Raw genomic sequence first — 127723 nt, 5'->3', positions numbered from 1 at the left:
ACTCCACACAGAAGGGCCCTAGCCGGCTTAAATACACTGATTAATCGTCCCTCATTCAGTTCGGTTTAGCTTTGTTTACAAAACTTCTTAACTACTTAAGGGCATTTGTAGCTCATACAACTCCATTTCAAAAAAGCTGAAATATCCCTTTAAAGCTGATGTCATGTCTCTGCAGGTCTGATGTCTCTGCTCTGCTGCAGCTCCACCACAGGTCAGTGAACGCATCTTTTCTCAGTCTGAATATGATGAATGAACTGTTCAATGGTTCAGTGAGCAGGTAAATAATCATGGATGAAACTAAGTTCTTCATGGACTCACACTCACTGAGTTGATTGTCTGGTTGAACTGGTCTGGAGCACTGTTCCCTCTAAGGTGTTTTACTGCGCAATTGCACACTGCCCCCCACCTCTTTGCTCAGAAGACAAAAAAGTTGCACACTCAAATATCCCCGACTAGTTTACTTTTTGTTTCTCCCTAATGTGCGCTTCAAAATGTATGACCTCCGTGGGCGTCTATCACTGCAATGAGTGACAGATGACAGGGTGCTGTCAGCCAGTCATCATTAAAAAAACATGCCCACGAGGCGCTGCCCAGCCAATACGCAGCGGTTGTTTAGCTTGACAGCCAATCAATGTGTTATGACGAGTAGCCGCTGTTGTGGCGTTTTTGTTATTAGCAATAGCATAGCAATTCAGCCATGGCTAAGCAGGAGGATTGTGAGACTGCTGGAAAGGAAGAAGAAAGAAAAAACGCGCTTAGTTTAAAGTCCCCCTCCCGTGAACATTTTTGGTTATTTTAAAACATTCTCTGTGGTCTTTAAATTGTGTTATGAAGTTTTTAGCCAAAATCACAAAACCTGTGCCATTTCTCAGGGCTCTCATTCTGCACAGCACCAGCAGCTCATTAGCAATGCACCTCTGGGGGGTGGGCGGAGACTGCACTCCTCGCACCCCACCCCCCGCTTGCTGACAGCTGGACATTGTACAATTACAGATTCAGCGCGTTTAGCGTAAAACTGCACACTGGGATTCGATCCCAGACTGGAGCATAGTCCTTGCTCACGGTGCAAGCTGCTCTACCAGGTGAGCTACACCTGTTATACCTTGACAGCTACACCGAGCTGTCAAGCCTTTCACCTCTGAGCCAGATGCAGAGCGGGGCGGCAGCTTGTAGCACTAGTATAGTAGTAGTATAGTAGTAGTAGTAGTAGTAGTATAGTATAGTGCCCTCCCCTGGAGCTGTGACACGTCAGCTCCAGTCTCCCTGAAACTGCCAGTTTGTGTCTGTCATTGGTTCACAGCAATTTGAAGGCAGAAAAACTCAGAAATGCAATTTTGCACTTCCTTTTCTGCTGATATGTCCTCTAACACAAGAAAAATGCCACAGGAACATGTGAAAAGCACGAAAAACACGATTTTCAGGGGAGGGGGTCTTTAAAGTGGAGTGGCTGTCAAAGTCTGTGGTCACAGTACAAATACGGACAAGGGAACACCGGTGAAACTCAGCGACATTTTTTCTTTTTCAACCGAGACTGGAGTCGTTTGCAAGACGTGCAGTGACGCAAAAGTAATAGGTGAGTTTTCAGAGGGGAAAGTGTGGAGTGGTCTTTCATTGTTTGGAGCCCATAACAGTTACAATTTTGCAAGCTCTCTCTCACACTCACACTCACACAGACACGCACTGTCATGAACTAAGAGCGCAGAACTGGAGGACACAAATGCTCAACACAGCAGGTTCAGGCAAGAAAGGCAGGTTTATTACCAGGCAGGGTTCGGTACACGGGTAGGCAGTCAGGTAGGCAGAAGTTTCCAAATCGAGAGGCAAAAGGCAGGTCAAAGGGGCAAGCAGGGTCATACACGAAAACAGGCTATGGCTTGGTCTATGATAAGAGCTGGGACGAGGACTGTGAGGTACAACGAACTGGCAACTAGACTGTGAGACACACAAGGTAAAGTACAAGAGGTAATGAGGGAAGATGGGAAACAGGTGGGGAGAACAATCAGGGAGCAGGTGTGACAGGACGGGGGAAGGGCGTGTAGGAAGTAAATCTAGGCCCCATCCACACGAAAACGCGGCTTCACTGAATCCGATCTTTTTCTTAATCGTTTTGAAAAAAATCTCCGTAAACACGGCATCGTTTTCAGAAATATCTGCGTCCACACTGATCCAGTGAAAACGACCCAAAACGCTGTAGTACCTACATACTGCAGGCGTGTGTGTGGAGTGTGTGTGTCGCTGCAGCGCTGCCTGCCACACATAAACACTTAAGACAGCTGAAGAAGACGGGGTCCCCGCTGTAATTCAATAGAAGAAGAAGTTCCCCGCTGTATTCAAACTCAAACATGGGATTAAATGTTGACAGGGAGTCATGTCAGAGTAAATATTACGATCAGTGATGATTAAACAGACGTGATTCAGCTGCAGCGTCTGAGCGACGCGACGTTAGTCGGCCGTTGTTGTTGTTACGTGCATAGACTGTCAGTGTGCAGCTGCTGCAGCAGTGTGTGTGTGTGTGTGTGTGTGTGTCTCAGGTTACAGGTAGAGCGGCGGGGGGCATTACATCATCGTTTCAGAAAAAATCCGTATTGGCCGTCCAGACGGAAACGCTGGGGCGGCGTTTTCAAATTTTCCCACTCTGGGACCCGTTTTCAAAAAATACCGTTTTCACCCCCTGAAAACGCCGGATCCGTGTGGACGCGAGGCCGATCCGATCAAGTATTTATCCAGATTCGAAAAAAACAAATTCGTCTGGACGGGGCCCTAGAACAGAGACAGAGGGTTAGTGATTTCAAAATAAAACAGGAAAGACAAGACATAAACATGAAATGTGCAATAGCAAACAGAAACTTGACAGACATGACAGTACCCCCCCCCCTAAGGGCCGGCTCCTGAAGGCCCAGGTGCTTGAGGGTGCGAGGCATGGAAATCACGAATAAGTGAGGGGCAGACAATAAACCGAGAGGGGATCCAGGACCGCTCCTCTGGCCCGTACCCCTCCCAGTCCACCAAGTACTGGATCCCCCTGCCACGACGGCGGGCCGACAGGAGCTTCCTGACCGCAAAAACTGGACCGCCGTCGATGAACCGGGGGGGTGGAGGGGGCCTGGCCGGAGGGCAGAACTGGCTGGTGAGTGCTGGTTTGACATGACTAACGTGAAATGTGGGGTGGACACGCATGGGCCTAGGGAGACGCAGACGGACAGAGACAGGATTAACAACCTTGGTTATGGGGAAGGGGCCGATGAACCTGGGGGCGAGCTTGCGAGACTCCACCCTGAGTGGCAGATTCTTGGTCGAAAGCCAGACCCTTTGACCCGTGGAGTAAGCAGGAGCAGACGACCTCTTTTTGTCCGCCGCGGCCTTATATGCGGTGGACTGCCGCAGGAGGTGCTGGCGAGCTCGCTCCCAGGTCCTCTTACAGCGGCGAACCAAAGACAGGGCAGATGGAACAGAGCTATCAGGGTCTGTGGAAGGAAAGAGAGAGAGTGGGTGACCATGTACTACATGAAACGGAGAAAAACCAGATGATGCAGAGGGTAAGGAGTTATGAGCAAGTTCCACCCAGACCAGTTGCGATGACCAGGTGTCCGGGTGTCGCGACGCAGTGATCCTCAGGCCCTTTTCGAGTTCCTGATTGAGGCGTTCAGATTGTCCATTAGACTGTGGGTGAAAACCTGACAACAGGCTAACTGTGGCTCCCAACAGACTACAAAACTCTTTCCAGAACTTGGAGATGAATTGTGGGCCCCGGTCAGAGACCACATCCTCAGGGAAGCCATGAATCCTGAAAACATGATTAATTAACGCTTCGGCTGTCTCCTTGGCCGAAGGAAGCTTGGGGAGTGGGATGAAGTGAGCCATCTTAGACAGTCTGTCAACAACAGTCAAAACAACAGTGTTACCACTAGAGGGAGGAAGCCCCGTGACAAAATCTAAGGAAATGTGCGACCATGGGCGCTTGGGTACTGAGAGGGGCAGAAGCTCCCCTGGTGGTCTCCGATGGGACACTTTATACATGGCACAGACAGTGCAAGCGTTAACATAATCAATAACATCATTCTTCATCTTGGGCCACCAGAAACGCTGCTGCACTACAGACAGGGTCTTAAGGATCCCCGGGTGGCAAGTTACCTTGTTGGTGTGTCCCCAATGTATAACCTCCCCCCGGAGTTCTGGGACCACGAACAGTTTGTCCTCAGGACACTCCGGAGGAACCTGGACGCTGACACTAGCCGCTCTGACCTTGTCCTCAACTCCCCAGGAGAAGGCCGAAACAAAACAGGACTTTGGGAGGATGGTTTTGGGAGCCTGATTGGAATTGTCTGGGTCAAACATACGAGAAAGAGAGTCAGGTTTGGTGTTTTTGGAGCCAGGGCGGAATGAGAGGACAAAATCAAATCGGCTAAAGAAAATAGACCATCTGGCCTGCCTGGAGTTTAATCTTTTGGCCGATTTCAGATATTCAAGATTTTTATGGTCAGTCCAGACCTGAAATGGCTGTTGCGCCCCCTCAAGCCAGTGCCTCCACTCCTCCAGAGCCACCTTCACCGCCAGCAGTTCTCTATCCCCAATGCCATAATTTTGTTCTGCACTGGAGAGTTTTTTGGAAAGAAAAGCACAAGGGTGCAGCTTACCATTATCTGGATTAATCTGTGAAAGTACTGCCCCAACACCCACATCAGAGGCGTCCACCTAGACTATGAACTGCTGGCGGGAGTCTGGGAGTCTGAGCACGGGCGCTGAAGTGAAGCTCTTCTTGAGGAGGTTAAAAGAGGTTTCACATTCTGTGGACCAGACAAAAGCTTGGTTAGGAGAGGTCAGGTTATGCAATGGAGCAGCAATGGAACTATAGTTGCGGATAAATTTGCGATAAAAATTGGCGAAACCAAGAAACCTCTGAACCTCCTTCCTCGAACGAGGCGTGGCCCACTCTGCAACTGCAGAGACCTTGGCAGGGTCCATCTGGATTTCCCCCTCAGACAGCACAAACCCCAGGAATGACACCGAGGGCTTGTGGAACTCACACTTTTCCGCCTTGACATACAACTGGTTGTCGAGCAACCGTTGTAGCACTTTCCGGACATGGTCCTTGTGAGTTTCCTCATCGGGGGAGAATACCAGGATGTCGTCTATGTACACAAACACAAATACATTGAGCATGTCCCGTAGGACGTCATTCACAAGATTTTGAAAAACAGCAGGAGCATTGGTTAAACCAAAGGGCATGACAAGATATTCATAATGTCCTGTAGGGGTGTTGAACGCCGTCTTCCATTCATCCCCCTGCTTGATGCGTATGAGGTGGTAAGCATTGCGTAAGTCTAGTTTAGTGAATACCTTGGCTCCCTCAAGGAGTTCAAAGGCTGTGGAGATGAGCGGGAGAGGGTACCTGTTTTTAATTGTTATGTCATTGAGGCCCCGATAATCTATGCAGGGGCGCAGGGATTTATCTTTCTTCTCCACAAAGAAAAATCCTGCTCCCGCCGGTGAAGAAGAAGGACGGATAATCCCTGCCGTAAGCGAGTCCTGGATGTACTCCTCCATGGCTTGACGTTCTGGGGAGGAGAGAGAGAACAGCCTACCCCTAGGCGGAGTAGCTCCTTGCAACAAGTCAATACCGCAGTCATAAGGGCGGTGAGGAGGAAGAGATTTCGCCCTCGCTTTACTGAAAACTAAAGCTAAGTCGTGGTAACAAGCAGGTACCCCATAAAGATCCGGGTCTTGGTGAGCCAATGCTGGCTGAGGAACAAAACATGATTGGTAACAGCCCTGGCCCCATGACAAAACTTGACCCTTTACCCAATCAAAATTGGGATTATGTCTGGTTAACCAGGGGTGCCCGAGGATAGCCAAATGGGACATGGCGGGAAAAACGTGAAAACTAATACTCTCAGTATGACTATCAGGAAATGTGACTTTTACTGATTGAGTGCGGTGGGTAATTCGGCCCAGAGGATTGCCATCAACCGCTTTCACCTCGAGGGGACGTTGTAACCGGAGCTGGCTCAGACCCAGACTCCTGACGAGAGAGAGGTTCATGAGGTTAGCATCAGAGCCAGAGTCTATGAAAATTGGCACCACCATGGAAGCAGTGTTCGAGTGAAAACTAACTTTAACTTCATAGTGAGCAGGGTTATGAATAACAGTGTTCTGGCTCACCCTTACAGCAGTCTTGAGTCCATACTTGGAGGTCTTGATATGGCAGTCTGCGACCTGATGTCCCAGGAGACCACAGTAAAAGCAGCGCCCGTCCCTCTGCCGGCGAAGGCGCTCCTCATGGGGGAGACGGGTGTTACCCAGCTGCATGGGTTCCTCCATGGTGTCGGCTGGGGGAGCCCAGGATGTGGAAAGTGGGCGAAGTCGATTAGGCCGATCAGACGAAGCACCTCTCCCACTCTGGTGAGGCGGAGCGCGCACAGGAAGGCGACCCCGGTCCTGATCTCGTTCCGTGAGCCTCTTGTCGATCTTGATGGCGACGGCGATGAGCGAATCCAAATCCTCTGGTAAGTCCATGGAGACCAGATGATCCTTAATGTTTCCGGACAGCCCCTGAAAAAATGCATCGGCTAACGCAGCAGCATTCCATTCACTCTCAGCAGCAAGAGTACGGAAATCTATGGCATAATCTGTGACCTTACGTTTGCCTTGCCTCAGTTTGATGATTGCTCGGGCAGCCTCTCGACCCGGTGAAGTGTGTTGAAAGATCTGTGTCAGCGCCCTGGTGAAGTCCGCGAGTGAGGCACATGACATGGCACGGCGGCTCCATTCAGCAGTAGCCCAGGCTTCAGCGCGTCCAGACAGGTGGGAGATGATGAAAGCGATCTTGGAGCGCTCAGTAGGAAAGGCTGCAGCCTGCAGTTCAAAATGGAGTTCACACTGTGTGAGAAATGGCTTGACATCACCTGAGTCTCCTGAGAATCTCTGAGGCCGAGACAACTGGGAACATGGTGCTGCAGCTGCATCAGGTGGTGGAGCGGCAGCAGCCAGGATGGGCGGTGGTTCCGGCCCAACATTTGGCGCAGCTACAGGGAGGGCTGCGTTGTCCAATCTCTCCAGAAGCAAATTAACCTGCCCGCCCAGAGATTGCATCATTGAGTCCTGCCGTGTGGCCAGGTCTCTCAGACTCGAGCACAGGGTAGTAAGCAGTTGCTCCTGCTGAGCTAGCTTCTAGCCCTGAGCTCTAATGGCATTACGAACCAGATCTGTGTCGGCTGTGTCCGTCATGGCCAGTTCGTTCTGTCATGAACTAAGAGCGCAGAACTGGAGGACACAAATGCTCAACACAGCAGGTTCAGGCAAGAAAGGCAGGTTTATTACCAGGCAGGGTTCGGTACACGGGTAGGCAGTCAGGTAGGCAGAAGTTTCCAAATCGAGAGGCAAAAGGCAGGTCAAAGGGGCAAGCAGGGTCATACACGAAAACAGGCTATGGCTTGGTCTATGATAAGAGCTGGGACGAGGACTGTGAGGTACAACGAACTGCCCCCCACCTCTTTGCTCAGAAGACAAAAAAGTTGCACACTCAAATATCCCCGACTAGTTTACTTTTTGTTTCTCCCTAATGTGCGCTTCAAAATGTATGACCTCCGTGGGCGTCTATCACTGCAATGAGTGACAGATGACAGGGTGCTGTCAGCCAGTCATCATTAAAAAAACATGCCCACGAGGCGCTGCCCAGCCAATACGCAGCGGTTGTTTAGCTTGACAGCCAATCAATGTGTTATGACGAGTAGCCGCTGTTGTGGCGTTTTTGTTATTAGCAATAGCATAGCAATTCAGCCATGGCTAAGCAGGAGGATTGTGAGACTGCTGGAAAGGAAGAAGAAAGAAAAAACGCGCTTAGTTTAAAGTCCCCCTCCCGTGAACATTTTTGGTTATTTTAAAACATTCTCTGTGGTCTTTAAATTGTGTTATGAAGTTTTTAGCCAAAATCACAAAACCTGTGCCATTTCTCAGGGCTCTCATTCTGCACAGCACCAGCAGCTCATTAGCAATGCACCTCTGGGGGGTGGGCGGAGACTGCACTCCTCGCACCCCACCCCCCGCTTGCTGACAGCTGGACATTGTACAATTACAGATTCAGCGCGTTTAGCGTAAAACTGCACACTGGGATTCGATCCCAGACTGGAGCATAGTCCTTGCTCACGGTGCAAGCTGCTCTACCAGGTGAGCTACACCTGTTATACCTTGACAGCTACACCGAGCTGTCAAGCCTTTCACCTCTGAGCCAGATGCAGAGCGGGGCGGCAGCTTGTAGCACTAGTATAGTAGTAGTATAGTAGTAGTAGTAGTAGTAGTATAGTATAGTGCCCTCCCCTGGAGCTGTGACACGTCAGCTCCAGTCTCCCTGAAACTGCCAGTTTGTGTCTGTCATTGGTTCACAGCAATTTGAAGGCAGAAAAACTCAGAAATGCAATTTTGCACTTCCTTTTCTGCTGATATGTCCTCTAACACAAGAAAAATGCCACAGGAACATGTGAAAAGCACGAAAAACACGATTTTCAGGGGAGGGGGTCTTTAAAGTGGAGTGGCTGTCAAAGTCTGTGGTCACAGTACAAATACGGACAAGGGAACACCGGTGAAACTCAGCGACATTTTTTCTTTTTCAACCGAGACTGGAGTCGTTTGCAAGACGTGCAGTGACGCAAAAGTAATAGGTGAGTTTTCAGAGGGGAAAGTGTGGAGTGGTCTTTCATTGTTTGGAGCCCATAACAGTTACAATTTTGCAAGCTCTCTCTCACACTCACACTCACACAGACACGCACTGTCATGAACTAAGAGCGCAGAACTGGAGGACACAAATGCTCAACACAGCAGGTTCAGGCAAGAAAGGCAGGTTTATTACCAGGCAGGGTTCGGTACACGGGTAGGCAGTCAGGTAGGCAGAAGTTTCCAAATCGAGAGGCAAAAGGCAGGTCAAAGGGGCAAGCAGGGTCATACACGAAAACAGGCTATGGCTTGGTCTATGATAAGAGCTGGGACGAGGACTGTGAGGTACAACGAACTGGCAACTAGACTGTGAGACACACAAGGTAAAGTACAAGAGGTAATGAGGGAAGATGGGAAACAGGTGGGGAGAACAATCAGGGAGCAGGTGTGACAGGACGGGGGAAGGGCGTGCAGGAAGTAAATCTAGAACAGAGACAGAGGGTTAGTGATTTCAAAATAAAACAGGAAAGACAAGACATAAACATGAAATGTGCAATAGCAAACAGAAACTTGACAGACATGACACGCACACGCACTGTGGTCTGTAGTGCATCTACGATTTCAGTTTTTGCTTGAGAATTATTATTACTGTTCATAACAAGAATGCTTCAGTGCCAGAGTTGATGACACCAACTTGATGTTAGTTATTTTTTGACATAATTGTTCATATGGCAATAAATGCAAACTCTATTTTGCCGAAACAATATTGTTATCATTAACTGTAACTGACCTAGATATGGAGTAACCTAGGTAATGTTGTCAAAATAATCTGTTATTAATCATTATAGTAATAGCCAATTGTATTGATACTTGGAGTTGGAGAGGTGAGGCCAGAGCACCAGCATGTGGACGTACTGTGTACGCTTAAGCTGTCGCTCACAGTCGCTCAAGCAGCTCATCAGGGGAGTTGAATTTCTGCTCAGGAGTTTTGAAAATTAGAGGGAACATTGGTCTGGAGTCAGATCACCAGCTCCACTGAATGTCTGATCACACATGTTGGGACGACTGCAGGTTCTGATCTTGTTGGTCAAACAGCTGTGACGAGTAAACATCATAAACAGTTTTAACATCATTAATGTAAGTAGGAAGATGAGATTGAATGTGTAACTTTATGTTTGAATCCAAATAATCTGCTCTCAGCTCGTCTGACTGTGAGTCCCAGCAGCTCTCAGCTGTTTGAAGACGACTCAGTGTCTCTGAGCTGTGAGGAGGACGACAGCTCTGCTGGATGGAAGGTGATGAGGAACACAGCCAAAGGAGGACAGAGTCAGTGTGGAGCTGGATGGGGAAGATCAAATGGTTCCTCCTGTAACATCAGCTACATTGAACCATCAGACAGTGGAGTTTACTGGTGTGAGCTGAGAGAGGGAGCAACAAGCAGCAGCAGCATCAACATCACTGTGACTGGTAAGATCAGACTGTGGAGTCAGTGTTGATGAAGCTGTGTGGAAATGGATCAACTGCTGTACTTTGTCTCTGTGTTGAGGTGGACCAGTGATCCTGCAGAGTCCTGTCCTCCCTGTGATGGAGGGACACAATGTCACTCTGAGCTGTCAATCAAAGAATAAGACCAGTCCCTCCAACCCCCCAGCTGCTTTCTATAAAGATGGCTCCCTCATCAGGACTGAGCCTACACGTCACATGACCATCCACCATGTTACCAAGTCTGATGAAGGCCTCTACAGCTGTAACATCACAGGTCACAGGTCTCCACCCAGCTGGATCACTGTCACAGGTCAGGAGGTCACAGGTCAAATGTTTGATTCAGAGAGTTGAGGAAAACCAAGATCTGAAATCAGCTTCATGTTTTATCTTCATCATTTAACTGTCTTTTATTTCAGAGAACCCCCCCCCCAAAACACCTGGACCAACAACCTCCTCTCCTCCTGGTTCCTCCACCACCACCCCTCTTTCTCCTCTTCTCTCTGTGCTGTTGCCTGTTGCATCTGTCTGTGTTCTGCTTCTACTGGTTCTACTGGTTCTACTGGTGAGACGCTGTGTACAGAGGAAACCTACAGGTGAGATTGAACACATAATTTATATTAAATATTTCCATTTTTATATTTATTATTATTATTATTATTATTATTATTATTATTATTATTATTATTATTATTATTATTATTATTATTATTATTTTTGTCGTTGTTGTTGTTGTTGTTGGCCTGAGGCCTGTACCACGAAGCAGGATTACTGGCTTAGCGAGGTAACTTCAGGGTTAACCCTGGCTTTCCGGTACCACGAAGCTGGATTCATTCTTACCGAGGTGAGTTACCATGGTAACTTACTCTGAACAGGGTAGCTTTCAGGATTGATCTGAATCCAGTAAAAGGCTCCACCGACCGACCAATCAGCTGTACGGGAATAATGACACGTGTCCTCTCACTGGTAACACGGAGCCCAGATAGTAAGAAGAGCGTTATGGTTTAATGTTTTATGATGTTCAGTGTGCTCTTATTTTGAAATCCTCCTCGTACCGGGGGGTTACTGTTACCACGGAGCCGGAAATAAAAGTAGCGAAGCTCCGGACAGAGTTGCTGTGATTGTATCCACTTTATGATTTAAGATGATTTAACCCGTTATGAAAACACATGAGTCTATCACAACAACGGATTTTCCGGGACAGATCACATCGGTTGGATCATCCTGCTGATTATCCATACCAGAGGTAGGCTGCCGGTTCTCATTGCCCGGACTTCTGACAATAGTTTTTTTTTTTTTTTTTTTTTTGAGTGTGTGTGTGTGTGTGTGGGGGGGGTGCTGAGCGGACCCGTCTATAGAGACACGCGTCTATTATATATGGGACAGGCTTTTATTTAATTCAGAACAAACCTTATGCTCAGCAAAGATGGAAATATAGTCTAATATCATAAAATTGCTCTGTTGTTTGGCCACTGTTTAAAAGAGTCGGAATAGAAGGAAAGAATCGGATCCAGAGCAGCATTTCATTTTAAGTTTAATCAGCACAGATTAAACATTTAATAACTCGGGTCAGGCCGCGACTGCGGGCTTCTTTTTTTTTTTTTCTTTTTTTCTTCCTCACAGGAGTGTGCGCTCCGGTGCGCTCACCTCGCTTCTCTCTGACGCGTCGGTGCTCTGGTTGTGATTGGTCTGCTGCCTTGAATCCGCCCTTTGTACGTGCGCGTTCACAGATTCACAGCAAGACAAGCCGAGGTTGAGTTACCGAGTTGATAACCAGCGTCGTGGTACCGCTGATCCGGAGTGACAGTGTTGTGGATAGGTTCAGCTGGATAGGCTGAGAGTAACCCCGGGTAGGCTGAGCTCGCTTCGTGGTACAGGCCTCTGGTGTGTTGGTTGATTGATTGGCTGATTGACTGTTCAATCAATCAAACTAAATACATTTTCATATAAAATGAACTCATTTCCCAGAGTTCATCACTGTCTCAGCTCAGATATGGAGGACAGATTAGCCTGACTCTGTGGGGGTGGGGGTGTGATGTGCCTGGTGCTGTCTGTGGTTAACTGTCTGTTGGCAGGAGACAGAGCTGCTGCTGGTCTCTGATTGGTGCAACAGCTCTGTGGTCGTTTCACTTCCTATTTCTGATAAAGATAGTTCATCAAAGTGTGAATCTGCACTCACTCCACTCTGAGCCTGTTACTAGAGACAAAGACAATCTGGGTCATGATGTACAGTACACACACACACACACACACACACACACACACACACACACACACACACACACACACACACACACACACACATTATGCACAGTTCAAACATTAGGAGAAGGACCTATGCTGTTTTTTTTTTTTTTACCTTTATTAAACTTAAATGATCAATTTATTAATCAGCTGTGTAGTACAGTACTAGTTCTGGTTAAATCAATGACTTGTAACTTGTTACAGGGAGAATGGAGGCTCTTGTAAGATCCAAGTCTCCGACCCAGTGTCCCAGCTCTCGTCTCTGTTTATGACAGATCAGACTACACAAATATACACATCAGCAATACTCCTACCAGTCCTAAAGGTGGACAAGACCTGTTTCTGACATGACATACTGTACTTTTGTGTGGAGTTGGAAACTTTTCAAGGGTTAAACAAGAAAGTTCTGATCTAATTCCACATTAGAAGAACTATGACGTCCACCTGTATAGGAACGATACAGCTCAGAGATCTGTTCCTGTGATTGGACCAGAGACAAAGTTTCCTGCAGTTTCCTCATGTGATGTGTTGTGTCTCGTCCAGAGAGCGATCCAGCTGCCGTCTACTCTGCAGTGAGGACTCAGGACGTCACCTATGGACCAATAGTCATCAAAGACAAGAGATCAAAGACGAGAGGTACAGCTGCTCTTCTTCTCCTTCTTCACCATCATGGTCCAACACCAGAACCAGTTCAACTCCTCCCAGTTTGGTCTGACACCATTAAGTCCAGTTTATTCTGACAAACTGTCTGTTCAGTGATTCTACTTTGGTATCACCCACTGAAGGTGATGAGTGTTGCCTATTTTCTTGTCTAAGGACAGAGGATGTTGTTGTGATGCCATGTAAAGCCCTTTGAGACAAACTGTAAAAACGGGCTATACAAATAAAATTGCCTTGCCTTGCCTATTGATCTATCATGGATTGATTGATGGATATATAAAATGTATATCAGGATATAAAGAGTGGACAGAGCAGAGTTCAGCTGCTTCTCTAACAGCTTTTATCTTTTTTTAACTCTGCATGTAAAACCACAGCAGCAGCTTCCTCCTGTAGACAACTCTGAGCTGAGGTCTGAAGCTTCTTCTTTTTTCTGCTCTGTCCAATGATGCTCATGCACACGGCGTGACAGTGTGTTTGAGGTTGTTGTTCTCATCAAATGTGTCAAGACAAAGTTATTTATAGAGTCCTGACTTGACCTCAGTAGCATCACATGTCCCGTCCTCCTCTTGGTCCTAAGTCCGGCAGTAAATAAAGGACCAGTGTTGGTATCAGCTGTGGTTCCTGCTCTGACCCTGACCCTGACCCTGAGCTAGCCTTGGCTGAGTTTCTGAATATTTTTAATTCCATAACTGACAAACATGCTCCTTATAAGAGACTCAGAGTAAAGAATCGTTTTAATCCTTGGTTTTCAAATGAGCTCTCTGAAGCCATCCACACCAGAGATTTGGCCTGGGCCAAAGCAAGATTCACTGATTCTCCTTCCGATTGGCTGCTTTTCAGACAGCTCCGGAATAAATGTATTAGTATGATTAGGAAAGCCAAATCTGATTATTATTTGTCTGCTCTCGGGAGCAACTATGGAAACTCTGGCAACTTTTGGAAAGTCATGGGGTCTCTTGCAAACAAGTCTTCCTCCTCACTCCCATCACAGATCAATGGCGAAGATGGCTTAAAGGTACAGTATGTAAGAAATCTAAAGCAACTGGCTGTAAAATCGTCCTAATATGTAACGGAGACTCAGGAATAATGTTCATATAACATGATGAACTCACCAACAACAATCCTACAGCCAAGATATTCGCATTAAAAAAAATCTTTTGCGGACCGCAAATCATGTTTATGTTTTGAATTTCTATGGTTGGCTTGTGTCGCCACCCAGCGCTCTCTCCCTGTCACAGCGTCTGTGGCATTTCAGCCTCCGGGTTGCCAGTTAGCTTCCACTGAGCTGCAGCTACGGCTGGGAGATAAAACGAGATCATGAAAAAAAAGATTGTGTTCTATTATCGGTTATTGGTCATATTTGCTTGATATCACACGGTAGAAGCGGCTTGTCGCTCTGTCGTTTAATAGGCTACACAGCTGCTGTTGTGAGCATGTAGCCTAGTTAGTTTGAGCTGCTGCTAACGCTAAAGCTAAAGGGAAGAATTACAAAGTGAAAGTTAGAGCAGAGGGAGGAAATGTGGCGAAATGGAGCCGATGGTAAATGAAGTGATTGTGAACGTGTGGAGCGGTTCATGAGATGAGTCTGTCCCGGTCAGGTCGCCTGTCTCCGGTCCTCATGTTTTATGATCTGACGTCAGAAAGTGGAGGAGAACCGGAGCGGCTCGCGTCGTTTATTCTGCGGTAAGACGTCTCATATGTTGGCTCATCTACGGCGTGATTAACACGCACTACGGCTCCGGTAGATGCGGGGTTATGTGTGTGTCTGTGTGTGCGTGTCTGTGTGTGTGTGTGTGTGTGTGTGCGTGTCAGCGCTGCACACACACACAGCGTCGGAGCGGTGAACGTAACAATAACTTGCAGATCACCTGAGTGACGTGAACTCCGCTCGTAGTTACTGTGAGTCAGAGCAATAAAACAGTGAGGTTGTTGATGAATATTTAGCTGTTTACTCTGCTTTGAGACTGACTGAGTGAGCAGAGCGGAGGTTAGCGCGTCGCTGTCTGGCAACCTGGAGTCTGGTGGGTAGGGGAGGGGGGACAACGCGCTGCTGTGTTTTGAATTTGACTGCAGCAACAATTTTGGCCACATTCTTACATATCGTACCTTTAATTTTAAACAAAACAGAAATTTGTGATGCTTTTAATTGTCACTTCATAAACTCTGGCAACCTCTTTGATAAACTGTATGATGGTGTGTCTATGGAGAACCTTGCCCCAAAAACTCTCCCTGAGAGCTCCCTCGAACCTTGTCCTCCCAACATAACATTTTCAATTACACCAGTTAACTGCATGGATGTTTTTGATGCACTCACAAGTTTAGCTATTAAGTCTAAAGGAGAAGACAATCTGGACCCCTATCTTTTACGGCTTAGTGCTACCTTGATTGCCTCTCCCATTGCTCATCTTTTTAATTTAACATTTGCTTCTGGCATAATCCCTACTGTATGGAAGTCCGCACAAGTTTAACCCATTTTTTCAAAGGAGGTTAAATCGAAAGCAACTGGACTTAGTTATTTGTCTAGGAAGACGTTTCACCTCTCATCCAAGAGGCTTCATCAGTTCATGTAGCATCTGACCAGGCTGGGACTGGTCCAACTATCTGGTGTGGAGACTCACTATTTAACCTCTTGTGTGGGCGTTTCACAAGGGTGATGATGTCACTGGTTCCCTTTAGTGCTCCAAGTGCCAACGACAGTCGTTGGAGTGACAGTCGTTGGTGGGAAGTTGGTTTCGACTTCGTTAGTGCCCTATTGTGTTCTAACGACAGTCGTTGGAGTCACTTGCCACTTGTGAACAGTGGTTGTTCTTTGAGGCTAGATGGTTGAGTCTCCTGGGAAGGGATGAAAGGGCAGCATTGTAAATTGGAGATAGGTGGTGTCTCAGACCTCCTCCCCTGTTGAGGGATGTTTTTTCTATTTTTACATAGATGGCTTCTTTAACTCCTCTTTCAAACCATCTGTCCTCTCTGTCTAAGATTTGGACATTGCTGTCCTCAAAGGAGTGGGCTTTCTCCTTGAGATGTAAATGAACAGCAGAGTCCAGTCCTGAGGAGTTTGCTCTCCTGTGTTGGGCCATGCGTTTATGCAGTGGTTGTTTTGTTTCTCCAATGTAGAGGTCTTTGCATTCCTCGTTGCATTGGACTGCATACACCAGATTGCTTTTGTGGGTGTGTGGTGTTCTGTCCTTGGGATGTATCAGTCTCTGTCTGAGTGTGTTGCTGGGTTTGAAATACACAGGGATACGGTGTTTGTTAAAGATCCTCCTGAGTTTTTCTGATACTCCAGACACATATGGAATGACTATGTTCTTTCTCTTGTTTTGTCTTTCTTTCTCAACCACTTTGCTGGTTTTCTTTCTGGAAGCAGCTGCAGTTTTCACAAAGGTCCAGTTAGGGTAACCACAAGTTGTGAGGGCGCCTCTCAGGTGCTTGTGTTCTGACCCTTGGGCCTGTGAGTTGGCACTTGGAGCACAAAAGGGAACCAGTGACATCATCACCCTTGTGAAACGCCCACACAAGAGGTTAAATAGTGAGTCTCCACACCAGTTAGTTGGACCAGTCCCAGCCTGGTCAGATGCGTACATGAACTGATGAAGCCTCTTGGATGAGAGGTGAAACGTCTTCCTAGACAAATAACTAAGTCCAGTTGCTTTCGATTTAACCTCCTTTGAAATACTATGACCTGGGCAAATGAGAATATGCACCGGCAAGTTTTACCCCTGTTTAAAGGTGGTGAGCCAGGTGTTCTCAATAACTACCGTCCAATCTCAAAGCTCTGTCATTTGGCTAAGGTTCTTGAATCCCTTGTGAATTCACAGTTACGGCATTTCCTGGAGGTAAACAACATTCTTCAGCCTCAACAATCCGGATTTAGACCTGGACATAGAACCACAACAGCTGCAACACTGGTTGTCAATGACACACTCAATGCCCTTGATAATCGTTTGCACTGTGCGGCACTCTTTATTGATCTATCGAAAGCCTTTGACACTGTGGACCATAACATATTATTAAATAAACTGGTTTCACTGGGTTTTGATAACTCCTCCATAAACTGGTTCAGTAATTATTTGTCTGGGAGGACTCAAACTGTTGTAGCGGATGGGTCTAGATCAAGTTTACTTAATGTGTACAAAGGTGTACCTCAAGGGTCAATTCTAGGCCCTCTTTTATTCACACTCTATATAAATAATATTGTTCCCTCTTTCGTGTCCTGTAATTTCCATTATTATGCGGGTGACACGATTCTATATAGTATTGGCCCCACACCAGAAGCAACAGTCACAAAATTACAATCTGCTTTCAATTTGTTTCAACAGGCTCTTGTTGAGCATAAGCTTGTTTTAAACTCAGAAAAAACCAAATGCATGTTCTTTTCTAGGACTCAAGTAACTAATAATAACACTAGAATACACACCTTACAGAAAAACACACACATTGAGACTACTGATTCTTATAAATACTTAGGCATTTGGTTGGATAATAGGATGTCATTTCAAATTCATATAGAACAACTAATCAAAAAACTGAAAAAGAAACTTGGTTTCCTCTTCAGGAATAAATCATGTTTTTCTTTCACCAGTAGGAAAACAATAGTTCAATCTACAATTATGCCTGTCTTCGACTATGGGGACACTCTATATATGCATGCCTCCTCCTCCCTTCTGAGGCCTCTCGATGCAGTGTTTCATAGTGCCTTACGTTTTGTCACAGGGGATGGGTTCTCCACCCACCACTGTGTTTTATACAATAGAGTGGGTTGGTCCTCCCTCTCTTCTCGTAGAGAGCAACACTGCCTCTTGTTTATTTATAAAGCTTTGATTGGGAAGCTCCCAACCTACTTGATGTCCTTGTTGCACTTGAGTCAACCTAGACCCACCCGCTCAGCATCATACATTAGGTTAGATATTCCACGGGTAAATACAGGGAGGAAAGAAAGCATTCAGTTTCTTTGCCCCAGACAAGTGGAATAAACTGCAGGACTCGCTAAAACTTAAACAGTTTATTTCTGTGGAGTCCTTCAGGAGTCTTTTATACCTTGTCTTTCATATTGAATGTACTTGCTTTTCCTGAAGCTGAGACCCTCAACCATAAGTTGTAAGTTGTTTTTCCTTGTGTCTGCTTAAGGTATCTTTAAGGTATCTTTAAAATCTGACACCCGATGATTACACTGTGGACTGTTTATAATTGTGTTTTAGTTTTGCTCTTATGCTTGATGCTTCATTGGTGTCACTGTTGTGTGTGTGTTGATTGGTGTTGCTGTTGTGTGTGTTGTTCTATATTTGTGATCAGGGCGTCATTGTAAAAGAGAGCTCGCTCTCAATTGGCTTCCCTGAATAAATAAAGGTTTGAAATTAAATGAAATGAAAAATCTGAAGTCTGTTCTGTTTTCCAGAGACGGAACCAGCTTCACTTTACTCAACAGTGAGGACGGATAACGTCACTTATGGACAAGTAGTCACCAGAGCAAACAGGACCAGAGGTAAAGCTGCTCTTCATGTTGAAACTTAGTACAGAGTGATTCTGGGGCTAACAGTTCCCCCTGGTTCCAGTTTTTATGCTAAGCTAAGCTAAACTCTCTATAGCCGTTTTCCCACTAAAATTAGCGGGTCGACGCGGGTTTTTTAAACGCGGGTCGACCCGCTAACAATCGGCATTTGGCCCCTTTCCCATTGACCAAAATGAGCCGAGTCTGCCCCCCGCTGAGGGATCAGACAGAGCATAAACCAGTCGCCCCGATCTCATCCGCGGTGCAAGAGACACACACAGTCATGCCACAGCCGCCCGCCGCGGAGTGTCCGTCCGCCGAGGCAGACTCTCTGGCTGGCTGACCTGGAGCACCAGGACCGCGGAGGACAGAGAGTCTGCTGCGGCCGGATGACGGACGTCCGCGACACAACACGTCAGTTAAACAGACTGTCGCCATGACAACACAACACGTCAGTTAAACAGACTGTCGCTTCTTTTCTTTTCTTTTTTTCTATCGTTTTTGGTCAGTGTTCTCTGATGTTTTGATCCCAGTCTCGGATGAGAGCAGAGCGGAGCAGAGCTTTGTTTTGGTACGTGATATGAGACGCGACCGGCGCGATGACGTAGCGTCACGTAACGTTCAGTGTCATCACGTAAATTAGCGGGTCGACGCGGGTCTGGCGTTCCCACTGCAAGCCGAGCAGAGCCGAGCCGATTAAAGGCGATTTTAACCCGCGTCGCTTGCCGAGGCGTCGACGCGGCTCGGTGCGCCTTTCCCACTGCCACCAAAAGCCGATTGTTAGCGGGTTTAAACGGGTTTTTTGGCCAGTGGGAAAGGGGTATAAGAGTAGCTCTGACAGTAACAGGAATGTGTCCTCGATCAGGGAGCCACCGTCCGCAGTATCCACAGGAAAACACCTGTTAGGGAGTTAAGACAGGTCATTCTGCTGATTAGAATGCTTTCAGCATTCACACTAATAATCAATTCTCATATCAAAACATGCAGCTTTTTCGCGACATGGGGGCTATGACTTTTATCTTTTCAACTATTTACACTTTTTAAATTATTTAACTTTTTCTTATTTTTTTGTCCCATTGGAATGCATTGAAAACGTCTTGAAACTTTTAAAATCCTCTTACTTCTTTGAACCTCTATAACTTCAGCATACTTTCTCCCACAGACTTCATTTGACTTTTAAACTGTAGGCACACTTTTTAACTGTTCCTCTATGACTCATCTTATTGATATCTTCAACAGTTTCTGATAAATGGCAGTTTTAAAATCATTCATATTTTTGACAAAATCCAACTTTATAATGGGTGTGTATTGTGTCTAACGAGCAGAGCTTAGAGTGTGTGACATCATCGTTAGAGTGGGAGAGAGCCAAAAAACATTCTGAAATTTTTCTGGCTAAAGGTGCGTTCATTTTATGTTTGTCGCTGGCAACAAGTTTACATATTAAGTCAATGCAAACAAGCGAAAAATCGCTGGGGCTCCGAGAGACAGCGACCGAGCGAGAAATCGCTCTGTCACTCGAGATGAGAAATCCCAAGTCTCTGGCCATCAGTCGCTTGTTGCCCAGCGCTGAATGGCCTCCGTAATCTATGTGTAACTATGACAACTACTGAAATCATGGAAACGTAATACAACTCCACCGCTCCGGCAGAGCAAAGCCAGCTTGACGTCGTACGGCGCTTGTAGGACTTCCACAACTGGTAAACAGCAGCAGCAGGAACAGTGTCAGCTGTGCTGGACCAATACAAACGGGATGAAAAGAGCGACTCGGAGCGAGGTGACGTCTTGAATGACGTCATCAGAGCAATCTGTTGAATTGTTTGAAACTGACGAGCGACTGCAGCTGAGTGACAGAGCGACAAAAATAAAAGGTCCGTTGTGAACGCAACTTAAACTGTCACCACAGCCACAAATTAAACTCTTGACACATGATTTTCTCCATGTTTGTAGCCACACTTGTCCTGTCTCATGTGATGTGCTCAAAACAGCAGACAGACTTGCAAAATTGTCTCAGTAAGCCTCTTTGTGCAGCTAGATCTGCTATAAATACCGCGATAAATTACCCCTTTTGCTAACGCGCTATTTTGAGAAAAGTATTTGCCCTACAAACATTTAATGCACATCACCATGTTCAGGAAGGTCTTGTGACCCATTTAGTCTTCACCACATTCTGAAGAGAGGTATGGTCTCTTTTTATTGGCTGTTGTTCGGGAGCTGCGCTGAGCTCAAATCTCTCTATCTATCTATCTATCTATCTATCTATCTATCTATCTATCTAATGTATTTATCATATCTACCCCCTTTCTCTGTCTTTTTACTTCTTTCTTTCTGTCTTTTTTCTACCCTCTCTATTTCTATCTATCTACCTCTTTCTAACTATCATACCCCTCCCTCTGTCTCTTTTCTTTCTTTCTTTCTTTCTTTCTTTCTTTCTTTCTTTCTTTCTTTCTTTCTTTCTTTCTTTCTTTCTTTCTTTCTTTCTTTCTTTCTACCCCTCTCTATCTCTTTCTTTCTTTCTTTCCTCTACCCCTTTCTGTCTTTTTCTTTCTTTCTTTTTCTTTCTTTCTTTCTTTCTTTCTTTCTACCCCCTTTCTCTGTCTTTTTACCTCTTTCTTTCTTCCCCCCTCTATCTCTATCTATCTGCATCTTTCTATATATCATCCCCCTTTCTTTCTTTCTTTCTTTCTTTCTTTCTTTCTTTCTTTCTTCTAACCCCTTTCTCTGTCTTTTTCTTTCTTTCTTTCTTTCATCCTGCGTGTATCGACCTCCGTCCGTCGTCACGCAGTCGCGGCTTTGTCAGTTCATTTGTGTTTAGACGAGACAATAACTAAAACGATAACTCAAACTTGCAGTGGACTGGATCCTTCGTCGACTTTCTTCACTTTTTCAAAACATGCACCAAGAAGTTTATTTACTTCAAGCAAGCCGACGTGTTTGTAAAACTAGATCTAATTCAAAGTCTCCCGGAGTCTCGCGCGAGACCCAGTTGCCGTGCGCGGTGTGTTCAGGTGCAGTGGGAAGCTCCCGTTTGTGTCATAAACACAGGAATATCAACTCTGGACTTGCTTCAAGTAAAAAAAACTTCTCGGCGCATGTTTGAGTCGCCACCTGACGCTGTCTGTGGAAAAAAATGTACACTTGAAGCAAGTCAAGAGTTGATATTCCTGTGTTTATGACACAAACGGTAGCTCCCACTGCATGTGAACACACCAGCACTGCAACTTCGGGCTCGCACGAGACTCCGGGAGACTTTGAATTAGATCTAGTTGTACAAACATGTCGGCTTGCTTGAAGTAAATAAACTTCTCGGTGCATGTTTGAGTCTCCATCTGACGCTGTCTGTGTAAAAAAATTGCGGCTTTGAGGGATGTAAACAGCCTAAGCAGCGGAACTTACATCCACACCCAGGAGCGATTAAACTGAAAATCTTCAGATTCCTTCTTTTAGACCTAAAATGATAGGAAAATACACCCCTGAGTTGAATTCGCCTGGAATTGTCCTTTAAGAGGCTGAACCAATAAATATTTGATAGTTTAAACTGTTGACAGATTTATTAGCTGATTGAAAACAATAGTATTTAGTTTGTATTATGGAAAACTTCTGGAAACGACGACCTACTCCGAGAGAATGAAGGTCCTCCAGTTGTCAGGTACTGGTGTCCTTACCAGGTCATCCAAAGAATGAGAGAGGTGAAGTCAGGTAGTGCACCGGTAGAAGACAGGTACAGGACAAGGACAGGACAGGTAAAGGACAGGGGCAGTTAGAGGACAAAAACGGGACAGTTATTCAATTCAATAAAAAAAAACTTTATTATGGCGCTTTTACACTGGAACGGCGTGGCACGGCCCGCTTTTTTTTGCTTTTCCACTAGCCCTTGTACCTGGTACCAGGTACTAATTTAGTTCCTCCTCGGCCCTGGTTCCAAGCAGCCAAAGCGATGCTATAACGTGACGTCAGCCGACTGCCTTCCACTGATTGGACCGAGCGTCGTCACTGGAGGAGTGTGAGCGTGACATCCGACATGAGAATCAAACCCGGAGATTTCAAAAACAGAGCAACAACAGCGACCACTGATCTGATCAAGACTGTTGTTGTTCCTTCACCTGAGTTAAATGTTGCTGTGTGTTAAACCACGCTGTGGTCTGTTAACGAGGTGCAGACTAGTGAGTTTGTAGCTGACGAGCGGATTGAAAAAAGAGAGACGGACAATGCGGCCCCGCATCGCCTCCACGATCACCCCCGTGCCGCCCCCGCCCCCGCTGAGGAGGAACTAGAAGAACTCAACTGTAGTGGAAAAGCACCTTTACCGAGCCGAACCGTGCCGTGCTGTTCCGTGCTGTGAAAGTGTAGTGGAAAGGCGCCATTAGAGGACAGGTAGATGACAGGGACAGAACAGGCAGAGGACATGGTATAGGACAGGGCAAGTAATTGACAGGTAGAGGACAGGTAGAACTCATATTGACTGAACTGTGTGTCTGTGTTCAGAGTGTCCACCGGAGCCGGAAGTCCTCTACTCTTCAGTGAGGAAGACCGTCACTCCTTCACACCTGTCCCACCACTGACGTCCTGCTGCTGCAGCCCATCCCCCGCCGTACATCCTGTTTTGGTTTTTGTTTTTTTATAACATCTTTTATTTAAAAGTATGTATATAGAAGACAAAACATAGAGGACAACAAAGGAATAATTTGCGTCTCAGCAAACATTCAAATTCAAAGGGACTTCCCATATAGCAAAGCTTTGGGGGTGTTTGTGGGGGGAAATTTTAGGGGTGCATACCGTAATTCAAATATTCTCAAATATTCACATTTCACATTGTTACTGATAAATACTTCAATGGTGACCTTCATGATCTTCTAAATCGGGGTTTTGCCTCTGGGAGTAGGGGTTTGAGCTCAAGATCATTTTCCTCACTTCCAGTAGGAGGATCTACGTATAATAGCTGAACTTTCCTCTTTCCAATATCTCTCTCTCTCTCTGGAGTAAGACCTATTACAGTAAATAATATTATTGGGTTCAGCAATATTTTAAATGTTATGAATTGCGCAAACCCCCCCCCCCCAAAAAAAATATTGACTGGTATTTCGCTAACTGGGTGAAGTATCCCTTTAAATTCACTGAATAAACTATTTGAGTTGAACTTTGTGGGTCAAGGAGAAATATTTGGTTTGATGAGAATCATTATATAATTTACAATGTGAAAAGAGTCTCGTGTATCATTATTCCTTTTTGTAATTAATTTATTTTTACACGGAAAAGTGCTGCATCCAGATTTGGGGCAATTTTGTTCGAATTAAAAAGCATATCTTTGTGTTTATTGCTCCAAACTAGTATTTCTTATTTAAATAAGATAGATTTTTTGAGCTAAATCATTTTCAGTTTTGTAAAGAACCTCCTTAGAGAGTTAATGCCAAGCCTGTTGTAGGTTTTCCATCAAACCAATCAGGTTCCACCGGAGTTTATGGCTGACTCGTGTTCTCCAAAACAAAAACCAAGAAAATGTGTAAGCTGGTTTTACAGGGTTATTCGCCAATACCACACACAATCCAAAACTTCAACACGGTGAGAAAAATCTTCCTCACCGAAATTAATAATAACATCAGTGTTTATGTGCAATTAATAATTATTACTTCAAATAACATTTTAGAATGCAATTAAATGATTACACTACAATGAAATCCAAAATATACTCCATAATAAACTGAAATTACTATAATCTATCTAATCAGTCATACAGCACCTACACCCATAAAAAGGTTACGCGTTACACACTTTTTGTTGGTTATTGTTTTAAAGTGTTTCAGTCATTGCGTGACATTATGTAATCCCTCAATTGTAAATATGAATAGGAGTCCTTAGAACACAATCCATATTTATCTAGTTGCTTGAATGACTTTAGACTTTCTCCATCAAACATCTGGTTTAAGGTTATTGATCATTTCACTGTCCAAATCTGAAACTCAGCATCCAACTTATTTGCCAAAAAAAATCAACATTCTCAGTCTTACTGCTCTGTGCACCTATTTTTTCCTCACCAGAGACCACGCTACGCCCACCACCCATAATCCATCATTTCCATACATCCTGTTGTTGTCATGGTTTATTCTTAATGAAACATATGAACATAACAATGTAGAAATAAATTGGTCAAAGTCCTTCAGGACAGAGTCCAACATGTTTCTTGTGTTGTTCGACCTTCATTTCTACATGTGATCATGTTCACCATTTGTTCAGTGGCTGATGAACTTATTGTCTTTCCTGTTTTCTGTATTTTATTATTAACTGTTTGTTCCTGCACCAGTGGTCTGGTTTCTCAGTGGCATCAATAAACTCTGGTGTCTTCACTTGTTTTCTCTCGTGTGGTTCTTTGGGTTTGACAGAATTCATCTGATGGAAAATGTGACTGGTTCCGTGTTGGTTGTGGTGAACCGCTCCACACCTCCTCAGAGCAGAAACTACAGAGCTACCAAAACCACCAGCACAGACTAGAAACAGCTTGAACACCACCAGTGGTGACAAACTCAGAGAGTCAGTGATGAGGGAGTAGCAGCTTTTACCACCACCAGATGGTGTTTAACACACGTTATCTGTCTCCTAACATCCTGCTGAGTCGATGAAGATGTGGAAGAAGGCAGAGGTGGTGGTCATCTTCACCTCCACCAGGTCTGACAGAGGCAGATGAGCTGTTGAGAGCTCATATAAACAGGATGAATTTTCCTTCTGGTGTAAAACCATGTAAATTATTTTTGCTTCAGCATGATCGGACTGAGAAGCAGGTTAGGACAGAGAGTCTCTTACCATGGTGACTGACACATGCTGTCTTAATTCGAGTACTTCCACGAGTACACCGTAATGTAGTATTTATGTTCTGGAAACGACTGAATCTCATTCTTAACAGAAATAACTAAAATGTTTTATCCCAGATTCAATTGAATAATGAGCCTATCTCTGATCCATTACTTATTCCTCAGGGTTTTAATCATCATTTCTCTTCTATCTGTAGCTCCTATCACTTTGACTCCTATTGGACTGCCAGCCCCTCATATAGTACTTTCTCCGACCACTCATTTTCCTTTAAAAATCTTGCCCAATGATGTTTTTCTTGCTGTGTCACCTGAGAGATAACACTAGTGCTGGCCCTGATGACCTCAAAGTTAAATTTATCAAACTTGCCACTCATGTCCAAGGGTCTCATTTATAAAACTGTGCGTGGGATCGTTACTAAAAGTGTACGTACGACCAAAAGCCAAGTTTTGTGTGCGCCCAAAAAATTCAGATTTATAAAACCCTGCGCACGCACACTTCTAAGCAAACTTCCCTTTATAAATCACAGAGTTCCTACAAGTGTGCGCAGCTGAATCCGCTTCACGTTCGGCCCTGTACACGCCCTGTTTTAACCCTAGATGGTCAATGCAAACCACCACATGAATGCAATCTGCATATAAATGCAGCACTGGTCAAAGTCTCTAATGATCTTCTTATCCACCTTTTTCCGAACGTCAAAAACGTAGCCTGTTTTGCCGGTTTTGGAATGTTATGTTTACGTTTCCATGGTTTCAGTAGCCGCGGTAAATGCATGGATTTTAATTTTTTTTTTCCCCCAATGAAAATCGGTAAAACGCATGGATCATCGCAGCAGATTTTAACAGTGGATATCACACAAATTGACATCTGTGTTAAAAGCCAGCGTTAATAGATCCATGCGTTTACCGCAACTATGACAACGCCTGAAAACCATGGAAACGTAAACGTAAAATTCCACCAAACCGGCAAACCGGAAGCCAGTTTTGACCATAGATGACGTTCGGAAACTTGTGGATAGCTTCAGACAGAGGTCTCATCTCTGTACTTGTACTTTTGGACCTCAACGGGTCAGCGGCTCAGAGCGCACGCGGTGTTGTTTGGTGCGCTGCCTCTCAAATGCTGGACCCGGTTCGGCACATAGTTACAACAATGACAACAGTTCTAATCTGAAACGAGTTATTAACCATTCATCATGGTCTCCCTCTCCCTCCTTTCTCCTCCAGCGGTGCCGTGGTGCAGAATTACGCACGGGGCTCACCGCTGTATTCATACATTTACAGTAATTAGACTGATCGATAAAACTTTGAATCATGAGCAGAATCAGTTACATTCTGAGGAATGATCAAACATGACACTTCTCTTGATAACAAGAAAACAGAATGTAACAATTGTGGGAACGATTACTGGATTTTTTTTTCCAGGCTGAGATTTAATTGACTCTCGATCATATGTTCACAGTATCATAGGAAAATATCTAATTATTCACAACATGATAGGACTGGATGCTTCATTCCATGCAGCCGCGCCGTCCTCTCCTCCTCCTGCACTCTGGGAGTGGACAATATGACGGAGAGATGGTGGTGATTAAATATAGAGAAGGAAATTTGATTTTGAGTTTCAGTTAGATTCTAAGATGTTTCTGAAACAATTGCTCAGTCCAGTGCAAAAAATAATGTTGTTGAATTAAATAATTCTGATAACATGGATCTAACGCATACGGGTTGAAATTAAATGTGTGACGGCCGATAATAAAAACAAAAGTTATTCTCACTCTACATTTCTTCAGTCTGACTTCAGTTCACCACCACACCGTCTGTGTCGCCAATTCCCCTTTTCCTCCAGACCAGCGTACGCCTGGGTCAGAGTTTGCTTAGAGCTGCGCACATTCTCCCGTCAAGTTAGTTTTTTATAGATCACAACCTTGGCGTGGAAAGTCACGTACGCCACTTTCAGGCCCCATTTTGTGCGTACGCAACGGTTATAAATGAGGTCCCTGATGTATCCCCTTGCTGACCTGTTTAATTTGTCTCTGTCCACCTGTTCAGTTCCCTCAATCTGGAAATGTGCTAAGGTTACTCCCGTTTTCAAAAGAGGTGATCCGTCCGATGTGAATAACTATCGCCCTATTTCTATTATTTGCACAATCGCAAAAACGTTTGAAAAGCTTATTTTTAACCAGCTGTCTCAGTACTTAAATTCATACAATATTCTATCACCTTTTCAATCAGGATTCAGACCAAATTTTTCCACTACCACAGCCTTGTTGAAATGTACGAAATGATGTGTTCACCTCTTTTGATAAGGGTCAATTTACTGGTGCAATTTTCATTGATCTGTCTAAGGCCTTTGATCTGGTTGACCACTATTTACTTCTTGATAAACTGTTTGATCGAAATGCTCTTCTCTGGTTTAATGCTTATCTCCATAATCGTCAACAATGTGTTGTTTTTCAAGGTCACCAGTCTGACTTCTTAATTATTGACATGGGTGTTCCACAAGGCTCCACACTAGGTCCGCTTCTTTTCTCTGTATTTATTAATGATCTGCCTAGTATTTGTTCAAACTGTCATACTCACGTATATGCTGATGACACTGTTATATACACTTCTAAATCAGATATAGTACAAGTCCAGAACTCTTTACAGTCTGATTTTGATATGGTTCAAGACTAGTTCTGCAAGAACAAACTTGTACTGAACAAAAAGAAGTCATGCAGTATGATTTTCAGTACACGTCATCTCCAATCCCAGTCAGTTGATTTTCATATTTATTTTTCTGATGGATCCCCTGTTGACAAAGTTGATACATTCAAATATCTTGGACTTTGGATTGACCCTGAACTCTTTAAGCCTCACATTGATTACATTGTTAAAAAAGCATATGGTTGTCTCACCTCACTCCATCGCTCAATCAACTGTTTTGCATTTCACGTCAGGAAAAGGTTAATCACACAACTGATTTTACCACTTGTTGATTATGTCGATCTGGTTAATCAAAACACTTCTGACACTCATCTCAAATCACTGACCATATTATTTAATTCCTTATGTAGATTTGTTTTGAGATGTTCTTTTAGAACTCATCATTGTTTCATGTTTGATTCATTGAACTGGCTACAACCTAAATCAAGAAGACAATCTCACTGGCTTAATTTTCTTTTCAAATGTATTAATTTCAATTGTCCTCCTTATCTACAAGAACTTTTAATTCCATCCAATTCGCCATATGCACTCAGACATATGAACTCTCCTTTTTTCTTTGTTACTAGAGTCTCAAAAGAGGTTGGTAAAAGGTCATTCCATATAAAGCTCCCATCTGATTGGAATAATCTCCCTCCTTTTTTGTGTTCTATTACCTCTTTTCATTGTTTCGGGATGTCACTATACTTATATCTTAAAGCAAATTGTTCATGTTTCTAATTAATTCATTTATTCTTTGTTATTCCTTTCTTTCCCCGTTTTTTTTATATGTTTCTCAATATCTCTATTCTGTTTGTTAGACTTATGTGGGTAGGGGTGGTGTGTGGGCGTGTATGAGCAAGATGTCTGTACTTGTTTGTATTTGTCATGGTATGTATGTCTATAATGTAATGTAGTGTATTGTTGTTATGTGTTCCATGTATATGTCTGTCTAGGGATCCCCTTGAAAATGAGATGCTACATCTCAAGGGGCTATCCTTTAAAGGAGCATTAACGCAAATCCAAATTCTTAATGGGACACATTAAGTAATCAAACAGGTATGAACAGGTATGTTCAGTAACAGAAACAGCAGGAAGGTTCAAACATACAAAACTTTATTATCATGTTCAGAGTCACAGAAACAGCAGGAACGGTTCAAACATACAAAACTTAATTTAACATATTTGGAAGCACAGAAACAACAGTTTCTACTTCTTACTGATGGAACTGAACTCTGATCAGAAGTGATGCTCAGTGGTGACATCATCACAGTCCTCAGCCAATGTCTGCTCAGTTGGGATGGGTTTTCTTGCCATGGAGACAGGTGTGTCATTTCCTGTCAGAGAAGTTAAAGGTACATTGTGTAGGAATTACTCCATCTAGCGTTGTGGATCGCAAGCAACTCAATCGTATTTTCATGCTGCATTCACGTGAAATCGGGCTTAAGGCAGACGGACAACAGCCGCTGCAGGTAACGGCATAAACAAGCGTTTATGTAAACAAGTGGTCCGTCAGCACGAGGCAAAACAATACACGTGACAATATGTTGTCATGGTGATGTGGTATTGTTTTACCGGCTTTCTCTGGACTTCTGTGACTAAAATGGTTTGTTAGCGACGGCCGTCTGCCCGACTGCAGGTGAATGCAGCATCAGTGTAACGCTCCATTCCTCCTCACTGCGTTACCACGGTGACTGAGCCGACAGCTCCGGTGTCTCCGCTGAGTTTCCGTGGTTTCCTACCGTCACGCTAGCCTCGTAAACCAGCCGCTCCCCGAAATGCATTTCATTTCATTTCTGAGGGAGAGTCTGGCCTCATCCCCATTCTAAGCGTTTGGACTGAAACCCTCAGAAGGCCGAGCCAATTGCCGCTGTGATTGACACAGCACGTTGGCCAATCAGGGACCGACTGGTGCAAAGCCCCGTCACTACACCAACTTGCTGATTGGCTGAATGGGGTTGTCTGTCAACGCTACTACTCCCACCCAGCTCCCGCCCACCCCAAATGCTTAAAACGGAGATGAGGCCAGACTCTCCCTCAGAAATGAAATTAATTGCATTTCCGGGAGCGGCTGGTTTACGAGGCTACCGTCACGCTGCCACTGAAGGTAAAAACATGGAGACACCACATGGCAGCCAGCACCGAGCTTACCCGCTTGTAACAGTTCGTGAGTGAGAGTCGGTCGTGTGAGCAGGAAAAACAGTAATGTCCACAAAAAGAGTTCACTTGGGACTTCACTCTTGCCCTTTTATTGAGCCGAACACTTCATACTATCATACATGACAAAGAAGCGGTCTCACTTTACTCACTGTTAGCTGAGTTAAGAAGAAGAAAAAAAGGAGAAACCATAGGGAGAAACCAGCTCAGTAAGCTAATGGCGTCCACTCATCGGGTAGCCTTCTTCTCAACTGAAAACAAAACAACGCGGCGCGACGCTCAATGACGTCCCGGCGCCGCCACGCTTACGTTCTTAAAGGAACATTTACAACTGTTACACGCTCCATGGAGATATGAATGATATGAACGGCTCATTCAGAGCTGAAAGGAACACTTCACTTTGTTGATATGAATGAAAAACAGACTGAAGAACCTAATAATAGATTTTCAGATAGATAGATAGATAGATAGATAGATAGATAGATAGATAGATAGATAGATAGATAGATAGATAGATAGATAGATAGATACCTTTAGCTCTCTGTCGATACAGAGACACCATGACGACAGTGGAGACGACGTACGGACAGATGACCACCAGGTGACGGAGCACAGTGAGGACAAGATGGAGGGAGGAGGAGGCAGGGGGAGGAGTGGTAGGAGGTCTTTCTGTAGAGAGAGATTCACCTGGTCAGGTAAATATGTGGATGAATAGGTGGTGAAATCAAAGTGATCCTGACCTGTGACGGTGATCCAGCTGGATGGAGACCCTCCATGGCCTGTGATGTTACAGCTGTAGAGGCCTTCATCAGACATGTTGACATGGTGGATGGTCATGTGACGTGTAGGCTCAGTCCTGATGAGGGAGCCATCTTTATAGAAAGCAGCTGGGGGGTTGGAGGGAGGGGTCTTATTCTTTGATTGACAGCTCAGAGTGACATCATGTCCCTCCATCACAGGGAGGACAGGACTCTGCAGGATCACTGGTCCACCTCAACACAGAGACAAAGTACAGCAGTTGATCCATTTCCACACAGCTTCATCAACACTGACTCCACAGTCTGATCTTACCAGTCACAGTGATGTTGATGCTGCTGCTGCTTGTTGCTCCCTCTCTCAGCTCACACCAGTAAACTCCACTGTCTGATGGTTCAATGTAGCTGATGTTACAGGAGGAACCATTTGATCTTCCCCATCCAGCTCCACACTGACTCTGTCCTCCTTTGGCTGTGTTCCTCATCACCTTCCATCCAGCAGAGCTGTCGTCCTCCTCACAGCTCAGAGACACTGAGTCGTCTTCAAACAGCTGAGAGCTGTTGGGACTCACAGTCAGACGAGCTGAGAGCAGATTATTTGGATTCAAACATAAAGTTACACATTAAAACATCAGGAAGGATTTAAAAAATTCAATGTTTGTGTTCATCCACCAGTTGCACTACAAAAGAAACCAGATGTGGGCAGGTGCGTTCAGGGGCAGACTCTCATCACACACGTGAAGTTTCAAGCAAATCGAACAACACGTAAAATAGGGCATTTCCTGTTTCCACAAGGGAGCAAAATGAGCGAAATTGCCTATGATACCATATGGAGACGTTGAGGGTGGGGCTCTGATCATGAACAGAGATTTTCTGGACAACGTACACATGTACCAATTTTCATGTTCCAAAAATCCCCCCTATGGGCTTTTTGAAAATTTCAAGGGGGCCAATTTGGACAAAGCACGAAGGATTTATATCAAGTTGATGGTTCATCGACCAGGCGCTGGTGGATGAACCGAAGGAGCCCATTTGGATGGTCTGCCATTCCGAAAATTTCCGAAGGTCCGTCATTCCGAATTTCCGATGGGCCGCCATTCTGAAGGTGTCAATTGCGGTTGTTTTATTTTGAAAATTGACCGGATTCTCTCGTGTTTCTTTGTTTGACTTCCTGCCCAGCTTGACGCGATTGCTCACGGCAAATAGGCCAGACGCTAAAACGATCACTGCATGGCGGCGCGGAGGCCCCTGGTGTGAATGACAATCATTTAAAAAAAAAGAAACTGGCTCAGGTTCTTGGCACTTCACGACTATTCGCGGCGCCGAAAAAGGGTGCCAGCATGTGCCCCTCCCAGGATTCAATCCCTGGTCACCCATGTCGAAGGCAACTGCTCTACCCACTGTAGTACCACGGCTAACACTTTACATGTTTTACCCAGCAAGTACTTAACCAACCTTTTGAAATGGCACCCCTTTTTCATAAATAATTAAGGGCCGGCATTCCGAAACATGAAAGTAAATGTTCGGAATGGCGGCCCTTCGCAATGGCACTGGAACCCGGGTGGACCCTCATCACATGTGAAGTTTCGAGCAAATCAGATGATGCATGACGGATTTTGCCCCACCTCTGTCGTATGTAAAATACGAAAATTTCCAAGTCCCTAATGTGTGTACCAAAAACTGTGTGTTTTTGAGCATGTAAAAGCCGCCAAATGTGCAATTTATTGTTGCTTAAAGGTACATTGTGTAACTTCTTCTGTTAGCCTATCTATTCATGAAAATCGATTATTTGGTTCAAAAGTCTGTTTTTCATTCATCAATAATCACCCCCATCAACAAAGTGAAGTGTTCCTTTCAGCTCTGAATGAGTCGTTCATATCATTCATATCTCCATGGAGCGGGTAAGCTCGGTGCTGGCTGCCATGTGGTGTCGCCATGTTTTTACGTTCAGTGGCAGCGTGACGGTAGGTAACCACGGAAACTCAGCGGAGACACCGGAGCTGTCGGCTCAGGTGGAGGTGGCGTCTGTGAAAAGTCACCGCGGTAACACAGTGAGGAGGAATGGAGCGTTGCACTGATGCTGCATTCACCTGCAGTCGGGCAGACGGCCGTCGCTAACAAACCAGATGTCATTTTAGTCACAGAAGTCCAGAGAAAGACGGTAAAACAATACCACATCGCCATGACAACATATTGTCACGTGTATTGTTTTGCCTCGTGCTGACGGACCACTTGTTTAAATAAACGCTTGTTTATGCCGTTACCTGCAGCGGCTGTTGTCCGTCTGCCTTAAGCCCGATTTCACGTGAATGCAGCATGAAAAATATGACTGAGTTGCTTGAGATCTACAACCGCACCACTAGATGGGAGTAATTCTTACACAATGTACCTTTAAAAGAAGAAAGATTAAAGCCGCAAGTGGACCCACAGACATTCTTCTAATAACTTTTGATCAGGATCGTGTCTGGATGAACTGTACAAAATTTACACCAACATTTTTTTTTCGTGTCTTGCCTCACTCCCGAGTCCATGACCAGCAGATAGACACCATCCTTTCGACTGTGCGTGCAGTATCAAGGGAGATAGAGCCGCATCGCCCGTAATTAGTGTGACGAAGCCCTCTTCATCACTGTAAAGCACCTTCAGTCTTCAGTCTACATGGTACATTTTACACATTTTCCCCTCTGTCTTGGGTGAGTGCACGCACCCCTTTGGTTTCATACTCATCATCATCATATCTCCAACCGAAGTAGAACAAGAAAACCACACACTACTCATCATATTTGTTTGTTTTCAGTTCTCTTTATTTTGTCATAGTTACCTGGGTGCTGCTGTCGTGCTGCTGCTCCCGTGCCGGCCATGGAGGAATGAACCAGAGCAGCAGAAGCAGCTTGCTTTTATGGTATGGTCGGCTGCGGACCATACCATCTCCCCACTGAGTGGAGGGGGAGAGTTTTTCTTTATGTATTAAATGCTCAAATAGAGCCTGTTTATTGATTGTGATGGTTTGTATGATGTTGAATATTGTTAATAAGGTCAGTTCAGTGCCGGTGTGTGGAGTATAGTTACCGGACTTATTGTTTCATGGGTTAATTGGTGTTGATTGTTCTTGGGGCGGGGTTTGGGGTATATAAGGCCCAGGCCGAGCAGAAGCTCGGGTGGAGAGAGTGAGGCTTGCTTTGTTGCCCTGTTGTTTGTCACTGTAAAATAAACTGCACAGCTCAGCTTAATTTGTGACTCCAGCCATCTTTTTTTGTTGCTCCTGAATTTTTGAGTTCCCACGTTTTTTGACATTTGGTGGCAGTGGTGGGATGGCCAGCCGCAAAACTGAGCGTGCTGCTTTCAAGAAGCGGACCGGCTTACGCTCTCAGAAGCCACCGCTGGAGAAAAAGGTAGAGGATGACTGGGAGACAGCAGCCTCCACGGAGGACGAAGACCAGAGGTATGAGGCACAAGGAGCAAAGCCCCGAGTGTACCACCAGTCACTCCCCTGGCTGCCGCCTGGGCCGCCGCCTGGGCCGCCGCCTGGGCCACCGCCTGGACCGCCGCCTGGACCGCTGCCGGGACCACCGCTGGGAGCGCCGCAAGATGAGGGTCTCGTGGAGATGATGAACCTCTTCAGGGGCTTCCTGGCGGCGCAGCAGAGAAGAGACGATATTCTCCAGGACGAGCTACGGGGCCTGCGTGTTTCCCTGGAGGCCTCGGCGTCCCAGCAGCCCAGCATGCAGCCGTCACCAGCCGTGCCGTCCATCACAGGCGGGAGTGTTCGGATGGAGCTCCCAACGCCAGCACCCCGTAGGGGCCCACCTGGAGGGGCCGGGCAGGGTGAGCCGTTGACGCCTTTACCAAGCCGACTGCATAGTTCCCCTGGTGGTCAACCAGCGGTGCAGAGGAAAGAGCCTAAAATGCCAGTGTATCAACAAGGAGAGGACATTGGAAATTATCTCCTTCGCTTTGAACGCATGGCTAAGACTTGGCAGTGGCCCCAGGAGGAGTGGCCCTGTCGGCTGATTCCCCTGCTGACTGGAAAAGCGCTGGAAGCCTACACCGCCATGGACGAAGATCGATCCAACTATTACGAGGACCTGAGGGAGGCGCTGTTGGCCAAGTTCGATATCTCGGCTGAGACTTACCGCCAACGGTTCCGGGCCCCTTCAACGCCAGCTGGTGAGACACCGACTGAGACGTACCATCGTCTTAAGGGCCTGTACCGTCGCTGGATGAGGCCGGAGCAGAGGAGTAAAGACCAGATCGGAGAGATGTTCGTCTTGGAGCAGCTGCTGCAGGTGTTTCCAGTGGACATCAAGACCTGGGTGAGAGAACATGAACCCCAGGACGGGCTGACAGCTGCAAAGTTAGCCACACAGTACCTGAATGCCAGAAGAGGGGCCCCATCACGACCAATGCGGGACCCCACCACCAGGGACTATCATCGCACCCGAGAGGCTCCTCCAAGGAACTTTGAAGGTAACCGGGGGGAGCAGGATAAGGGCCCCACAGCTCAGTCATGGACTAAGACTCTGGTATGTTATCACTGTCAGCAGCAGGGTCACAAGGCCTCGGTTTGCCCCCTAAAGAGACCAAAAATTACTGGGTTGTGTTATGTGCCTAGGGGGGAGGAACAAGGTGACAGTCAAGACGGTGAGGGGAAATCCAGAACTGTGCCAGTTAAGGTTAATGGGAGAGCCTTGACTGCTTTGCTAGACTCTGGTAGCTCCATGTCGTTTATCAGGAAACAATGTGTGCCATGTGTTGTTGATTACAGCCAGCAAACTAGTGTCCTGTGTGTGCATGGTGACTGCAAGTCCGAGCCACAGGTGGAGCTCACTGTGGAGGTGGCCGGACAAAAATATCTGATGAAAGTGGGGGTGTTGGAAAAGTTACCTGTGGAGATGCTTTTGGGGTGGGATTTTCCTGTGTTGTATGACCTCCTCACTGATGGGAACAGCCCCTGCAATGCTGCTGGACTGGTGTTAGAGCCCAAAATGAGTGTCTCCTGTTTTGTCATGACACGGTCCCAGGCTAAAGCACAAGCTCAGCCCGGACTGCAGCCTCTGCCAGACTTGTGTGGTAGTCTGTGTGAGGCGGGGCCTGACAGGCCCAGGAAGCCACGCCGACAGCGGCGGTTGGAGAAACATGCTGGTGCCCCTGATTCTGTTAAAACTCCAAACAATGATTTCCCTGTTCGATGGGAGATACCAGAAAATATCCAAATGTTACAGCAGACTGACCCTGTGTTAAAGTCCCTGCTTGACAAGGTTGCCGCCTCTACTGATCAAAGGGTTCAAACTGGGGGGTCAGTGTATGTTCTGCATAATGATGTTCTGTATCAGGGGAATGAGCCAGATAACCTGCGGCTAGTGGTGCCAGGCAGTTGTAGATCCCTGGTGTTACACCTGGCACACACCATTCCCTGGGCGGGACATTTGGGGCACTATAAGACGTATCTCAGAGTGGCATCACGGTTTTTTTGGCCCTCAATGTACTCTGACGTACAGGCATATTGCCGATCATGTCCGGAGTGTCAGAAAACCAGTGCTGTCCGTAAAACAGACAGAGCACCACTGCAGTCTATGCCTGTGATCACCACCCCATTCAGGCGAATTGCCATGGACATTGTGGGACCCTTAGAAAAAAGCTCAGCCGGATATCAGTATATCCTCGTTGTCTGTGATTATGCTACTCGGTTCCCAGAAGCTTTTCCTCTGCGGTCCATAACCACTCCAAAACTTATCAGTGCTCTTGTCCAGCTCTTCTCTCGAGTAGGTATCCCAGAGGAGATTTTGACGGACCAAGGGACCAACTTTACCTCTCGCCTGATGGGTCAGCTGCATCGAGAGTTGGGCATAACAGCGATCAAGACATCACCTTATCACCCGGAGACGGACGGGCTGGTGGAGAGGTTTAACCAGACCCTCAAAAGGATGCTGAGAAAGTTTGTCTCTGACACAGGAAAGGACTGGGATAAATGGTTACCTTTTCTCCTCTTTGCCTACAGAGAAGTACCACAGGCCTCTACTGGATTTTCTCCTTTCGAGCTCCTGTATGGGTGGCCTGTCCAGGGGCCCCTTGACCTGCTGAGGAAGAACTGGGAGGAAAAAGAGCCAGCCCGGAGGGAGCAGGGCCAAGGGGTGGTGCAATATGTCCTCCAGATGAGGGACCGGTTGGAGCAGTACCGGGAGGAGGCCAGAGTGAACCTCTTGGAGGCACAGAGCTCACAGAAAAGGTGGTATGACCAACGGGCCCGCCAACGTGAGTTCAAACCAGGCCAGAAGGTCCTGTTGCTCCTGCCCACATCAACCAGCAAACTGCTGGCGAAGTGGCAGGGCCCCTTTGAGGTCACTAGGCGGATGGGGCCCACAACCTATGAAGTCCTGCACCCTGAGAAGGGAAAACCAAAGCAGACCTACCACGTGAACCTCTTGAAAGCCTGGGAGGAGCAGAGAAGCCTCCCATCCATGACCTCTCTGTTGGCGCGTCAGGTGCAGGAGGAGGATGACACGGAAGGTGTGGTGGAAGCCTGGAAGCAACCGGCCAGAGTGGATCTCGCTCATCTGGATGACAAGAGGTCAGTTGAGCTCCAAGTTTTGTTTGACTCTTTTCCACTGCTGTTCACACAGAAACCAGGCTGTACAGGAGTGTTACAGCATGTCATCCGAGTGAAACCAGACAACAGACCAATACGGCAGGCGTGCTACCGGGTCCCAGAGCGCTTGGTGCAGCCTCTGAAAGAGGAGGTGCGGCAGATGATGGAGCTGGGAGTCATCGAACCCTCTGCAAGTGAGTGGAGCAGTCCCATAGTCATCGTGCCCAAAAAGGATGGGTCTCTTCGTGTGTGCATTGACTTTAGAAAACTTAATGCTATCTCTTTTTTTGATGCCTATCCAATGCCACGAATTGAAGACCTGTTAGAGAGGATTGGTAAGGCAGCGTATATAACAACCCTTGACCTCTGTAAGGGGTATTGGCAGGTCCCCCTAGAGGAGCAGTCTCGCCCCCTCACTGCTTTCAGGACCCCTTTTGGACTGTTCCAGTTCACCGTGATGCCTTTTGGGTTACACGGGGCACCAGCAACATTCCAAAGGCTGATGGACCAGGTCCTCCAGGGCTGTGAGGACTGTAGCGCTGCCTACTTGGACGATGTGGTGGTGTTCAGCCAGACGTGGGAAGAACATCTGGAACACGTCCGTCGAGTACTCGGAGCAATCAGTGCGGCTGGGCTCACCCTCAATGTGCAGAAGTGTGAGTGGGCGAAACAGGAAACTGCATACCTGGGGTACCAGCTGGGAAAAGGTGAGATCCGCCCTCAAGTTGATAAGATTGCAGCCATCTTAAGCAGCCCCCGACCTCGTACCAAGACTCAGGTCCGGTCCTTCCTCGGCTTGGTGGGCTGGTACAGGCGGTTCATTCCTCACTTTTCCACTCTGGCAGCCCCTTTAACTAACCTCACCTGCAAATTGGCCCGTAACCCTGTGCCCTGGAGTGAGGAGTGTGAGATGGCTTTCCAAGGCCTGAAGGAGAAGTTATGCTCTTCCCCTGTGTTACAGAGTCCTGACTTTGACCGCCGTTTCCTGGTGCAGGTGGATGCGTCAGGGGTGGGCCTAGGAGCAGTACTGGCTCAGGGAGAGCCGGGTGAAGAACGACCTGTACTGTACCTCAGCAGGAAGCTGCTACCCCGTGAAACCCGCTACTCCACCATTGAAAAGGAGTGCCTGGCAATCAAGTGGGCGTTGGATAGCCTAAGGTATTACCTGTTGGGACGTGAGTTTGACCTTCAGACCGATCACAGGGCCCTGACCTGGATCCAAACCATGAAGGACAGGAACGCCAGAGTCACCAGGTGGTATCTGGAGCTGCAGCCATTCAAGTTCTGTGTTCGGCATAAGGCAGGCAAGGAGAATGTTGCAGCGGACTATTTGTCACGGCTGCCAAACATTGCCGCTGCAGGAGAGGAGGGCGGTAATGTGACGAAGCCCTCTTCATCACTGTAAAGCACCTTCAGTCTTCAGTCTACATGGTACATTTTACACATTTTCCCCTCTGTCTTGGGTGAGTGCACGCACCCCTTTGGTTTCATACTCATCATCATCATATCTCCAACCGAAGTAGAACAAGAAAACCACACACTACTCATCATATTTGTTTGTTTTCAGTTCTCTTTATTTTGTCATAGTTACCTGGGTGCTGCTGTCGTGCTGCTGCTCCCGTGCCGGCCATGGAGGAATGAACCAGAGCAGCAGAAGCAGCTTGCTTTTATGGTATGGTCGGCTGCGGACCATACCATCTCCCCACTGAGTGGAGGGGGAGAGTTTTTCTTTATGTATTAAATGCTCAAATAGAGCCTGTTTATTGATTGTGATGGTTTGTATGATGTTGAATATTGTTAATAAGGTCAGTTCAGTGCCGGTGTGTGGAGTATAGTTACCGGACTTATTGTTTCATGGGTTAATTGGTGTTGATTGTTCTTGGGGCGGGGTTTGGGGTATATAAGGCCCAGGCCGAGCAGAAGCTCGGGTGGAGAGAGTGAGGCTTGCTTTGTTGCCCTGTTGTTTGTCACTGTAAAATAAACTGCACAGCTCAGCTTAATTTGTGACTCCAGCCATCTTTTTTTGTTGCTCCTGAATTTTTGAGTTCCCACGTTTTTTGACATTAGCTTAGCTCAAATGCTGGAAGTGTATAGGTAGTGTTAGCCTGCCTCCACCTAAAGTCGCTAATTAGCTTAGCTCAAACACTGGAAGTGTATAGGTAGTGTTAGCCTGCCTCCTACACGAGCCGAAACCAGCAGTCAGAAGCTGGTTTCATTTTAGCTCTAAACTCTGTAAATATATCACTTTATCAACAGTCGGACAGAACGGACTCCGCTGAGGTCCTCACGGACTCATAGTGGACGTCCACAGGGCATGTGCGTGTGTGGCAGGACAAAGGAGGGCCCGGGTTGGGTTTGAACCCTAGTCTACCGGGCAAGACGGTCCTGTCACTATGGCAATTGATGCCTCCAGTTGATCATGTGCCCTGGCTACTTGGCCACAGGGCTAATGGTCAGTGCGCATGACTCTTACTCAGGAGACTGGGGTTCAAACCCTACCTCCTTCGTGCTGCCAAACGTGCAAAGCTCAATTTTTAGGACTGTGCGGACTCTGCGTACGTGCACCCGTGCACTGTGCCATGAGAGATGGTATAAACAGTGAGCAAGGATTGTGGGAAGCATTGGTCATTGGTATCAGAAATGTAGGAGATTGGTATGCAGTGGTGTACTCGGCTGTGAAACCTCCAAGGTCTGCATACGCCCAACCCTAGGAGCCTTTAAGACCTGGACGATACAGCCTTCCACTCCGAAACTTCACCCAGACGCGTACTTGCTGCAGCCGCCGCTCTTGCTGACAGCAGACCGGGGGAGAAATTTCTTTTTTCGGTGCTTTGGTTGGGTTTAGGCAATGAAGAAAGGAGTTGATTAAGTTTAGTAAAAAGACCAGGTAGAGGCTAGACAGGCCAGAAGCATAATGAATGAATCTTTCGTGTCATGCCACCACTGTGGCCCATCCCATATGGGATGAATGTTATAAAGTATTTGCAGCCTCTGTTTCCTTTCTGATTGCGTCCGTCTGTTCGGAGTGGGGGGGTGGGGTGCCTAGCCTTTTCGGAATTGCGGGATCTTTAGAAAAAATGAGAATTCTCGTCATTGCAAAGAATGGAAGTCTATTTTTGGAAAGGCGGGGTGTAACCACGGGAAGTGGCCTACTAGAGTTGGATGGAGCAGACTCAAAGCGGATGGCTGCAGAGCATGTCTGCGCAAAACTCAACTTTTTATGGACATAGACCATTTAACACATTTTATGTGTGAATTTGGAAACTCTATGATGAACAGAACTGAAATAGACACCGATCAAACAGCCTATATCTTTAAATCTACTGTTACCGCTTGGTACGACTAGTTAGCGAACACGTTCAGCTTCAATCCTGACGTGGTCACAAAACCATGGTGGTTTTGTGAATAGAACAACAATATTTATCTTACACGAGCCCTTTGACCCCGAAACATAAGTGTCAGAAGAGCGACAGGCACAAACAGCTCATATTTCATAAAAGACGCTATATCTCCATTTCTAGAAAACAAACAGGGATTTTGATGAAATCTGGCCACTGTTTAACTTGGGATTGCTCCGGAACGGAGGCATGTGGAAATAAACCGTTTGTCACCATTGGAAGCAGAAAGTTTCACCTTTTAAACGAGCCATAGTATGTGTCTATAGCTATAATATAGAATGCACAATGGCTCTACAAACATCGACAACAATCGTCTAAATTGCTAGAACCAGAGTTAAAGCTTTGGAAAACAGTGCGGCACTTCATGAGTTAATGGCTCTATGACGGTGAACTGTAGAAACTATAAATACAGTTTTCTGCATCTGAAATGTCAGCGCAAATTTCGGCAGTGCTTTGAGGTTTCAGAGTCGAGTGCACCAACTTCCTACACGGTGGGAAACCTCAAAGGACCGCGGACCTGCCGCACAGACACCGCTCTGCTCACAGTCACGTACCTGACTGAGTGGAGTCTAAATAGTTGTAGAGGGTTTACTGAAACCTTAAATGCTTTTTTAGGTTTACATTCATGATTCATTCTGCTCACTGAACCATTAACCAGGCTCCTGTACAGGTCAGTCACTGCTACGACCTCAGCTCATCCTGTTGTTGATCATATCAGACAGAGAAAAGAGGCGTTCACTGACCTGTGGTGGAGCTGCAGCAGAGCAGAGACATCAGACCTGCAGAGACACAACAGTGAGACAAACAGACTCTTTGTGTAAAGCAACAGAGTTGCAGCAGTTTGACTCACAGAGCAGCTTGAGCAGAGAGGATTCCTCCATCTTGACTCTCCAACCAAGTCACAGCTGCTCTCTGATCAGCTCTAGTCACTGCACATTAAACCCTCCTCCTTCCTCACTCACACTCACTACAGATAACATCTTTACCATGACATGCCCGAAATAAACAAATACATAAATAAATAAATGATGCATTCACTTTCTGGTCACACAGATTCTGCTCTTTGGTTTTCCTTATTCAGTTTGTTTAATCACTTTACTTTATTTGTTTATTTGAATGGGACAGTGCACATTAATGGACATAAAAACATGTAAATGTGCCGGATTATAGCAAAATGCTAATTTCCATCTGGAGTCCTATAAAGAAAAACAGTTCAATGACAGTACACATAATAATGTAGACAACAAAAAGTCAGTCAATCAGTTATTGATTATTGATCGTCTAAACGAGGCCTCACATTAACACTAAGAGCTGTTTCTGGAAAGAGGAAGAGACATGGGTGTTGTCTCTCTGTCCTCTGCTGTTTGACCACAGCTTCACACCTTCAGATCACACGAGCTTATCACACCAAACAGCCCTGACGCACATTGTCACACGTTAAAGGAATAGTTCAACCAAAACTTTATATGAGAGTAATAGGGCCCGACACAAAAACGTCCATAAAACTACACAAAAACCATTTAATATTCCTCCACACTGCTCGTCCACTGCAATCCAAGTGTCCTGAAGGGAGATAGTCCAGAGTTTACTGGAAACTACCTCATTTAGGACATTTTTACAGCCTAAACAGTCCTGGATTTAATTTTCCAGGGGCGCACTCTCACATTCACACGAGATAAATTCAATCCAGGACTGTTCAGGCTGTAAAAATGTCCTAAATGACGTTCTTTCCAGTAAACTCTGGACTATCTCCCTTCAGGACACTTGGATTGCAGTGGACGAGCAGTGTGGAGGAATATTATAGCTATGGTCTACGATTTGGAGGATAGGTAATTATTATTAACATCGTTTATATGGCGATTATGGTCCTGTGGTCCGATCTACACAATATAAATAGCAAAAAGAACCAAAAAAATCTATTCAGTCTATCAGCCGTGGGCCTGCATAGAAATTGACCAATGGGAGCCATCTGCCCGTCGCGAGGAGGCTCCGAGGGGCGGGCCATACGAGCTTGGAGGGGAGGGGGTGCTTTTTTCTAATTTTTCTCATCCTCTTAAATCGTAGACCGTAGCTTTAAATGGTTTTTGTGTAGTTTTATGGACCTTTTTGTGTCAGGCCCTATTATTACTCTCATATACAGTTTTGGTTGGACTAGGAACCGGCCTCCCGGGTCTCCAGATGCACTTTGAGGAATAAAAAACGACTCCAGAGTATTCATCAGCATGAGGGGGAGTCACTAATGACTGGATTTCATTTTTTGGTGAACTATTCCTTTAAAACCTCTGTTCTTATATTGGGATGGGGAGGGCAATATAAAATGTATTATTATTGTTACATTCAATGTTAGACTATAATGAAGAAGGTTGTGTTGCTCAGGTTCAGGCTGTTTAAAGGGACAGTTCAACATTTAGTCAGGTCCTCCTCTCACCATAACTCCTATAGTCACAGCAGTAGGTTCATCACCTTTAATTATCGGTGCATGTTGTTTTGAGATCCCTTTAATGAAGCTGAATGATGATCAGTTATAGATTATTGATCGTCCAAACGAGGCCTCACATCGACACCAGCAGCAGCTTCTGGGAACAGAGGAAGTGAACTGTCTGTTCTCTCAGTTAAATCTCATCTTCACGCCATCAGATCACACGGCCTCTTCACACCAAACGGCCTTTATCACACGTTAAAAACAGACTCTGCGTCTCTGTGCACATTTCTGTTCCTCTTTTTTGTCTTTTATTCACTTCACTTTGCTCTGTATTATAATGAAGCTCATGTCAGTGTCTTTGAACATTGTAAAAACTCCTTATAAATATAAGTTAACGTATTATTATTATTATTTCCATCATTAGATTGAATGTAATAAACATGAAGGTTGTTGTTGTTGCTCCGGTTCAGTGGGAACCAGGAAACAGTCACATGATCCCATCACCACGGCAACAGCTGCCTGTCGGACATCACAGTAACCACGACGACACAGCTGTTCGTTCTTCCTCTATTGATCTTTATTGGAAAGTGGAACTAATCAGATCATCATCATCGCTAATGACGACAGCAACGTTGGTCCTGACGCACACACACACACACACACACAGAGACACACACACACACACACACACACACACACACACACACACACACACAGAGACACACACACACACACACACACAGACACACACACACAGACACACAGTCCTACAGTTTCTGTCCTAACTTAAAAAAAAAAAGCAACAGGTGAGGAGGGAGGATGAAAGGAATCCTGGGAAATGTAGGAATAAAAAACGTAGTTAAAAAACAGGTTGTGACTCGTCGGCGGCGTTCAGAAGAAGTCGAGGTCGTCTGGAGCGTCCAGGTCTCTGTACTCGATGATGGTCCGGGGGTCGCCGCGCACGCCCCTGCACACACACACACACCACAATACACCATCAATACGTCATCAATACAGAATTAATACCTCATCAATACCTTGTCAATACATGGTCAATACAGCATCAATACAGCGTCAATACATGATCAATACAGCATAGCATAGCATTAATCAGTGTTTCCCACAGGATTTCAGGAGACCATGGTGCGACCGACTGGGGGGGGGGGGGGGGGGGGCGATATAGCGCTGCAGCTGAGCAATTAGCGCGATATAGCTTAGCGTGCGCCCGTGTCTGTGTATCTATGTGCAGGCAGAGATCAGAGATGGTGTTTTAATAACCATGCTAGCGTTTCACCAGCTCTCATCTCTGCCAGTCAGCCTCTCAACCTGCCGCCTCTCTCGCGTGCGGGCTGTAATGGTAAATTTGAATATTCCTTTGTTTTAATCACTTGTGATGTCCACACCCCCTGCTTTCCCTCCAAGGTATCAGATCTTCTTTTGTTTGTTACCCATTTGTATTTTAATGTCTAGACCTTGTAATTGCATTTCAAGTTTCAGAGACACCCAACCTCTCATTTCCTCATGATATACTCAAACCCTTTTGTATTTTAAATTGCGTTGATTAGACCTCTTAATCACACTCCAGGATGTCGGTGCCGATACCTGTGAAAAGATATCTTGAGTAGGGGGCTGACCCCTGCAGCAGACGAAGGGGTGTGGAATATACCTGAGGGGGCGTTCCTCAAGAATAAATGTTTATGTCTCCCCATTGTCGTGGTCTTTTCTTACCCATCACCGCTCGGATTGGAACTGACCTTTCCTTGCAAGGAAATAAAATCGTGTCGGCCGGCCAAGTCTCTATTTCATTATTCACCAACAGCAAAAGGGGGGGAGGGGGGGGGGGGGGGGGGGGTTTTCTGTGAGAGACTGTGCCGGGCCCAAACGAGACTGTGGCGGTTAATTAATGGGAAACACTGATTAATACCTCATCAATACGTGACTGTGTGCTCTCGTCGCTACCTGACCTACCTGTTGTTTCGTTGTTTCCCTGGAAACCCTCCACCTCCTCCTCCTAGATGGCCCCTGAAGTTGTCATAGTTACCGCGGCCCGCTCCAAACTGGTTGGGGGGATAGGGCGGCCCGCCACCTGCAACACACACACACACACACACGTTTATGAACCATAACGAGCTCTGGCCTGAGAATCAGAGGTTAAACGTGGAGAAAAAGAGCGATTTTCTGCCTCTGCACCGGTCTCACATTTAGGCTTACTGTGACAAAACGGTAACTCCTATCAGAACAAAACACAGACCATCATCGCTGTAAGAACTTCCTCAACGATTTGGTGTGATTCTGGTGTTTCTACAGTAAATATTTTGGAGACACTTGCGATTTTAAAACATCGGTCCGTTCTGCTTCTCTCAGAAAATCTTTGTATTGGAGTCAATGAGGAGCAGAGACAGACGTGGCCGCACTTAGAGGCTGATTCTGTAAATTCTGTAAGTCTCTCTGATATTTTGAGCACATGGTGAGAGAGATAACAAGTTTGTCTACAAATTTGGAAAAAATTATGTGTGTAGAGTGTAAATTGTGGCTGGGCCGAGTTTGGAAAGAGAAAAAATCTGGAGTTTTTCTGGCCTCTCTCCCACTCTAACCGATGATGTCACGCACTCTGACACGAACATTCCGTGCAATACACACCCATTATAATCTCATAATTTCTCCAAAAATGATCATGGTCATTGATCAGGGATTGATCAAAAACTATACGACCTATCAAAACGTGGAGTAATACGCCAATACACAAGACTTGTGTCTACTGTTTAAAGTTCAAATGGAGTCTCTAGGTGAAAGTATGCCTGAGCAGTAGACGTTTGTTAAACTCCAATGATTGGTCTTTTTCGCTCTTTTTTTTCCGCCCGTCCCATTGACTTACATGCAAAATTTTTCACAGTTTTTTGCGACTTAGGTACGTAAAAAGGTTTGAGAACCACTGATGTGATGTGATGCGTGCGTGTGTGTGTGTGTGCGTGTGTGCGTGTGTGTGTGTGTACGTACCGGGGAAGCCGGGCATGGGGGGTCTGACTCCAGGTGGGTATCCCAGAAGGCTTTGCTGCTGAGGCGACTGACCAGGGAATCCAGGAATGCCAGGGGGCGTGGCTAAGAGAGGGACAAGATGATGTCATCACCACTGAAGGCCATGATGAGTGTGTCATCGGTGTGTGTGTGTGTGTGTGTGTGTGTGTGTGTGTGTGTGTGTGTGTGTGTGTCTCACCCTGCGCCGGCGGGAGGAGGGGCTTGTTCTCGGGAAGCGCCGGCCTCTTGGCGTCCAGCAGGAAGTTGTTGAAGAACTCCACTTCCTGTCTGACGGCCGCCACTTTGTCAGCGTGTTTGTTCAGGATGTGTTTACGCACAAACTCTGGAGCCTGAACAACAACGATAAAAACATCATGTGTTACCGTGGTAACCACCCGGGCAGACCAGGTATGGAAGGAAGGAAGGATGGAGGAAGGGAACAGATTCGTTCAAGGAAGGAAGGAAGGGATTGTGGAAAGAAGGAAGGGAAAAAGGAAAGAAAGGTGGACGGAGAGAGGGAACAGATTGGGTCAATAAGGAAGGAAGAAGTAAGGACAAAGGAAAAGAAGGAAGAAGGAAGGAATGAAGGGAAGAAGGAAGGAAGGGAGGGAGGGGAAAAGGATTGTGGAAGGAAGGAAAGAAGGAAGGATGGAGGAAGGGAACAGATTCGTTCAAGGAATGAAGAAGAAGGGAGAAAGGAAGGAAGGAAGGAAGGGAGGGAGGGGAAAAGGATTGTGGAAAGAAGGAAGGGAAAAAGGATTGTGGAAGGAAGGAAAGAAGGAAGGATGGAGGAAGGAAGGAAGGAAAGATGGAGGGAGGGAACAGATTTGTTCAAAGGAGGAAGGAAGGAAAGAGGGGAAAATGATTGTGTAAAGAAGGAAGGAAGGAAGGAAGGAAGGAAGGGGAAAGGATTGCGGAAAGAAGGAAGGGAAAAAGGAAAGAAAGATGGAAGGAGAGAGGGAACAGATTGGGTCAAAAAGGAATGACTACACACACACAGACACACTCCGGCAGCTGAACTGACCTTGAACTTCTTCCCGCTCAAAGGACAGAGCCACTTGTCTTTACTGAGCTCCTGAGTGTTGGACGACAGGAACTTCTCCACCTGAGGAGAGAGAGAGGGAGAGAGAGGGAGAGGAACATGCAGTTAAAAAGAGAGAGAGAGAATGTGTGTGTGAATGAGTTTCTGTTATCCGGTAACTGCCAAAGTCCGGTATTTGTTAACCCCCTGAAATGTCCCCACTAAGCACAATTTCAACATGTTATTTTATATATAAAAAAAACCCTAAATCTTATTTTTTATGAATGTGTTGTTTAATTTAGCATTTGTGTTACTAAAAGTGTAGGATTACTTTGTAGTGGTATTTGCACTCCCACTCTGTTAAAGGTTGAGTCTGGAGTTTCTTGCCCAAAAATAAACATTAAGACTTATACAAATGAAATCCGCCTCTGGGCTTCTAGTCCTGTGTCCAGAAACATGTGGAACTTGTATAATGTTTTTATTACCAAATAGCAATAGAAAACCTTGTTTTCCCAGTTTGAGGCCCTCAAAAATAGATTGCGACTTATGTATGTATACCAGTGCGACTTATATTCCAAATTTTACGGTAGTTCTTCCCATATTTAAACTACATTAGTCTATAATGGTAATATTAAGGTGTAAAACTGCACTTTTTTTTTATTATATCCAGAAATTTGACTAGATTTAATGATATTTTTGGCTGATACGAGCGGGGTTTGTTTGTAGTCTTTATTGCCGGTTTATTCGGCTGCGACTTCCCACACTACCCTGGTGTGTGTGTGTGTGTGTGTGTGTTACCTCCTGCTCTGGATCCTTCTTCCCGAGCCTCGCAGCTTCTTCTTCACTCAGAGTCTCCGACGGCGACAACAGAGGAGAGAGACGCTCCTCACACATCCTCTGGTGCTCGCTCACTGTCCAATCAGAGCAGAGGTACGTCAACACACTCACTTTTATATTATTACACACACATATATGTATTTATATGTATATTTACCCTCGGCTGCAGTGATCTTGGCCACAGGCAGGGGGCCTCGGACGTGGATGAGTCCACAGCGATGAGGCATCTCGTCCTCAGCAGGATATTCACAGAAGTTATAATAATCTACAGAGTGAACCAGGCGCAGGTAGAGCAGCAGCCGGTCCAGCACCTGAACACACACACACACACGGACAGACACACACACACACAGAGACACACAAGGACACACACACACACATTAATAGAGATGCAACAATAATCGGTTTGAGTTTGTAGTTTTTAAAGAGAAAAAAGCTCCAGATTCTCTGATTCCAGCTTCTTCAATGTGAATATTTCTGGTTTCTTTGTTCCTTTATGACAATAAACTGAGTCTCTCTTTGGTTTGTGGACAAAACAAGACATTTGAGGACGATGTCGTCTGGTGGTTTTTAACTTTTTTAAAACATTTTATTAGCCCAAACAACTAAATGATTAATCGTTTAAATAATCAACAGATTAAAATCCTCCTGTTGTCCTCCTGGGTCAAGGAAGGAAGGAAGGAAGGAAGGAAGGAAGGAAGGAAGGAAGGAAGGAAGGAAGGAAGGAAGGAAGGAAGGAAGGACGGACAAAGGGAAAGATGGGAGGAAAGAAGGAAAGGAAAAAGGAAAGAAAGATAGAAGGAGAGAGGGAACAGATTGGGTCAAAAAGGAAGGAAGGAAGAGAGGGAGGGGAAAAGGATTGTGGAAAGAAGCAAGGGAGAAAGGAAGGAAAGAAAGATGGAGGGAGGGAAGAGATTCGTTCAAGGAAGGAAGAAGAAGGAAGTAAGGAAGGAAGGAACGAATGAAGGGAGGGAAGGGAAAAGGATTGTGGAAGGAAGGAAAGAAGGAAGGATGAAGGAAGGGAACAGATTTGTTCAAGGAATGAAGAAGGAAGGAAGGGAGGGAGGGAGGAAGAGAGGGAGGGGAAAAGGATTGTGGAAAGAAGGAAGGGAGAAAGGAAGGAAAGATGGAAGGAGAGAGGGAACAGATTGGGTCAAAAAGGAAGGAAGAAGTAAGGACGAATGGAAAAGAAGGAAGGAGGAGGGAAGGAAGGAAAGATAGAGGGAGGGAAGAGATTTGTTCAAGGAAGGAAGAAGGAAGTAAGGAAGGAAGGAAGGAATAAAGGGAGGGAAGGGAAAAGGATTGTGGAAGGAAGGAAAGAAGGAAGGATGAAGGAAGGGAACAGATTCGTTCAAGGAAGGAAGAAGAAGGAAGGGAGGAAGGGAGGAAGGAAGGGAGGGAGGGGAAAGGGATTGTGGAAAGAAGGAAGGGAAAAAGGAAGGAAAGATGGAAGGAGAGAGGGAACAGATTGGGTCAAAAAGGAAGGAAGAAGTAAGGACGAAGGAAAAGAAGGAAGAAGGAGGGAAGGAAGGAAAGATAGAGGGAGAGAACAGATTCTTTCAAGGAAGGAAGAAGAAGGAAGGAAGGAAGGAAGGAAGGAAGGGAAAAAGGAAGGAAAGAAAGATGGAGGGAAGAAACAGATTCATTCAAGGAAGGAAGGAAGGAATGAAGGAAGGAGAGGAGGTAGCGACCGTTTCCCCTCTGACCTTCAGCAGCTTGTCGTCCGTTTCCACGGTAACCTCGGAGGAGGCGGCGCCGGCGGAGGAGGAGGAGGAGGAGGCGGGGTCTTTGGGGTCACCCCCGGTGACGTCGTCGGCGTTGCCCCCGGCGACGCCCGTCAGCTCCTCCTCCTCGGCGCTCACCTCCTCGATCAGGTAGTCGGTGATGTTCCTCAGGACGGGGTTCGTCTCCATCTACACAGAGAGGGGGAGAGAGAGGGGCATTATGGGTAATGTAGTCAGCATTAGGCTTAAAGGGATAGTTCAACATTTAGTCAAATTGGCCCATTGCCATAATCCCTATAGTCATAGCAGTAGGTTCGTTACCTTTAATTGTCGGTGCAAGCTGTTTTTAGAACGGCGGAGCAGAGCCGTGAGCTGCTCAGAGCTACGCTACGGAGGCTCATTATGGGATTTCTTAATTGGTTTCCCTCATCAAACTCATCAAATACACAATCCAACAACTCCACAACGCTCTGGTGGACAAGTTGTGACCTGCACATTCACCACGCTATGAGATAATAACACAACGTTACCACACAGAGTTGTTTTAGAGGGAAATACAGAGACTGTTGATGAAAAACTGTCCCTGAAGGCAACGTGCATCAGTGGTTCTGCATGAATTAACCTCTAAAACAACTCTGTCTGTCTCTCGACTGCTATGAATATACTGCCCTTTTTTTTTGACCAATCAAAAGTGTGGCATATTCTCTTCAATCTGGTAGAATTTTATTTTATTTTGCTGTCCATCCAAAAAAGCACTGTGAAACCAAGGCAAAGTGCAGTATCTGCCATAAAACGGTCAAAATTAGTCCCAAAATGTGCCATAAAACGGTCAAAATTGGTCCCAAAATACCACAAAATGGTCAAAATTGGTCCCAAAATGCCATAAAACGGTCAAAATTGGCCACAAAATATGCCATAAAACGGTCAAAATTGGCCCCAAAATATGCCATAAAACGGTCAAAATTGGTCCAAAAATATGCCATAAAACGGTCAAAATTGGTCCCAAAATATGCCATAAAACGGTCAAAATTGGTCCCAAAATGCCATAAAACGGTCAAAAATTGGTCCCAAAATCTGCCAAAAAAAGCCATAAAATGCCAAAAAAATATGCCAAAAGACAGTCAAAATTGGTCCCAAAATATGCCATAAAACGGTCAAAATTGGTCCCAAAATATGCCATAAAACGGTCAAAATTGGTCCCAAAATATGCCATAAAATGGTCAAAATTGGTCCCAAAATGCCATAAAACGGTCCAAAATTGGTCCCAAAATATGCCATAAAGCAGTCAAAATTGGTCCTAAAATTTGCCATAAAACGGCCAAAATTGGTCCCAAAATGCCATAAAACGGTCAAAAATTGGTCCAAAAATATGCCATAAAACGGTCAAAATTGGTCCCAAAATATGCCATAAAATGGTCAAAATTGGTCCCAAAATGCCTTAAAACGGTCCAAAATTGGTCCCAAAATATGCCATAAAGCGGTCAAAATTGGTCCTAAAATTTGCCATAAAACGGTCAAAATTGGTCACAAAATATTCCATAAAACTGCCAAAATTGGTCCCAAAATATGCCATAAAATGGTCAAAATTGGTCAGAAAGACCAACTACAAAATACATTTAATTCAGTCCACCTTTATCTAATAAATTATAGACTTGGTAGTTATTCAAAATTTGATGCTTAAACTTGAGCAATTTTGGCATCTTTACAGATACTGCACTTTGCCTTTGTAGGACAGTATACGTTAGTGTTATGGCAATGGGCCAATTTGCCTGTGTGTGTGTGTGTGTGTGTGTGTGTGTGTGTGTGTGTGTGTACCTGTCCGGCCCACAGCTCCCCCTTCTGGTCCAGACTGTGGACGAGTCGGGCCGACAGCCGGATGTCGTTCCTCAGCACCGGCCGGTGGTGAGTCAGACCGTTGACGCTGCGGACACGACGACACAAGTCTCTGTTGACCACCGGGGACAGCTCGCAGTCTCTCAGCTGGAGGACACACAAAGACACACAAAGAGACACAGAGAGACACACAACTCTTAGAAACACACATCAGGATAAATAACATGTGCACAGACAACAACGGTGTCATAACTTTAGGAAATAAGACTCTGTATAGGATTTAAAAAGAGGAAGGAGGGAAAAGGAAGTGATGTCATCAGAGAGAGAAAAGGTGTTTCTAGGAAACTTCTAGTTCCTGAAAAGGAGGTTTTAGTTCCTAGAAGTTTTTTTTCCAGGAACTGAGAGTTTCCTGAGGTCAAAAGCTCAGGAGAGTTTATTATTACTGAACTAAATGTAGAATACAGTCTAACGTTACACACAGGAACAAAGATTCATTCTCAATCACATTATGATGATAAAGGGTTAATAAAACAAGGATCTAGAACCAGAGTTGGGAAAATGACTCTGGAAAAGTTTTTTTTTGTTTTTTCCTTTATTGGATAGCACACAGTATAGATAGACAGGAAAGGGGGAGGCAGAGAGAGGGGGAATGACATGCAGGAAAGGTCTGCCCGACGCGGGATTCGAACCGGGGATGCCTGCGTTGAGGAATGTAGCCTCTACATGGGGCGGTCGCTTTAACCACTGCGCCACGCACCGCCCCTCTGGAAAAGTATTTAAATGACTCAGATTACTCCTTCTAAAAGTAGCCTAACCCAGTAACTGCTCTGATTACTTTACTTCAGAAGTATTTAGTTACATCTTATCAGTAACACAACACAATATAATGGAGATAACAATGTCTCTCTGTCTCCAATAGTGTTGTCGATAAAGTTTCCTAAAGGATCTTTGTTTATACCTACCTAGGGTTAGGGTTATTTATACCTAAGACAGGGCTCCAGACTGCGACTAAATGGTTGCATTTTGCGACAAAAATTTGAGACAATGGAGTAAATTTTTCATCTACTCGCTCATGTGCGGCCAGTAAATTTGCTGATTTTTAACTTTTTTTTAAGGACCACTGTGATTGGCTCATCATGTGTGACAAGAAACGTGTGTTTCTCTTCTCCACATCTCCGAGCGGAGGAGACGTCTTTCCACAGCAGGAGACACACAGACCGGCGACCTGCGCGTGTGTGTGTGCTGAACATCACCGGCGATTTTTTTTTTTTCTTTCGACGGCTCGCTACAAACCGTAAACATTCCATAATATGCTCGCGCTCTCAGCAGCGGTACTCAAATCGTCACAAGGCAACGAAGCAGGTTGACTCACGGAAATGATTATTGATTGATTGTTGATCGATAGTCTGGAGCCCTGAACTAAGGTGGAAAACTAGAGAATCCACATGAAACAACAGCTGGAGGTGAATCTAGCACCTCGTCCAATCAGAGAGCAGCAGCTCACAGGCCCCGCCCCCACAGGTCAGCAACCTTTCAGAGCTGTGTGTGTGTGTGTGTGTGTGTGTGTGTGTGTGTGTGTGTGTGTGTGTGTGTGTGTGTGTGTGTGTGTGTGAGAGTGAGTGAGTGAGTGAGTGAGTGAGTGAGTGAGTGAGTGAGTGAGTGAGTGAGTGAGTGAGTGAGTGAGTGAGTGAGTGAGTGAGTGAGTGTGTGTGTGTGTATTTACCCTGATGTTCTGCAGGTTCCAGCAGGTTTCTTTGATGTTCACGCTGCGGTCGAAGGTCACCCAGCACCGCCGGAAGAACCTGCACACACACACACACACACACACACACACACACACACACACACACAGTGTTACTACACACCACAGTTTCTGCAGGTTAACACTTTTTAAGACCATTATGGATCAGATTAAGACTTTTATCACGACACATAACAACGTAGTAGAGAGAAACAGAGTCAGGATGTCAGAATGTCTCGTGTGTAGTTGTAAACACAGTGAATGAAGCACAAAGAGGCGTCGCAGCAGCATTTTACTGATCAGCCGAGGTCTTCAACACAACACTGAAGTTAATTTAAGACTTTTTAAGGCCCAGAATTTAGATTTTCACATTTGAGACTTTTTTTAGGGGAGCTTTCACACCTGGATCGATTTACGTCAGAGATCGGTTCGCTTCTTTGTTTGTTTTCCCGTGTTCGGTCGGATTAGGGCTGAAAAAGGCTACACAAAAGACTCGGATTGGGTCGGGTCTGGGCTTCAATCGCGGTTCGGACTGTGTCGGATTTTATTTTATTTTTTAATTTCTGACCAATAAGAGGAAGAGTTCATGAGCGCATGGCATTTGTTTACAACTTTTGGACCGTTTGGAGCCATGTGTGAACACAAACAATCCCAAAAACAGAACGCAACAGTTGTATCGGATTAGTTGCTGAGTTGGAACAAAGCAGGTGTGAAGACGCCCTAAAACCCTGCTGAAACCCTGACACACACACACACACTCTGAGCTGCTCCTCTCACCTCCTCTCTGGCTGAGGGTCCGACAGCGCCACCCGCAGGAAGCCTGGATACCTGCGACACAACTACACACACACACAGGAGACAGGAGGTTAATATTCTGCTTTGTACACGACTTCAACTGACATCCTTTAGATTAAAATGTCTGTAAAATCTTTAAATAAACTATAATATTAACATAATTTAATAGACATCAGACAAAACATATAAACCTGTGGTATTTAACATGTGAACTACTGATATTCTGTGAATTATACACATGATTATAGTGTGATGGCCGACATATAAGGTCTTTTAGTTTAGGTTTTTGTTCATCATGGTATGGGCAGCCATCGATTCCAGTGTCTATTGAACTAAATACATTTTTTTTAAAAACACTGCTGTAATTAAAAATTGGGATTATTCTACCAATGTTGATGTCTAAACTCTTCCTAAGTTTAAAAAGTAGTGTTGTGTTTTAAAATGAATATGAACTTGTTTTCTTTGCATTATACAAGGTCTTTTTTGTTATTTTGACCTGTTGCCATTGTCTGCAAGTAAATAAATGCTCTAAATGACAATGTTTTTATTTCCAATTTGGGAGAAATGTTGTCAGTGGGTTATAGAATGAAACAAAAGTGTTCATTTTACTCAAACACATAGCTATGAATAGTAAAACCAGAGGAACTGATCATTTTGAAGTGGTCTCTTCATTTTTTCCAGAGCTGTATAAGTATATTTATGTATAATCTTTCTTTTTTTATATATTAATCCCCTTCATCTGTCAGTTTTTCATTTTAATACATGAGCTAATACAACTCACAGCCGTGATCTCGTCCTTGGAGACCTCGGGTGCGATGCTCCTGATGAACAGTGAGGTGGTGAGGTGGAGGGGGCGGGGCTTAGCCGGCGCCTCCTTCTCTCTCTCCTTCCCTCTCTCCTTCCCTCGCTCCTTACGCCGCTCTGACACACACACACACACACAGCGTTAACCTCCGTGACCTTTGACCCTGCAGCCTCGTCCTCTCCTCTTCCTTCTCCTCCTCTTCTCACCGTGGTCTCCGTCCTCCTCCTCCTTCTCCTCCTCCTCCTCCTTCTCTCCGTCGGAGTGGGAGGAGTCGGAGTCGGAGGCGCTGCCCTCGCCGCTGTCCGCCGACAGGCTGCGCTTCCTCTTCCTGCCCTGAGGGGGGGGGGGGAGAGGGGGGCAATTAAACTCTGTTAACGTCTGTGTTTTAGAACAAGATCAACTTCTCTTCAGTCGTTTCTACTGATGCTGAACTCAACTGTTTGTATTAGACTAGTTCAAAGTTAATTAATTACTAACACGTGAACTGCTGCAATGAATGAATTAAATATGGAGTTTTACATCTAAATAAACATGTTAAAGTCTTTAGTCTTGTCACGATACCAGAATCTCATCAAAACCAGTAGATCCCCCCCTCACTTTATTGACCCTTAGTTGTTTTACTTTATTTACGCGTACCCGTCTCTCTCCAGCTGTCCTTTCAAAATAAAGGCTGAGAAAGAAAAAAAAAACACAGACTCCTGAGCAGTGAGGTTACTCTACAATCAAATCAATAGACCGAATCTCCTTGTTGTTTACATTCTACTTCTGGGTAGAAAACCAGCTGTAATTTGAATGAGATCAGTAGTAACGAACGAGAGTTTAGCTATTTATCATATTTTTCAGGCCCTATCACCGTTTAGACAAATCTGAAATGATTGAAGAAACATTACTATTTCTGTGTGTGTGTTTTGTGTTGCTATGTGTTGTATTTATTCAGTTTGGGGGAATCACAGTGTCTAGAAAGCATCAGTGGCTCAGCTGACAGGGACAGCTAACGGTAGCTAAGCTAACGGCGGTAGCGAAGCTAACAGCAGCTAAACTAACGGTGGTAGCTAAGCTAACGGCCGTAGCTAAGCTAACGGCCGTAGCTAAGCTAACAGCAGGACGTCAGCTGTTTAAACCCTCCCGTTGTGGGACACGACATGAAACTACTCCAGTTAGCTCAGTCATGTTGGAACTCAGATATCCGCTGGAGAAAATATGTTTTCATGGAGCGTTTATTGAGTCACTGAGTTATTAAAGTTAAACAGGGAGCTAACCGTTAGCCCGGCTAATCTATGATAACCATGACTAATTACAAAAATGTGCACACGTAAATAGTAATGTTTGTCCAATCATTGGTTTTATAAACTTTACAAACATCAGATCAGTCTAAACGGTGAAATAGTGACATGAAAAATTAGATATAAATAGTGAAACTCTCGTCCGTCACTATTGTTCTCATGCTGGTTTTCTACCAGGAAGTAGTTGTAGACAACAAGGAGATTCGTCCAATAGCTACAGTTAGTTTAAGGTTATTTGTTTGTGTTTATGTCGGCTGTATTTGCATAGAATATTTTGTGGCAACCAGAAAAACAATGTTTGATCTGGCGTTTGGGATGATAGATAATAACCAAACCATACAAAAAAATATTTTGCTACACCCGGCGGATAACTGGGACCGGCAGTAAATTGGGAGTCGGCCATTATTTTAAGTTTTCCGGGTACCAGAGTCCTGTCACTGAGCAGCAAAGGAAATCAAACGCACCCCGTTCTGCTGCGGTTGAGTTGAACCCAGTTGAAAACAGCGCCACTGAGCTGACACGGGGTCTATTTGTTGGTTTTTAAATCGTGGTATTGAATAAGTATCGAGAAGTACTGAGATTCTAGTATGGTGACCAACAACCTCATCTCTGTGTGAACGGCTCCATCTACTGGACTGAAGCAGCAACTGCTACTACAGAACAAGACATTTATACTGTATATATAAACATATCTGTGTGTTTGTCTCTTTTTATAATAAAAAATAATACCACGGTTCCTACACATTTGAAATTTCCAAATTCCAGACTTTTTTCCAGACCCTAATTTCCAGACTTCTTGGTAAAAAAAATTAAATAATTTGTGATATTTAAGTAAATAGATGTGCATAATATTAAAAAAAAACATGCAATTTATCTAGTTTTCATTATTCTGAATGTGTATGCCATTATGCAACCAAATAATTTCCAGGAGATTATAAAATAGTTAACCCAAATAACTTCAGATAAGACCAAACCAAGATAAGATAAATAAAACAAATATAATTCCATAGAATAGTTTCCATTTTACAGGCCTGGAAATGTATAAAATCTAATTCCATACTTGTGTAGGAACCCTGTAATAATAATAATAAAGTCTATATATCTATGTATCTCCATTACAACAGATTGACACCGTCTCGCTGTCTAACTCCTCTTGAGCCGACTCACCTTCTTGCTCTTCTTCTTCTCCTCCTCCTCCTCTTCCTCTTTCTTCTCCTCTTCCTCCTCCTTCTCCTCCGCTCCGTTCTGCTTGGCCTCCTCCTCCCCCTCTTCCTCTCCTTCCTCCCCTTCCTCTCCCTCCTCTCCCTCCTCCTCCTCCTGCAGCAGGAAACAAACAAACACCACGTCAGGGTTTACCTGAACCACGGCTGTACAGTGCGACATATATGTAATATTTTGTATGCACTAATTCATGGGTCAGAGCTTTAAAAGACATTTTTGCTTTTACTGTATATCTTATAAGATATAATATTTGTAATAACCACAATTAATAAATGTAGGTTATATATTTCAGTGAAATATTAAAATCATGTTGGAACTATCAATGTCTCTTCTCTTGCAGCCAGAATCTCACCTACTTTTAACCTCAGACTGTCACAATGATGGATCAGATCTTTCTGTTTTAACCTGAATATACGAGACATATTTGATTTTCACAATGATCAACGTATACCGAACCAAACTAAAAACCGTGACCACAAAACCGTGAACCGAACTGAACCGTGGATTTTGTGAACCGTTCCACTCCTAGTAAATATGTCACGCCTGTTCTGTAAAAATGAGTTGTTTAAAGTGTAATAAAGATGCTTTTTCTGTATCTGAAAACATTTCGAGTTCTTATTCTACAATTGTATTGTGCAATGTGCATTTGTTCACCTTTTTTACATAAAGAGAGTCCAGGTTTTGAAAAGAGTTTAAGTTCACTTTATAATGGAGTATGTTCATTTATAGGCTCCTACAGTGTTTGTGTGCAGATAAATGTTAAAATGCAGCAGTTTACCTCCGTCTATATCTCATTCTGTCAGAAAGGTTTCAGAAGCCAGTTTTGTCTATACTCTTTTATTTTTGCCTCTTTTATGCAGTCCAGGCTTTTGAAAAGAGAGTAAACATATATGTTGCTGCTGAATAAATCTTAAAAACTGACGTACATGTGATGTGTATTTTTGGGGGAAATATGTTTCCTGGAACAGTCTGTAGACTCATAATCATTCAACTGTTTCACAGGTGTTAAAAATGCATAATAAAAATCAAGGAAATCGGCAATATCGTAGAATTGCAATTTAATCGAATCGGCACCTTACAACTCTCTGGTCCTGTGCTAAAAAACTGTCAGCCTCTGTAGCACTACTGCTATGTGCTGAAAAAGTTAACGTACAGCCCTGTGAACACCTTCCTCCTCCTCCCTGATGAGGAGCATCCTGCCGGTTTGTGTTCGTGGTTCTGACCTTGTCTCCGTCTTTGCTCTGAGCCGGTTCGGCGCCGCTCGCTGGTCCCTCGGTCCGACTGGTCCCGACTGGTTCTGGTCCGGTCTGAGGGCCGGGATCAGGCTGACTCTTCTCTGCTGCTGCTGCTGCTAAAGATGATGATGATGCTGCTGATGATGGTGCTGATGCTGCTGCTGCTGATGCTGCTGCTGCATCTCCTCCTGCAGCAGCTGCAGTCGGAGCCTCCAGAACCTGCAGGTCCAGGTCCGTCCCTCCCTCCATCTTTATCACAGCTGCACACACACAAATAAAAAAAATTAATGGTCAGAGATATTTTGGACATTACCACTGCACTGCTCCACCGTTTATTTTAGTAAAGAAATCATCACAACAAGGACAAAGTGTTAGTTTCTGTGGCGGGGAGAGCAGGCGCTCTGTGATGGGATAGTAATGTCTTTCTGGGATGTTTCAGAGTTCGGCTATCTGAGGTGAGTGAGAGGTTGCTCCAACCATCATTGGGTGACCATCAGGACAATGATTTAGGGGTCAAAAATGACCGGAATTCTCCTTTAAATGTGAATATTTCTGGTTTCTTTGTTCCTTTATGACAATAAACGGAGTCTCTCTTTGGTTTGTGGACAAAAACAAGATATTTGAGGACTAGGGTTGGGTCTCGAGAATCGAGAATCGGATGGAATCGATTCAGAAGTTTTGATTCCATCGGAATTGCTCAGAAAGTTTATTTTCGATTCTTCTAAACCAGTGGTTCGACGCCCACGTTGAGGAGCCACCAAGTGATACTCAGTTGTAATGGAAACACTGCTGAGCCGAGCCGAGCTGTGCTAGTGGAAATGCGCCATTTGTGACTTGTTACTTGACACAAAGTGTAGCCTAACCAAATATTTTGTTATTGTGAAATCATTTAAATGAATGTAATATTTATTTGATATAATGTAGACTATACCTTCATACTTTTAAGACCCCTATCTGCCAGCACCACAAATAGTCTAATTCTGTGGGAAAAATAACTCAGGTTCTCCCTCATTTTAGACCATGCAGACTTTTTTAACCCCCATTTTTAAAAGAATCGGAATCAAGAATCGAAAGGAATCGGAATCATTCAATTTCAAACGATACCCAAGCCTATTGAGGACGTCATCTGGTGGTTTGAGAAACACTGATATTTTTTAACATTTTATTGACCAAACAACTAATGGATTAATCGTTTTAATAATCAACAGATTAATCGATGATGAAAATAATCGTTAGTTGCAGCTCTAATCTAATCACAGCTCTATAGACGATAAACACAGCTCTGCTCTGCTGCAGAGACTTTGCATTAGAGCGTAATCCCCCTTTAACAGCCATGTGTGTGTGTGTTACCTGCATCGAGCAGCTTGACGATGGGCGCTCCGTGCTCCATGTCCAGAGCGACGGCCTCCATCCAGCCGTTGTCGAGCAGGAAGAGGAAGACGTTGAGCCGTGTGCGGAGCGCGGCCAGCGACTCGGCCTTCCTCCCCGTGATGTCGTCAGGATGAAACCTGGAGCGGAACCACTCCTGGTCCTTGTGCTGCAGGAAGAAGTCCTGCAGCTGCTGCCGCCGGAAGTCCACTTTATACTGGTTGTAGCGCTTCACCGCCTCCGTCTCGTCCACGCTGTCCTCCATGTTCAGCAGGAACTCCTAATAATATATATAATATTAATTAATAATCTATCTGTCCTCCATGTTCAGCAGGAACTCCTGTTATTAACAATATTATTATTATTATTAATGTTAATTAATGATCTATCTGTCCTCCATGTTCAGCAGGAACTCCTGTTAAATATATTATATTATTAATATTATTACTAATTAATAATCTATCTGTCCTCCATGTTCAGCAGGAACTCCTGTTAAACATATAATATTATTAATATTAATTAATAATCTATCTGTCCTCCATGTTCAGCAGGAACTCCTGGTTCATTATAATAATGATAATGATATATATAATATTATTATTATTAATTAATGATCTATCTGTCCTCCATGTTCAGCAGGAACTCCTGTTAAACATATACTATTATTAATATTAATTAATAATCTATCTGTCCTCCATGTTCAGCAGGAACTCCTAGTTAAACATATACTATTATTAATATTAATTAATAATCTATCTGTCCTCCATGTTCAGCAGGAACTCCTAATAATATATATAATATTAATTAATAATCTATCTGTCCTCCATGTTCAGCAGGAACTCCTGTTTAATAACATATATATTATTATTAATGTTAATTAATGATCTATCTGTCCTCCATGTTCAGCAGGAACTCCTACACAATATATAATATTATTATTACTTACTAAGGAACTCCTGTTAATATATTATTATTACTAATTAATGATCTAGCTGTCCTCCATGTTCAGCAGGAACTCCTGGTTAATAACAATATTATTATTATTATTAATTAATAATCTATCTGTCCTCCATGTTCAACAGGAACTCCTAATAATATATATAATATTAATTAATGATCTATCTGTCCTCCATGTTCAGCAGGAACTCCTAACAATATATAATATTATATATTATTAATTAATGATCTATCTGTCCTCCATGTTCAGCAGGAACTCCTGTTTATTAATATATATAATATTATTATTAATTATTATTAATTAATAATCTATCTGTCCTCCATGTTCAGCAGGAACTCCTGGTTCATTATATATAATATTATTATACATTATTATTACTAATTAATGATCTATCTGTCCTCCATGTTCAGCAGGAACTCCTGGTTAATAATGATATATAATATTATTAATATTAATTAATGATCTGCTGTCCTCCATGTTCAGCAGGAACTCCTGTTAAATATATTATATTATTAATATTATTACTAATTAATAATCTCTGTCCTCCGTGTTCAGCAGGAACTCCTAACAACATATAATATATATTATTACTAATTAATGATCTATCTGTCCTCCATGTTCAGCAGGAACTCCTGGTTCATTATATATATATTATTATTATAATACATTATTAATATTAATTAATAATCTATCTGTCCTCCATGTTCAGCAGGAACTCCTGGTTCATTATATATATATTATTATTATAATACATTATTAATATTAATTAATAATCTATCTGTCCTCCATGTTCAGCAGGAACTCCTGGTTCATTATATATATATTATTATTATAATACATTATTAATATTAATTAATAATCTATCTGTCCTCCATGTTCAGCAGGAACTCCTGTTTAACATATAATATTATTATTATTATTATTAATTAATAATCTATGTATTCTCGTCCACGCTGTCCTCCATGTTCAGCAGGAACTCCTGTTAAATAACAATATATATATTCTTATAATACATTATTAATATTAATTAATGATCTATCTGTCCTCCATGTTCAGCAGGAACTCCTACACAATATATTATTATTAATATTAATTAATGATCTATCTGTCCTCCATGTTCAGCAAGAACTCCTGTTTAATAACAATATATATATTATTATTATTATTATTATTAATTAATGATCTATCTGTCCTCCATGTTCAGCAGGAACTCCTGGTTAATGTTATATATATATATATTATTAATTAATGATCTATCTGTCCTCCATGTTCAGCAGGAACTCCTGTTAAATAACAATATTATTATTATTACTAATTAATAATCTATCTGTCCTCCATGTTCAGCAGGAACTCCTGTTAAATAACAATATTATTATTATTACTAATTAATAATCTATCTGTCCTCCATGTTCAGCAGGAACTCCTGGTTCATTATAATAATAAATGATTACTAATTAATGATCTATGTATTCTTGTTCTGTTGTCCTAAAGCAGGGATGCAAACGGGTCAGGACCAAAAAAGAGAGGAATTGTCTGGGGGGGGGGGGGGGGGCTCACCATTAACAAATGATTACATTACAATATCATGGAAAAGTCCATTTCCAGTAGTTCAACCCCAACCAAGTATTAATTGATTGATTATAGATGGACATAGTTTTCAGAAGGCCAACATTTGTATATTAAAAATGCTTAAAAATTGTAATTTTGGAGATACTGATTTTTAGGTCTTCACTGAATGTTGGTCATAATTATTACTATTAAAATAAACTGAATAAATAAAGACATGGGATGTTTCATTCAGTGTGTAATAGATATATAGCCTAATGTGTTAGTTTCACTTTAATTGAACACATTCTACATCGCGGAGGCGACGTCTTTCCACTCAGGGCTTCCTTCACCTCTGAAACGGGGCAGAGCTCCGTGGAAACACCTGCCTGACACAGCAACGTAGGGAACCGTGCATGTCCGCGGCGCACAGCTCCACGGACATGCACGGGGGGGAAAACGGCGTCGCCGTCGCACCGACTGTACGCGCACGTCGCGCGTCAACATTGGAGGTCGGCTGTTATCAGTATAATCAGAGACAACCATGAATGAGTTCGCCTCAGTTTCACGTGATTGTCACTGTCAGCCTGTTTAGAAAAACATTTTACTGACCCCAGCTGAGACGCTGAGACGCTGAGACCCCCCCCTCACCTCAAAAACAAAAACTCTTCGGATCTGAACGATTCACACAAGTCACCTAATTGGTCATGAAAAAAGCGAGTTTCGCTTTTCGGCGCGCTGTTTGCATCCCTGATAATGCTTAACGGCAATAAAGCTTATTGAAATGAACTGAATTGAGAGAGATAGGGGAGAGGGAGCGAGAGAAAGAAAGAAATTAAGAAAGAAAAAAGAGAGAAAGAAAGAAAGAAAAAGAAGGAAAGAAAGAGGAGAAAAGAGGGAGAGAGAGAGAGAAAGAGGGTGAGAAGGAAAGAAAGAAAGAGAAAAAAGAAAGAAAGAAAGAAAGAAAGAAAAAAAGAAAGAAAGAGAGGGAAAGAGGGAGAGAGAGAAAGAGGGTCAGAATGAAAGAAAGAGAAAAAAAGAAAGAAAGAAAGAGGGGGAAGAGGGTGAGAGGGAAAAAAGAAAGAGAAAAAGAAAGAAAGAGGGTGAGAGAGAAAGAGGGTGAGAGGGAAAATAAAGAAAGAGAGAAAGAGGGTGAGAGGGAAAAAAGAAAGAAAGAGAGAGAGAAAGAGGGTGAGGGAAAGAAAGAAGAAAGAAAGAAAGAAAGAAAGAAAGAAAGAAAGAAAGAAAGAAAGAAAGAAAGAAAGAAAGAAAGAAAGAAAGAAAAAAAGAGGGTGAGGGAAAGAAAGAAAGAAAAAAAAAGAGGAGAGAAAGAAATAAAGAAAGATGGTGAGAGGGATAGAAGGAAAGAAGAGACAGAGAGGTAAAGAGGTATAGTTATTCCTCCTCTGACCTTGAAGCTCCTCATGGTGGGGGGTCCAGGAGGAGGGAGGTCTGGATCCACCAGACCCAACCTGAGAGAGAGAGAAGGGGGGGTTATCATCTCTCTTATCAACAACAACAACAACAACAACAACATGTGGGAGGACGGGAATCAAACCTGGTTCCTCTTCAGAACCGGTTCCAACTTGGATCAATTGGGATTGTGTGCGTGTCCGCTTAACGATTCCGATCCTACTGTGATACGTGTGTGTGTCTGTGTGTGTGTCTCTCTTACCCCTTTCCCACTGGTCAAAAAACCTGTTTAAACCCGCTAACAATCGGCTTCTGGTGACAGTGGGAACGGCGCGTCGACCCAGGTTAAAATCAGCTTCAATCGGGTCAACCCGCTAATTTACGTGACGACACTGAACGTTACGTGACGCTACGTCATCGCGCCGGTCGTGTCTCTTATCACCAAAACAAAGCTCTGCTCCGCTCTGCTCTCATCCGAGACTGGGATCAAAAGATCAAACAACACTGACCAAAAACGATAGAAGAAAAGAAAAGAAAAGAAGCGACAGTCTGTTTAACTGACGTGTTGTGATGTCATACGACCGCGGCAGACTGGCTGTCCTCCGCGGTCCTGGTGCTCCAGGTCAGCCAGCCACCTCGTCTGCCTCGGGGGACGGACGTCACACTCGACACTCTCCGGCTGGGGCATGACACTGTGTTTCTCGCACCGCGGATGACAGCGGGGCGACTGGTTTCTGCTCTGTCTGTCAGACTCGGCTCATTTTGGTCAATGGGAAAGGGGCCAAATGCCGATTGTTAGCGCGTCGACACTAGGCTTGGGCGATAGGACGAATGTATCGCCAATCGACCACCGGCTGAGTCCGTCACGGTTGATTTAATTTTTGGCGATTGTCTGGGTGATTTTTTTTGCATTTTATTTCACCAAATTAATGTTCTGCCTCCACAGAATTCAACTCTAATTTACATGGAGCACAATTCAAAACGTGTGTTAATTGGGATGGTTGAGTTACCGAGTTGATAACCAGCGTCGTGGTACCGCTGATCCAGAGTGACAGTGTTATGGATATACAGTAGGTTCAGCTGGAGAGGCTGGGAGTAACCCCGGGTAGGCTGAGCTTGCTTCGTGGTACAGGCCTCTGCCCTCAGCGCAGCTGGCTCAGTGGTCAGCAGGTGCACAGTCCACACATAACTTTACCATGCCTTTTAATTGCATACTTTAATAATTTTCGATTTGATATGTGCACATTCCGTTCAAATAAAACGTTTTATGCAATAAAATATAATTATTCTGTTGAAATTATTTATCTACATACACACCTGCGCTCCGCACACGTGTCATAACTGCCGAATATATCGTCAACCGGCGATTTAAGGGGGACGGTGGTCGATTGGAAATTTTTAACCTATTGCCCAAGCCTAGTCGACACACGTTTTTAGTGGGAAAATGGCTCAAGTGTGTGTGTGTGTCTCTGTGTGTGTCTGTGTCTCTCCTACCGTCCCTGCAGTGGGTGACCTCCTCCCCCTCCTCCCCCGTGGGGGGGGTGCAGGTGGGGCAGCTCGGGGTGCCAGCCCTGAGGCCCCGCCCCCGGGAACGGAGCCCCTCCCCCTCCGTAGGGCAGCTCGTAGCGGTACGGCTCCCCCCGGTGGTCGTCCCTGGAAACAACAACAGACAGTGTTTCAGATTCAGCATCATCAACTCTTACTGCTTTACCACAGTTCCCACTCTTTTCTTTAAATCATTTTCCACGACATTTTCAGTGGCTCCAGTCTGACAGACATGTTAATACGCCATACACCAACACATCCCCGGTCCAATTCAATGTTCTTTTCCACAGTTGTACTCTATTTTGTACATTTAACCAGCTGGTTTTCAATGTTTATTCCTCACTCACCCCCATTATTTTGATCTAAAGCTGTGCTAGCTGAGTCTATGGCTCTAATTGATGAAATAATCTCATAAATTGTAAAATGTAACATAATCTCTTACATCATAATCTCTTACATGCTTAGAAATTATGACAAATGATGACAAATTTATCATAGAACACTGCAAACATGCAAAACACTCATCAACCCAAAGTCTTTAGTTTTCTCACTGGGAACTTTTTGTAAAATAAATCCTCCTTTCCCAGTGAGAGAAGGAGTGTGCAGAGTCTGTTCACAGACAGATCAGGTGTGTGTGTGTGTGTGTGTGTGTGTGTGTGTGTGTGTGTGTGTGTGTGTGTGTGTGTGTGTGTGTGTGTGTGTGAGAGAGAGATAGGAGAGCTCTACAAATAAATAATAAATATTAAATAAGTAATGTTTGAAATAATATAAATTGTAAACATTATTTTGGGAGAAAAAAAAAGTTATCTGCACAAAACACATACCGAAACTGTACCAAGAACCGTGGCCAAAAAAACGAGGTACGCATCGTACCGTGGGCTACCGTGTGTGTGTGTGTGTGTGTGTGAGTCTCACCAGTCTCTCCTCATGCGTTTGTGCTGAGGGCTGATGTGTCTGGGAGGAGAGAACCTCTCTCTGCGTCCGCGGTCGTAGTCTCTCCTCCGCTCTCGGCCTCGGTCCCAGTCCCTGAAACAACACAACAACACACAGTTACACACATGTTCACCACACAGACACAGTCAGAACATCTGGATGTTGTTGTTGTTGTTGACCTGTCGGGCCAGTCGTCCCTCCTCCTCTCCTCCCTCTCTCTCGACCGCTCCATGTCGCTCCTCTCTCTCCTGAACTTGTCCCGCCGGCGGCGGTCGAACTCGTCATCGCTGTCGCCCATCGGACTGAAACACACACACACACACACAACACTGCTATGTAACCTTGGCAACTAGGGATGCAACATAACATAACAACTTGGCCAATGGTACTGATGTTTTTCCTCCTTTAAAGGTACATTGTGTATGAATTCCTCCCATCTAGCGTTGTGGTTGTAGATCACAGCAACTCAGTCGTATTTTTCATGCTGCATTCACCTGAAATTGGGCAGACGGCAGAGAGGAAAAAGAGAGGGGGAGAGAAGAGAGGAAAGAGAGAGGAAAAAGAGAGGGGGAGAGACAGAGAGAGAGAGGAGAGGAAAAAGAGATGGGGAGAAGGGAGAGGAAAGAAGAGCACATCTCGCGCTGTGGAGCGCAGTGCGCCGCCTGCAGCGCTTCAGATCGGTTCAGTTCTATTTTTCACGCGAGCCGCGAGCGCCGAGAGCGCCGTCTGTCAAGCTGGATAGACCAGATCGTACCAGACAGGAAGTCGGGCACAGAAAAGGCGAGAGAATCCGGTCAATTTTCAAAATAAAATAATTAAATGATGATTAATTAAGTTGTTGCTTGTCCGTCTATACATATTTGTCAGTTGCGTCTGCACACGGGACACACACACACACACACATGTTTAAAATGACGTGTGTGTGGAAAACCGAGTGAATACTGTGTGATGTGATGTATCCACTGCAGTCGATGTCTGACGGGCGCAGAGAGAAGAGGAGAAGTAGCTCCCAGTGCGACCAGCCAAGCGCCCGAGAAGTCGCGCGCAGTGCGACCAAGGGGTAACGCTCCATTCCTCCTCACTGCGTTACCACGGTGACTTTTCATAGACGCCACCTCGACCTGAGCCGACAGCTCCGGTGTCTCCGCTGAGTTTCCGTGGTTTCCTACCGCCACGCTGCCACTGAATGTAAAAACATGGAGACACCACATGGCAGCAGCACCGAGCTTACCCGCTCCATGGAGATATGAATGATATGAACGGCTCATTCAGAGCTGAAAGGAACACTTCACTTTGTTGATGGGGGGATTACTGGTTAATGAAAAACAGACTTTTATACGAAATGATTGATTTTCATGAATAGATAACAGGAGAAGTTACACAATGTCCCTTTAATGAGATTCTATAGAGATGACACTGCTGTCTTTGTAGCCACGAGCCAACCTCCATCAAGAAGCCGCTCACAGCCACTAATAAAGCTCAGAACAGCACCAACAGTACAAACAGGGTGCCATCCCATAATACGAGGCATCAAACTCCTGCTAGCTTTGCCTGGTTTCTATTGGAAAGAGACTTCACCCACTGCACTGCACATAAACAGGCTGCAGCCAAAGCCCAACTCACAACATTAGGTTTTTTTAGGTAGTTGTATTACAGATTATTGATCAATGAGTCAATCAATCAATATGTAACTGTATTGATAATGAGTTGATGGAGAAGTAAAGGTGGAGATATATTAACAGAGCACATCTCAGTGTGGCTGAATGTTTAACAGTCAGTACAAACCCTGTTTAACATAACATTACATTTAGTTTGACATCATATACACAACACCATATTAGAGCTAACAGTTAGCCTAGCCTTTTATTAGCTCTTCCGTTGTGCTTCAGCAGCATTTATGTCATTTTATCCCGCTGTTTATCCCCCTAAACACTGACCTACCACACTCTAACAACATTAAAACTGGAACAAAACAGACAAACATTAAGCTTTAAGGTTAAACACAGAGCTAACGTTAGCACTGTTAGCCGCTAACAGCCGCTAATTAGCTCGTTAGCATGTGAGTTAGCACCGCGTATTAACACAATTAACATGATATATTTACACTTCACTGGGTATTTAATGTTAGTTTCCTGTCAAACAAACCTCATAGACGAGTTTACAGAGTGTTTTTGTACCTGAAGCTTCTCCGTTCGCAGACTAAAGGACTTAGCTCTGAAGCTAACGCAGCAGTTTCACCGCCAGTCCGACAGCACAACCAACCAACCAACGAGACTTCCGGTCCTGCGCGGCGGCTACTTCCGGTCTGGTTTTCACTCCGCGACAACAAACAAAACCTGAACAAAACGCGCCCCTGCTGGCGGGAAAACGTGAGTACGCTACAACTTTTTACAGAAACAACGACAAAATTATATTTAATTTAATAAAACAGAGTGATAAAATTGAGAGAAATATTTTCAATGCAGTTATTGTTTTGTGTTTTTTTTCTTCCTTATAGCCTACTCTTTACATGTGCTGAACATGTGTAGTAGGCTATGTTAGCTAATTCAACAACCACAACATAATTCATTTAAACATAGTGATAAACACATACAGTTATTGTTTTCATTTTATACTCTTTACATATCTTTGCTGATGTAGTCTATCATTATTATTTTCTGTTTGTTCACTGTAGTTGTTTACTGGTGGGATATAGCCTTGTATATCGTTAGCTATTTCAGACTCAAGGTCCATAGGCAAGATGAACAACACAGCAACAGACACACAACCCAAACAATAAAATAGAATAAAAACTAAAGCAAAACAAAAAAACTAGGCCCATTTGGTACAAAAAATTGACATTTCTAGAAAGTTGAAAAGAGACGACTGTACCAGTGTCTCCAGTACAGAGACTGATACCTCGGGAGCTACACTTGATGTTGGTCAAACTATTGATTAAATTATTTTCTCCGACACATAAATCTATACATTAGGTTTCTACAGCCTTAAGGGTGTTGACATGTGCATTTACAAACATTTCAAACACTCAGTCATTGAGGTCTCTCCAGTAAAATTCTTAGTGCATCATTGTAGGCAACCTGCAGTTTCTGCATGCTTGCTTTCTTATAGTTAACCCACGGGTATGTGGTGTAGACAGTACGCTTTGAACAGAGATAACACTACTTTGTCAAGTTTGCAGATCATAAAAAATATATAGCTACACATATTTTCACTACAATCTTAAAACTGTGAGGAGGCAAACTGCTGGTAACAAAGAAAACATTCTGTTATGGGATGTGTTTTACTTTCTAAGGCAGAAAGGTTATGTAGATAAGCGCAGTTGTGTCTTTAGATTGGAAGAACTGTGCAGCTATTGATTCACTCTTATTTAAATTCATTTGGAAACACAAGACTGAGCATGTAAAGAAGAAAACACTTAGACAATACTCAGAGAGTGGTCTTAATGTCTTCGATTTTCACACAATTAATAATAGCCTATATTTAAAATCAATTGGTTAAGACATTGTTTAGTACATATAATCACACCCCTTGGGTTCATTTTTCATTTTTGTTCAAAACTGAAACGTCACATTTAAAAGAAAAAAAAGTTTCAAGAAACACGTTTTCACTTTGGTCATCACAGTTTATTGAGTATATATTGATTAGCACTACATTCTGAATCAACTGTACCTGCATGCATCCCATACACACACATGTTATGAACAAATGATTAGGTTACATATATTTGGCATTAACAGCATATTAGACCATATAACAGCTAAAAGAAACAGTTTTCAGATTAACTGGAGGTCGTCTTGGAAAATATGACGGTACAATCATCCACAGACACAACGAATGAACATGTTTCTAAAGCCTTGGAAGAAAAGATAAAAAGTGTTGTCGGTGGTAACTAAAAACAATGAATCTGAATCATCTTTAAAACATCCTTAGGCTACTTATTGATCCATCACACATTGCAGTCAGGCATCCCAAAGTACATACAATCAAGACATAGGCTATTTCAAGATAAAATAAGCCTCTATGGGGCCTTTGGTAAAACTTTATGTTAGGTCCCTCTTTTACTGCCAATTGATCATTTCATTTACACAATTACTATAAATTTTATTTCAATTTCATATCATGATCCTAGCCTGGCATGTTTTTACCCATCTATGGTTTTTAATTTGAAACGACACCAAATTCAGCTAAAATGTGAACAATGCAAAGTAATAATAATAGTTGAATGGGATGTCATCAAGGCCTAGCAAAAGTTACAAAATAAACCAATAGACTATGTATTTATTGTAACAATGTTGTCTGCTTTGTTATTTTTTGGTGTTTAATAAACTAAAACATCAATGTGCAACAACAATAATTAAGGTTGTAAAGATGTTAATTGCTCTTTGGGGCCCACTAGCGGTCACAGGACTCTCTCTGTGGACGGTCAAATGAACTGAAAGTCAAGACTATATTAAACTGGAAACAGATTTCAGATCTGATTGACAACACACAAAAGAGTTTAAAATCAAACACACACTACATAGAAAGACCCTCTATTGCCAAAAAGCGTGAAGCCTCAGCTTAAACTAACTTAAATCTTGAATATCCCCTTAAATCAAAATATCAAAAGATGCCAAAGTCAAGGTACCATTGAGTTTTCCTTTGGACAAAGCGGGGGGCAAGAAGACGTAGAGAGAAGAGGCATCAAAGTCCCTTTCAGTCTTGTCAGTTTTCGTCTGTCTCCTTGCTTTGTTCAGCGGTAACAGTTTCACCTGTTTTCGGAGGGTCGATGGAGTTAAAATCAATGGCAATCTGGGTCTTCTTGGACTTGGCCTTGAACGATCTGCCAAACACGGGGGTGGGGGGTGCAGGTATGAAGACAGAGAAAAAAAAACCCAACACAATCAAAATAAAGAACATCAGTTTTTTCAAATATCTCTTCCATCTGTCATTTTCACAAGATCTGAATGTAGCCTACTTGAATGACTGTGTGGGTCGTGGTGGTGGGAATATGTTGCCACAGCGTCTGTTCTGTGTTTCTAGTGTAGCTATGGTCTGACCGCCGTTTATTTATGTTTTTTTCAGTAAAGCCCATGAAGACATCACCATTTTTTTCAAGTTGTCCCAATCCATGATTTATGTCCCAAAAATGTTTGCCACCTTCACATTGGTTTCACAGTGGATATTGTTACTGAAGAGGTCATGTGTCTGAACCGGTGCAAACTGAAGAGTTACTGTAACGTCGCTACAAATATTTAAATCTGTTTTTCCACCAAAACTGGCAGCAGTTTACATTTGCAGCAATAACACATTTTTTTGTGTATCAGAGAAACCCCGTTACTCACACGACTGTTATGCCTGCCTTCTTGAGCATCCTCTCGGAGGCAATCGTCTCTGGTGTGTCATGGTACTTGTCAGAGTAATAGACCACTTTCTGAAGACCTGTATAGAGAGAGATAATGAAGGGACACAGAGGGTAAGAATGTGAAATAAGCACAGACAAGGACCAATTTCACAAAGATATTTAAGACTGGTCTGCAGTTTGTATAAGTCTACTACAAGTCAGGCTGCAAAGATCAGACATCAAACACCCCCCCCCCCCCCCCCCCTTTTTTTTGTACTGTTGCACTCTTAATTGTAATGGTTCAGTTCTTCCAGTAGACAAACATTTTCTGGAGGAGAAAACAGAGCTGCAGGCCAGATTCAGTTCAGTCAGACAACTCTGAAATGAGAACAAATAATGTATAGAGTGTAAGCATGACAAGCTGAATCACAGCATAGGTAGCATATCCTAGAGCATGGCTGCAGCAGGTTTGGCGTTAGGCTCTGACTCACATTCGTTCCCTGAATGATCTGGTTTTCCAGACATTACAGGGAATGAAGCAGACCCCCCCCAGGAGATCATAGAGACAGAGCCCACAGGTGGATGCTGGGGAGGAGGTGGGTTTCAATCTGGAAATCGGCCGCCGATTAAAAACGCCGGTTTTATATCCAATTGGCCCCAATCGGTGACCGGCCGGTCACTGTCGTAATTTCCGGTTTTCGGCCGATCAAACTGACCTGCATGTGCGGCTCAACGCACCCAGAGCAAAACAGCAGCGAAGCTAAAAACTAGCAGAAGACTGCAGGAAGAAAACATGTTGCTGCTTTGGACTTATTTCACTTTGCGCCGGGACGAACACGCTCTTTGTAATGCTTGCAAGTCAAAAGTAAGCCGTGGAGGATCAGTGTTTCCTCCAGGAAAAACGGGTTGGGGGTGGGGGGAGCGCACGACCGGCATAACACCGGATCGTCCGGCGAGGGGGGGGGCGCGGAAGCTTCTCGGTTTTGGCTCCTAGGGCACCTTAGCACACGTTTTGGCTGCCATGAGGGCACTTTAGTAGGGATCAACCAATGTGGGTTTTTCAAAGCCGATACCGATTCCGATTATTAATAATCAAGGGAAACCGATAACCGATATTTAGAACTGATATTCATTTGCAGTAAAAATGAAAAATTTGGTGTCAAAATTTAGAGTAACACACCTGGGATTAGACCGAATACAGTATACTGTTTGTTTGTTTTGTGTACACTATGAAAAAAGACCTTAACTTTTTGTGGAATAACACAAATCTTAATTGAAATGCACCATGTTTTATTATTTTAAAATAAAACAAAGTGCAGGGACCTTCCAGTAGCATTTCCTTGAAGCAGAAGTAATCGATCCGGTGGTTTTGGCTAACTTCCTGTCAGCAGATGGAGTTAGCAGCCCCCGCCCTCGTCATGGATCTATTGGTCCTCGTCCCTACGTCGCCACATTCAGGCGCATCCCTTGGCTGCACACACAGAGAGGACTGGCCCTTTATGCCGTTCTCTCTCCTCATTGGATAAAGGTTGTAGGATACAAGAAAAGTTTTCTCCTGGGCTCAGAGCAGAGCAGAGTGACTGACAGACCCGTGTTTCAGACCAAACACTCTATAGAAGTGATTGCTGTCGGAAGATACAACTATTTAAGACTTAGATTAACACAAACATTCACCTGACTTCTGCTTTAAAACAGGCCAAATCTACGTTCAAAAAAGGCCAAATTTTTCAGAACGCAACCGTATCACTATACAGTCTCACTCTTGTCATTTTCTGAAACTTGGCAACCCTGAAAGTGCCGTTGTGTCTTGTATGTCCTTGTGTGTTCTTTTTTTGTTTCTCCACCTGACCTGGAACAACCATACAAAAATTCCTATCTGTGTATGCACAAATGGCAAATAAAGATTTTGACTTTGACTCTAGGAGCCAGAGTTGGGAGGTTCGGGTTTAAGTAGCCCGCCCTATTTGGAGGAGGAGAGCCTGTGACTGTGATTATTTGTGTGTGTGTGTGTGTGTGTGTGTGTGTGTGTGTGTTGTCACCTGACTGGATGATGATCTTGGAACACTCGTTGCAGGGGAACAAAGCCACGTAGATGGTGCAGCCTTTCACATCAGCACTGAACTTGTTCATGATGGCATTCAGCTCTGCATGGCACACTGGGAGACAGACAGCAAGTCAATCAATACAAGACACTGTAAGTGTTCTTGACATTTGTGAAATCACTTAATTAAATAAACAGATAAAGCAGCTCTGAGCCTCTAGCCTCAAACACAAACAGGCTGTGGTCAATAAGTCTAAATTATCTCCTCTCTAACCACTTTCTGCTTTCCTTTAATGTCAAATGTAACGGAATCTGACTGCACTTATGAGAATTTTCAACCCTTCAAGCAGAGGGAGAAAGAAAGAAAAGCAAGGCAAGGCAATTTTCTTTGTATCGCCCGTTTTTTACAAACAGTTTGTCTTAAAGGTCTTTACATGGCATCATAACAACATCCTCTACCTTTAGAAAGAAAGAAAGACAGAAAGAAAGAAAGAAAGAAAGAAAGAAAGAAAGAAAGAAAGAAAGAAAGAAAGAAAGAAAGAAAGAAAGAAAGAAACCATTGCAGAAGAAGGACTAACTATTTAATGAAAGCAAAATGAAAAGTGGGTGTATGCATATGCATTCTCACCATAAGGGTATTTGGTGTCGAGTTTGCTGTCACCAGTGCGCGCCCATGACATCAGCTTGTTGCCCTCACATCCATTGGGCATACAGTTGTAACCAATGCCAACCACCTTACCGTCCTCGTTCACGATACAAGCCCCAACCTGCACAGAGACACGGGATCCACAGGAAACAACAGCTTCTCACTTCTACATCTCACACTCTAAAGGTTCACCTTGATCTGTATTCTTCAGAAAAACACATGTTTTCTTAGCCTGACAAGCCAGACTATATCATTAACATGTCTAGTGTGTCAACGAGCGGTAGACCTCGGCTCAGTCCAGGGGGCAGGATGAAGGCTGTCTGTCAAACTGCCTCTGCACCAATAGGGTAGCGCTACGACCAATCAGAGCAAAGAGCAGGATGACGTTAGCCTGACAAGCCAATTAAAATGTATGTCGTCATGGCGTTAAGCCGCCCAACGACTCTCTAAACAGATAGAGCGCTGTGATTGGTCAACACAAACGGTGTTTCTACAAATTTGCATAGAGATATACCAAATCCTGATTTTGGGGGTTCTGCTGAATACCAAATTCACTGTTTAAGATTCAGCTGAATCTGAATCCTAAACAGAATACAGAATCCTACTCCTGTTATCAGCTCTAGGTGCCCAGGTGGCATGTTGCTGCTGGAGAAGCAGGTCAGCAGAGCTACACTCTTCACATGACATCACATATCATGCAGTTCAAACCTGTTTTTAAACTTCTTGTACTTTACGTTGCTATGAAATATCACATTTTTACAGCCCTAATGAACACATTCAATGAACACACCTGTGAACTTGGGTCTCTGCTCCTTTGGGCTGCCAGAAAGGCCACAGCCATGAAGTAATCCTCATCATCCAGGAAGTCCGTTCTCCTTGTGGTTAAAGTGCAACAGAGTAAAAAGACAGGCATATGTCACACATAGGTACACACTCAGGTACATGATGTAGGTGTGTCACATGCGCACTTACATCAGGTGTGTCTGGGAAGTGATAATTACGTAATCAGGCCTGCTCCACCTCACTGAGCCGGTCTGATTAATTACTGTAAACATGGGTCACATAACAGACACACCTGCATACAGGTACTAGGCAATACAGTTGTCCTCAACTGCTTGATCTATGTAGCCAAATGCCGCATCTGTGTGTCGACCTGTACTCATTATACTGTAGCTATGTATGTTATAGAAACTGTAGCTCTCTTTTAATGTTCTCCAGGAGGCTCTTCTTAGCTTGAAATTGATCTTACCCTTTTGTTTCCCTTTTGTACATTCAGATCTCGGTAAATCAGTCTTTTCTTTTGACACACCAAAGTCTTGGGATATTCTCCAACACACTTTGAGGCTGGAGAATATCCCCTCTCTTGCTGATTTTAAATGTATGGTGTCTGACTTTTGTAAATCGCCCTGTGATTGTTTTTCAATGTAATCCTATTTATGTAAATTTGTCGTCCCTGTAAATGAAGAAAACCTCAGTGACCAACGAGTTAAAATGGAAAATGGTTTAAGTAAATAAAATACAATATCTATCTATCTATCTATCTATCTATCTATCTATCTATCTATCTATCTATCTATCTATCTATCTATCTATCTATCTCTATTTTCAAGCCCCGAAAACACCGTTGCAGTCTAAATGAAAGGCACATCCCATGAAATATTTTGCCATTTTCATCCACGAGCGTTGTCGTGTAAACAGGGCATGATAATAACACAAATGAGGACCCGCCACCGGTTTAGTGTGTCTCTTGTGCAGTGTAAATGAACCCATTCAGTCTGAACTTACCCTCCGTTCATCGATGGCTGAGCTACTGCCATACTTTTCAAAAAGATGTAGCTTTTTCTGCTTCTGTCAGCTCGGAAGGTTCAGTGTCGATTGTGACACAAAACCTCAACACACCAACAAATATACTCTAGAGAGAACTGTAATTTGATACATTCCACAAATTGATATCAAAATCAAAGTGCAGGCCGGTGGTTGGTGGAGCGGGTTGGGGCGGGGTGTATCTCTCGTCTCTGACATCACTGTAGCCTACTACTCTCTGTAGCCGCGTTTCCACTGCAGGAGTTCCTGGTAAAAGGTTACATTTTCTACGTTTTCTTGGCCTGTGAATATTCTCATTTGTCCAGGTCATCGTTATCCCAAAGAAATTTGATTTACATTTCTTTGGGATACCATAGGCAAACTGATAACTGTCTAGCAGTGGCTCCACATTAGTACCAAGTGCATCTATCATGAATTAGTTTAAAAATATTTGAGGTAAGTGCAACAGGCCTGAAATCACTGGTACAGTCTGTGTGTCAATTGAGAGCTGGATCAGCTGCCAAGCTGGGGTCAGTTCTTCACAAATGTCTTTAACACAAAAATAGACATTGTCCGTCCCTGACGCTTTTTGCACATGCACGGATTTGGAAATTTTTGTAACAGCATTTGGGTCGGTTACAGTCCTGTCCTTCACATTATAAGTTACCTTCTCAACAGCGCACAGTTTCAAAGTAGATTCAAAGATTCAAATTTGTCTAGCTCATTTGCTTTTGTGGTTTTTGGCAAACAAAGAAGAGGGAAGAGCGCGCACACTCAAAAGAAGAAAAAAAGTCTGTAGGTGCTTACAGTAAGACTAACCGTTGAAACCGGTTTGTGTGAGTTGCCTGTACCAGTGAGGCATTCAAGATATTAGAAGGACACCGAGTGTTGCTGGCTTTTTGTTGTTGGCCACCAACCAACAACCGTTGGTGACTGTTTGCTAGCAGGAAGTTCCTATAGCCTCCAGGTTTGTCATCATTTTTATGGTGTCCCACAGTTTCCTGGAGTTAGACATAGCAAGATTCCCTTTTGCCCGGTCTTTATGATGCGACCTAAGTCTCATTTGTTGATTAAGGTCTTTTTGAGCTTCTCCAACTCCTTCAGTGTCACCCAATTTAAAAGCATGCCTTTTCCTCTTAAAGGACAATTCCAGGTAAATTCAACCTGGTGCTCTAATCCTAATTTTAGGTCTAACAGAATGAGTTTGAGGATTTTCTTTTCAATGTCTCCTGTTCTGCAGTAGAACTGTCTGTCCCCACATCACCACAGCAGTGTATAATGGGAGCGGACGGATCTTTGGCTGGTTAGGCTGTTTACATCCCATAAAACCACTATTTTTTTTCACGGACAATGTCAGAGGGCTTCAAACATACAAAGAGGGGTTTGTTCACTTCAAGGAAGAGGACATATTTGTAAACGGAGCTGTAGTACAAAGTCTCATGGAGAAAAAACGTAACAATAGCCTACGTAGGCTAAGACACAACACTGACACAGCTTAGGATAGGACACGTTGGTTCCAAAGAAACACTGCATAAAATTGGTAAGCTGGTAAGCATTCAGATGGAAAGTGTGAGCAATGTGGTGTGACTGAATCTGCCCAGCATGTGCTGTTGGAGTGTAGAGTATGAGGAGGAAAGGAGGATATTGAAGGCAGCAGTGGAGAGTGCAAATTTAATCTGGGAGGTTACTTAGAGTAGAGTCAAAGGGAATCCTAAGATCTATTGATATTAACATCAAGGTGCGGGCCGGTGTTTGGTGGAGCGGGGTGAGGCGGGGTGTAACATTACTGTACTACTCTCTATGAGCCATAACAAGTTGTGCTAATTATATGAACTGGTATACACGTCCTGTCTCATAAGTAGACGTGGTCAAAACCCAACCAACTGTTTTTCAGCTATCATGGTGCACTGCATGGTCCGTTGCCATCCTGTAGGAGTGCTGGGTTAGGTACATAACAAATCGAATTTTTATAGTTTTGGATGAGTTGGTAATGTTAAGGCAGGACATGCAGGTTTATGTAATATACAATACAGACCAACAGTTTAAATTTCAGATATCCCTCCATGGCTGTTTGTGACACCATCGTTACAGGGAAGTGAAAGGAAAGTCCAAGCAAGTGCCATTGTTCAAAAATATCTGCAACAACATTTTGAAGATTAGAAAACAATTTTCACAGACGGCTCAAAAAAACAGAAAACGGATGCACCGCAGTACAATATTAGCTATATATTGTATACAGAATACACAGAATGGGAGCAGAATGTGGGTTCCTCATGTAGGTTTCATTGAAAAAATCTAATCAAAACTAGACAGTGGTAGTGCTGTAGGAGTTGTCTTCTTGGATTTGAAAAAAGCATTTGATACAGTAAGGTAAACCATATCCATGTACCGGTTTGGTACCCTTTGTTCTTTAGTTTTTCAAAACAAAATCAGAAAAATTGGTCTGTTTTTTTTTTTTGTTTTGAAAAAAAAATGGAAAAACTGAAAAACAATGTTTTTCGGCTCCTCTATAGAGCTGCAGGTGAACCGTCATTCTGTCGAGTTCTGCTACTCTATTTTTTTTCTTTTACCTCTATTTTTTTTCTTTTACTTTTATTTGCTCTTGCTTTTAACTCTGTTTTTAGTGTTTTGTTTGTTTTTATTCTGTCTTATGCTTCTTTTTTTAATGTTTTGTCTTTATGTAAAGCACATTGAGTTGCCTTGGTATGAAATGCGCTGTATAAATAAAGATGCCTTGCCTTGCCTTGCCTTACTTGTCGAGAACTGCTACTTTGTGGTTTTGCGCATGTGTAGAGCCAATTTTCCAAGTTTAATTTCCATGACCATATTTTTTGGAAACCCTGTGTTGCGGCTCGTCAGTCCACACTGTTGTTAACGGTTGTTGTTGTCAAGTCAAGTCAAGTCAAGTCAAGTCAAGTAGTTTATTTGTCCCAACTTGGGCAATTTGGTTGCAGTCTAGGTGTTAAAAACATACATTCCAACACATACAACACCTCAATAGATATCTAAATACAAACACAATAATTCAACAAAAGGCAAATTTCAGGTTAAGTGCCAACCACATAGATCCCCAACATCATCAAACTCATCGTCACCATCATCACCATCATCGTTCAACCAGGTTGAGCTCCCTAATGGAAGTGGGGATGAACGAATGTCTGTACCTGTTCTTTTTCACCCTGGGGGCACATAGTCGCACACCAGATGGTAGCCAGACATACTCAGAGCTAAGAGGATGGCTACCGTCTAAACAGATACTTCTAGCTTTCCTCAGTACTTGCTTTTTAAATAAACAATTCACATCAACAAACTGAGTCCCCACAATCTTGCTAGCAACCTTCACAATACCCTGTAGGGCATTTTTATGTTTAATTCCAAGGTTGCCATACCAGCAAATAATAGAAAAAGAAATGACAGATTCGATAAAGGATCTGTAGAACAGAATTTCAAAAAACTTGTAATACATTTTTTGTTTGTCTTAAAATGTAAGTAATCAACTCAGTAATTTTCATGGAGATATCTAAAGGTTAAAAATTTTACCCTATTCACGTGAAAAACATTTTTTATATGCGTATAAATGGGATATGTTTGGGTCTTTTTCTAAACTTTCCCCTAATGGGATTCTTCGGGGCTTTTTTTCCCTCACTCAGGACATGTTGAGGATACAAAATCAGTTGAGTTTGATTCTGTTGCAATTTGTTTAACCTTTTCTCATAAAATGACTGAACTAACAGTCTGTGTGTCAATTGAGAGCTGGATCAGCTGCCAAGCTGGGGTCAGTTCTTCACAAATGTCTAACCCCCTAACCCTACACCTAACCCAAAAATAGACATTGTCCGTCCCTGACGCTTTTTTGGGAGCGTGCCTATGTTCCCACAGCCCTATGTTCCCTCAGCCCTATGTTCCCACTGGACTCTCTCTACCTATCTGGACTCTCTCTATCTGGCCTGTCTAGCCTCTACCTGGTTTTTTTACTAAACTTAACCAACTCCTTTCTTCATTGCCTAAACCCAACCAATGGTGGGACCAAATAAAAGGGCTGTGGGAACATATAGGGCCTCATTTTCAGTGACAACAAAGGTTAGAAATGTGGGAACATAGGAATGACCCCCTTTTTTCACATGCACGGATTTGGACATTTTTGTATTTGGGTCGATAACAGTGCTGTCCTTCACATTATAAGTTACCTTCTCGACAGCGCACAGTTTCAAAGTAGATTTAAAGATTCAAAATTGTTTAGCTCATTTGCTTTTGTGGTTGTTGGCAAACAACCAACAACCGTTGGCAACTGTTTGCTAGGAAGTTCCCACAGTTTCCTGGAGTTAGACATAGCAAGATTCCCTTTTGCTATGATGCGACCTAGCAAGTCTCATTTGTTGATTAGCCTGAGGTCTTTTTGAGCTGCTCCAAGTCATTCAGTGTTTAAAAGTAGGCTTTTTCCTCTTAGGACAATACCAGCCAAATTCAACCTGGGCCCTTGCGGCACGGCCCATTGTAATCCCAATGTGAGCCACGTGGCTTTCCGCAATACTGTCGTGATCACCAATAATCTAATAAAGCCTTTTTTCACGTCTTAACTTGTTGAAGACTCTGATCACGCAAGTGATTAGTGTCAGTACTTCTGACAACAGCATTTGATTGACATATCCAATTGACTTGAAACTTGACTTTTACCAGACATTAAACGGTTGAAACTGCCTGTTTAACGTGATTAGATGGTGTTTTTACAGGATTGTCCATCCCACAAGTGACTGACTTTTTTTTTATTTTGGTGAAAAAGTATTTAATTGATTGGTTGCAATTGGAGTGTGAAGAGGATTTCAAACAATTTTGTAAAAGATGCTCCAGAATAGGATCTCGAACCCCACCTTTAATTTTCTTTCTTTAAGTTATTTGTTTGTTTTGTTTTATTTTATTTTATTTTATCAGGGGTGGAAAGAGTACCAAAAAAATCTACTCAAGTAAAAGTACTGTTACCTTGATGAAATTTTACTCAAGTAAAAGTAAAAGTACTGGTGTATAAATCTACTCAAGTAAAAAGTAGTTCATTTAACATTTACTCAGAGTAAAAGTTACTTAGTTACTCTTTTTTTTGGGGGGGGGGCTATAATGGCCAGAGATTGGCCTCACATTCTCCGTGCATGTCTCTGTGTTTCAAACTTGTCCCTTCTCCATCGATACACTGGTCTCCATCATCTTTTAGCTCCTGTGGCACCAACTTGATTCTGACCTTCTGACACTGCAGTTGTCCAGAGCCAATCAGATGGACAGTTGCAGTTACTGGCCTAAGGTTGTCACGATCATGATCATGATACTAACATATTCAACTCAATGTCGATATTAAGGAAAATATTCGATACTCAATACCATTTTCAATACGGATAAAAAGAGAAAAGAAAAATCTCTCTCTCCCTCTTTCACTCACACACACCTGTTTTTTTTTTACTGTCTTTTAGTCCAGGCAAAATAGCGTTTTACGACAGACTAATTGTCACAGAAGGTTTTTCACCATACATCATTTCTATGAGGTGTCTAGAACAACATACTAAAAGTCCTAAGAAATCCTAGTTGGGGAAATATGTTTAATTTGCATCATTATTTACTGTATAAAGTCTATGGTGCCGACAACAATACACCCCAATGGTGTTATTTTTTCCCTTTACTCCTATCACAATGAAACTTTACACAATGAAAGTATCCATGAAATGTAACATTTTTTGTATTACAAGTTTCTTTGAAAATGAATTTGAATATGCAAATGAGCCTTACACTAATCAAATATGCCCAAAATACACCCGAATAGGCTTCTTTTTTTCCTTTACTCCTACCACAATGAAACTTTACACAATGAAAATAGACATTTAAAGTAACATTTTTTGTATTACAAGTTTCTTGGAAAATGAATTTGAATATGCAAATGAGCAATACACTAATGGAATATGCCCAAAATACACCCGAATAGGCTTATTTTCTTCCTTTACTCCTACCACAATCACACTTCACACAATAAAAGTATACATGAAAAGTAACATTTCTGTATTTCAAGTTTCTTGGAAAATTAATTTTAAATATGTAAATGAGCTCAACACTAATTGACTTATGGTCAAGAAGCCATAAAGCCACAAGCAGCAACAGGGGCCAAATAACTAACACATTCATGTCCATTCAATAAGTTAACCTATGCACTGAGTGCTGTCACTTGCCACACTTGACTTATGCATACACACATGTCACTTGCCACACTTAAAAGACCTATATTGACCTTAAGAATTAATTGCACAATCTTGTCTCCAGTTGCTTTCTAAATTCTTTTTTTTATTATTAGCGAACAAGCCTTACTTAACGACTTTCCTCCCAGTTTGCAGAGAACATCAGAAGAAAGTCAGAATTCATCAAAGTCGTTTCAACGACTGTGTGTGATGTTATATTATATATGACATTTATGATGTTATATATATGTTCAACAACATATGAGCGGGACTAAGAACTAAGTTATTTGGCCCCTGTTTTTGCTGCTTGCAGCTTTATGGCTTCTTGACCATAAGTCAATTAGTGTTGAGCTCATTTACATATTTAAAATTAATTTTCCAAGAAACTTGAAATACAGAAATGTTACTTTTCATGTATACTTTTATTGTGTGAAGGGTGATTGTGGTAGGAGTAAAGGAAGAAAATAAGCCTATTTGGGTGTATTTTGGGCATATTCCATTAGTGTATTGCTCATTTGCATATTCAAATTCATTTTCCAAGAAACTTGTAATACAAAAAATGTTACTTTTAATGTCTACTTTCATTGTGCAAAGTTTCATTGTGGTAGGAGTAAAGGAAAAAAAGGAAGCCTATTCAGGTGTATTTTGGGCATAATTGATTAGTGTAAGGCTCATTTGCATATTCAAATTAATTTTCAAAGAAACTTGTAATACAAAAAATGTTACATTTCATGGATACTTTCATCATGTAAAGTTTCATTGTGATAGGAGTAAAGGAAAAAAATAGCCCCATTGGGGTGTATTGTTGTCGGCACCATAGACTTTATAGAGTAAATAATGATGCAAATTAAACATATTTCCCCAACTAGGATTTCTTAGGACTTTTAGTATGTTGTTCTAGACACCTCATAGAAATGATGTATGGTGAAAAACCTTCTGTGACAATTAGTTCTATTTTTGGGTCCAAAATGAGCTAAATTGCCTGGACTATTATATATGACATTTATGATGTTATATATATGTTCAACAACATATGAGCGGGACTAAGAACTAAGTTATTTGGCCCCTGTTTTTGCTGCTTGCAGCTTTATGGCTTCTTGACCATAAGTCAATTAGTGTTGAGCTCATTTACATATTTAAAATTAATTTTCCAAGAAACTTGAAATACAGAAATGTTACTTTTCATGTATACTTTTATTGTGTGAAGGGTGATTGTGGTAGGAGTAAAGGAAGAAAATAAGCCTATTTGGGTGTATTTTGGGCATATTCCATTAGTGTATTGCTCATTTGCATATTCAAATTCATTTTCCAAGAAACTTGTAATACAAAAAATGTTACTTTTAATGTCTACTTTCATTGTGCAAAGTTTCATTGTGGTAGGAGTAAAGGAAAAAAAGGAAGCCTATTCAGGTGTATTTTGGGCATAATTGATTAGTGTAAGGCTCATTTGCATATTCAAATTAATTTTCAAAGAAACTTGTAATACAAAAAATGTTACATTTCATGGATACTTTCATCATGTAAAGTTTCATTGTGATAGGAGTAAAGGAAAAAAATAGCCCCATTGGGGTGTATTGTTGTCGGCACCATAGACTTTATAGAGTAAATAATGATGCAAATTAAACATATTTCCCCAACTAGGATTTCTTAGGACTTTTAGTATGTTGTTCTAGACACCTCATAGAAATGATGTATGGTGAAAAACCTTCTGTGACAATTAGTTCTATTTTTGGGTCCAAAATGAGCTAAATTGCCTGGACTATTTCCTGTCTGCTCTCAAGGAGGGGGGGGGGGTATTTTACTGTAGGTTCTCTCTCTCTCTCTCTCTCTCTCACTCACACACACACACACACACTGTGCTGTGTGCGTCTGTGAAGGGACAGAGAGAGAGAGAGAGAGAGGCGGCAGCGGCGTAGCTACTTTTGACAGCCCACACAGACGCAGTGCAAGTTGATATATATTTTTTACTTTGTAACGGAAGCTATTTAAAATGTAACTAAGTAAATTTCTTCCAACAATATGTAGCTACTCAAGTAAAAGTAAAAGTACTGATTTAGCTACTTAATTACAGTAGCTTGAGTAAATGTAACTCGTTACTTTCCACCCCTGTATTTTATTAGAACTGCTTTAGCTTTAGTCTGTATTACGGTAACTACAATCTCTCGACCCATACTCCAGTCCAGTAGGTGGCGGCGATGCTTCTGCCTGTAGCGAGTTGACAACTGACCAAAAAAAGTTTTTTCCAGCTCTAACTACATTACCCATGGTGCACTGCACGGTCCGTTGCCAGGAGACGCTCCAGTCCACTCTGTTGCTCGGCTAAGCGAGAGCTAAGCTAGCTGGTCTCGTTAGCCGTGTTGTTGACGCAGACCATTATATTCTCGTTGTTTAGACTCGTTTCAGACGCAGTAACAACGTTGTTAGTTCACTGTTTACATTTATAAACAGAGAAACGTTGTGTTTTCTAACGTTTGAGCCGCGTGCAGCGTGTTTTCACTGCGTCGTCACCAGCTCGTTGCTAGGCAGCTAACGTTAAAATAACGGCTGTTGTTGTAGCTTCAGACGGTTGGTATCGTCTATGGTCATTCCTATGTTCCCTCATTTCTAACTTTTGTTGTCACTGAAAATTAGGCCCTATTCCCACAGCCCTTTGGTCCCACCATTGGTTGGGTTTAGGCAATGAAGAAAAGAGTTGATTAAGTTTAGTATAAAGACCAGACGCTAGACAGGCCAGATAGATAGAGTCCAGACAGGTAGAGAGAGTCCAGAGGGAACATAGGCACGCTCCCGTGTGGGCAGGTAGGAAAAGTCTGTTTTACCAGAGAAAAAATGGTTGAATCTGGTTGTAAAGTCTGTTTTACTGGGAGAAATAACCGCAGCTCGTTGCTAGGCAGCTAACGCTTTAACGGCTGTAGCCATAGTTGTAGCTTCAGACGGTTGGTGACGTGGTTGGCGGCACGGTGGCACAGTGGTTAGCACTGTTGCCTCACAGCAAGAAGGTCCTGGGTTTGAATCCCCGGCCGCCCAGGTCCTTTCTGTGTGGAGTTTGCATGTTCTCCCCGTGTCTGCGTGGGTTTCCTCCGGGTGCTCCGGTTTCCCCCACCACTAAAAACATGTCAGCTAGGTTAATCCTCCAGTCAGCGCCCCTGACCAAAGGCACTGGCTCATAATCTGGAGTTGGTCCCCGGGCGCTGCACCGCGGCTGCCCACTGCTCCTCAGGGATGGGTTAAAGGTGTACAAACTTTGTGCAAAATTCTATTTTTGAGTAAATCCAGGATGAAAGTGTGTATTTTTTTTTTCGCATTGGATAATGCAGGCGCATGGATTATACGTCAGCCTGTACACGATTCATCAGCCACTGATATTGGGTCCGTAATCCGTCATTCAAACGTCTGAGACACGCACACACACACGGAGCTCGGTCTCGCCCCAAACTTTGAATATCCCGCCCGCTCGATAACGACCAATCAAATTCGTTTTCCTCACTCGGGTCAACTCCTGTTGCAGCTCGTGACAACTCGGCGCGACAAACAGGACAAACGGCCATTTCTGTACACCTTTAAATGCAGAGAAAGAATTTCACTGTACTAGCTGTATATGTGACCAATAAAGTACCTTTACCTTTACGTGTTCGCAGGTAGAAAAGTCTGTTTTACCGGAGAAATAACGGTAGAATCTGTCGGTGCTAGTGTAGAGTTAAACACTGTTGCCGGTAAAACAGACCGGACTACCGGCCGGTTGTAACGGGACAGGGACCGGGGTGGATGTGTGTGTGAAGCCGGGCTGAGGGTCTATCTATCTATCTATCTGTCTGTCTGTCTGTCTCTATCTATCTGTCTCTGTCTCTATCTATCTATCTATCTATCTATCTATCTATCTATCTATCTATCTATCTATCTATCTATCTATCTATCTATCTATCTATCTATCTATCTGTAAATAATGATATTGTAAGGCAGATCACAGTAGTTGAGATTAGGTGATACTGTTCTGTTACGTGCTGCTGAGCGTAGTGAGTGATTGGGTGTGGGAAGTCACGTGGGCGGGGATGAGTACGTGACCAGATTCCCCTATTGTTTATGTTTTAGTCTAGAGTTGGATGTTGAACGGTACCCACGGCTTAACTGCACGGACACGCTAGCTCGCTGTCTGTGCCCAAGCTAGGGGCCACAACCCAACACAAAGTTATTTCCATTGATGCTCGCATTCTGTACTACTTACCGACTGTTCAGTAAAGGCTGCAAACGAAGATCCCTTGTTGTGTTACTTTCCACCCACGCACGGAGAACACCACAAAGTCCAAGCACAACAACTGGCGTCAGAAGCGGGATTTAATGTGGACTTTTACAACAGTGAGTACATCCAGCTGATGAAGAGGAGAGCTAATAAACGCTAACTAAAACGGCCGGAGCTAGCGAATGCTAACGGGAGCTAATAAACATTAACTGAAGTGGCCGGAGCTAGCGAGTGCTAACAGAAGCTAACGGGAGCTAATCGGCGCTAGCTGGAGTGGTCGGAGCTCGCGAATGCTAACAGAAGCTAACGGGAGCTAATCGGCGCTAGCTGGAGTGGTCGGAGCTAGCGAATGCTAACGGGAGCTCACTGGGACTTGCATGATCCGGCGAACGGCAACACGAGCCACTGTCAGGACACTGCTGTTTGCTAGCTGTGGTTATCCATCATAAAGGACTGTCGGTACGCCGGACCACCAACAGGCTGTGCATTGCATGGAGAGAGCCACTACCGACCTGCTGTCATCAACTCATCAGCTGTGGCACAGCGCCATCCCCTGGAGGCTACCAGTACATGCCTCAATGTCACTGTGATACAACAGCAATGAAACCAAGGCAAAGACTGTAAAAAAGAAAAAGAAAAGAGGACAATAATAAAAAATAAATAAATAAAGACAAAAAGAAAAGAAAAGAGGACAATAATAAAAAATAAATAAATAAAGACAAAAAGAAAAGAAAAGAGGACAATAAAAAAAATAAAAAAAATAAATAAAAAATAAACATTCAAGGAAATAACATGGCTGAAGGAGGAGCTACAGCAGGCCCTTCTGAGCCCGACCAAGCCCCAGCATGGCTGAAGGCTGTATTGGATCATCAAACTCAAAGTCTACAAGTGATGTTGGCTCCAGTCCTCACGCACATGACTGGAATGGATTCATCTGCACCGCAAGCCTTACCACCTGCTGCTTCTGGTGGAGAGGGAGGTGAGTTTTTACGGCAGCCCTTACAAGACAGGCGGGATGAGGCACCTTTAGGATCTTGGGAGATGCCAGCGAGACCAAGAGATCAAGCTGGTGGGCCCTTTGCAGCTGAGTTGGAAGTCATCAACAGGCGAGCCCGCAGCCCTGGTTTCCCCAGGAGGAGTGCAAACCCCGAACCTGACGTCAGACGGAGAGATAACAGAGAGACTGAACGTGAAACCTCGCGCCTGCTATCCCACCATGATGAGCAGAGGGTAAGGAGCAGTATCCACAATAGCCAGCTAGCCCAACAGGAGGCGCAAAGACCTAGACTTGCCATATTTGATGGAAATGATGACTGGGACTCTTTCTTGCTGCCATTTGAGCGCCAGGCGAGGAAGTATGGATGGACTACTGCAGAAAGGGTGGACAGACTGCATGAATGTTTGAGAGGAGCTGCAATAAGATACGTCTGTTCACTGCCCGAACGTACCAGGGAGGACTATGTTCTCTTGGTGGAGCAGCTCACTCAGCGCTTCGGAAGGAAGGATCCCCCTACCACAGTAAGAAGGAAGCTGGGGGAGCTCAGGCAAGGGAAGGAGACATCTGCTGAATTTGCAGAAGAGGTGCGGCGCCTTATTACACTTGCATATCCAGGCGTGGAGCTCCAGTTACAAGACCAACTGGCAACAGATGCTTTCCTAAAAGGTCTAAAAAACCAAAAGGTGGCCTATGAAGTCATGAACAGAGATCCATGCTCCCTTGCAGAGGCTCAACAGCGTGTAGAGGCCCACGAACATAACTTCAGGGCCACTGTGGGGCGTGAAACTGAAACAAAGAACAGAGCCAGGCGTGTTTCTTGGGCCAGTGACGGGGACGCCTGTGAGGATACCACTGCTACTGTTTGCAGGGTGCAGACCCCGCAGTATGTGACAACAGATCAGTTCACTGCACTAACAGACCAAGTCAAGAGCCTTGTTCATACAGTGGAGAAGCTACAGCTACAGTTTGAACGCTTCCAGTCCACCCCCTCACTGGTGGAGAGGAAGCCGAACCATTTCCAACTGCAGCCCAGCCGGATGCGCTCCCAGTCTCCAAGCCCAACCCGAGGAGCAGTCGGCCCTTGCTTCAAATGTGGAGGATCTGGGCACTTAAGGAAGGATTGCATGAGGTCATCGAGTCCAACAGGGGCACGGAACTATAGTGAACAAGACTTAAGCCATCGGCCACAATCAGGAGCATCACTAAGCCTGGATAACCAACCACAGGGACTACAGATTGGCTGCACCAAAAACAAAGGTGAGAGTCTGCAGATTCCTGTGACTGTGAACGGCGTTCCCACACAGGCTGTGATGGATACTGGGGCTCAGACAACTGTCATCTCTGAAGGGCTGTATCAGAGTCTCTCGGCGAAGGACCCCAGCAACCTGCATGAGACTTACCTCCTAAGTGCAGGAGTGGGGGATGGCATGAGGGCAAAATGTGGGCTGAAGGTCACCTTTAAAATTGCATCCAAATTGATAGACTGGGACGTACATGTGGCCCCAATACGTGACTCTGTTCTTCTTGGATATGATCTGATGAAGGCCCACGATGTTGTCGTCTACGCCCGTGGCAAAGTTTTTATTGGTGACGAACTTGTGCCCTCCAAGGTGGTAACAGATGGAACAGACTATTGTGTTACCAGGGTGACCCTAGGAGAGAGCACCACCATACCACCTACATCTGAGTGCGTAGTGTGGGGTGAAGTGGAGAACCCAAAGCCAGGTGTTCCAGCTGTACTAGAGCCCCTGACCGTCACAGGAGCTGTAGCCTCTGGAAGTGTTGCCGTCACCATGGGGAAGCGGGTGCCAGTCAGGCTATGCAACTTTTCTACTAGCAAAGCGGCGCTGTCAAAGGGAGTATGTCTTGGGCTCCTGGTCGAAGTGTATCCCGATGAGTCATCATGGTCCCCAGAGAAGAGTGCAGAGCTCGGCGCGGAGAAAGAGTCGGAGAGTGTACCACCACTGAGGGTTGGAAGAATAGCAACCGTCTCTGATCTTCCTGACCATCTCCAAGGATTGGTTGGTGCTACTAGTGAGGTGCTCACTGAGGAGCAGCACCAGCGTTTTCTTCAGCTGCTGTTGACTTACCAAACTCTCTTTGCAAAGAGTGACTCTGACTTGGGCTACATGTCGGCCATCACACACAAGATTGACACAGGAACGGCCAAGCCTGTGCGCCAGCCAGTGAGAAGGACACCACTTGGGTTCCAAGGTGAAGAGGAAAAGCATCTTCATGCTATGCTCAAGGCAGGTGTTATCACCCCATCCGCATCAGAGTGGGCCGCTCCAGTTGTGTTAGTGCGGAAAAAAGACGGAGGAGTGCGGTGGTGTGTGGATTACCGTTGCTTAAACAGCCTGACAATCAAGGATGCATATCCTCTGCCCAAGATTGAGGAGTGCCTCGATGTTCTCGGAGGAGCCACTATGTTTTCGACACTCGACCTCCAGTCTGGCTATTGGCAGATAGCAGTGGATGACAAAGACCGCCATAAAACTGCATTCATCACCAAATGGGGCCTCTACGAGTACACTCGTATGCCTTTCGGACTATGTAATGCCCCAAGCACGTTTCAGAGGGCGATGGAGCTCGTCCTGAGGGGACTTCAGTGGGAAACGTTGCTTATCTATCTGGACGATGTCATTGTCCTGGGCAGAGGAGTGGATGAAAGCTTGGATCGGCTCGCACAGGTCTTCAGCTGTCTCCATGGCTACGGGCTGAAGTTAAAACCCTCTAAGTGTCACTTACTTCAAGAGGAAGTCCTCTTCCTGGGCCACGTCGTGGGGGGAGATGGGATTCGCCCAAACCCAGCTCTGGTCAGGGATGTACAGCTCTGGAAGCCCCCTAACAACGTAAAAGAGCTGCAATCTTTCCTTGGGCTGTGTAATTACTATCGCAAGTTTGTCCCAGCGTTTGCAGAGCTGGCAAGCCCACTCCACCATCTTCTAAAGAAGGGCGCCACATTCCTGTGGACGGATGAGCACCAGGACGCTTTTACGCAGCTGAAGGAAAGACTAACAACTGCACCAGTGCTGGGGTACCCCACTGTTGAAGGCAAGTACATTCTGGACACTGACGCCTCGAGTCACAGTGTTGGAGCTGTTTTGTCACAACTGCAGTGGGGGGAAGAGCGAGTTCTCACATATGGTAGCAGCCACCTCACACCAGCTCAGCAGAGGTACTGCGTCACCAGACGTGAGTTGCTTGCTGTTGTGCGTTTCACCCGACAATTCCGTCATTACCTGCTGGGCAAGAAATTCCTGCTGAGAACTGACCATGGCAGCCTCACCTGGCTGTTTCGGTTCAAGTGCCCGGAGGGTCAACTAGCCCGCTGGCTGGAAGAGTTGAGCCAATACGACTTCAGCATTGAGCATCGAGCAGGCCGCCAACACTCAAATGCAGACGCCATGTCTAGGCAAACGAAAGACAATTCAAGTGAATGTGACTGCTACCAAGCTGGAAAAAACCTGTCTGACTTGCCATGTCAAGGCTGCAAGCATTGCAAAAGACTTCAAGAACAGTGGGTGAGGTTTGAGGATGACGTTGATGATGTGGTGCCGCTAGCAGTGAGATGTATCCAGACAGACGGGGTTGAAGCTCAGCCTATGGAAACAGGTCAGTCACCTGCAACCGCGCTGGGGACCCCTGTGGTTAACTGGCTGCAGTCAGCCAGTTCAGAAGAGCTGGCCGAACTCCAGAAAGCTGACCCTGTCCTCTCCATTCTCCACATGTGGAAAACATCTGGGATACTTCCTACTAAAGATCAGGTGGCGGTTGAAAGTCCTGCAGTAAGGAAATTCTGGCTCTGCTGGCCCCAGGTCGTGCTGCAACGAGGAGTGCTATACTATTCCTGGGAGAGAGTTGCACAACACCCAGCCCTGCTGCTGCTAGTCCCGGCGTCCATGCAACAAGAGGTTCTGCAGGCTGGCCATGATCCCCCTCACTCTGGTCATCTGGGGGAGAAAAAGACCCTTGAGCGCCTACGTCAAAGCTACCACTGGCATGGAATGGGTGAGGATATCCACCTGTTTATAAAAAGATGTCAGCACTGTAATGCATGCAAGGCTAAGGGACCAGTTAAACGGGCCAAGCTGCAAGGTTATCAAGCTGGAGCACCTCTGGACCGCCTCCACCTGGACATCCTTGGCCCCTTTCCAGTATCCAGCAGAGGTAACAAGTACATTCTCGTCATCATTGACCAGTTCACCAGGTGGGTTGAAGCCTTCCCTGTTCCGGATCAAGGGGCGGAGACAACAGCCAGGAGGCTTGTGTATGACTTTATTTCCCGGTTTGGAGCCCCCCTCGAGTTGCACACCGACCAGGGTCGGAATTTTGAGAGCTCCTTGTTCAAGAGTGTGTGCAAGCTCCTGCAGGTCACAAAGACGCGGACCACCCCGTACCATCCCGCCTCCAACGGACAGGTGGAGAGGTTCAATAGAACCCTGCTGCAGATGATTCGGTGCTACGTGGACCAGAACCAAAAGAACTGGGACGAGCATCTGCCACTTCTCACCGCCGCCTATCGCAGCTCACAGCACGCAGTCACTGGGTTCACGCCTAACAGGCTGATGCTTGGAAGAGAGGTTCATCAACCACAGGATATCTGGTCTGGGACCGCAGAGCTGAAATCTGACCGGGTTGAGCCACCAGATTTCCTCTATAACCTAACAGAGGGACTCAAAGAGGCACAGAACACAGCGAGGGAGCATCTGCGCGTGGCACAAGAACGTCAGAAGAAGACATATGATGTTCGGGCAGGAGAACGTTCCTACAGTGTTGGAGATTTGGTTTACGTAAAAGATGACACCAAGAAGAAGGGACAAAGCCCCAAGCTCCAAGCTCCTTGGTTGGGCCCCCTGATTGTTTCTGCATGCCGAGGTCCTGTTCTCTATGAGATCCAGGGAAGGAAACGCAGCAAAATAATGCATCATGATCGGCTCAAGCCATACAACAGTGATGTGGTGCCTGTTTGGGTCCAGCGACTACGGAGCCAAGTGCTGCAGTCGTGCCAGAACGCCGTTATACCACCACCTGAAGTGGATTCCTCGACAGTGCTGGAACCGCCACGGCCAGAGGACACATCTGAGGACCCAGCAGATGATGGGGTCCCTCTGAAGTCACAGGATGGAGGGGAAGCCCCTCAGCATGGAGTTCCGAGGTGTCAGCAAGAAAACGGACCAGCAAACAGAGACACTCCAGAGAGTGTTGTGAGAACCTCCAGTGGAAGAGTGGTTCATAAACCAGAGAGATACAAGTAGTTATTAAAAAGACAGTTAAGTTATCAGTTGATTTATTAGGCATTAGTTGAGGATGTCTAATGTTATTGAACTGTGATTGGTTTGGGGTTGTTAAGTCAGAGATTTAACCTAACTGTGCTTTCACTTTCATTTCTAACATGTTCATTTGAGTCACCTGTACTGAAGGGACTCAGTACTCCTGGAGGGGGGTAGTGTAAGGCAGATCACAGTAGTTGAGATTAGGTGATACTGTTCTGTTACGTGCTGCTGAGCGTAGTGAGTGATTGGGTGTGGGAAGTCACGTGGGCGGGGATGAGTACGTGACCAGATTCCCCTATTGTTTATGTTTTAGTCTAGAGTTGGATGTTGAACGGTACCCACGGCTTAACTGCACGGACACGCTAGCTCGCTGTCTGTGCCCAAGCTAGGGGCCACAACCCAACACAAAGTTATTTCCATTGATGCTCGCATTCTGTACTACTTACCGACTGTTCAGTAAAGGCTGCAAACGAAGATCCCTTGTTGTGTTACTTTCCACCCACGCACGGAGAACACCACAAAGTCCAAGCACAACAATATATTGGAACTCCCCTCTCCCCAAAAAAGTCTAAATAAAGTGAAGCTCCAATAGTATGAAGAACATTTTATTTATAATATATTTTATTTCTATCCATTCAGAATCATGTCCAACCCTGTCACTATGTAAATGTACTTTTTCTGTTATCTACTGGTCCTCCGTCTTTATGGACTTTTTATGTTACTGTAGCCTAATTGTTGTATTGTTTTGGGGACTACGGATGTAATTTAGCACATGTGCTAAATCCGGTGTATTTACTGTGGGTACTCTAGTAGGCTACTCACTGTTCATTAATTAAGCAATATCACACGAGAGGGAGTGCTGTTGTACTGTATATCAGCACGGCTGTGATTGGGTCAGATAATCCCACCGTGCTGATATACAGTACAACAGCACGACCTCGAGTGTGATATTGCTTTTATACAACAGTGCTACGAGCGCATTTTAGAAGAGTAATAAACTACAAGAGATTATGATTTGTTTGTTTATTTAATCATTTATTTGGCTCCGCCAACAGAAATAGTTCTGCAACTGGAAGGGAGACAAGGCTGTTGCCAGGCAACACATAAACATTTCATACTAGCTTGCTACGAGCTACAAGCTTCTCCACCGAGCTGCTTCCAGTGCTGGTTCTGGTTCTGAGCCCGTGTCTGATCAGCACCGCAGCAACAGGACCAGCATGAAGACACAGAGACGTTATCGATACCGTATTACATTTGTTTATCTGCTATGTAATAAACACAGTTGAAGCTAAGTAGCTATATACTACATATAATCACGCCCCTTGGGTTAATTTTTCATTTTTGTTAAAAACTGAAACGTCACATTTTTTAAAAAAAAGTTTCAAGAAACACGTTTTCACTTTGGTCATCAGGGTTTATTGAGTATATATTGATTAGCACTATATTCTGAAGCAACTGTACCTGCATGCATCCCATACACACACATGTTATGAACAAATGATTAGGTTAGCTACATAGCTATATTTGGCATTAACTCATTGAGTGCCATTGACGTCTATGGACGTCAATCTAAATCCAACGCTTGAGTGCCATTGACGTATATAGACGTCAAATGCACTTTTCTGCGGCTGGTAAATGGGGACGCTCTCGCGCACACTGTGAGTAATTTTGGGGCTTCTGGGATGTGTAGAATAGTGTTGCCACCCGTCCCGTTTTTCCCAGAATTGTTCTCTTATTTCATCAGCTGTCCCGGGGAAAAAGAAATCTCTCCCGGGACACAGTTTGTCCCGTTTTTTGGGGAAAATATAAAAAATGTCATTTGGTTTATAGCATGTCACCATTAAACTCTTCCAAAGCAGAGAGATCAGTATCGCCTATGAACACATTCTATCCATTGCTGTTCTACGCTATTGCACGCATCAGTTTTTTTTCTGGCTGCTGCGGTGTAGGGGTCAGATCGCCGGACACTTTTTACCCGGTAAACATGCGCTGTCCCCCCCTGTAAAATTCTCAATAAAATTTCATGAATGAGACCTATTTTTCACCACAGAATAAATCCCTCCTCCCCCCTGCGCTATGACTGACCTGACGCGTCTAGGAGTGGTTGACAGCTCTCTCTCTCTCTTTTTTCTCACTTTTAATGATAAAGTCACGTTAAACCAGTCATTCCCATTAGGAAAACCAAATGTCTGACGCGCGGGTCCGCGACGACCTACTGGCACTGACGCACCTGTCTATGGAACTCAACATGAGAGAGAAGGCGCTCTGCTCTTATTTCCATCTCACCCCACACACGTCGACCTGTGTCTTGTGAAGACGTACAGCGCGATGGAGAGAGAGAGAGAGAGAAGAGGGATCATACAGTAGGCTATACAGCTGCACTGCACACCAGCTGATCCGCCGGTCCTCTGAGTGAAATATGCAAGTTAGTCAGATAATCAGGGCCGTTGCTAGGAATTCTGGGGCCCCTGAAAGAATACTAAAGTGGGCCCCTAACTTTTCCACTTTTTTTCTTAGACTACATATGTATTATCATTTTTTATTTATCCTACTTTGTTTTGATGCTAATGCAGAATTACTATGAGTATTAGTCAGGGTCTTATATTAATAATTCAGTCATACAAAGATTAGACTACTGGGGTTTTTTGTGGGCCCTACTGGGCGCTGGGCCCCTAGAATTATCATCACCTTTCTCGGCCATGCAGATAATTAATGTAAATTAACATGTAATAAATGTCCTGAATCAAAAGGTGGCAAAGTGACTGGACTGACTAGTTTTGTTTTATTTTATTATTATTTTATTTTAACAACAAATGTTATGGCACTTTCGTTCATTTGGCAGCAGAACATTGAAATAAAAGTGCACTTCACACTACTTTTGAATTAATTATTGGATTTTGCGTATAGCTACAAAAAATTGGTCGAATGTCCCTTTTTTTCACAAATTCAAGGTGGCAACCCTAGTGTAGAACGAAGAAGACTGTAGATCAGAGCAAGAAGTGAAGAAGGAGGAGAAGACGAGCGCGATCGGTACAGAGATAACAAAGTCGGAAAAAGTTTCTATTTCTAGAGAAAAACGACGGGCAGAGCCTGGAACAAGTGTAACGTGGAGTTGGAGGAAAGCTTAGCCACGGTGCTATTAGCATAGCTCCAGCATGAAGTGATCAGAGGAGGCAGGAAAGGTAAACTCATCTAGATGATCAGCACCAAAATGCCGAAGCGAAAGCGGATCGCGGAGTCAGTTTCACCAGTTGCTGTCTAACCGACGTGACGACGAACCGAGAGATCAGCGCGGTGCGTCGCTGCCACCGTAGTGATGGGATCGGCAGTTCTTTTGACTGTACTGAATCACTAGAATCAGTTCCTTAAAATGAGTCGTTCAAAAAATTCGTTCACCGAATCACTCCCCCCCCCCCAGACGTTACAGTCGTCGCCCCCCCCCCCCCCCCCCCCCCCCCCCCCTCTGTAAGGGATGGTGAAAAAAAAAATCTCCCGCGAATATCTGTACTGTACACTCTACGTCCCCTTTCCTTTTTTTTTTTTTATATTTTATATATATATTTTTTTAATTTTTATATTACTACACAGTGAACCGGAGTCCTCTGTGCACAGTACATTCACTTAACATGACGCTACACAGCTCTGTGCATGCAGTACACCAGGCAGTGAGTGACACAGCGCCACATTCAGCACAGTACGTGAACCTGAATCACGTCTGCAGCAGCAGTTCTCTGGTGCAGGTTCGCGAATCACCAGTGAGTGACTGAGTAACAGCTTCCCCAGCGGCAGTTCTCTGTGTCTGCAGTAGGTACGCGAATCATGAGTGAGTGAGTGGCAGCGCAAACCTGAATCACGTCCTCAGCAGCAGTTCTCTGTGTGCGCAGTAGGTTCGTGAGTGAGTGGCAGCGCGAACCTGAATCACCGCGTCAGTACGTTCGCGAACGACACAGAGTGAACTGGAGCCCTCAGCCCCCAGTACATGCAGTGAACGACGCGCACAGAGAGTGAACTGGAGCCCTCAGTCCCGACTGTCAGTGAACGCATCACTGAACACGCACCGTTCCCTCGCAACGAGAGTCTCCGCCACCAGATTCGCAGGTCATTCAGTGATTCACAGACCACACAGCAGTTCCACTGTCGGCCTGCACGCTGCTGCTGAGCTCAACTACTGAACTGAGAAAGGAACGAATCAGGTCAGGAAGTGATTCTAGTCAGTACGTTCACTTAAATAATTCGTTCCTTCGAACGAATCACTCGCGAACTACACAACACTAGGGCCGCGTCCAGCAGAGAGGCTGAAGACGCCATGACGTCTCCCTCACTACTTCAGAGACGAGGGGAAGCAGCAGGAGAAGAAGGAGGAGAGGAGAGGAGAGGGGAGGGGAGGAGGGGGTGGAGGGGGAGGGGGGCGTAGGAGAGGCTGAGGGGGCAGTAACTGCTCGTACTTGTTGTATTTTAGTTGTTGTTGTTTTGTTTTTTGTTTTGTCTTTTTGTTTGTGGGGAGGGAGGGGGGGGGGGGTGTCAATGAAAAAATACGTGAAATGAAATTTTCAGATGTCTTACATGTTTTTGAAGCCAAAATTAAAACGGATAAATCACTGTTTTTCTTGAGAGACTCTCTTTCACAAAAATGCATTTTTCTCAGCTTTCTAGAAAAAAAGTGGTCTTTTTGGTGCAACCAGGCTCTATTCAACTTAAGATAAATCAAGAATGGAACAAGGTACAAACAAATGGTTTTTTCCCTAGTTAAATAGAGAGTCTCCTCTTTCCTTTGAGCTGTTTGGTGTTTTCAGAGTCATAGTACAAAATATTCTCTGGGTCTTGACATATTACTCAAAATGCCCCAAAACGCTGGCACATGGCACCATTTTATAAAAGGTCTGGCACTCAATGAGTTAACAACATATTAGACCATATAACAGCTAAAAGAAACAGTTTTCAGATTAACTGGAGTTCGTCTTGGAAAATATGACGGTACAATCATCCACAGACACAATGAATGAACATGTTTCTAAAGCCTTGGAAGAAAAGATAAAAAGTGTTGCCAGTGGTAACTAAAAACAATGAATCTGAATCATCCTTAAAACATCCTTAGGCTACTTATTGATCCATCACCACATTTTTCAAGATAAAATAAGCCTCTATGGGGCCTTTAGTGAAACTTTATGTTGGGGCCAACTGATCATTTCATTTACACGCCTACTATAAATTTACTTCATGTTTTTACCCATCTATGGTTTTTAATTTGAAACGACACCAAATTCAGCTAAAATGTGAACAATGCAAAGTAATAATAATAGTTGAGTGGGATGTCATCAAGGCCTAGCAAAAGTAACAAAATAAACCAACAGACATTTATTGTAACAATGTTGTCTGCTTTGTTATTTTTTGGTTTTTAATAAACTGAAACATCAATGAGCAACAACAATAAGAATAAGAATAGCCAGGCTAATGTGCTGGAGCTAATGGAGTTCCAATAAATAAATAAATAAATAAAGGTTCTTGTAGTTATGCACTATAAGATGTTAATTGCTCTTTGGGGCCTCTAGTGGTCACAGAACTCTCTCTGTGGAGGGTCCAATGAACTGAAAGTCAAGACTATATTCATTTGGAAACAGATTTCAGGTTCTACTCTGTGCAGAAAGCCACAAGAAGATCTGACTGACAACACACAAAAGAGTTTAAAATCAAACACTGGATAGAAAGACCCTCTACTGCCTAAAAGGGTGAAGCCTCCGCTTAAACTCACTTAAAACTTGAATCAGAAGATGCCAAAGTCAAGGTACCGTTGAGTTTTCCTTTGGACAAAGCGGGGGACAAGAAGACGTAGAGAGAAGAGGCATCAAAGTCCCTTTCAGTCTGGTCAGTCTTCTTCTGTCTCCTCGCTTCGTTCAGCGGCTTCCCAAGGTTCCATCACTTGTTGATGGACTCAAAATCAATGAAAATCCCAGTTTTGTTGGACTTGAACCTGAACGACCTGCCAAACACAGAGGGCAGAGGGAGGCAGAAAAAAACCCAACACAATTAAAAAAAAAGATCATTCACATGGACCTTTTATGGAGAACAACAATTTCCCTGAAGCAAATGGGAAAGAACCATTGCTGGTGTAAAAAAAAAAAAACACACCCCTTTTCCACCAATAAAGACACTCACATTTAGTAACCTACATTTAAACCCTGTGTAACAAAGACAAGTAGTGTGCACAGATCACAACATAAACAAATACCATGCGTAACGGTGATGAAATCAGAAGCATAAAGGACACATCGCCAAGCGTCTCTCTTTTTGTCTTTTCTTTTGAATTTTCTAAGATGGGAGATGCTGAATACTCACTATCTGATGCCGAGGCTGTTTGTGGTTGGCTGAAAGAGATGATTGTTCGTTTGCTTATAGTTTTTCGCTAGTTTGCATCACAGTTCAAGCTGTGTTACTGTAATTCAGTTAGGTTGAGTTTCCATAACTGTGCGTTCACACCAAAAGCGTCAAAACACCGGAAGTCAATTCATTTTCAATGAGAGCCGGCGACACTGAGCGACCAAAGCGTCAACAGGCGTCACCGCGCTTCCAAAGCTTCCAAAGCGTCCAAAGCTTCCAAAGCTTCCAAAGCGTCCAAAGCTTCCAAAGCGACCAAAGCTTCCAAAGCGACCAAAGCTTCCAAAGCTTCCAAAGCGTCCAAAGCTTCCAAAGCGACCAAAGCTTCCAAAGCGTCCAAAGCTTCCAAACCTTCCAAAGCGTCCAAAGCTTCCAAAGCGACCAAAGCTTCCAAAGCTTCCAAAGCGACCAAAGCTTCCAAAGCGTCCAAAGCTTCCAAAGCTTCCAAAGCGACCAAAGCTTCCAAAGCGTCCAAAGCTTCCAAAGCGTCCAAAGCTTCCAAAGCGTCCAAACCTTCCAAACCTTCCAAACCTTCCAAAGCGACCAAAGCTTCCAAAGCGACCAAACCTTCCAAAGCTTCCAAAGCGTCCAAACCTTCCAAAGCGACCAAACCTTCCAAAGCTTCCAAAGCGACCAAAGCTTCCAAAGCGACCAAAGCTTCCACAGCGTCCAAAGCTTCCACAGCTTCCAAAGCGACCAAACCTTCCAAAGCTTCCAAAGCGACCAAAGCTTCCAAAGCGACCAAACCTTCCAAAGCTTCCAAAGCTTCCAAAGCTTCCAAAGCGTCCAAAGCGTCCAAAGCTTCCAAAGCTTCCAAAGCGCCCATGCGTCCAAAGCTTCCAAAGCTTCCAAACCTTCCAAAGCTTCCAAAGCTTCCAAATCGTCCAAAGCTTCCAAAGCTTCCAAATCGTCCAAAGCTTCCAAAGCTTCCAAAGCGTCCAAAGCTTCCAAAGCGTCACTAGACAAGAAGTTGAACCCTGGTTAACTTTATGGTAATTAGCTATGACGCAGTTCGGCGGCAACCTGTCAGAATAGAGACGTCCTCCGGCTGCCTTTTTTTTGTATTTCGGCTCCCCAATGACCAGCGCGATCGAACTTTGATGTCAGTCACGTGACGAGCGGCCAAAGCGGCTGAAAATATTTTGCCGTTTTGGGAGCTGTCTTGTCTGACGCCCACCCTCGAGCGTTTTTGACGCTTTGGAAGCTTTTGGTGTGAACGCACAGTTATGCATGCTGACTGCCTTTGTTCTGTCAGATGTGAGGAGACAATTGATAAATTTATGTGCTGATTCTGATATCTTTCTGATATCTGCATTGAATAGTGGCTGTTGTGAATATTTATTGCATTGAAATGTGCCTGACATTCTGGAAACCTGTCCATAAGGATTTGGTGACGTGTGCGCACTGTGCGCCAGTCAGACAAATGACCAATCCACCGGCTTTCCGCGCACCTTTGGCGCAAATGGTTACTGCGCCAAGCTGAATCTGTGGACACACCCATCTCGGTGCACCTCTGTCCACCAAACTGACCATGCACCGTGTTGCGCTGCACAAAAATAGCACTGCGCTGGGTTCGCCACCCTGCACCACCTTGCATCATGAAACTAGAGCCCATAAAATGAACTGAACTGAACTGAACTAGTTGTCAATAGGAAAAATACACATACATTTTCTCAGTAAAGCCCATGAAGACATCACCATTTTCCTAATGGTTGTCCTAATCCATGATTTTTGTCCCAAAAATGAAAAATCACATTAGTTTTCACAGTGTATTGATACTGAACAGCTCGTGTGTCTGGACCAGAGCATACTGAAGAGTTAGCATCGCTACAAACATTTATTTTCTAACTGTTTCCACGAAAATTTGTAGTAATGTTCATTTTAAGCAAGAATAGTAACACTTTTTGTGTATCAGAGAAAACCCATTACTCACTCAGACTCTATGCCTGCCACTCTGAGCAACTCCTTGGAGGCAATTATGCTTTCTTCCTTCCAGTACTTTTCAGAATAATATACAAGCTTCTTAAGACCTGGATAGAAAGAGAGAGATAATGAGGGGACACAGATGGTAAGAATGTAAAATAAAGACAGCTATGTCTTCTTAGCAGATACTAAGAAAAAAAGAAAGAAAAGTGTACAATAGAATAATAATATATTTAAAAAAAATAGCTAAGTATAAGTACAAGATAGATAAAATACACAAAAACAGTTAAGTAAGTAATATAGACATGGAAAATCTAACAGTATAAAAGTATAATTTGTGTTTGTGTGTTGTCACCTGACTGGATGATGATCTTGGCACACTCGTTGCAGGGGAACACAGACACGTAGATGGTGCAGCCTCTCACATCAGCACTGGACTTGTTCATGATGGCATTCAGCACTGCATGGCACACTGGGAGACAGACAGCAAGTCAGTACAATAATAATAATAAACTTTATTTCTATAGCACCTTTCAAAACCAAGGTTACAAGGTGCTTCACAGAACACAAATGGATCTGCCAGGAATGTGTCTTTTCTTTTGAGTTTTTAAATCCAAATCTGGATCAATTTGTTTTCATTTCACATGTGCTATCAACAGATAAAGCAGCTCTGAGCCTCTAGCCTCAAACAGAAACTGGTTGGAGAGGAGATTATTTAAATTTATTGACCACAGCCTCTTTCTTCATTCCTTTGATGTCAAATTTAACGAGGTCAAGGAAAATGTGAAGGAGAATCTGAAGGACACTGTGGTAGCCTACAGAGAGAATCTGACTGCACGTAACTCAAGGAGAATTTTCAACCCTTCAAACAGAAGAAGGAAATAAAGAAAGAAAAACCTGATCAATGCAAAACGAGTTCAAAGATTTCCTCATTATTTATCCTGCAGCACCCTCTACAGGCCACAGTTTATACATGAACAACTAATGACTAACTCATGAAAGCAGAATGAAAAGTGTGTGTGCAATACATTCTCACCATAAGGGTATTTAGTGTCAAGTCTGCCCTCATCAGAACGCGCCCATGGCAGCTTGCCCTCACATCCATTGGGCATACAGTTGTAACCAGTGCCAACCACCTTACGGTCCTTGTTCACGATACAAGCCCCAACCTGCACAGAGACACAGGATCCACAGGAAACAACAGCTTCTCACACACACTAAAGGTTCACTCATTCTGCTGTGTGATCTAGACTTCAGAGAAACGCATGTTTTCTAAGATACACATGAAAATGCCTGAGTTGGTGCTTGGATCAAGATGGAGAAGCGAGGCTTCTATGAAAGTATCTTTGTATTTTATCTATTTGCAACATACATTTACCCACATGTTTGTCGTATTCCATGAAACCTCTCAAAAGTTGGCACAAACCCTCACCAGGACATGAGGACAGATTGAGGGTCAAAGGTCAAGGGCATGGTGTCCTCACACAATTTGACAAGGCCTTGTGAGACCAATAACTCCTGAACATCTCTGAGAGAGAGAGATTTCTATACATTTTGCATAGAGATATTCCAGATCCTGATTTTGGCAGTTCTGCTGAATATCAAATCAACTGTTTAAGATTCAGCTGAATCTAAATCCAAGAAGAATACAGAATCCTATTCCTGTTATCTGTTCACATGAAATCACATGACATGCAGTTCAAACTTGGTTTTAAACTTATTAGGGCCACGGGGCAAGCACACCGGGCACTGGCCCCTACAGCTATGAAATAGCAAATATCAAAACATGCGGATTGATCGGGATCGGTGTGCTATTACTTTTCTCAAAAGAATACAAATTTTTATATATTGCGACTTATGTCGTGAAAAACTGCGCAAAATTTTGCATTGAAGTCAATGGGACAGGTGAAAAAAAAAGAGCGAAAAAGAACAATCATTGGAGTTTTACAAACGTCTACTGCTCAGGCATACTTTCACCTAGAGACTCTATTTAAACTTTAAACAGTAGACACAAGTCTTGTGTATTGGCGTATTAATCCGCGTTCCGATAGGTATTAGGCTATAGTTTTTGATCAATCCCTGATCAATGACCATGATCATTTTTGGAGAAATTATGAGATTATAATGGGTGTGTATTGCACGGAATGTTCGTGTCAGAGTGGGTGACATCATCGGTTAGAGTGGGAGAAGTTATCTGAAATCATCTGAAACTTTTCTCTTTCCACACTCCTCCTGGACACAATTTACACTCTCCACACACATGAATTTTTCCTAATTTGTAGACAAACTTGTTCTGTCTCTCACCATGTGCTCAAAATATCAGAGAGACTTACAGAATTTGAATTGTCAGCCTCTGAGTGCGGCCCGGCTGTCTCTGCTCCTCATTGACTCCAATACATTTTTGTGAGAAGCAGAACGGACCGATGTTTTAAAACTGCCAGTGTCTCAAGAAATATTTACTATAGAAACACCAAAATTGACCAAAATTTTCAGGAAGTCCTTAGAGCAACGTTGATCTGTGTTTTGTTCTGATAGGAGTTACCGTTTTGTCACAGTAAGCCAAATGTGAGACCAGTGCAGAGGCAGAAAATGGCTCTTTTTCTCCACGTTTTTGTCTGTCTCAGCCTGGGGGGGCTCTATCGTCATTGGCAACCACCTAGAGTTGCCGTGGTAACCTCTGAGTCTCAGGCCAGAGCTCGTTAACTTTATAAACAATCCACCTGGAGCCACACACACCAACACATACAGGTAGCTTCATGTGATTACAGTTACACACACACACAGGTAACATACACATGCGCGCGTACGCGCGCACTCCTCTCCCACACACACAAACACACACACACAGGTAACTTCATTAAAGAGATACACACACACACAGACACACACAAACACCAGCACACAGTTAACCTAATGTGATTACAGCTCCTCCATAGAAAGATGATCATGTGTCTGTCTGATCAGCTCTGTCTTGACCTTAAGATCGTGGGTTTGATTCCCATGTTGACAGAGATGGTATGCCCGGCAGTAGCCCCCCGTGATCCTATCAAAATTTCCCAGTGGAAATTTTCTAGTTGTAGCCTACTCTAGTTGAACACACCTGTGTATTTGGGTCTTTGCTCCTCTGGGCTGCCAGAAAGGCCACAGCCATGAAGTAATCCTCATCATGCAGGAAGTCCGCTCTCCTTGTGGTGCAACAGAGATAGAGATTTTTTAAAAAAAAGACTTGTGTCACATCTACGCTCAGGAGAGTGAAAACATATGGCTGCCAAAGTTAACATGATAACGACTTAATGCAAATTACTTAACGCCACTAATTGTGGATAGAGGACATGAACTTACCCTCCGTTCATTGATGGCTGAGTTCCTGCCATACTCTTTAAAATGATGCAGCCTTTTTCTTCAACACGCCCAACAAATATACTCTAGCACAGGAGAGTAGCCTACTGTAATATGATACGATATGCATATCAATAAATATTTAATTGAATGGTCGAGCAGGAAAGGGTGTAGGCTATCTCTCGTCTATGACTCATCTATGAAACATCACTCTACTACTCTGACAAGATGACCCATTACAAGCTACAAATGCAGGTTTATGCAATATACAATACAACAACAGCAGCAACAACATATTTATATGGCACATTAAAAGAACAAAACAAGTTGACCAAAGTGCTGAACAACATAAACACACAAGTAAAACATTGTCAGGATAATACTCACACCAAAACGGACGGGCAGCAACAATATAGAGAGCCGAAGTGTAAACAGGAAGTAACGTCGCCATTAGAATATTTTATTAGGCCTACATGGTCTAAAACCCAGCTTTTCTGGAAATTATTTACAGACTGGTTGAAAAGAAAAGAACCAACAATGCCAGACTTAAACTACAATAGTATTAAATATGGTGTTATATTAAAAGACAAACAATTGGATTTAATGATAAATGTCTAATCCTTTAGCCAAATTCTTTATTCACAAACCAAATATCTAAAAACTCCATCCATCTTCACATACTTTTGAAATGAATTCCATCTCCATATTAAGTCCCTAAAATGTATTAAGTCCAAACTAAACATGCCAAAGACCTCTATTCAATGTTCAAAAATTATCTGACTAATGTAGCGTAACAATTGCTTAATCCTGGATGATTTAATGTATGTTTTTTTATTCATTTTTTTCTCTTCCCTTTTATGTTTGATTTGTGTTTGTTTTGTTTTCTACTCACTTATCTAAATTTTTGTTTATTTAATGTTGTTCTTGATTCTTATCTCTGAAACTGACTCCAACTGACAAAAAAGTACAACAACAGAAGCAGAAAAAGAAGCGGAAGCAGACGTTTTTCCAGCATAACACTTGCTCTACGGTGGTTAAAGGGAGGCAGTAATGTACATGCACTAATAGCATCAGAGAGTTGTGCAGCTTTATTAAAAAGTATCACAACAATGAAATCATGTAGACAGGATCTAATTATGGAAATTCATCAGATGTTGTATGTAGGTAAGGCAAGAGTATTGGGACATAAACGAGACAGGAAGACATTTTTATAACATACAGAAGCAAGTGGGGAGGACGGGTGTTGAGCAGGAGCAGGAAGGAGGAGGTGGCCATCACAGGGTTTAGTAGCCTACATTACGTATAATTGGGAAGCATCTCACAGGTAATTGTAGAAGTTGCAACCAACACGAGACAGAGCAGCATGTTCTAATGGAGTGTAGAGAGTATGAGAGGGAGAGGAGAGAGTTAAAAGCAGCCCTGCAAATGGAGAAAATTGGTTTTATATTAGGAAACCTGTTGCAAAGGTCAGACAACATTAGTAAGCATGTAAGGAAATACCTGAGGGAAACAGGGCTAATGGAGAGGATTTAATTGTTTTTGTTTGTTTTGTTATTTTGGGGGGGGGGGGGGGGTGGGGGGTGATTAGGGTTATCTTTTCTTTTATTTTGTTTCCTGCTAATTGATTGTTCCACACTCCAGTCCGGTAGGTGGCGGCAATGCCAGCCGCCAATCAAAATCAAAACAAGAACTAACTACATTACCCATGGTGCACTGCACGCTCCGTTGCCAGGAGACGCTCCAGTCCACTCTGTTGCTCGGCTAAACCTATGGGCTAAACTAGCTGGTCTCGTTAGCCGTGTTGTTGACGCAGACCATTATATTCTCGTTGTTCAGACTCGTTTCAGACGCAGTAACAACGTTGTTTAGTTCACCGTTTACGTTTATAAACAGAGAAACGTTGTGTTTTATAACGTTTGAGCCGCGTGCAGCGTGTTTTCACTGCGTCGTCACCAGCTCGTTGCTAGGCAGCTAACGAAATAACGGTAGAATCTGTTTTACCGGAGAAATAACGGTAGAATCTGGTTGTAAAGTCGGTGCTAGTGTAGAGTTAAACACCGGGACCGGTTATAGAGACATAGGCCGGTAAAACAGACGGGATTAACGGCCGGTTGTAACGGGACAGGGACCGGGGTGGATGTGTGTGTGAAGCCGGGGCTGAGGGTCGCTGTAGCGGGGCTGAGGGTCGGTGAAGCCGGGGCTGAGGGTGCGGTGTAGCGGGGCTGAGGGTCGGTGTAGCCGGGGCTGAGGGTCGCTGTAGCCGGGCTGAGGGTCGGTGAAGCCGGGGCTGAGGGTGCGGTGTAGCGGGGCTGAGGGTCGGTGTAGCCGGGGCTGAGGGTCGCTGTAGCCGGGCTGAGGGTCGGTGAAGCCGGGGCTGAGGGTCGCTGTAGCGGGGCTGAGGGTCGGTGAAGCCGGGGCTGAGGGTCGCTGTAGCGGGGCTGAGGGTCGGTGAAGCCGGGGCTGAGGGTCGGTGTAGCGGGGCTGAGGGTCGGTGAAGCCGGGGCTGAGGGTCGCTGTAGCGGGGCTGAGGGTCGGTGAAGCCGGGGCTGAGGGTCGCTGTAGCGGGGCTGAGGGTCGGTGAAGCCCGGGCTGCGGTGCGGTGTAGCGGGGCTCATGGAGCGCGGAGGCAGGGGCAGAGGCAGAGACAGCCGGCTGCTGAAGAACCAGCCGTACGACGAGAGTCTGGAGGTGATCGACCCCGAGGAGGTGGCGAGCGTTTACAGCCCCGCTCCGTTCACCAGACAGGTAACACACTCTGTTATCTATCTATCTATCTATCTATCTATCTATCTATCTATCTATCTATCTATCTATCTATCTATCTATCTATCTATCTATTATCTAATATAATATAATATTATTTTAAATGTTTCTTTTATTTTACTTTTATTTGCTCTTGCATTTAACTCTGTTTTTATTGTTTTGTTTGTTTTTATTCTGTCTTATGCTTCTTTTTCTTTTCTTTTTTTTGTCTTTATGTAAAGCACATTGAGTTGCCTTGGTATGAAATGCGCTATATAAATAAAGATGCCTTGCCTTGCCTATATATCCATCCATCCATCCATCCATCTATCTATCTATCGTATCATCAATTGAATTGAATTGAATTAACTTTATTGATCCCCCAAGGAGGGAATTTTGTTAGTCCCAGCACCACACAACAATAAAAGGCAAATTCCCAATCACAATATAAAAATAGACAGATAAATACTCTAGGCACACACACAACATTCATTCATTAAAAATATGGTCAGCTAGAATCAATGAATAAATATATACTGTAACACACTGACTGTACACAATGATATATTGGAATTCCCCCCTCCCAAAAAAGTCTAAATAAAATAAAGCTCCAATAGTATAAAGAACATTTTATTTATAATATGTTTTATTTTCATCCATTCAGCCTTAGAAGTTGTGTTTTATATACCGGTATTATATATTTCTCAGTTCCTCCAACATAATAAATCATAGTCAAGCACTTGCTGTTCAGTCAGAATGAATGAATCTTCAGCTTTACTCTGAATGTCTCTGTGGTGACTGACCATCTCCCTCCTCTTCCTCTTCCTCTCCAGTCCCAGTCCCAGTCCCAGTCCAGGAGGACCCGGGCCGGTCCTGGCCTGATGTCGACCAACAGCAGCAGTGATGAGTTCGACGAGGACCAGAAGACCCAGAAGGTCAAGGAGCTGAACGGCGTGCAGCCGGGGGCGAGTCCCAACGACGAGGACGAGGACGAGGAGGAGGAGGAAGAGGAGGAAGAGGAGGAGGAGGAGGATGAAGAGGACTCTGATGAAGACGACACAGACGACGAGGACGAGGAGGCGGGTCAGGCTCCAGAGGGGGCGTACGACCCGGCCGACTACGCCAACCTGCCGGTCAGCACCGAGGTCAAGGAGCTGTTCCAGTACATCACACGGTCAGTTACCACAGCGCTGCGTCCAGAGAGAGTCCACCGAGAAAAAACAGCAACTAACACAGGGTTCTTACGGATCCTTAAAAAGTCTTAAAAGGCATTGAATTCATTAATCTAAAAACAAGGCCTTAATTGGCATTAAAATGTCAATTTTTCAAAAGTCTTAAAAATGTTAACACATGATAAGTGGGATTTTATGGTTGTAATTAGTCTCAAATCTCAAAATAATTGGTAACATTTCGACATAGAGAAGTTAGTGGCGGCCGTCAACGCTAAATCTCTCACCGCCTCCAGCTCCCGAGTCAGTGTTTTTTTTGTTTTTTTTGTTTTTTCAGACTTTTTATGCATTTATTTTGAAAGGACAGCTGGAAAAAGACACAGTCCGATGTTCATGTAGCAGTCACTTTACCTTGGACCTCATAGGAAAGTGGGTAAAATTGTCCCTAACCCTATGTAATTGACCTTTCGCAAAAGCTCCGCCCCCCTTAGTTACCGTTGCTAGCCCGACAAGCTTCTCGATGCTGCCCGAGTGTAAACAGTGTTTTTATATTGAGCGTCTTGAGGCATCAGAGTCTCAGAGGCATATGAGCGCTATATTTATGAATATTAATAATCACTGAACATTCTGACACCACGACAAAATTGCGTGGTCACAATGTAAACATAATGATGATCAAAATACGGCTTTTATCGATTCATAAATTGCATCATGTGGCGCATCTGCAAGAGAATACGGGTAACAGGACGTGGTGTTTGTGTCGCGGACCGAGACCAGAGCTTCTTATTTTCTTTTTTTCTCCCCACCGAGAGGATTCAATCTGTGGAAGTACACTATAGTAGGCTACAGTATTTCCTCATACCTACAGCTCCTTCTATTTTTTTAAATTGTCGCAAATACACCGCTGCATGTCTTCCGTTCATTCATCTCCTCATAGCGCTGTTTGTTATTGACATTTACACACACAGAGCTAGAGAGAGAGAGAGAGAGAAGCGCGCATGCTGCAGCAGTGCTTGGTGAAAGTGAAAGTTGTAAGGTCCGATCGCCCCCCCCCCCCTAAAAAAAATCCTAGAGGAAACACTGTGGTAGTGAGTGATTTGGGATACAGCCCATAGTCCTGCTAGCTTACCTTGGAGCAGATGTAGGCTGTATGCTTGTTTATTTTCATGACATTTAGCTGGGAGGGGGAGAAGGGTCCGGCTGCGGGGGGGGGGGGGGGGGGGGGGGGGCTTCCACACGGTTTGACCCATTGTAGGCACCTCTCCTGTTGTGTTTTCAGCTTTGGGAAGGGAAAATACACGACTCCCTAGGGCTGTCACTTTTTATTCGACATTCGAATATTCGTTCGAATGTGGGGGGGAAAGTTCGTATTCGAGCAGTAATGACCTGCTCGATATGCAAGCTGCAGCAAAGATACTCTATTTACCGTCTTTGGTTGCAGTGCCCAGTGCCTGCATAGCGCCGCGGAACGTCCACCGGACGCGGAAGGGCCGCGAACAGCCGAGAAGCGGAGCCAGTTTACTTTCTGTGCCCATATTAACCGCTGGTGTGGTGTCGCGGCGTGCACCTCCGCGGCCGGCTCGCGCCGTGCAGCGTCTGGTCTATTTTGTGTGAGAGCCGCGAGCAACCTTGCGAAAGGTCAATTGATGTGGGGGTTTTTTTTTCTTCTTTTTTCCGCATTTGTGTTTATTATGAAGTCGGTCTTAAATTTCATTTCAAGTGGCTTTAAAAAAGTCTTAAAAAGTCTTAAATTTAACCTGGCTTAAGCTGTAGGAACCCTGTAACGAACACTTGGTGCCGTGTCTTGTCAAACTTAAAGCAGAAGTAAGCGATCCGGTCGTTTTGGCTAATGCTGCGTTCCAGTCAGGCTTTTGAAACCGTAAATTACAGCTTCAAGTCACAACTTACGACTTTGTAGCGTTCCAGGCAACCCACTCGTGTTTCTCCGACCTGTTTTACCGGTGAAAGTCACTATAACGGCCACTCGTAACTTCTGACCCGTGAACTCGTACCAGATCGAACTGGTACGACTTCACAGGTCGGAAAAACACGAGTTACGAGTTGCCTTGAACGCACCATAACAGTCCTCGTCCCTACGTCACCACATTCACGCGCATCCCTTGGCTGCACACACAGAGAGGACTGCCCCTTTATGCCGTTCTCTCTCCTCATTGGATAAAGGTTGTAGGATACAAGGAAAGTTTTCTCCTCGACTCAGAGCAGAGCAGAGTGACTGACAGACCCGTGTTTCAGACCAAACACTCTATAGAAGTGATTGCTGTCGGAAGATACAACTATTTAAGACTTATATTAACACAAAAATATCACTTACTTCTGCTTTAAGTCAAAATCTATATTAGAGCTGCAACAATTCATCGATTAATCAAACAATAATCGATTATTTAATGAATCGTCAACTATTCTGATAATCTAATAATCAGTTTGAGTAGTTTTTTAAATAAAAAAAGTCCAGATTCTCTGTTTGAAGCTTCTTCAATGTGAATATTTCTGGTTTCTTTGTTCCTTTATGACAATAAACTGAGTCTCTCTTTGGTTTGTGGACAAAACAAGACATTTGAGGACGATGTCGTCTGGTGGTTTGAGAAACACTGATTGATGTTTTTAACATTTTATTGATCAAACAACTAATGGATTAAATAATTGATAATCGATAATGAAAATAATCGTTAGTTGCAGGCCTACTCTATATGACTGAACTGTTAACTGACAGTTAACTATTAATAGAAGAAATGTAAAACCAAGGGTCATGTAGAGAAGAAAAAGGACAGAGAGAAGAAGGCGACATGCAAAAGTGTTTAGAGATATTTATTAGTTACCTACATTTTAAAAAGAAATAAGAATATCTCAAAGTTTAGTTGTTACAGTGTTAGATCAGGTTCAAGAGGTGTGTGATGTGTTGAGATAAATAACCAGGATGTTCCGGTGACAGTCGGTCGGTCTGCTTCTGAGTTTTCTGACACATCATTTTTCAGTGTCATTAACAGGCAGCTTGTTAAAAATAATCATCTATTTTAACAGCTTTTTATTGGCTACTGCTTCTTATTTCTCTGTAACGTTCTAACTTTCTAACTTCCTGGAATTCAAACCATCTTGTTGAGATCTCATTATCTCATTATCTGTGTTGATCAGTCGACTCGTGGCCCTAAATGACGACTAGTGGTCGACCAAGAACATCTACTGACGGTCCAGTTCACTAACATGGAATTAGAGACAACATCTTAAATCAAAGTGGAGCTGAAACGGTTAATCTATCTATCTATCTATCTATCTATCTATCTATCTATCTATCTATCTATCTATCTATCTATCTATCTATCTATCTATCTATCAATATATTGATCCATCATCAATACCCCTCTCTGTGTGTCCTCAGCTACACTCCTCAGTCCATGGAGCTGGAGCACAGCCTGAAGCCCTTCATCCCAGACTTCATCCCGGCCGTCGGAGACATCGACGCCTTCCTCAAGGTAACCGGCCTGCTCTGCTGTCGCCACGGAAACCACACTGTCGTTACCAGCAGCAGCAGCAGCCACGGCAACTTTAACTTTGATGCTGCGTTCAAAACAACTCGGAGGCTCATCGCTGAATACGACAAATATATGCAGCAGTAAATGATGTTTGTTTTGGAGGCAAATGAAGAGGAGATGAGATGTTATAGCCGTATAACCGTTAAATGTTATGTCCGTTACATACGAGGAAACACAATTTCACACCATACAACAATCACAGCTTAATATAAACGTTTTTCATACAGGCTACTGCAATAATACACAAGAAATATGCATTAAAACCTCAAAAAAATAACTTAAAATGTCTGAATTCTAACCGTTTAAGACGAGGGCATGACGCCATGTTTTTGTCAAGTCGGAAAGTCGGAGCTCTGAAATGATACCTGAGTTTCCGACCTGCATGTAATCTCCGAGTTCGACGCCGTTCAATTTGTTTCTGACAACTCGGAGCTCGTTTTTTTTTCCGACTTCCGAGTTGCAGCATAAACAGGGTTCCCACGCGTCCTGGAAAACCTGGAAAACCTGGAAAATTGTTGACCAATTATCCAGTCATGGAAAACACATGGAAATTGAGAAAAAGGGTAAAATGTCCTGGAAAAGCTGGAGTGACGCGCCACGACTTTTCCAGAGCTCTGTTTGACTTCTTCAGACGCCACTAAGGAGTTATTTTCCAAAGATGCGCCCAGCGAGAAAAGAGAGCTGCTTTAGGTTTAAAAACAAAAACAACATGTTTTTGCGTTGTTCTATGATAAATTTGTCTTAATTTCTAAGCATGGAAGAGATTATTTCATAGATAAGTTAGAGCCATAGGTTGCACATATTTAAATCAAACATCTGAGGGTGAGAGAAATGAAATAAATACAGAAACAAACTGGTTGAATGTACAAAATAAAGTACAACTGTCGAACTACAACTTCTCCAAAGCGAGAAGTTCATCGCTCTGTAACGTTGTTATTCAGGTTTTATTCATTGAACAAACATTAAACACAGTTCTCTGACCTCTGTGACCTCTGACCTGTCTGACCTTTGACCTCTGTGACCTCTGACCTCTCTGACCCGTGTCCAGGTGCCGCGGCCGGACGGGAAAGGCGACGGTCTGGGTCTGCTGGTTCTGGACGAGCCCAGTGTGAAGCAGTCGGACCCCACGGTTCTGTCCCTGTGGCTGTCGGAGGAGACCAAGCAGCACGGAGCCACAGAGGTACACACACCTCACAGACACACACACACACACACACACACACACACCTCACAGACACACACACACATCCAATGTGAGTCAAGGTGCAGAACAAAAAGCAAATCAAGGTGAAAGAGGAGAAATGTTTGCACACCAGTGAATTTTCCCAGAAACTTTATCAACAGAAGGTCAGCGTGTTGATTTTTATTTTAATAACAACAGTAATCTGAAAAGTTACTGTTTCCCCCGTTATAAGTCCCGGCACTAAACAATAACACACCTGTTAAACTGTAGGACATTACAAAAAGACGTTTATCAGGTACTAACCGACTCACTCAGAATCCCTCCACACAGACTAGGGATGTGCACGGTTACCCGAGTACCCGGGTACCCGAGTAGGCAATCTGCTATCTGGTTATGAATTATTATCCAGTTAACCTAGGAAGTAAAAAAACGGCACGTTAGAGCGCAGTCTAGTGGATCAAACTACATCATCATATCATGGTTCAGCTTTTTGTAGCTTCTGTTAAACAGTTTCGGATCAAGCAACGTGATTTTCTGCTGTGTAAAAGTGTTTCTGGATCGAGCCTCGGACTTTCAAACCTTTTACAATAATCTGTAGTGGTTCCCTCGGCGACGACAGGTGTCATCAAGTCTGGTAGAAAATCTGCTGCTTTCAGTTTACAAACATTCTGAAACCTTCCCAGTTATTTCCTGAGACGATGCGAGGCAGAGAGGACCGAAGGCACCAACATGTAGTGGACTAATAAATAAGCACCGCTAATGATTTAAAAAAAAGAAAAGAAAGAAGTTTTCTCCTCCGAGGCCGCAGCATAAAGATGCTCATCTGCCCCGTATGTGCATCTTAAACTCCATCTCTACTCTTATTACCCAGCTGATATTTAGTCTGACGACGCTGTGTGTCAGTGATGTGACTGTCTGATGGACAGAGAGCATTTATGCACCGGCTGCTCTCTGTCCGTCAGACATGACCTCATTTTATTTTTTGTCACAGTATTCGGTTACCCGGTTAAGACCAGGTTAGGATACTCGGTTAGAAAAGTATTTGAAATGCCCATCCCTAGTAGTAACTGTAACTAGTAACTATAACTAATTGCTGTAATATATTTTTGGGGGTTTTAATCGATAGTGCAGTAGAGAGAGACAGGAAATAGTAACATGTCCAACACTGCACCTGCATCGTCTCATTGCAACATTATTTGTGCTAAACGCTCATTACATCACAGTTGTCAACCAATCAGATACCTAGATTAACCCCCTTTCCTCCTCCTCCTCCTCCTCCCTGCAGCTGAAGAAGGTGTCCAGCGTGGCGAGCCCCCAGTCCAACCCCCGTGCGGTGGACAGCTGGGTGGACAGCATCAGCGCTCTGCACCGCTCCAAGCCTCCGGCCAGCGTGCAGTACGGCCGCCCGATGCCCGACATCGACAGCCTGATGCAGGAGTGGCCGTCGGAGCTGGAGGAGCAGCTGGGCCGCGTGGCGCTGCCGTCGGCGCGGTTACACTGCAGCCTGCAGCAGTACGCCGAGCTGCTCTGCTGCCTGCTGGACGTCCCTGTGTACGGCCGCACGCTGCCCTCGCTGCACCTGCTGTTCAGCCTCTACCTGGAGTTCAGGGACTCACAGCACTTCACACGCAGGGATACACACTCCTGAGAGACACACAGAGACACGCACAGCTGAGAGAGGTCAGAGACTCACAACACTTCACACGCAGAGCTACACACAGCCGAGAGAGGTTACAGCTGTTCTCTTTATACTCTTGTTTATAGAATAATGATGATAATGATAATAAAAACTTCCAAAGACTCCGGCTGACGTGTTGATGTGTCACTCTGAGTCACAGAATAAATCGAATCCCTTCACGTTAACAGTATATTGTATATATTGCGGTATAAATTTACGTAAAGGGACAACCAGGAGTTTCTATTTGGTTATAAAAAGTCTGATATTAATGTGGATGAATCTACGTTACCACTTGTTAATGGTCCATTTTAGATAAATCTATGGTTTTGTCTCTATGGTTATTTTGTTATTATTAGTGGTGGTGGAAATGCTGGGCGAGCCGACCAGCGTTTCTTTACTTTCGGTTTCGTGGCGAGTCATGAGAATAACGCCACCGTATGAATCTCCGTTTATGGTGGGAACTACGACGGTATGTGATCGTCTTCCAACCTCTGACTTTAATTCTTGATGAATGAAAACATGAGTCTGTCTTGCACCGGTCAAAGAATTTCACGGTGCGGAGGCTCATAAATGTAGTGAAAACACTTCACTTTAACAAAACTCCTCGTTGTCCCTTTAAGTGTAAAACTTATAATGGACGTATTTCTGAATGGGTCTTTTAGTCCTTTAGCAAATTGATTTAAAAAACAAAACAATAATGTAATTTTTAGAGCATTTATTGTGCAGAAAGCAGATCTCAAAACTCAAAATGAAAACCAGCACTTTATGGTGCCAATAGTGCAAACCAACACAAATAACAAAGCCATAAATGGTCAAATAAATTGTTACCTTTGTTTGCTGTCGCTGTCACTCCACTCCACACATCTTGCAAATTATCTTTTTCTACTCAACATCCGACACAATATTGGAGCAGCTGTCTGTTGTTCTATGTACAATTGTTTGTATGTACAACCTTTTTCAATTCAAGTTCATTAATCATGAAAAACACACGTGCGCTCTACAAGATAACAAACTGGCGGACAACGCCACCACTCGTGGTCGGGATGCGCTCCGACATCTCAGCAGTTCGTGAATTCGTGGCAGTAATGCGAACTGATGTGGCTAAAACTCGGGAGGATATGGCCAAGTTAAACGCGGCGAAGGCTGCAGAGGAGATGGATGAATAAAAGAAAATGGCATGAAAGGGCTCTTACACCATCTCACACCATCCCAACAAATAATCAGTACCCTGGACTTTGCTCTCTGTCGATTGGACCATTCTGTGACTTTGTGACTTTGTGACATGTCAAGCTACAAGATGAGACTGTTGTTCACTCATGACGGACAAATATGTGCAGACACACGTAATCTGTACTGTCTAGAGCTAAACTTCAGCTCTGTTTGCTACCTACTGCTGTAACATGTTATGTCAAAATGTCATAAGTAAAAGAATGTTATATCAAAATGTAAAAAAGCAAAAAGAAAAGAAAAGATTTTATTCTGTGGGTAATGGGGGCGGGACTAGATCAGCTTTAGCTTCTCCCGCTTTCCCTTTCGGCCAAGTGTATTGTATTATTTGAACTATGATGAAGTGTGATGATGATGATTTTAAATGACATGCCCGAAATAAACAAATTGATTGATTGAAACTGAAAGTTAAAAAATACGACAAGAAGACTGACAGGAAATCAAGTGATCTGTTGTTTACATATTAATCCCATTTAATACACGGCTGTAACTAATCACCTTAGTTGTAGTTCTGTGTGATCTCTGGTCTCCAGCTGCTCTGAGCTGCGGAGACAAGACGCGTCCAGGGCGGGAAAGGGTTGATACGTCACATGGAGCGGAGACTGAGTAGAGTCAGTGAGATCAGTGACTGGTGCTGCCTCTCACCTGCAGTAACGCAGCTTCACCAGCAGGTGGCGCCGGCTGCAGCAGCTCTGCAGCTGTGGAGGTCAGGGAGAGGAGCCAGCTGTCACCTGAGCAGACAGGTAAGCTCTTATCTGTGTCAGGAATGTGTTGCCAGTTTCTGAAACACTACCTTTCTTAAAACTATAAACAAAGAACTCAACAGTCATGAAAACACAACAACACTCCAGAGACGCTTTTCTTTCTTTCTGTCTTTCTTTGAAAAATAAAACAGAAAAAGTGTTAAAATATATATTTTCTACAACTCAGTGACAGTGACAGTCTGACATGTTGTCAAAACTGGACACAGAGCAGAATACATTCATACAACTGTAATACACCATGTTCTTGTTTATAACAGTGGGAAGACTCTTTCTGGTTTAAACTTGAATGAATGAATGAATTTATTTATTTCGAACATAAAAAAATTAAATGTAAAAACAAAAAGAATACAAACAATAGGGCAGTGTCCGAAAAGGAGCAGGTAGAAGTGAAACTTAGATGACCCTACCCCTTTCTTACTTATCTATTAATAATTCTGTAATTATAATTCTATAATAAACTTAAAAATGAGCTGCCTGGATCAGTGACTGACGGCTCCATCAGAAACAATCTCTTTATTCTCATCACACACATTTAAAACATGAACAGACAGAAAAGGACAAGATGAGATCCAGCTGTCACAGTGTATTATTAATTAATATATAATGACATACCGATCTCACAGACAACAACACTACAGCCAGAATATTCACATTAAAAACATTTTTACAGCCTGCAAAATTCATGTTAATGTTTTGATTTAGTGTTTTGGCGTTGTGTGTTGTGTTTCAGCATCAACACACAGATCAACAGAACCAAGAGCACATTATAACGTGTCAATGATCTTACTGAATAAGAGCAAACACTCACACAACAACAATTAACAGAATATATAATGTAATATGATATATAACATAAATTATATTTAGTAGATCAGTAATATAAAGGTGTTGGCCCCTGTAGTGACGGTTCAGTTCAGTTGTAGGTCATTTAACACAAACGTCCACCAATCGGACCACTGCTCCTTCAGAGCAGCGTAGATGCACCTTCACCTGCTGAGTCCTTTTATTAGGTGAGCAAAGTATTCTGGATCGTAGAACTGTTCATCTGTTGTGTTAATGTTCATCTTCCACCATTCCTGCTGTTCTCGGTTTGTCCCGGGATTCCTCGTGTACGAAGCCAGAACACTCTGCAGCTCTGTAGAGGAAACCGTGTCCATCATCCTGGTGAACTGCTCCATCAGCTGGGGATCAACAGGTGGAGGAGGACGAGCCCTCTTCTTGACTACAAGGAGAAACAGAACCAAAAGTTAGTCGAAGGTCCAGTTTCAGATGGAGAAAGTAGTTTTCTAACATAAAAAATCAACACTTGCTCCTGCACTCACTTGAAGCTCTTTTATTTAGCCCAGTCCTGATGAAGGTCAATAGACTGAAACGTTGACTAAATGACTAAATAAAAGAGCTTCAAGTGAGTGCGGGAGCAAGTGTTGATTTTTTATGTTGAACTTGACTGGGGATCTGCTCCCAGCACCACCCAAAGGAGAATGTGCGTGCTGCTTAAGCCTTGAAAGTAGTTTTTTTTTAAACATAACAACATAATAAATCTCACCACATCTGAGCAGACACACGATTGAACAGGACAAAGCGATGACTGTTGACACCGCAGCCAAGACTGCAAAGACTATTGTCAGTATGTTCCAGGAGTAAGGTGGTCCGCTGTCCACAGTCTTCCCATCTGGAATGACAGAAGATCCTATAAAACCACCGGAAATGTCCTGGAAGCTTTACGTAAAGGTACATTGTGTAGGAATTCCTCCCATCTAGAGTTGTGGTTGTAGATCGCAAGCAACTCAATGGTATTTTTCATGCTGCATTCACGCAAAATTGGGCAGACGGCAGACGGACGACAGCCGCTGCACGTAACAGCATAAACAGCTCGTTCATTCAGTCATTTAAAGGTCCATTGTGTAGGAATTCCTCCCATCTAGCGTTATGGTTGTATATCTCTAAGCAACTCAATCGTATTTTTCATGTTGCATTCACCTGAAATTGGGCAGACGGCAGACGGACGACAGCCGCTGCACGTAACGGCATAAACAAGCCTCTATGTAAACAAGTGGTCCGTCAGCACGAGGCAAAACAACACACGTGACAATATGTTGTCATGGCAATGTGGTATTGTACAGCTTTCCCAGTCCGCCCGGTAACGGGAAACATCAACAAACAACAACAGGAACCGAACCATGGATCTATTGTACATCTGTGTCATGAACCGAACAGAAGAAGACATATGGCAACCGCTGACGGAACCACGGACCCAAATCCAGTTTCAAACCGGCAATATTTTTGCAAGCACACTGTTGCCACGGCGCCGACCACAACGATTGTTACTGGTTGAAAGAATTCCAAACCGGCCGGAGTGTTTTTTTCTCTGATCGCAGGATCATAGGCGGACCAGCCAGACCCTTTTTCTCTGGAAGAGGGTCTGGCCAACGAGACTAATGAAGAACAGACTTTTGAACCAAATAATCGATTTTCCTGAATAGATAACAGGAGAAGTTACACAATGTCCCTTTAACCCTTCAAACATATTACTGTCTGTCATTATGTCAGAAGTCACAGGCCTCACCCCAAACTAGAGTCCTGCTGTGTCCTCCTGCAGAACATCTGTACGTGCTCTGGTTGTTGGAGATCTGAGCCGTCAGCCTGAGGATCACAGATCCATCCTCAGGTCCAGGTACTGGTCCCATCACTCTGACCCGTCTGGCACCAGCAGCTCCATCTCCAGTCAGCTGCAACGAGCTCACCGATTGGTCAGTAGTGGTCACGTGACATATCAGCAGAGTCTGGGCTCTATCAGCAGTGGACTTCACAAATATGTTCAGATCTGGAGAGAGATGAAGGACAACAAAGATCAGGGTCAAAGGATCACAACGTGTGTGTTTGTGTTTATGTGTCCTCACCTGTTTTGGGTAGGATGGATTTTAACTGAATTGTCTGGATCATCTCTGGACATTGTTGTCTGATGAAGCGACTGAAGGCCATGTTTCTCGCTCTCTTGCCGTTGCATATGCTTTCTACTCGTACGGCAGAAGGAGACTGGCCTTTCCATCTTAGAGATTCAGGGTCAAAGACCATGAAGCTTTTTCCATCCACTGACCAGGCTTCAAAAGCCGAGTTCTTCCCACTGGTTGTCTGACTGCAGCCACGTCGCCGCTGCACAACAGCTGTGAGGTAAGAGCAGGTCAGTGACTTGGTTATTATGGTCCATGATATTAGACAGCAGCACGTCACAGAGCTGCATCAACATAAAAACTCACCCACAGTGCTGTTGGTTAGAGATGGAAGCCCAAGGAGAGCATCCATGACATGACCATAGGCCTCCTCACAGCTTTGTGGTAAGTCATGTGACTCCAGAGAGGGTTTGAACTCTTCTGTCCTGGTCAAACTGCCACAGTGAGAGATGGGAACACCATCAAACACAGTGAGTTGGTCAAATGAAGAAGGAGATCCAGGCTGCACTCGTCCTGTGGACAGGAACTCCAGAGAGTGGAGACCTGCAAGAGACAAGACATCGTCCTGGGTGAGGGATCCCTCCTCTGTTGCTCACCCTGAGGTTTCTCCAATTTTTCCCTGTTAAAAGGGTTTTCTATGGAGTTTTTCCTCAGTGGATGTGAGGGTCTAAGGGCAGAGGATGTTGTTACGATGCCATGTGAAGCCCTTTGAGACAAGGGGTGAATTCCAATCCCCCCCTTGGCCCTAACCCTTCGTTTTGCGAGTTCACGTGAAGTAGTAGGGGTGTCCCAATTCTGGTTCAGACGAGGGTTAGGGGGAAGTGTTAGGGCTATCTGGCCCTCGAAACAGAGATTTTTCAGGGGCACACTACAAACCGAGGGCTGTGACAAGTTTCCCAGAATGCATCTCGCAGGTTTTTGAAGGTTTACAGTTGGGTAGTCACAATCTTTTTAGGAGATAAATGTTGGTCTCATTGATGAAATGTAAAAATTGTGGCAGTAGCATTAGTTTGTTTGAATTCAAAGTGAAGCTTCATGTGTGTATTGGACAGAGGAGCAGCGCTGCCTCGGGGCTCTGTAGCCTACATACAGAAACCACCACATTTACGTTAAGTTAACATGGTTTTGAATACGGAACTTGTGGCAAAAGCTTGTCACGTCTGCTTATGTGAAAGCCAGCAGAGACGACTGATGACGTAGGTGATTGTTGAAGGCGTGTCCCAATTCGTAGGGGTTGACTTTCACCCCCTACCCCTTGTAGCTCCGTTTCAAGGGGCAAGGGTTAAGGGCTAGGGCCAGGGGTAGGGATGTAAATTGGAATTGGGCCAAACTGTTTGTAAAAACGGGCTATACAAATAAAATTGCCTTGCCTTGCCTTGCCTTGCCTTGCCTTGCCTTGCCTTGCCTTGCCTTGCCTTGCCTTGCCTTGCCTTGCCTTGCCTTGCCGTTTGAAGAGTCAGAGCTCAGACTGTGGTCAGTCAGCTGTGACAGGACATCGTCTACGTCTCAGAGACTGTGACGCTCTCAGTCCATCACCGTTGTTACTGTCGTCCCTTCAACCTCAGGACACCGACACTAAACTGAAGAGACTCTACAAACACCTGTCGACACCTGGCTGCTGGTGTCAGTCAGAAAGTACAGTGGCCCATCCATGCAAAATATTCTGTCACTGTCAAACTGATTATTGTTAACAACGTGTGGAGCTGTAAACGAGGTTGTACCCGTCATACGCTGCCACAGACGGCTCAACAGTCAAACAACGAGTCATCAGAGAACAAAGGCCACTCACCACAATCGACCGCTGACAGAAGAAAACAGTGAAGTAGAAGTTTGAAGAGCCTCTTCTCCATTGTGAAGCACCATCTCCTGAGCTCTTACAGAGTGTAGCTCTGAAGAGACAGTGGCAGTGACTGAAGAACAGCCTATCGCTGATCAGACCTGGTGAACTGGAAGAAGTATTTGACCGACTGCGATGAAAAAAGATTGAACATACTCAGATTCACTCTGTTGATAAGCTGCTATGAGGTTTCTCCAATTTTTCCCTGTTAAAAGGGTTTTCTATGGAGTTTTTCCTCAGTCGATGTGAGGGTCTAAGGACAGAGGATGTTGTTGTGATGCCATGTGAAGCCCTTTGAGACAAACTGTTGGTAAAAACGGGCTATACAAATAAAATTGCCTTGCCTTGCCTTGCCTATGAGAAAAACAAAACATTTTGATGCTATCAGTGAAAAAGGGAGACAAGTCCGTCCAGTTGTTGACACATCAGCTTTAGTGGTTTTCATTGTCTAACCCTAACCCTGACTCCACCTGGTGGTAGCCATGGTAACAGCAGGCCACAGACTGGAGGTCCTTATAAGCATCTTTACATCTGTATTGATGAGTGACTCGTGGACACAGAGTCCAGTGAAGAGAAAGACAAAGTGTGAGAATGACTAACAGCTCTATCAGAAAAAAATCTTTATTCTCATCACACACACTTAAATCCATCACAGTGAACAATTAACAGAATATATTATATACAAGTAAATATTAACATAGCTTAGTAATATAAAGGTGTTGGTGCCTGTATTAACAGTTCAGTTCAGTTGTAGGTCATTCAACATAAATGTATACAGGGGAAATGGAGTGTCTCAGCAGCTCCTCCACCAATCAGATCACAGCTCCTTCTGTCAACATGACAGAGACACTGTTAAACAACAGTAGCTCTCTGTCACCAGAGAGAGTCACTGTTGGACCAGACACTACAGATAAAGTGATTTGGATCAGAGCAGCAATAGATGCACCTCATCTACTGGGCCCATAAAATTCTGGATCATACGACTCTTGGTCTCTTATGTTAATGTTCATCTCCCATCGTTCCTGGATTTCTCTGCTTTTCTGTGTGTTCCTAGTGTATGTAACCAGAACACTTTGCAGCTCTGGAGAGGAAACAGTCTCAATCATCCTGGTAAACTGCTCCAAAAGCTGTGGATCAGTTGTTGGAGGAGGCCTCACCTTGACTACAGGGACAAGAAGGTCAGTGAGTCACAGGTCCAGTTTCAGATGTAGAAATACGTTTTTAAACATGACATAATAATAAAAAAACATAAAACATAATAATTCTCACCATATCTTCTTAGTAGACACCTCATTGCACAATATAGCATGAAGACTGTTGACACCACAGCCAAGACTGCAATGACTAACATCAGTATCTTCCAGGAGTAAAGTGATATTTGGGGTCCGCTATCCAGAGTCTTCCTATCTGTAATGACAAAAGATCCTGAAATCCACTGGAAATGTTCTGGAAACTTAAACCCTTCAAACATATTACTGTCTGTCATTATATGTCAGAAGTCACAGGCCTCACCCCAAACTAGAGTTGTGCTGTGTCCTCCTGCAGAACATCTGTACGTGCTCTGGTTGTTGGAGATCTGAGCCGTCAGCCTGAGGATCACAGATCCATCCTCAGGTCCAGGTACTGGTCCCATCACTCTGACCCGTCTGGCACCAGCAGCTCCATCTCCAGTCAGCTGCACCGAGCTCACCGATTGGTCAGTAGTGGTCACGTGACATATCAGCAGAGTCTGGCCCTTGTCAGCAGTGGACTTCACAAATATGTTCAGATCTGAAGAGAGATGAAGGACAACAAAGATCAGGGTCAAAGGATCACAACGTGTGTGTTTGTGTTTATGTGTCCTCACCTGTTTTGGGTTGTATAGATTTTAATTGGATTTTCTGGATCATCTCTGGACATTGTTGTTTGGTGAAGCGCTTGAGGAAGGTGTTCCTCCCTCTGTTCCTGTTCCATCTACTTTGCACTCGTACAGCAGAAGGAGACTGGCCTTTCCATCTTTGAGATTCAGGGTCAAAGGTCATGAAGTTAATTCCATTTACTGACCAGGCTTCAAAAGCCAAGTTCCTCCCACTGGTTGTCCGGCTGCAGCCACGTCGCCGTTGCACAACAACTGTTAGGTAAGAGAAAAAATTTTGAGTATACTTTTATTGAACAAATTGCATAATCAATCAGTTAACACAACACAACATAGATTTAAACCTCTCTTGCCTCCATCTCCCTTTTAGCGGGTTCAGAAAAATGGGCAAAAATCTTTTATCATTTCTGTGTTTCATCCTCATAGAAATGGTGTTTTGGGGGGCTGAAAATGGTATTTTTTGGAAACGGGGGGCAACCTGCAATCTGACATCCCACTAGTCCAACATAGGCCTCTAATTGTCTAAATGGCAACACTTAATTTTCTATCAAACATCCCATTATTCCGACACATCTTGCCTCCTATGGTCAGAATGACGGTATTTTTTTTTTTTTTAAAACATCCTACCTTTACGACAATTCCTTTAAAAGCTCTTTCTTTCGCATCATATCCCTGCACACTTGGGGGGGCTGGAGCGTTCTGCCTGTCGAACACGCTTGCCACTAGAGACCCATATCAACGCCTCCTCTCGTCTGTGGTGGCTAAGCACGGCATGGAACACCATATCACCACCGCGGGCCCCCCAGTTTACGCATGGGACCGCCGCCTCGACACAGCCAAGCTGGCAATCGCCAAGGAGGAGTTCGCTACTATGGAACGTCTTGGCATAGTGCGCCGCTCAAACAGTTCATGGGCCTCCCCCTTACACATTGGTTACTAAAGCTGATGGCAGTTGGCGCCCCTGCGGTGATTTCCGTTGTCTTAACAACGCCACAACCCCTGACCGCTACCCTGTCCCGCACATACAGGATTTCTCCACTCACTTGGCGGGGACCACTATCTTTTCCAAGGTCGATCTAGTGCGTGGATACCACCAGGTGCCGGTTCATCTGCAGGATGTGCCCAAAACAGCTGTCATAGCACCCTTCTGCCTTTTTGAGTTCCTGCGAATGCCTTTCAGACTTAAAGGGGCGGCATGAACATTTCAGCGGCTAATGGTAAATGGTAAATGGTCTGTATTTATATAGCGCTTTTCTACCTGAACGATACCCAAAGCGCTTTACAGTACATCACATTCACCCATTCACACACACATTCACACACTGATGGCGGAAGCTGCCATGCAAGGCGCGAACCACGACCCATCAGGAGCAAGGTGGGTAAGGTGTCTTGCCCAAGGACACTACGGCAGCAACCGGGACAGAGTGGGATTCGAACCGCCAACATTGGACGACCCGCTCTACCACCTGAGCCACTGCCGCTCCATATGGGGACTCTGTGGTGCGAGACATGTCATTCTTGTTTGTTGGACGACATTCTCGTAGCCAGCACGTCAATGGAGGAACACCTGACACAACTCTGGAAGCTGTTTGAAACGCTCAGCGAACATGGACTTATTGTCAACCCAGCCAAGTGCCAGTTTGGACAGTCGTCCATCACCTTTCTGAGACACCATGTCACCCCCACAGGGAGCTGTTCCTCTTCCTGCCAGGGTGGAGACAGTCACCGGTTTCCCACGCCCCCGCACCATTAAGTCTCTTCACGAGTTGCTGGGCATGGGTGAACTTTTACAATCGTTTGCTTCCCCATGCAGCCCACCTCATGCGTCCTTTGTATGAGGCCCTGAGAGGCAAGAGGGCCAATAATGAGGTGAATTGGTCCCCAGAGCGGGACAAATGGCGCATTTCCACTAGCACGGCTCGGCTCGATACGGCTCGATACAGCTCGGCTCGGTTTGGTTGTGTTTCCATTACAACTGAGTATCACTAGTGCCTCCTCGATGTGGGCGGGGTCATCATAACACGGCGCAGAGCAACGCTCTAAACTCTGTAAGTTTATATAACTTTAGCAACATTTGAAACATTTTCAGGCGAGAAAGTAGTCGTTTAGATCCCCAAAATCTGACAAAAAATACCAGCTGTTTACAATTTTGTTCTAACGAAGTCGGCCACCGATTTGACTGCTCTCGTCCCGTTAACGGCATTTAACCGCTCAATATGCCTTACCGGAGAGTCTTGCCAGCTCTGAGATCGGCCTGGTTCATTGTAAAACATTTATTTATTGATGTAAATGTGGTGTTTTCTGTGCGTACAGACCCCAAGGCAGTGCTGCTCTTCTGTCTAACCACAAACAAACTTCTGCTACAACCACAATTGTTAGATTTCATCAATGAGACCAACATTTATCCCCTAAAAAGAGTTTAACCAGCCGGTGGTAAACCTCTAAAAGCCATCGGGTAAGTTAATTAGTGGTGGTTTTCTCCCCGGAGTGACGACCGTGGGCTGGCCGGCGGAGCACGTCAGGAGCCGGGCTGCTGCCTCTATGATGTCGCGGTCGCTGCTCGGACCTGGAGCTTCACTTCTCCGAAAAACATTGGGGCAAACTTCTAAACAGCCGTCGTTTGGATAAACTAACCGCACACTGGGGATCTAAACAGTTACTTTCCCAGTGCCCCCATAGCCCTCACTACAGACGCCTCTGACTATGCAGTGGGGGCGGTGTGTGAGCAGTGGGTGGGCAGTGCCTGGCAGCCACTGGCCTTTTTCAGCAAGCAGCTCCGTGACAGTGAGAAGAAATACAGCACCTTTGATAGAGAGCTCTTGGGACTTTTCCTCGCCACCCGACACTTCAGATTCTTGTTGGAGGGTTTGTGGACCACAAGCCTCTGACATTCGCCATGTCCAAGACCACGGAGCCATGGTCTGGTCGTCAGCAGCGGCAACTTTCTGCAATCTCCGAGTTTACCATAGTGGCGGGCAAGGACAACTTTGTCGCCGACTGCCTTTCCCGGGCGGTTGCGTTGTCTGTTCACCTGGGACTGGACTATGCCGCTATGACAAAGGACCAAGCCACTGACTCGGACATTCTGACTTGTCAGAGCCCCACTGCGCTTAAGGCTGGAGGATGTGGTGTTCAACAGAGTTAATGCCACGCTTCTCTGTGACGTCTCCACCAACCAACCGCGGTAGGGGCCAAGTTTGTTTGGCCGGGCCTTAAGAGAGACGTTAGAGCCTGGGCAGGTGCTTGTGTGGCATGTCAGCGCGCCAAGGTGCAGCATCACACCAAGGCCCCTTTGGCACCCTTTGTAGTGCCTGAGTAGCGTTTTGACCACGTCAATGTGGACCTGGTGGGCCCTCTGCCGCTTTCATGTGGGTTCACTCACCTCCTCACCATGGTAGACAGGACCACCAGGTGGCCAGAAGCTATTCCCCTGTCCTCAACTATGTCAGCAGAGGTGGCCAGAGCATTCATTGCGTCCTGGGTGGCCCGCTTCGGCACACCATTGGACGTTACCTCTGACAGGGGCCCACAGTTCACGTCAGAGCTCTGGACTGCAGTCGCTGAGCGTCTGGGATGAAGCTCCACCGCACCGTGCCGTACCACCCGCAGGGCAACGGACTGTGTGAGAGGTTTCATCTTGCCATGAAAGCCTCCCTACGCGCCAGCCTGGTGGGCAGCGACTGGGTCGACCGCCTTCGATGGGTCATGCTCAGTCTTCGCTCTGCCCCCAAGGAAGAGCTCAATGCCTCATCTGCCGAGCTGGTATACGGCCAGCCACTGCGGGTCCCGGGGGAGTTGTTGTTGTTACATTATGTCTAGCGGTGTGACAGGTTGCCTGAAAATAAAACTTATTCATTGCATTTTCTGCAACCTTTTCTAATGTGTTTATCGTGGCGATGACAATGAAAATACGGTCCATGATATTAGACAACCACACGTCAGAGCTGCATTAAAACTCACCCACGGTGCTGTTGGTTAGAGATCGAAGCAGAAGGAGAGACTGTATGACATCACCAT

At 44.3% G+C, this 127723-nt stretch overlaps 5 protein-coding genes and 1 pseudogene across 8 annotated transcripts; 2 read left to right on the top strand and 4 right to left on the bottom strand.

Annotated features, from left to right (window-relative positions):
* Positions 1-7778: 7778 nt before the first annotated feature.
* LOC311001520 (sialoadhesin-like) lies at positions 7779-13685 on the top strand (the record flags this gene model as incomplete). Its single annotated transcript, XM_083992606.1, has 5 exons — positions 7779-7797; positions 9847-10113; positions 10193-10441; positions 12916-13008; positions 13618-13685. 5 exons carry the CDS (start codon positions 7779-7781, stop codon positions 13683-13685), a joined length of 696 nt encoding a protein of 231 aa, XP_083848732.1.
* An 11423-nt stretch (positions 13686-25108) lies between these two features.
* Positions 25109-41774, bottom strand: LOC311001519 (annotated as a pseudogene). The gene is made up of 4 exons: positions 41636-41774; positions 31225-31491; positions 30685-31145; positions 25109-25179 (listed from the first exon to the last, which is right to left on the bottom strand). The product of its transcript is annotated as an uncharacterized misc_RNA (transcript).
* A 2136-nt stretch (positions 41775-43910) lies between these two features.
* LOC311001316 (serrate RNA effector molecule homolog B-like) lies at positions 43911-68846 on the bottom strand. 2 transcript variants are annotated; one of them, XM_083992366.1, is made up of 21 exons: positions 68764-68846; positions 66766-66888; positions 66569-66679; positions 65603-65761; positions 64107-64167; positions 60175-60472; positions 58813-59084; positions 57536-57685; positions 55292-55418; positions 55062-55201; positions 54263-54324; positions 53468-53546; positions 51727-51891; positions 49894-50100; positions 48345-48498; positions 48149-48261; positions 47354-47434; positions 46529-46679; positions 46312-46413; positions 45283-45400; positions 43911-44281 (listed from the first exon to the last, which is right to left on the bottom strand). In XM_083992366.1, exons 2-21 carry the CDS (start codon positions 66882-66884, stop codon positions 44206-44208), a joined length of 2745 nt encoding a protein of 914 aa, XP_083848492.1. In that variant the 5' UTR covers positions 66885-66888; positions 68764-68846; the 3' UTR covers positions 43911-44205. The 2 variants fall into 2 exon arrangements, with proteins under 2 accessions (XP_083848492.1, XP_083848491.1); XM_083992365.1 differs by having other exon boundaries at positions 68732-68817.
* Positions 68847-71290: 2444 nt separating this feature from the next.
* LOC311001518 (deoxycytidylate deaminase-like) lies at positions 71291-76413 on the bottom strand (the record flags this gene model as incomplete). Its single annotated transcript, XM_083992605.1, has 6 exons — positions 71291-71408; positions 71911-72007; positions 73949-74065; positions 74579-74717; positions 75387-75471; positions 76382-76413. 6 exons carry the CDS (start codon positions 76411-76413, stop codon positions 71291-71293), a joined length of 588 nt encoding a protein of 195 aa, XP_083848731.1.
* Positions 76414-101419: 25006 nt separating this feature from the next.
* LOC311001517 (deoxycytidylate deaminase-like) lies at positions 101420-104787 on the bottom strand (the record flags this gene model as incomplete). The annotated part of the gene is made up of 5 exons (XM_083992604.1): positions 101420-101520; positions 101769-101885; positions 102450-102582; positions 104514-104598; positions 104756-104787. The coding sequence occupies 5 exons, from the start codon at positions 104785-104787 to the stop codon at positions 101420-101422; spliced, it is 468 nt and encodes a 155-aa protein (XP_083848730.1).
* Positions 104788-107299: 2512 nt separating this feature from the next.
* On the top strand, positions 107300-115042 carry ift46 (intraflagellar transport 46 homolog (Chlamydomonas); the record flags this gene model as incomplete). Of its 2 annotated transcripts, none has more annotated exons than XM_083992408.1 (5): positions 107300-107497; positions 108334-108668; positions 112058-112151; positions 113260-113391; positions 114680-115042. In XM_083992408.1, the coding sequence occupies exons 1-5, from the start codon at positions 107366-107368 to the stop codon at positions 115040-115042; spliced, it is 1056 nt and encodes a 351-aa protein (XP_083848534.1). In that variant the 5' UTR covers positions 107300-107365. The 2 variants fall into 2 exon arrangements, with proteins under 2 accessions (XP_083848534.1, XP_083848533.1); XM_083992407.1 differs by having other exon boundaries at positions 108328-108668.
* Positions 115043-127723: the final 12681 nt, after the last annotated feature.

The sequence above is a fragment of the Trachurus trachurus genome (genome assembly GCF_905171665.1).
Source record: "Trachurus trachurus genome assembly, chromosome: 18".
NCBI classification, from domain to species: domain Eukaryota; kingdom Metazoa; phylum Chordata; class Actinopteri; order Carangiformes; family Carangidae; genus Trachurus; species Trachurus trachurus.
Note: the sequence above shows the minus strand (reverse complement) of the source record. Positions and strands in the feature narration are given on the sequence as shown.

Excerpts from the sequence above, each read along its gene's own strand:
- LOC311001316 (XM_083992365.1), bottom strand. Across the intron at positions 48,262-48,344 it reads CAAGATCACTGCAGCCGAGG|TGAGCGAGCACCAGAGGATG; the intron begins GTAAATATACAT and ends CTGATTGGACAG. Across the intron at positions 46,680-47,353 it reads TGAGCGGGAAGAAGTTCAAG|GCTCCAGAGTTTGTGCGTAA; the intron begins GTCAGTTCAGCT and ends GTTGTTGTTCAG.